At 43.8% G+C, this 144,179-nt stretch overlaps 1 protein-coding gene across 1 annotated transcript in view; it reads left to right on the forward strand.

The window, feature by feature from the left end:
* The first annotated feature begins 141,416 nt into the window (after positions 1 to 141,416).
* The window catches only part of LOC143817011 (aquaporin-5-like), a 15,253-nt gene continuing 12,490 nt past the window's right edge, over positions 141,417 to 144,179 (forward strand). The window contains exons 1-2 of the mRNA XM_077298054.1: positions 141,417 to 141,851; positions 143,463 to 143,624. Coding sequence (XP_077154169.1) covers positions 141,489 to 141,851; positions 143,463 to 143,624 — 525 coding nt within the window. The 5' untranslated portion in view covers positions 141,417 to 141,488. The remainder of the gene's footprint in view (positions 141,852 to 143,462; positions 143,625 to 144,179) is intronic.

The raw sequence follows: 144,179 nt of genomic DNA on the forward strand, positions 1-144,179 counted from the left end.
CAGCAGTGCAGGGCTACCCACATCTCTGATTGCCTCATTTCTCCTGGTTCCTTCACATCCATTTGAATGGGGCATACAGTAGTGCATAACCAATTTGAATGTTTAATCTCTCAAGTAATATCAGAGGGCTTCTAATGCCCATTTATTCACCAAACACTCCATTTCCACTGTCGTAATTTCGTCTTTTTGGTCATTCAACGTTTTACTCAAGTAAAAAACATAATGCTCTTCTCCCCTCACTTGTGACAGTATCATCTCTACATCCACATCAGCTTGTACAAGAAACTTTTTTGAAAATCAGGTGTTATTACTGCTGGCTGGGCTCACGGAGCTTGCGTTCAGTTTGGGAAAGCATGCTGGGCTTCAGGGATCCATTTGACTATATATGAATCCTTACATGTTGTAGGGTGAGTTCAAGGGAAAGCCGATCTGACAAAATTCTCTTCAATCAACCTGTAGTAGCCAGTTAATCATATTAATGCCCTTATTTGCTTTTTTATTGGCATGGACCAGTTCTGGATCAACTCTATCTTGTTTATTTGGAGTTTGATAACACCCTGCCAAATTATGTGCAGCAGATATTTTTTTTTCTTCTTGTTCAATGGAACTCTTTTTAGGCTATGTGCACATGTTGCAGATTTGGGTGCAGAATTTTCTGCACAAAATCTGCATCTCCTGGCAGAATCCGCAGCTGCGTTTTTGATGCATTTTTTGCGTGGATTTTATGCAGTTTTTACCACTGCGGATTTCTATTAATGGAAGGGTGCAGAAACGCTGCAGAAACGCACAAAAGAAGTGACATGCACTTCTTTTAAATCCGCAGCGCTTCAGCCCGGATTTTCCCGCACCATCTGCACAGCTTTTTTTTTTTTCTTTACATTGATTCACATTGTACTGTAAATCACAGTGCAGATCTGCAGCGTTTCTGCTGCAGAAAAAAACACTACAGATCTGCACTAAATCTGCACTAAATCTGCATCGTATGCACAGCCTTAGCGTTTGTTGACAAAATTCTGTAAGTGAAATGAGCCTTCATGTGCACCTCACCACAAATATTACTTTGGGTTGTTGGGGACTATAGTAAGAAGCATGATGTAAGGAACACAGCTGCTCGTCATCAAATTGACAAACGAGGATTGCCACGTCTCCGTCATGCCCCAGGTCTGCTTACCTTGTCGAAGCCTGGTGCATATGGTGCAATGTCAAAAGTAGCGAAACTTTAGCAGAACCGCGCATTGCTCCAACATTTTTCAAGTTTTTAAAACTTTTTAAGCCAGTTCTAGTTTGAAAACTTTGATGAATCGGGGCCTATGATTTTACTTTTAAAGAAGATATGCTCATCTTTAATGGGTGTGAAGAAAAAAGAGCTCTCAAGTCTTTACCTTTTAAGCTCTTCTACAGTATGTTTTCCTTTACATATTTCACAGAAAGTTATTGTGTGTAACGATGTAGATATAGTGGAGCTGCAGTCACTCACAGTCACTGCCCCTGTAACCTTCAGAATTCACATTACACTTGACATTCCTTCCCTTACTCATATTATATTACAAAGACTCCTTAAATACACACGTCACAGAATTCTGACATATTACAGAGTTGGCTAATGGGACACTGACTACACAGTTCAGTAAATTGGTTCATGAGGGATGTACAGCTAGTAACATTTTGCAAGTATTAGCTTTGGTTTTGATAAAGTTTGATGATGTTAATTTTCTTAATTACAAGTACTGTGACACTATACTTCTGCTAATATTTTTCATAATACTTAAAGGAACTTTTTTCCTAATGGGGCTAATAACTTATCCGAAGGTAGTTCTTAACTGTTCTGTCCTCTGACAATCTCTGCTGGCGACTGTCTTGCTTCCTATGAGGTCACGTTCACAGAGAAGCTTCTTCTCTTCTGCTTTGCTCTGTTGAAGTCATGCCTATTGACAGCTGGCTCCCTGCTCTCTGCTTCCTAACTATGGGGAGCTCGCTGTCTATCAGCAAGAAATTGGCATGGATATCACGTAAACAGAGCAGACCAGAAGAGAAGGAGCTGTTCTGTTGACTTGACATCAAATGAAGCAGAAGAATCAATACCTGTGCCGAGAGAGATTGTGGCAGTGCTAACGCCATACTCCCCTTTGCCTAAGTGACAGCAGAGTTATAAATGATTTTGAACTTTAACAATACTTTAATCAAAGTAGGAGTTTGGTATTTCTATATTCATCGGATATCAGGAAAAATGTATCCTAAAGGAAGACTGGATTATCTATAGTAGTTAAAACATAAAACGTGACTTATTATATATTACATTATGAACTTTTCATTTCAATGTAAATAGTAAAACATTTAAATTGAGTTATAAATATTAGTATACTGTATAAACCTATTACTAATATTTCACCATTAATTTCAGAAGCCAGACCTTCGGTGATCAGCTGCGTGAGACAACTAGTGCGCATGATGACTGCAGAGGAAAGAAGCAGATAAAAGTAATGTTTTTTATTATTATTATTATTATGGAACATTAGAGCAGCAGGCTCAATTGTTTCACAATATGAGACCAATAAAGACTTTTCTTGAAGAAACACATATTGAAAAAAGCTAAACACAGCAAAAATCAGACACAATCTACATCTTGTTGTTCTACCAAACACAATTCAAAGTAAAAAATGGGAAAATATCAGTAAAACTAAATGTTTACACAATGATAAAAACTATTGATCTATTGTGAAAAATTTAGTTTATATTGGTTTTATATACAGTATGTCAAAAAGAGCTGTTATAGCAGCAAGCCCCATTCAGTGTGTCAGAGCCGTCTTGTGCTCTCTTGTACTACGTATACATTCTCTTCATTCACAATTATTATTGAAAATAGTTCAGACATGCAATGCAATGAAAAGATGTTCAAAAATAATTTCATATTTCAAAGATCGATAAGTACAAATTAGCAAATCATTCCAAGGCAAATCAAATTTTAGCAGATTAACTTTTTTTTTGCTCCTGAAATGGGTTAAAAAATAAATAAATTAAATATTATACTCATATCAACCCTGACTTGTCATGGTTCTGCAGCTTCCATCATGGCCGTCAACTGACTCGCTTCCTCCTTTCAGATCCATTGTTCTCTCCCATCTTCAGACTTGGGCATGTCCAGCACTGCCTAGGTCTCAAGAGATATCATGACATCACATGAGGCCTAGTAAGCACTGGAAGAGCTTAAGAGTGAAGAATAGAGATGAGTGAATATATTTAAATGTGAATTCTACTCAAATGTGCAGATTTTTTGTAATTTGTTTCCACGACAACTAAAAAAAATTGCTGTCTAAAGGTTAAAACTAGGGTTGAGCGAAACGGATCGGTCATTTTCATAAGTCGCCGACTTTTGGTAAAGTCGGCGTCTCATGAAACCCGACCCGACCCCAGCGTGGGGTCGGCCATGCGGTACGCGATCTTGGCGCCAAAGTCGCGTTTTGAATGACGCCTTCCCCGCCATTTTTTCAGCCAATTAATTGTGGGCAGCGTGATGACATAGGTTCCGGCCCGGTTTCTGCGGCGTCATAGAGCCATATTACCGTTTGGGCTGCAGTGATTTCCGGAGTCAAATACAATATATGCACGGAGAGAGAGAGAGAGAGAGAGAGAGAGAGAGAGAGAGAGAGAGAGAGAGAGAGAGAGAGAGAGAGAGAGAGAGAGAGAGAGAGAGAGAGAGAGAGAGAGAGAGAGAGAGAGAGAGAGAGAGAGAGAGTGAGAGAGAGAGAGAGAGAGAGAGAATTTAATTCCTTCATTGGGTTTCGTGTTTCGGCCGAAACCCGACTTTTCAGTCCAGTTTCATGTTTGCTTTCATGTTTGTTTTCATGGGTTTCATGTCCAGTCGTCGCTGCATTTTCTTAATACCACTCCGAGTGCTGAATCTCTGAGGATACTCATGTCGGGCAAAGACACCCAGTAGCCATAACAGTGTTGGCATGTTGTGATATTACAAATAATATTGCAACTTTGCAGTGGATACGGAACGTATTCAGACCCCTTTAAATTTTTCACTCTTTGTTTCATTGCAGACATTTGGTAAAATCAAAAAGTAGATTTTTTTCACATTAACCCCTTTCTGACCTCGGACGGGATAGTACATCCGAGGTCAGAAGCCCCGCTTTGATGCGGGCTCCGGCGGTGAGCCCGCATCAAAGCCGGGACATGTCAGCTGTTTTGAACAGCTGACATGTGCCCGTAATAGGCGCGGGCAGATCGCGATTCTATTTACTAGTTAAATGCCGCTGTCAAACGCAGACAGCGGCATTTAACTACCGCATATGGCCGGGAGGCCGGAAATGATCGCATCGCTGACCCCCGTCACATGATCGGAAGTCGGCGATGCTTCAGAATGGTAACCATAGAGGTCCTTGAGGCCTCTATGGTTACTGATGCAGGCCTGCTGTGAACGCCACCCTGTGGTCGGCGCTCACAGCACACCTGCATTTCTGCTACATAGCAGCGAACATCAGATCGCTGCTATGTAGCAGAGCCGATCAGGCTATGCCAGCTTCTAGCCTCCTATGGAGGCTATAGACGCATGGCAAAAGTAAAAAAAAAGTTAAAAAAATGTGAAAAAAATTAAAAAAATATAAAAGTTTAAATCACCCCCTTTCGCCCCAATTAAAATAAATCAATAAAAAAAAATCAAACCTACACATATTTGGTATCGCCACGTTCAGAATCGCCCGATCTATCAATAAAAAAAGCATTAACCTGATCGCTAAACGGCGTAGTGAGAAAAAAATTCAAAACACCAGAATTACATTTTTTTGGTCACCGCGACATTGCATTAAAATGTAATAACAGGCGATCAAAAGAACATATCTGCACCAAAATGCTATCATTAAAAACGCCAGCTTGGCATGCAAAAAATAAGCCCTCAACCGACCCCAGATCATGAAAAATGGAGACGCTGCGAGTATCGGAAAATGGCGCAATTTTGTTTTTTTTTTAGCAAAGTTTGGAATTTTTTTTCACCACTTAGATAAAAAATAACCTAGTCATGTTAGGTGTCTATGAACTCATACTTACCTGGAGAATCATAATGGCCGGTCAGTTTTATCATTTAGTGAACCTAGCAAAAAAGCCAAACAAAACAAACAGTGTGGGACTGCACTTTTTTTGCAATTTCACCGCACTTGGAATTTTTTTCCCGTTTTCTAGTACACGACATGGTAAAACCAATGATGTTGTTCAAAAGTACAACTCATCCCACAAAAAATAAGCCCTCACATGGCCAAATTGACGGAAAAATAAAAAAGTTATGGCTCTGGGAAAGAGGGGAGCGAAAAACTAACACGGAAAAACGGAAAATCCCAAGGTCATGAAGGGGTTAATGTACACTATGCACTCCATCTTGACTGAAAAAAACAGAAATGTAGAATTTTTTGCAAATTTAATAAAAAAGAAAAACTGAAATATCACATGGTCATAAGTATTCAGACCCTTTGCTCAGACACTCATCTTTAAGTCACATGCTGTCCATTTCTTTGTGATCCTCCTTGAGATGGTTCTATTCCTTCATTGGAGTCCAGCTGTGTTTAATGAAACTGATAGGACTTGATTTGGAAAGGAAAATACCTGTCTATATAAGACCTCACAGTGCATGTCAGACCAAATGAGAATCATGAGGTCAAAGGAACTGGCCAAGGAGCTCAGAGACTGAATTGTGGCAAGGTACAGATCTGGTCAAGGTTACAAAAGAATTTCTGCAGTACTCAAGGTTCCTAAGAGCACAGTGACCTCCGTAATCCTTAAATGGAAGAAGTTTGGGACCACTACAAGTCTTCCTAGACCTGGCCATCCAGCTAAACTGAGCTATGATGGTAGAAGTGCCTTGGTGAGAGAGGTAAAGAAGAACCCCAAGATCACTGTGGCTGAGCTCCAGAGATGCAGATGAGAGATGGGAGAAAGTACCACAAAGTCAACTATCACTGAAGCCCTCCACCAGTCGGGCCTTTATGGCAGAGTGACCCAACAGGAGCCTCTCCTTAGTCCAAGACATATGAAAGCCATTATAGTTTGCTAAAAAACACATGAAGGACTCCCAGACTATGAGAAATAAGATTCTATGGTCTGATGAGACGAAGAAAGACCTTGTTGGTGATAATTCTAAGTGGTATATGTGGAGAAAACCAGGCACTTCTCATGACCTGCCCAATACTTTCCCAACAGTGAAACATGGTGGTGGCAGCATCATGCTATGAGGGTGTTTTTCAGCTGCAGGGACAGGACGACTGGTTGTCATTGAAGGAGACATGAATGCGGCAAATTACAGAGATATCCTGCATGAAAACCTCTTCCAGAGTGCTCTGGACTTCAGACTTGGCCAAAGGTTCACCTTCCAACAAGACAATGACCCTAAGCACACGGCTAAAATAACAAAGGAGTGGCTTCGGAACAACTCTGTGACTATTCTTGACTGGCCCAGCCTGAGCCCTGACCTAAACTCAACTGAGCATCTCTGAAGAGACCTGAAAATGGCTGTCCACCAATGTTCACCATCCAACCTGATGGAACTGGAGAGGATCTGCAAGGAAGAATGACAGAGGATCCCCAAATCCAGGAGTATTGCATCATTCCCAAGAAGACTCATAGCTGTACTAGCTCAAAAGAGGGCTTCTACTCAATACTGAGCAAAGGGTATGAATACTTATGACCATGTGATATTTCATTTTTTTTTGTTTAATAAATTAGCAAAAAAAATTTAATTTCTGTTTTTTTCAGTCAAGATGGGGTGCAGAGTGTACATTAATGAGAAAAAATGAACTTTTTTGAATTTACCGATTGGCTGCAATGAAACAAAGAGTGAGAAATGTAAAGGGTTATGAATACTTTCTGCACCCACTAAATATCTATTTTTGTATTTACCATAATTTCCTTATGTGCTCAGAAATCCACTGCCTAGATGAATGGAGCAGCCATGTGACTCAAGCCAATATCTAATTTTGTTACACAATGAAAATAATAATAATAATAATAATATTACGCCTTCAAGAAAGTGATAGAATCCACTCCCGACATTTCATAATGTAGAGAGCGGGCGCAGGTCCCTGTTTAATTGAATGTTGCTGTTTATAATTCACAGAGGTGAATGTAAGGTAATATTCCAGCTGATTCCATATTTCACTTCCCTGCAGAGTAGAAGTTAATGGATATTTTGGTGCTTAAAACGAAGTTGCAAATTGTATTTCTATACACAGAAAAAAATGTCTGTAACCACCATGCAGCTACACAAAGAGATTTATAGTTATGTAAAGTTGTAGAGTTTACCTCCAAATGTGTCTAATTTTCAATATTTTCCTACATCTCATACATCACTGTCAGGTTAAAGTATTGCAGAAAGAAATGTTTGTCAGATTCTTTGGTTTATAAATTAAATATTTGCAATTAACAGCAATTGCCACATACTCCCCATTCTTTCACTTAGCCCATGTTGACAGTTATAAACTAATTCTTACACTGATAGATTTCTAGTTTGAGAAATTTACAGAGCCAAGTACAATATATTCATAAGTGCAAAAATAGAGAAAAAGGCATGGATTAAAAATTGTGGTGGAGAACTGGATTTCAGAGGTGGAGATTTAACCTTAGAAACCTCATAGAAACTTGATTTCAGCTCACCCAGTTGCTCTATGCTCATCCACCTGAGGCTCAGACACCGGCCTCGTCCTGACCTCACATCAAGGAAAATAGAAAATATATATATAATAGAAAAAGAAAAATATACATGGTCGACATGACCCAGTAAAACAGTCTTACTCATGAGTCTTACTGTCATGTCGACCATGTGCAGCGCCCCAGAGTCCTGGTCATTGCAGTTATGTTGTTCTTCCACCAGGGGGAGCGATATTACATCTGAAGGCAATAAAGGAGATCTTCTGTCCAGGTATCACAACCACACACAACACACTTCACACTCCAGCCGCCAGGGGGAGCAAAGGTTCTATCTACTAGGCCACTCCTCACAGTTAGGTAAAACTGGTAGTTGGAGGGAAAGTTAGAGAGTTCCTGGCTGGGGACCGAGAGGGAAAGGTCTCCAGATCGAGCTGGCTGGAGGGAGTTCCAGTCAGATCCAGACTGCAGTCTGAGGAGGATGAGGGTCTACGGAGCTGCACCTGCCCCACGTGCGGCAGCATCCTAAGAAAGAGATATAGAAGAGAAGTGTATTGCAGTGAGTGAGAAACGAAGTAATAGCAAAAGGAGAGAAAACCAGAAGGAGTTCTGCCCTGTGAAAGGCTGCCTCCTTCTGAAGCGCAGGAATCCCGGTGGCCAGAATATCGAGGGAGTAAGGATCTCTATGCTTTACTTCAGAGACTGGCAGGACAGTTAATTCCACGTTAGCTGCCCGACCTTATACCTAGGAGGCACGGTGGCGACTTGTGGGGGCTGGGGCGTCTCTAGGGTCCCTGTAAAAAGCCTCAGGCCACCAGTCATACGAGTTTTGTCCTATCCTATCCATCAGAGGACAGAGAGAAAGAGACTTAATATCTCCAATAGTTGTGAGGACCTTACCATGAAGCTCAGCAGGGAGGTACTACAACACCCAGGCGCTAGAGGAAGGTTATCGAATTCCACCTGGATAAGGGGACTCTGGATTTGCCTTCAGACCGGCCGGACTCTGCCTGCCCTGTGATCTGGTGCTCTGGACTGTGGACACTGAAGCCTTCAGTAAAGGTAAAGAGACTGCAAACTTGTGTCCTCGTTCTTCACTGCGCATCACACCATCCACCATCTACACTCTGGGAAGCCCTGGGAATACACTTCACCTGTGGGAAGGTATACCATCTAGCTGCCATAACATCACCCCAGCGGACCCCTAAGCAGCGTCGGTCGCTCTGACCGAATACCACAGGTGGCGTCACGAACACTTCCCCTTTAAAGACCTTTCTCAAAATCATAAAAACTCTTTTCTTTATTGGACATCCCTCAAAGGGCCACGGACCGGGTCGGGCCACCGTGACATCCCCTGAACTGAAGGACCCGGTGCCGAGTACCCCATTGCCCTTGTGTGGGGGCACTCCACATCTACATTTTTCTTTTGTATGCACTATAATTTATTTTTAAAACTAAAAAGAAAAGGAAAATCCAGTCCTTTTGAACCAGAGTCCAATTTTTTCTATTTTACTTCGTAGGTCGCCTCCCTCCATTTGATGTGGGCTTCAGCTCCGAATCCGCATCTTTTCAGGCACATGACAACTGATCTAGTCAGCTGACATGTGCTCCTAACAGCCGCTGGTGGAATCGTGATCCACCTTCGGATGTTAACATATTAAATGCCACTGTTAATCTCTGACACCTGCATTTAACATGAGCATGCCAGAATCACGTCACAAAGCACGTCAATTGGCGTCCTTGTCACATGATCATGGGGCGCTGATGGCTTGTCATGAAAACTGGGGGTCTGAAGGAGACCTCGTGCTTGTTATCGCAGATCTGCTATATCTGCTATGAGCTCCGACCCATGGCAACATAGAAGGGTTGCAGTAAAAGAATGCAATGACAGGTGATCAAAACATCGCAAATACCCCAAAATGGTATCAATAACAACATCAGCTCAGCATGCAAAAACTAAACCCTCACAAAGCTCCAGTTATCGAAAAATGGAGATGCTAAGAGTCTTGCAAAATAGCTCCATTTTTTTTTTTTTTTAGAAACTTTGGTTTTTTTTCACCACTTTTTCACCACCATTTTTCGAGAATCATAATTGCTAGACAGTTTTAGCATTTAGTGAACTTGGTTAAAAACAAACAAAAACCATTGTAGAATTGCACTTTTAATACAATTTTACTGTATTTGGAGGTTTTTTTCACCATTTTCCAGTACACTATATGGTAAAATCAATGGTGTTGTTCAAAAGTACAACTCGTCCCACAAAAACAAGCCCTCACACAGCCATATTAAAAAAAATCTAAAAGTTATGGCTCTGGGAAAAAGGGGAGCAAAAAACAAAAAAGCAAAAATGGAAAATCCCAAGTTCATGAAGAGGTTAAAGAAGGAGGATGTCAAGAAGCTGCTGGGGAGAGGGATGGAGAGGCCTGAAACCAGTCAGAGATGGTGTGCTGATTTATCAGATGAGCTTTTTAATTTTTTGAGCAATCCCATTTGTGAAGTTGGGGAATAAGTTTTTTTTTTTTTAATTTGACAAAATTTGACAAAATCAAGACATTTAACTTTGACTTCAGCACATCACATAATGTGTTGCAAACCTTTTCTTTTTGTACATCTGTTTTAGTAGTCAAATATTACATTGGTATATACTAATACATTTCTCTATATCAGGTGCAGACTTTTTGAAAGTGTACCAGATTTTTATATCATGTAATTTTTGGGAAAAAGTTGAATTTTGTTGAAAAACATAAATATAATTGTGCATGACTTTTTGCATACCTGTTTTACTAGTACAATTAACCCCTTCCCAACCTGTGACACAGCGTATGCGTCATGAAAGTCGGTGCCAATCCGACCTGTGACGCATATGCTGTGTCACAGAATGATCGCATTCCTGCAGATCGGGTGAAAGGGTTAACTCCAATTTCACCCGATCTGCAGGGACAGGGGGAGTGGTACTTCAGCCCTGGGGGGGTGGCTTTGCCCCCCCATGGCTACGATCGCTCTGATTGGCTGTTGAAAGTGAAACAGCCAATCAGAGCAATCTGTAACATTTCGCCTATGAAAATTGGTGAAATATTACAATCCAGCCATGGCCGATGCTGCAATAGCATCAGCCATGGCTGGAGACCCCAATCTGGCCCCCCCACCGACTGATGGCGGCGATCTGCAGCCGCCGTCAGTGTTCCCTACCCCTCCGTCCTGTCCTAAGCGCCTTCCTCTCCCATCCGCCCCTGCCCTGTCCTCCCCTCCGCCCCCCGCTGTCTGATCGCACCCCCCAATACTTACCTAGTCCCAGTGTCCCTCCCAGTGTCCTCGGTCTTCTCGCATGGGCGCCGCCATCTTGGAAAATGGCGGGCGTATGCGCAGTGCGCCCGACGAATCTGCCGGCCGGCAGATTCGTTCCCTGTACATTTTGATTGCTGTGATAGGTTCTATCACAGTGATCAAAATAAAAAAAAGTAAATAAACCCCACTTTATCACCCCCATAGATAGGGACAATAATAAAATACAGAAAATATATTTATTTTTGTTTTTCTGTTAGGGTTAGGAGTAGGACACTGTAGCGCTGAAACATGCAAACATGAAACATGAAATTTTTTTAACTGCATTACTGCACTAGAAATATGAAAAATGAGAGTGTTTAGCGCATAAAAAAGGCCAATTTTATGTGTACCTGGTAGCCACTTTACGGCATCTCTCTTATACCAGGTCCTACGATTTCCTTCCTCACTGAGAATAAACGTCTCCATCTGAATGGGTGCCTATGAAAACCTCTTGTGAGACTACCATTCTCTCTCCTTGTGGAGGGGTAATGGACCTGCTGTAATTAAAACACCAGTGACTAGGAGGCGGAGTGCTCGGTCAGAAAGCTAAATAATACATTTGAAAAAACTGACCGTCACATCCATACATAGACTAAGTGTGAACAGGTGCTAAACCTAGAGTCGCCAACTCCTATACATTCAAGCAAATAAGGTAGCACACTGTAGCGCTGAAACATGCAAACATGAAACATGAAAATTTTTTAACTGCATTACTGCACTAGAAATATGAAAAATGAGAGCGTTTAGCGCATAAAAAAAGGCCAATTTTATGTGTACCTGGTAGCCACTTTACGGCATCTCTCTTATACCAGGTCCTACGATTTCCTTCCTCACTGAGAATAAACGTCTCCATCTGAATGGGTGCCTATGAAAACCTCTTGTGAGACTACCATTCTCTCTCTCTGTGGAGGGGTAATGGACCTGCTGTAATTAAAACACCAGGGACTAGGAGGACCTGGTATAAGAGAGATGCCGTAAAGTGGCTACGAGGTACACATAAAATTGGCCTTTTTTATGCGCTAAACGCTCTCATTTTTCATATTTCTAGTGCAGTAATGCAGTTAAAAAATTTTCATGTTTCATGTTTGCATGTTTCAGCGCTACAGTGTGCTACCTTATTTGCTTGAATGTATAGGAGTTGGCGACTCTAGGTTTAGCACCTGTTCACAATTAGTCTATGTATTGATGTGACGGTCAGTTTTTTCAAATGTATCATTTAGCTTTCTGACCGAGCACTCCGCCTCCTAGTCACTGGTGTTTTAATTACAGCAGGTCCATTACCCCTCCACAGAGAGAGAGAATGGTAGTCACACAAGAGGTTTTCATAGGCACCCATTCAGATGGAGATGTTTATTCTCAGTGAGGAAGGAAATCGTAGGACCTGGTATAAGAGAGATGCCGTAAAGTGGCTACCAGGTACACATAAAATTGGCCTTTTTTATGCGCTAAACGCTCTCATTTTTCATATTTCTAGTGCAGTAATACAGTTAAAAAATTTTCATGTTTCATGTTTGCATGTTTCAGCGCTACAGTGTGCTACCTTATTTGCTTGAATGTATAGGAGTTGGCGACTCTAGGTTTAGCACCTGTTCACACTTAGTCTATGTATGGATGTGACGGTCAGTTTTTTCAAAAGGGTTAGGAGTAGCGTTAGGGGTAGGGGTAGGGTTAGGGGTAGGGTTAGGGTTGCACTTAGGGTTGCACTTAGGGTTAGGGTTGCACTTAGGGTTAGGGTTGCACTTAGGGATAGAGTTGCACTTAGGGATAGGGTTGCACTTAGGGATAAGGTTGCACTTAGGGTTAGGGTTGCACTTAGGAATAGGGTTGCACTTAGGGATAGGGTTGCACTTAGGGATAAGGTTGCACTTAGGGATAGGGTTGCACTTAGGGATAGGGTTGCACTTAGGGATAGAATTAGGGTTAGAATTAGGGTTAGGGTTGCAATTAGGGTTAGGGTTACAATTAGGGTTAGAACTAGGGCTAGGGTTGGAATTTGGGTGAGGCTATGTGCACATGGTGCGGATTTGGCTGCGGATCTGCGGCGGATTGGTCGCTGCGGATTCATAGCAGTTTTCCATCACATTTACAGTACCACGTAAACCTATGGAAAACCAAATCCGCTGTGCCCATGGTGCGGAAAATACAGCACGGAAACGCTGTGTTGTATTTTCCGCTGCATGTCAATTCTTTGTGCGGATTCCGCAGCATTTTACACATGCTCCATAATAGGAATCCGCAGGTGAAATCCACACAAAAAACACTGGAAATCTGCGGTAAATCCACAGGTAAAGTGTAGTGTGTTTTACCCGCAGATTTTTCAAAAACGGTGTGGAAAAATCCACACACAAATCCGCAACGTGGGCACATAGCCTTAGGGTTAAGGTTGGAATTAGAGTTAGGGTAGGAATTAGGGTTAAGACTAGGGTTAGGGGTGTGCTGGGGTTAGTGTTGGAGTTAGAATTGAGGGGTTTCCACTGTTTAGGCACATAAGGGGGTCTCCAAACGCGACATGGCGCCACCATTGATTCCAGCCAATCTTGCGTTGAAAAAGTCAAATGGTGCTCTCTCCCTTCCGAGCCCCGACGTGTGCCCAAACAGTGGTTTACCCCCACATATGGGGTACCAGCGTACTCAGGAGAAACTGGACAACAACTTTTGGGGTCAAATTTATCCTGTTACCCTTGGGAAAATAAAAAATTCTGGGCTAAAAATTATTTTTGAGGAAAGAAAACATATTTATTATTTTCACGGCTCTGCGTTATAAACTTCTGTGATGCACTTGGGGGTTCAAAGTGCTCATCACACATCTAGATAAGTTCCTTTGGGGGTCTAGTTTCCAAAATGGGGTCACATGTGGGGGGTTTCTACTGTTTTGGGACATCAGGGGCTCTGCAAACGCAACGTGATGCCCGCAGAGCATTCCATCAAAGTCTGCATTTCAAAACGTCACTACTTCACTTCCGAGCCCCGGCATGTGCCCAAACAGTGGTTTACTCCCACATATGGGGTATCAGCATACTCAGGAGAAACTGAACAACAACTTTTGGGGTCAAATTTCTCCTGTTACCCTTGTGAAAATAAAAAATTGTGGGCTAAAAAATAATTTGAGAAAGGAAATTTTTATTTTTATTTTCATGGCTCTGCGTTATAAACTTCTGTGAAGCACTTTGGGGTTCAAAGTGCTCACCACACATCTAGATTAGTTCCTTGGGAGGTCTAATTTCCAAAATGGGGTCACTTGTGGGGGAGCTCCGATGTTTAGGCACACAGGGGCTCTCCAAATGCGACATGGTGTCCGCTAATGATAGCAGCTAATTTTCCATTCAAAAAGCCAAATGGCATGCCCTCCCTTCCTCAGGTGAAACTGGACAACAACATTTGGGGTCCAATTTCTCCTGTTACCCTTGGCAAAATAAAAAATTCCGGGCTAAAAAAAATCATTTTTGAGGAAAGAAAAATTATTTTTTTATTTTCATGGCTCTGCGTTATAAACTTCTGTGAAGCACCTAGGGGTTTAAAGTGCTCACTATGCATCCAGATAAGTTCCTTTGGGGGTCTAGTTTCCAAAATAGGGTCACTTGTGGGGGAGCTCCAATGTTTAGGCACACAGGGGCTCTCCAAGCGCGACATGGTGTCCGCTAACGATTGGAGCTAATTTTCCATTCAAAAAGTCGAATGGCGCGCCTTCCCTTCCGAGCCTTGCCGTGCGCCCAAACAGTAGTTTACCCCCACATATGAGGTATAAGCGTACTCAGGAGAAATTGCCCAACAAATTTTAGGATCAATTTTATCCTGTTGGCCATGTGAAAATGAAAAAATTGAGGCTAAAATAATTTTTTTGTGAAAAAAAAGTACTTTTTCATTTTTATGGATCAATTTGTGAAGCACCTGAGGGTTTAAAGTGCTCACTATGCATCTAGATAAGTTCCTTGGGGGGTCTAGTTTCCAAAATGGGGTCACTTGTTGGGGAGCTCCAATGTTTAGGCACACAGGGGCTCTTCAAATGCGACATGGTGTCCGCTAACGATGGAGATCATTTTTCATTCAAAAAGTCAAATGGCGCTCCTTTCCTTCCAAGCCTTACCATGTGCCCAAACAGTGGTTTACCCCAACATGTGAGGTATCGGTGTACTCAGGAGAAATTTCCCAACAAATTTTAGGATTAATTTTATCCTGTTTCCCATGTGAAAATGAAAAAATTGAAGCTAAAAATTGTTTTTGTGAAAAAAAAAGTACTTTTTCATTTTTACGGATCAATTTGTGAAGCACCTGCGGGTTTAAAGTGCTCACTATGCATCTAAATAAGTTCCTTGGGGGGTCTAGTTTCCAAAATGGGGTCACTTGTGGGGGAGCTCCAATGTTTAGGCACACAGGGGCTCTCCAAACGTGACATGGTGTCCACTAAAGATTGGAGCCAATTTTTCATTCAAAAAGTCAAATGGCGCTTCTTCACTTCTGAGCCCTGCCGTGCGCCCAAACAGTGGTTTACCCCCACATATGAGGTATCAGCGTACTCAGGACAAATTGGACAACAACTTACGTGGTCCAGTTTCTCCTTTTACTCTTGGGAAAATAAAAAAAATTGTTGCTAAAAGATCATTTTGTGACTAAAAAGTTAAATGTTCAATTTTTCCTTCCATGTTGCTTCTGCTGCTGTGAAACACTTGAAGGGTTAACAAACTTCTTGAATGTGGTTTTGAGCACCTTCAGGGGTGCAGTTGTTAGAATGGTGTCACTTTTGGGTATTTTCAGCCATATAGAACCCTCAAACTGACTTTAAATGTGAGGTGGTCTGTTGTGAATTCGGCTTTTGGGCTCCCTCCGGTGGTTGTAGGTGGTAAGGCAGTTGCCCCTGAGTTGCAGTCCTGGTCAGGTGTATCTGCTGATTGCAGTTCTGACTGGGGTATTTAGGCGTGCAGGATTCATTAGTCCTTGCCAGTTGTCAATTGTTGTTGGGAGGTGTTGGACCTCTGCTTGGTTCTTCCTGCCTTTCTGCCAAATCAGCAAAGATAAGTGTCTGGTTTTTTTTTTCCTGTGGCACACATGCTATGTGCTTCACAATTCAGTGCTATTCTTTGTGTTTTCTTGTCCAGCTTAGATTGTGTCAGTATTTTCTCAGTCTTGTTGGATTCTCTGGAGTGGCAGATATACATTCCATGTCTTTAGTTAGATTGTGGAACTTTTTGTATTATCTGCTGTGGATATTTTTGGAAGGGTTTTAATACTCACCACCTAGTAATCTGTCCTATCCTTTTCTATTTAGCTAGAGTGGCCTCTTTTGCTAAATCCTGTTTTCTACCTGCGTGTGTCTATTCTTCTCCTACTCACAGTCATTATTCGTGGGGGGCTGCCTATCCTTTGGGGGTCTGCTCTGAGGCAAGGTAGCATTCCTATTTCCATCTATAGGGGTATTTAGTCCTCCGGCTGTGTCGAGGTGTCTAGGGTATGTTAGGCACACCCCACAGCTACTTCTAGTTGCGGTGTTAGTTCAGGATTTGCGGTCAGTACAGGTTCCACCGACTCCAGAGAAAGTTTCATGCGGCTCCAAGGTCACCAGATCATAACAGTACAACTGGCCCATAATGAGTTAAATGCATCTCAGAAGAAGGGAAGAAAGGTGTTGAGCCATTTTTTTTTCTGTAGTCTGTTTTGTCATTTCTTCCCTCTTTATTTATGGGTGGCTGAGGAGTCTTGTGCCAGCATGGATGTTCAGGAATTAGCTTCTCGTGTAGACCAGCTTGCTGCTAGGGTACAGGGTATTTCTGATTATATTGTTCAGACTCCGGCTTTAGAGCCGAAGATTCCTACTCCTGATTTGTTTTTTGGTGATAGGTCCATATTTTTGGGTTTTAAAAACAATTGTAAACTGTTTTTTGCTCTGAGACCGCGATCCTCCGGTGATTCCATTCAGCAGTTTAAAATTGTCATCTCCCTGCTGCGTGGCGATCCACAGGATTGGGCATTTTCCCTGGAATCTGGGAATCCGGCCTTCTTTAATGTAGATTCCTTTTTTCAGGCTTTAGGATTATTATATGATGAACTGAATTCTGTGGATCAAGCGTAGAAAACCTTGTTCGCCCTGTCTCAGGGTCAAGAGGCGGCAGAATTGTATTGTCAGAAATTTAGAAAATGGTCTGTGTTGACTAAATGGAATGATGATGCTTTGGCGGCAATTTTCAGAAAGGGTCTTTCTGAATCCGTTAAAGATGTTATGGTGGGGTTTCCCACACCTTCCGGTCTGAGTGATTCTATGTCTCTGGCCATTCAGATTGATCGGCGCTTGCGGGAGCGTCAAACTGTGCGCGCTGTGGCGTCGTCCTTAGAGCAAAGTCATTATGGCGACGCTTCTCATGTCATTTCAGTCTGCCCTAAGCGGACAAAAAGGATCGTTAGTTCATTTACTATCAGTACTGTACAACCTAAATTTCTGTTATCGGTGTCCATGATCTGCTCATTGTCATCATTTTCTGTCATGGCATTTGTGGATTCAGGCGCCGCCTTGAACTTAATGGATTTTGAGTTTGCCAGGCGTTGTGGTTTTCCCTTGCAGCCTTTGCAGAACCCTATTCCTTTAAGGGGGATTGATGCTACACCTTTGGCTAAAAATAAGCCCCAGTTTTGGACACAGGTGACCATGCACATGGCGCCAGCCCATCAGGAAGATTGTCGATTTCTGGTGTTGCATAATTTGCATGATGTTATCGTGCTGGGTTTCCCATGGTTGCAGGTACATAATCCTGTGTTGGATTGGAATTCTATGTCTGTGACTAGTTGGGGTTGTCAGGGGGTTCATAATGATGTTCCTTTGATGTTAATCTCCTCTTCTTCCTCTTCTGAAATTCAAGAGTCTTTGTCTGATTTTCAGGATGTATTCGATGAGCCCAAGTCCAGTTCCCTTCCACCGCATAGGGACTGTGATTGTGCGATTGACTTGATTCCAGGCAGTAAGTTTCCTAAGGGACGACTTTTCAACCTGTCTGTTCCTGAACATACCGCCATGCGGAGTTATGTTAAGGAGTCTTTGGAGAAAGGGCATATTCGGCCATCTTCTTCACCGTTGGGAGCAGGTTTTTTTTTTGTTGCTAAGAAGGATGGCTCCTTGAGACCTTGTATTGATTATCGCCTCTTGAATAAGATCACGGTCAAGTTTCAATATCCTTTACCTTTGCTTTCCGATTTGTTTGCTAGGATTAAGGGGGCTAGTTGGTTTACGAAGATTGACCTTCGTGGGGCATATAATCTTGTTCGTATTAAGCAGGGTGATGAAAGAAAAACTGCGTTTAATACGCCCGAAGGCCATTTTGAATACATTGTGATGCCATTCGGGCTCACTAACGCTCCATCTGTTTTTCAATCCTTCATGCATGATATCTTCCGGACTTATATTGATAAATTCTTGATTGTATATTTGGACGATTTTTTGATTTTTTCCGATGATTGGAGTCTCATGTGGAACAGGTCAGGATGGTATTTCAGATCCTTCGTGACAATGCCTTGTTTGTGAAGGGGGTCTAAGTGTCTCTTTGGGGTGCAGAAGGTTTCTTTTTTGGGCTTTATTTTTTCTCCCTCATCTATGGAGATGGATCCGGTTAAGGTTCAGGCCATTCATGATTGGATTCAACCCACATCCATGAAGAGCCTTCAGAAATTTTTGGGTTTTGCAAATTTTTATCGCCGTTTCATTGCTAACTTCTCCAGCGTGGTTAAACCCTTGACTGATTTGACGAAAAAAGGTGCTGATGTGGCGAATTGGTCCTCTGCGGCTGTCTCTGCCTTTCAGGAGCTTAAACGCCGATTTACTTCTGCTCTGGTGTTGCGCCAACCAGATGTTTCTCTTCAGGTTGAGATTGATGCTTCTGAGATTGGGGCAGGGGCCGTTTTGTCTCAAAGGGATTCTGTTGGTTCTTTGAGGAAACCATGTGCCTTCTTCTCCCGCAAGTTCTCGCCTGCTGAACGCAATTATGATGTCAGGAATCGGGAGTTGTTGGCTATGAAGTGGGCGTTTGAGGAGTGGCGACATTGGCTTGAGGGAGCTAAGCACCGTATTGTGGTCCTGACCGATCATAAGAATTTGATTTACCTCGAGTCTGCCAAACGGCTGAGTCCTAGACAGGCTCGATGGTCCTTGTTTTTTTCCCGTTTTGATTTCGTGGTTTCGTATCTTCCGGGTTCTAAGAATATTAATGCTGATGCCCTTTCTAGGAGTTTTTTGCCTGATTCTCCTGAGGTCCTTGAACCGGTCGGCATTCTGAAAGAAGGGGTGGTCCTTTCTGCCATTTCCCCTGATTTACGGCAGGTTCTTCAGGAGTTTCAGGCTGATAGACCTGACCGCTGTCCTGTGGGGAAATTGTTTGTTCCTGACAGATGGACTAGTAGAGTGATTTCTGAGGTTCACTGTTCTGTGTTGGCTGGTCATCCTGGTATTTTTGGTACCAGAGATTTGGTTGTTAGGTCCTTTTGGTGGCCTTCGTTGTCACGTGATGTGCGTTCTTTTGTGCAGTCCTGTGGGACTTGTGCGCGGGCCAAGCCTTGTTGTTCCCGTGCTAGTGGGTTACTTTTGCCATTGCCGGTCCCTGAGAGGCCCTGGACGCATATTTCTATGGATTTTATTTCTGATCTTCCGGTTTCCCAGAGGATGTCGGTTATCTGGGTTGTTTGTGACCGGTTTTCTAAGATGGTTCATTTGGTGCCTTTGCCTAAATTGCCTTCCTCTTCAGAGTTGGTTCCGTTGTTTTTTCAGCATGTGGTTCATTTGCATGGTATTCCGGAGAATATTGTGTCCGACAGAGGTTCCCAGTTTGTTTCTAGGTTTTGGCGGGCCTTTTGTGCTAGGCTGGGCATTGATTTGTCTTTTTCTTCTGCATTTCATCCTCAGACAAATGGCCAGACCGAGCGAACTAATCGGACTTTGGAGACTTATTTGAGATGCTTTGTGTCTGCCTTTTTGCCATTGGCCGAGTTTGCCCTTAATAATCGGGCTAGTTCGGCTACTTTGGTTTCGCCTTTTTTTTGTAATTTTGGTTTTCATCCTCGTTTTTCTTCTGGGCAGGTTGAGCCTTCTGACTGTCCTGGTGTGGATTCTGTGGTTGACAGGTTGCAGCAGATTTGGGCTCATGTGGTGGACAATTTGGTGTTTTCTCTGGAGGAGGCTCAACGTTTTGCTAACCGTCGTCGGTGTGTTGGTTCCCGGCTTCGGGTTGGGGATTTGGTTTGGTTGTCTTCCCGTCATGTTCCTATGAAGGTCTCTTCCTCTAAGTTTAAGCCTCGGTTTATTGGTCCTTATAGGATTTCTGAGATTATTAATCCGATGTCTTTTCGATTGGCGCTTCCGGCCTCTTTTGCTATCCATAATGTCTTCCATAGATCTTTATTGCGGAAATATGTGGTGCCCGTTGTTCCCTCTGTTGATCCTCCGGCCCCTGTTTTGGTTGATGGGGAGTTGGAGTATGTGGTTGAGAAGATTTTGGATTCTCGTTTTTCGAGGCGGAGGCTTCAGTACCTTGTCAAATGGAAGGGTTATGGCCAGGAGGATAATTCTTGGGTTTTTGCTTCTGATGTCCATGCTGCTGATTTGGTTCATGCTTTTCATCTGGCTCATCCTGATCGGCCTGGGGGCTCTGGTGAGGGTTCGGTGACCCCTCCTCAAGGGGGGGTACTGTTGTGAATTCTGCTTTTGGGCTCCCTCCAGTGGTTGTAGGTGGTAATGCAGTTGCCCCTGAGTTGCAGTCCTGGTCAGGTGTATCTGCTGATTGCAGCAGGTGTATCCTTTGTGGGTCTGCTCTGAGGCAAGGTAGCATTCCTATTTCCATCTATAGGGGTATTTAGTCCTCCGGCTGTGTCGAGGTGTCTAGGGTATGTTAGGCACACCCCACGGCTACTTCTAGTTGCGGTGTTAGTTCAGGATTTGCAGTCAGTACAGGTTCCACCGACTCCAGAGAAAGTTTCATACGGCTCTTAGGTCACCAGATCATAACAGTGGTCCCTAAAAAAAATGGTTTTGTAAACTTTGTTGTAAAAATGAGAAATTGCTGGTCAACTTTTAACCCTTATAACTTCCTAGCAAAAAAAAATTTTGTTTCCAAAATTGTGCTGATGTAAATTAGACATGTGGGAAATGTTATTTATTAACTATTTTGTGTCACATAACTCTCTGGTTTAACAGAATAAAAATTCAAAATGTGAAAATTGCGAAATTTTCAAAATTTTTGCCAATTTCCGTTTTTTCCACAAATAAACGCAGAAATTATCGACCTAAATTTACCACTAACATGAAGCCCAATATGTCATGAAAAAACAATCTCAGAATCGCTAGGATCCGTCGAAGCGTTCCTGAGTTATTACCTCATAAAGGGACACTGGTCAGAATTGCAAAAAATGGCCAGGTCATTAAGGTCAAAATAGGCTGGGTCATGAAGGGGTTAAACAACCATGTACAAGGGTTAAATAATTGGGATCATAATGATTGTCAAAAGTTAATTATAGAATTGTGCAAAATGTATAAAAGAAAAAGTGGCAATGGCAATGAATGGGATAATAATAATCTTTATTTTTATATAGCGCTAACATGTTCCGTAGCGCTTTACAGTTTGCACACATTATCATGTCCCCGATGGGGCTCACAATCTAGATTCCCTATCAGTATGTCTTTGAAATGTGGGAGGAAACCAGAGAACCTGGAGGAACCCCACACAAACACAGGGAGAACATACAAACTCCTTGCATATGTTGTCCTTGGTGGGATTTGAACCCAGGACTTCAGCACTGCAGTGCTAACCACTGAGCCACCGTGCTGCCATGGGATGGTGTGAAAGAAAAAACACATGCCACAGGTAAGATTATGGAAGCCTTTAGCAAGAACAAAAGAGCCCCCACCAGTAGCTCCAGCCATCAGGGCAGTAATACTATTAAAAACTGATCACAATTGGGCTCATTTGCCTCCTACAAGTCTATTAGTAGGAAGAAAGTGAAGAGATTCAAGGGATTCAAGGGATAGACACCTGGCCTGAATTGGCAGAATATGCATTACAGGAGCTCGCTTGCCCTGCTGCTACTGTGCTATCAGAAAGAGTCTTCAGTGCTGCTGGTTCAATACTGACAGAAAAAAGGACACGTCTGGCTACCCGAAATGTTGATGATCTAACCTTCATTAAAATGAACCTATCATGGATTTCAAATTATTTTGCCCCACCTTCCCCTGCTGACACGTAGCTTGCCTGAAAAATGTCTTGCTTTTGGCCTCCTCTTACTGACTTCTCCAATTCCTCCATTTGCAGCTGCTGAATGTCCACCATAGGCCATTTTTATACCTCCCTAAATGGGCTGACTCCCCCCACAGGGCTGTGGTCACCACCTGGTGCAAGCACCCGTGCGAGTGCCATTTGCCTGGACAGGTGGGTGGGCCCACTCTTGGGCGACGGCACTGGCACACGGTCCCTCATAGTACAATGAAGTGTCTCTGACGGTGGTGGTGCACAACCAACGTCAGACACACCGTCGTAATATGAGGGGCCCTGTGCCAGTACCGCCGCCCACGAGTGTTCCCCCCCAGCTCGAACAGTGCTCTACCACTTGCAATACTTACCTCTCCCTGCTCCACCACTGTGTAGTCTATGCTGTTAAATCCTTCAATGGCACTGCCAATACAAATTTGTTGAAATGATAGATGATAGTTAAAATATACAGGGGCCCTGGCCTCCATTTAGACTTTTTAATACTTTGCGCCTACTACCACTGTCTGCTACTCAGCAGAGGAGCCCACCCCTGTACCTAGCTATGCCACCTGATTATTTATGAACAATTTTTTGGCAGACCTTTAGCCCACTTTATTATTTGGGCCTACTAACTTAGTCTGCCACTCATTATAATTTTCCGACACTGAGCAAAGCAATGTCGCCTGTTTATTTATGAACAATTTTTTGGCAGACATTTAGCCCACTTTATTATTTGGGCCTACTAACTGTGTCTGCCACTCATTACAGTTTTCCACTGAACAAAGCAATGCCGCCTGTTTAGTCCTGTTACCACATTTGAACTGCATTTAGCCTACTATATTATTTGGGCCTATATCTGTGTTTCCTCCTCATCCTGCCCATTGCCCAGCCACTGCTAGATGAGTCTGCTGGTACATTGACCCAGACCACTACATTCCCCTTGCACTCTACACAGCCAGAATCTGACCCTGCTGAAAGTCAGGTTCACCTTCCCATATACTATACCACCTTACACGGCGACAAAGAGGAAGGTGCAGATGAAAGTGCAGGTTCCTTCATCAGGTGGGGGGGCATACTTGTTGGTGATGTCACTGGCACAGGGCCCCTCATAGTACGCAAAAGTGTCTCTGCCAGTGGGAGGCGCCCCCGCCATCAATCACAACGCCGTACTATGAGGGGCCCTGTGCCAGTGCCAACGAGTGGACCCCCCTACTTGCTCAGGATCACAGCACTTGCAAAGTTGAAATACTTACCTCTCCCTGCTCCACCGCCGTGATGTATTCCGCGTTTCCTGGGCCCATTAAAATCTTGAGCCAGCCCCCCCCCCCACAAATTTAGCCAAATGACCCCCAGTTTTCAATGCCTAACTATTATTATAAAGTAAATTAAGATTGACAAGCTTAAGTAATAAGAATTGATGTTTTTGGCATTAAAATGGGCACTGTAGGTGTTTTCCTGTCCTCCTCTCACTGCCGACTTTGATTCCCCATTGACTAGCATTGGGTTTCGTGTTTCAGTCGGCCCCCGACTTTTCGCAATAATCAGCCGATTTCACCCGACCCAACTTTTGACAAAGTCGGGTTTCGTGAAACCCGACTCGATCCGAAAAAAGTAAAAGTCGCTCAACTCTAGTTAGAATAGAATAGATATATAAACATAGAATACATAGAAATATAGATGTCAGTGACACACACATATACTGTATATATATATATATATATATATATATATATATATATATATATATATATATATAATATGGATAGTTAGATTAAAAGCCGGCAATTCATCTGCCGTGTACTGTAAAATCACAACAGGAGCCGACAGGATAGCATAGATGGATTGCATACAGTAAATACACATAGAATAGGTAAATATACAGATGTCTGTGAAAAATACAATTAGTGCAGTTTGCGTGCAGCTTACTGTACATGTATTTAATTAATAAAAGATTATTTTTCCGACAAATATGGCTTGGGCTCCAGTGGAATTTTTGTAACCAGCAGAGGAAAAGCTGATGGCTTGGGGCCGATGTTTAGAGCCTGGGAAGGGGGTAATACCCATGGAGCTTCCAAGGCTATTAATATCAGCTCACAGCTGTATAATTAGCCTTTACTGCTATTAAAATGGGGGACCCTAAAAAATTATGTGGGTCCCCTTTAATTAATATCCAGCAAAAGCTATGCAAACAGTTGCGGGCTGATATTAATTGCCTAGGAAGAGGCCTCCCTAGGCTAAAAACATCAGCTCTCAGTCGCCCCAGTAAAGGTGCATCTCTAAGATGCTCCATTTCTGACACTTAGCCTCGCTCTTTTCACTTGACCTGTACCGGTTGCAAGTGGGGTGATAGTTTTGGGGGGTTGATGTCACCTTTGTATTGTCCGGTGACTTCAAGCTCTGAGGTTAGTAATGGAGAGGCATCAATAAGATGCCCCCATTACTAACCCCATAGTCACATTGTATGAAAACACAAACACCAAGAATAAAGTCCTTTAGTTGAAAGAATGACACAGACTCCTTTAATAATCTTAATTAAACCATAATTATGACCACAAAAATTTAAAATAACCAATAAAATTCATTCAACTTCGCAATTGTGTTCCACTTGTTGTTCATTTTTCACCAAAAATTCACATTTGTGTCTTTATGTTTGAAGCATGATATGTGGCTAAAGGTTAAAAAGTTCCAGGGGGCCAAATACTTTCGCAAGGCACTGTATATGGGAGTCAAGTGATATGAACGTAATGTACCACTTGGAATTACTATTGCAACACCAAATCTGAATTTTCGAAAAAGTGGTTTATGCTGAGTTTGTGAGAGAGATATAGCAAACGCATGTTGCCTGTGACTGAGCAAGACAACGCAAGCAGTAGAGCTGAGCAATGTAAATGAACCAGTCAATTTATTTAATGTACAGTATATGGATGTAAATTTAAAAACAGAATTTTACATGGCTTTTCAAAATAATACTTGAAAATTGAAATTTCTTCTGTATATACGCCCCCCTGACTGCTGTGCCCTAGGCCTTGGCCTAGGATGGCCTTATGGGAATTCCAACCCTATTTATGCAATATTAAACAATTATCATAGTGTCTAGGGCTTATTGTTTTGCTGTATACAACTATTTACTAAGACACTATGTGGCACTGTGTATATGTGGCTGCTGTACAGCTAATTATTAGGGCGGTAGTCATTACCATTTATTTGTCTCTGTTCTGCATCACACATTTATAGGGAACAAAGCCAGATCACTAACTCTTAGTTTCAATGGCCTAAGGGAGACATAGTTTTATACTGCGCTGTTATTTATGTGTTTATTTGAAAACTCTCTGCAATTTTATGGCAATTTCAGAGCAGTGAGTGATTCACATTTACTTTTTGGATTTAGCGTTGGCATTTGTGTATGAATACTCTCTCATTCAACAAAGACTTTTACACTTAGAAAATGCTTTTTTTCTATTTAACTGCAAAGCTTGCCTACCAAGTGACTGCACCACGTGCATGAGGAGTGCGGTGTACAATTAATACACTGGCCTTTATGACATTAGTCCTGAGGGCAATCAGATTAGAACAATGGGCAATTATTGCTGGGACAATGTGCGCTTTTAGTACGCTCTTGAAAAGCTAAAATGAAGAACACATTTTACAGCTCTGCTTTGTTTAAAGGTTATTCATCCAGAGCTTTCATATAGTTCATGTTCTTTGATGCCATCCACGTTTTTGTTGAGACGGAGGCACAGGTAAATCAGAAAAGCTGAAGCAGTCATGTATATTTCAGCTGTTTCATTTATTTAAAGTAAGTTAGGGATCAATGGTAGAGTTGAGCGACTTTCATTTTTTTAAGATCGAGTCGGGTTTTGTGAAACCCGATTTTGTCCAGAGTCGAGTCGAGTGCAGTCGGCCGATTATCGCTAAAAGTCGGGGATCGACCGAAACACGAAACCCAATGCAAGTCAATGGGGAAGCATAGTCGGCAGTGAGTGGAGGCCAGGAAAACACCTACAGTGCCCATTTTAATGCCAAAAACATCCATTCTTGTTTCTGAAGCTTGTCAATCTTAATTAACTTTATAATAATAGTTGGGCATAGGGAATTGGGGGTCATTTGGCAAACGTTGTGGGGGGAGTAGGGCTGGCTCAAGTTTTTCGTGGGCCCAGGAAATGCGGACTACGTCACGGCGGAGTTGCAGGGAAAGGTAAGTATTTCAACGTTGCAAGTGCTGTGATCCTGAGCAAGCAGGGGGGGCCCACTCGTTCGCATTGGCACTGGCACAGGGCCCCTCAAAGTACAGCGGTGTGTTTGCATGGCGGGGGCGCCTCCCACCAGCAGCGACACTTTTGCGTACTCTGAGGGGCCCTGTGCCAGTGACGTCGCCAACGAGTATGCCCCCCCACCTGATGAAGGAACCTGCACTTTCATCTGCACCTTCCTCTCTGTCCCTGTGTAAGGTGGTATAACATGCGGGAAGGGGAACCTTACTTTCAGCAGGGTCAGATTCTGGCTGTGTAGAGTATAAGGGGAATGTAGTGGTGTAGGTCAATGTACCAGCAGACTCATCTAGCAGTGGCTGGGCAATGGGCAGGATGAGGAGGAAACAGATATAGGGCCAAAGAATAAAGTAGGCTAAATGCAGTTCAAAATTGGTAACAGGACTAAACAGGCGGCATTGCTTTGTTCAGTGGAGTAGCAAACCCAAGAGCAGCAGACACTGTTTCAAGGGCCTAACCACACTAGTAGGCCAAATGCAGTTTAATATCTGATAGTATAGGGCGAAAGCCAGAATGTGGAAGCTCAGCTTTGTTCAGTTGAGGACAACACCAGGCAGGGGCAGACAGACACCTTTAGTAGGCCGGAACAGCCAATTTTTTTAAAAAACAGCAGTTAGTAAGAGGCAGAAGGTAGAAGCTCAGCTTTATTCAGTTGAGGACAACACCAGGCAGGGGCAGACCCCTTTAGTAGGCCGGAACAGCCAATTGCATTTTTAAAAATGGTAATTTGGAACTGAAGGTTGAAGCTCAGCTTTATTCAGTTGAGGACAACACCAGGCAGGGGCAGACAGACACCTTTAGTAGGCCGGAACAGCCAATGGCATTTTTAAAAATGGTAATTTGGAACAGAAGGTAGAAGCTCAGCTTTATTCAGTTGAGGACAACACCAGGCAGGGGCAGACATTCACCTTTAGTAGGCCGGAACAGCCAATTGCATTTTTAAAAATGGTAATTTGGAACTGAAGGTTGAAGCTCAGCTTTATTCAGTTGAGGACAACACCAGGCAGGGGCAGACAGACACCTTTAGTAGGCCGGAACAGCCAATTGCATTTTTAAAAATGGTAATTTGGAACTGAAGGTTGAAGCACAGCTTTATTCAGTTGCAGCTTCTTGGCAATAATATAAAGAAGACGAGACAGGACAACACTCGTTGGATGCCATATCTGTGTTTTCACTGGAAAAAAAACTGTCATTTAACTACTTGTAGGAGAAAGTTTTTGTAGCTGGAGGCCACTTTTTGTATTGTACCAGTTTTTGGTTGTATGTTTGGAACAGAAGGTAGAAGCTCAGCTTTATTCAGTTGAGGACAACACCAGGCAGGGGCAGACATTCACCTTTAGTAGGCCGGAACAGCCAATTGCATTTTTAAAAATGGTAATTTGGAACTGAAGGTTGAAGGTCAGCTTTATTCAGTTGAGGACAACACCAGGCAGGGGCAGACAGACACCTTTAGTAGGCCGGAACAGCCAATTGCATTTTTAAAAATGGTAATTTGGAACTGAAGGTTGAAGCACAGCTTTATTCAGTTGCAGCTTCTTGGCAATAATATAAAGAAGACGAGACAGGACAACACTCGTTGGATGCCATATCTGTGTTTTCACTGGAAAAAAAACTGTCATTTAACTACTTGTAGGAGAAAGTTTTTGTAGCTGGAGGCCACTTTTTGTATTGTACCAGTTTTTGGTTGTATGTTTGGAACAGAAGGTAGAAGCTCAGCTTTATTCAGTTGAGGACAACACCAGGCAGGGGCAGACATTCACCTTTAGTAGGCCGGAACAGCCAATTGCATTTTTAAAAATGGTAATTTGGAACTGAAGGTTGAAGCTCAGTTTATTCAGTTGAGGACAACACCAGGCAGGGGCAGACAGACACCTTTAGTAGGCCGGAACAGCCAATTGCATTTTTAAAAATGGTAATTTGGAACTGAAGGTTGAAGCACAGCTTTATTCAGTTGAGGACAACACCAGGCAGGGGCAGACCCCTTTAGTAGGCCGGAACAGCCAATTGCATTTTTAAAAATGGTAATTTGGAACTGAAGGTTGAAGCACAGCTTTATTCAGTTGCAGCTTCTTGGCAATAATATAAAGAAGACGAGACAGGACAACACTCGTTGGATGCCATATCTGTGTTTTCACTGGAAAAAAAACTGTCATTTAACTACTTGTAGGAGAAAGTTTTTGTAGCTGGAGGCCACTTTTTGTATTGTACCAGTTTTTGGTTGTATGTTTGGAACTGAAGGTTGAAGCTCAGCTTTATTCAGTTGAGGACAACACCAGGCAGGGGCAGACAGACACCTTTAGTAGGCCGGAACAGCCAATTGCATTTTTAAAAATGGTAATTTGGAACTGAAGGTTGAAGCTCAGCTTTATTCAGTTGAGGACAACACCAGGCAGGGGCAGACCCCTTTAGTAGGCCGGAACAGCCAATTGCATTTTTAAAAATGGTAATTTGGAACAGAAGGTTGAAGCACAGCTTTATTCAGTTGCAGCTTCTTGGCAATAATATAAAGAAGACGAGACAGGACAACACTCGTTGGATGCCATATCTGTGTTTTCACTGGAAAAAAAACTGTCATTTAACTACTTGTAGGAGAAAGTTTTTGTAGCTGGAGGCCACTTTTTGTATTGTACCAGTTTTTGGTTGTATGTTTGGAACAGAAGGTAGAAGCTCAGCTTTATTCAGTTGAGGACAACACCAGGCAGGGGCAGACATTCACCTTTAGTAGGCCGGAACAGCCAATTGCATTTTTAAAAATGGTAATTTGGAACTGAAGGTTGAAGGTCAGCTTTATTCAGTTGAGGACAACACCAGGCAGGGGCAGACAGACACCTTTAGTAGGCCGGAACAGCCAATTGCATTTTTAAAAATGGTAATTTGGAACTGAAGGTTGAAGCACAGCTTTATTCAGTTGCAGCTTCTTGGCAATAATATAAAGAAGACGAGACAGGACAACACTCGTTGGATGCCATATCTGTGTTTTCACTGGAAAAAAAACTGTCATTTAACTACTTGTAGGAGAAAGTTTTTGTAGCTGGAGGCCACTTTTTGTATTGTACCAGTTTTTGGTTGTATGTTTGGAACAGAAGGTAGAAGCTCAGCTTTATTCAGTTGAGGACAACACCAGGCAGGGGCAGACATTCACCTTTAGTAGGCCGGAACAGCCAATTGCATTTTTAAAAATGGTAATTTGGAACTGAAGGTTGAAGGTCAGCTTTATTCAGTTGAGGACAACACCAGGCAGGGGCAGACAGACACCTTTAGTAGGCCGGAACAGCCAATTGCATTTTTAAAAATGGTAATTTGGAACTGAAGGTTGAAGCACAGCTTTATTCAGTTGCAGCTTCTTGGCAATAATATAAAGAAGACGAGACAGGACAACACTCGTTGGATGCCATATCTGTGTTTTCACTGGAAAAAAAACTGTCATTTAACTACTTGTAGGAGAAAGTTTTTGTAGCTGGAGGCCACTTTTTGTATTGTACCAGTTTTTGGTTGTATGTTTGGAACAGAAGGTAGAAGCTCAGCTTTATTCAGTTGAGGACAACACCAGGCAGGGGCAGACATTCACCTTTAGTAGGCCGGAACAGCCAATTGCATTTTTAAAAATGGTAATTTGGAACTGAAGGTTGAAGGTCAGCTTTATTCAGTTGAGGACAACACCAGGCAGGGGCAGACAGACACCTTTAGTAGGCCGGAACAGCCAATTGCATTTTTAAAAATGGTAATTTGGAACTGAAGGTTGAAGCACAGCTTTATTCAGTTGCAGCTTCTTGGCAATAATATAAAGAAGACGAGACAGGACAACACTCGTTGGATGCCATATCTGTGTTTTCACTGGAAAAAAAACTGTCATTTAACTACTTGTAGGAGAAAGTTTTTGTAGCTGGAGGCCACTTTTTGTATTGTACCAGTTTTTGGTTGTATGTTTGGAACAGAAGGTAGAAGCTCAGCTTTATTCAGTTGAGGACAACACCAGGCAGGGGCAGACATTCACCTTTAGTAGGCCGGAACAGCCAATTGCATTTTTAAAAATGGTAATTTGGAACTGAAGGTTGAAGCTCAGTTTATTCAGTTGAGGACAACACCAGGCAGGGGCAGACAGACACCTTTAGTAGGCCGGAACAGCCAATTGCATTTTTAAAAATGGTAATTTGGAACTGACGGTTGAAGCACAGCTTTATTCAGTTGAGGACAACACCAGGCAGGGGCAGACCCCTTTAGTAGGCCGGAACAGCCAATTGCATTTTTAAAAATGGTAATTTGGAACTGAAGGTTGAAGCACAGCTTTATTCAGTTGCAGCTTCTTGGCAATAATATAAAGAAGACGAGACAGGACAACACTCGTTGGATGCCATATCTGTGTTTTCACTGGAAAAAAAACTGTCATTTAACTACTTGTAGGAGAAAGTTTTTGTAGCTGGAGGCCACTTTTTGTATTGTACCAGTTTTTGGTTGTATGTTTGGAACTGAAGGTTGAAGCTCAGCTTTATTCAGTTGAGGACAACACCAGGCAGGGGCAGACAGACACCTTTAGTAGGCCGGAACAGCCAATTGCATTTTTAAAAATGGTAATTTGGAACTGAAGGTTGAAGCTCAGCTTTATTCAGTTGAGGACAACACCAGGCAGGGGCAGACCCCTTTAGTAGGCCGGAACAGCCAATTGCATTTTTAAAAATGGTAATTTGGAACAGAAGGTTGAAGCACAGCTTTATTCAGTTGCAGCTTCTTGGCAATAATATAAAGAAGACGAGACAGGACAACACTCGTTGGATGCCATATCTGTGTTTTCACTGGAAAAAAAACTGTCATTTAACTACTTGTAGGAGAAAGTTTTTGTAGCTGGAGGCCACTTTTTGTATTGTACCAGTTTTTGGTTGTATGTTTGGAACAGAAGGTAGAAGCTCAGCTTTATTCAGTTGAGGACAACACCAGGCAGGGGCAGACATTCACCTTTAGTAGGCCGGAACAGCCAATTGCATTTTTAAAAATGGTAATTTGGAACTGAAGGTTGAAGGTCAGCTTTATTCAGTTGAGGACAACACCAGGCAGGGGCAGACAGACACCTTTAGTAGGCCGGAACAGCCAATTGCATTTTTAAAAATGGTAATTTGGAACTGAAGGTTGAAGCACAGCTTTATTCAGTTGCAGCTTCTTGGCAATAATATAAAGAAGACGAGACAGGACAACACTCGTTGGATGCCATATCTGTGTTTTCACTGGAAAAAAAACTGTCATTTAACTACTTGTAGGAGAAAGTTTTTGTAGCTGGAGGCCACTTTTTGTATTGTACCAGTTTTTGGTTGTATGTTTGGAACAGAAGGTAGAAGCTCAGCTTTATTCAGTTGAGGACAACACCAGGCAGGGGCAGACATTCACCTTTAGTAGGCCGGAACAGCCAATTGCATTTTTAAAAATGGTAATTTGGAACTGAAGGTTGAAGGTCAGCTTTATTCAGTTGAGGACAACACCAGGCAGGGGCAGACAGACACCTTTAGTAGGCCGGAACAGCCAATTGCATTTTTAAAAATGGTAATTTGGAACTGAAGGTTGAAGCACAGCTTTATTCAGTTGCAGCTTCTTGGCAATAATATAAAGAAGACGAGACAGGACAACACTCGTTGGATGCCATATCTGTGTTTTCACTGGAAAAAAAACTGTCATTTAACTACTTGTAGGAGAAAGTTTTTGTAGCTGGAGGCCACTTTTTGTATTGTACCAGTTTTTGGTTGTATGTTTGGAACAGAAGGTAGAAGCTCAGCTTTATTCAGTTGAGGACAACACCAGGCAGGGGCAGACATTCACCTTTAGTAGGCCGGAACAGCCAATTGCATTTTTAAAAATGGTAATTTGGAACTGAAGGTTGAAGCTCAGTTTATTCAGTTGAGGACAACACCAGGCAGGGGCAGACAGACACCTTTAGTAGGCCGGAACAGCCAATTGCATTTTTAAAAATGGTAATTTGGAACTGAAGGTTGAAGCACAGCTTTATTCAGTTGAGGACAACACCAGGCAGGGGCAGACCCCTTTAGTAGGCCGGAACAGCCAATTGCATTTTTAAAAATGGTAATTTGGAACTGAAGGTTGAAGCACAGCTTTATTCAGTTGCAGCTTCTTGGCAATAATATAAAGAAGACGAGACAGGACAACACTCGTTGGATGCCATATCTGTGTTTTCACTGGAAAAAAACTGTCATTTAACTACTTGTAGGAGAAAGTTTTTGTAGCTGGAGGCCACTTTTTGTATTGTACCAGTTTTTGGTTGTATGTTTGGAACTGAAGGTTGAAGCTCAGCTTTATTCAGTTGAGGACAACACCAGGCAGGGGCAGACAGACACCTTTAGTAGGCCGGAACAGCCAATTGCATTTTTAAAAATGGTAATTTGGAACTGAAGGTTGAAGCTCAGCTTTATTCAGTTGAGGACAACACCAGGCAGGGGCAGACCCCTTTAGTAGGCCGGAACAGCCAATTGCATTTTTAAAAATGGTAATTTGGAACAGAAGGTTGAAGCACAGCTTTATTCAGTTGCAGCTTCTTGGCAATAATATAAAGAAGACGAGACAGGACAACACTCGTTGGATGCCATATCTGTGTTTTCACTGGAAAAAAAACTGTCAGTTAACTACTTGTAGGAGAAAGTTTTTGTAGCTGGAGGCCACTTTTTGTATTGTACCAGTTTTTGGTTGTATGTTTGGAACTGAAGGTTGAAGCTCAGCTTTATTCAGTTGAGGACAACACCAGGCAGGGGCAGACACCTTTAGAAGGACGGAAAAGCCAATTTTTTTAAAAACAGCAGTTAATCTGAGCCAGAAGGTAGAAGCTCAGCTTTATTCAGTTGAGGCCAACTTGAATTAGGGACTGCAGACAGACTTTGCAGGCTGTCCCCTGTGTGGACCATGCATCCAATACATTAACCCATTGAGCCACAAAGGACACGTAACCTTCCGTGGCCAGGCCTACAGGTCCATGTGTCTGTTGTCAGGTATACCTTTGGACTGACAAATTGACAGAATGCAAGGACAATGCGGTCTTTAACATGCAGGTGGAGGGGTGGGATGGCTTTTCTCGCAAAAGAATTGTCAACTGGGTAGCTCATAGCGTGGTATATCGTAGTTCATCCTGGCTTTATTAATATTAAATTAAATTTAAAAATAGGCTCTATGCACTTTATAATTGGTTCCAGGGGTACACGGGCAGCAGTGGTCTGGTCAGTGGAGGCCTAGTGGAAGGAGGGACCGCAGACAGGCTTCGAAGGCCTAACATAATTAAATTGGGCTGGCTGTAGGCACTTTATTATTAGTTACAGGGGTACACGGGCAGCAGTGGTCTGGTCAGTGGAGGCCTAGTGGAAGGAGGGACCGCAGACAGGCTTCAAAGGCCTAACATAATTAAATTGGGCTGGCTGTAGGCACTTTATTATTAGTTACAGGGGTACACGGGCAGCAGTGGTCTGGTCAGTGGAGGCCTAGTGGAAGGAGGGACCGCAGACAGGCTTCGAAGGCCTAACATAATTAAATTGGGCTGGCTGTAGGCACTTTATTATTAGTTACAGGGGTACACGGGCAGCAGTGGTCTGGTCAGTGGAGGCCTAGTGGAAGGAGGGACCGCAGACAGGCTTCGAAGGCCTAACATAATTAAGTTGGGCTGGCTGTAGGCACTTTATTATTAGTTACAGGGGTACACGGGCAGCAGTGGTCTGGTCAGTGGAGGCCTAGTGGAAGGAGGGACCGCAGACAGGCTTCGAAGGCCTAACATAATTAAATTGGGCTGGCTATAGGCACTTTATAATTGGTTCCAGGGGTACACGGGCAGCAGTGGTCTGGTCAGTGGAGGCCTAGTGGAAGGAGGGACCGCAGACAGGCTTCGAAGGCCTAACATAATTAAATTGGGCTGGCTGTAGGCACTTTATTATTAGTTACAGGGGTACACGGGCAGCAGTGGTCTGGTCAGTGGAGGCCTAGTGGAAGGAGGGACCGCAGACAGGCTTCAAAGGCCTAACATAATTAAATTGGGCTGGCTGTAGGCACTTTATTATTAGTTACAGGGGTACACGGGCAGCAGTGGTCTGGTCAGTGGAGGCCTAGTGGAAGGAGGGACCGCAGACAGGCTTCGAAGGCCTAACATAATTAAATTGGGCTGGCTGTAGGCACTTTATTATTAGTTACAGGGGTACACGGGCAGCAGTGGTCTGGTCAGTGGAGGCCTAGTGGAAGGAGGGACCGCAGACAGGCTTCGAAGGCCTAACATAATTAAGTTGGGCTGGCTGTAGGCACTTTATTATTAGTTACAGGGGTACACGGGCAGCAGTGGTCTGGTCAGTGGAGGCCTAGTGAAAGGAGGGACCGCAGACAGGCTTCGAAGGCCTAACATAATTAAATTGGGCTGGCTATAGGCACTTTATTATTAGTTACAGGGGTACACGGGCAGCAGTGGTCTGGTCAGTGGAGGCCTAGTGGAAGGAGGGACCGCAGACAGGCTTCGAAGGCCTAACATAATTAAATTGGGCTGGCTGTAGGCACTTTATTATTAGTTACAGGGGTACACGGGCAGCAGTGGTCTGGTCAGTGGAGGCCTAGTGGAAGGAGGGACCGCAGACAGGCTTCGAAGGCCTAACATAATTAAATTGGGCTGGCTGTAGGCACTTTATTATTAGTTACAGGGGTACACGGGCAGCAGTGGTCTGGTCAGTGGAGGCCTAGTGGAAGGAGGGACCGCAGACAGGCTTCGAAGGCCTAACATAATTAAATTGGGCTGGCTGTAGGCACTTTATTATTAGTTAAAGGGGTACACGGGCAGCAGTGGTCTGGTCAGTGGAGGCCTAGTGGAAGGAGGGACCGCAGACAGGCTTCGAAGGCCTAACATAATTAAATTGGGCTGGCTGTAGGCACTTTATAATTGGTTCCAGGGGTACACGGGCAGCAGTGGTCTGGTCAGTGGAGGCCTAGTGGAAGGAGGGACCGCAGACAGGCTTCGAAGGCCTAACATAATTAAATTGGGCTGGCTGTAGGCACTTTATAATTGGTTCCAGGGGTACACGGGCAGCAGTGGTCTGGTCAGTGGAGGCCTAGTGGAAGGAGGGACCGCAGACAGGCTTCGAAGGCCTAACATAATTAAATTGGGCTGGCTGTAGGCACTTTATTATTAGTTACAGGGGTACACGGGCAGCAGTGGTCTGGTCAACGGAGGCCGATTGTAATGAGTGTCTGCCAGTTAGTAGTCCAAAACAACAACTAAATGTGAATGTCTCGCATTAAAACAAAACAAAAACACTAAAGGGTGCAATCATTAGGTTCAGGGGTGGGATCCTCTGCGTTGTTTCAGACCTACTAATTTTGCGCAAAGTATTTACTGTGGTAAATAGAGGACACTGCCCCTGACTATGTTAAGTACCATCATACATGTCAACACAATGGTATTGTCAGTGGCAGGTATGGAAGGATGTCAGCGCATAGACTTAACATTGGTGGAAGTGTGAGAGATAACTGTGGAAGTGGTAGAGCAATGTTTGACCTGGGGGTGGGTGAACTCTCTTGTGGCCGGCGTTACAGGCCCAAGGCCCCTCATGTTACAACAGTGTGTCTGACGTTGGGTGCGCACCACCACCGCCAGAGACACTTTATTGTACTATGAGGAACCCAGTAGCAATGCCGTCGACCAAAAGCGAGTACACCCACCTCTTCAGACAAACAGCAGTCTCACGGGTGCTTGCGCCAAGTCACGATACCACGGCCCCGTGTGGGGAGTTTGGCCATTTAGGGAGGTGTAAACATGTCGTATGCTGGACAATCAGCTGCAGCAAATTAGACATTAGAAAAGTAATTCACAGTAGTCCACAGGCAAGAGCTTTTCATAGGAAAGCTAGGTGTCGGCCGGGCAAGGTGGGGCAAAAGATTTCAAAATCCAGTTGTGGTTCATTTTAATGAATGTTAGATCGTCAACATTTTGGGTAGCCAGACGAGTCCTTTTTTCGGTTAATATTGAACCTGCAGCACTGAATACTCTTTCTGATAGGACACTTGCTGCCGGGCAAGCAAGCTCCTGCAATGCATATTCTGCCAATTCTGGCCAGGTGTCTAATTTGGAGGCCCAGTAATCAAATGGGAATGACGGTTGAGGGAGAACATCGATAAGGGATGAAAAATAGTTAGTAACCATACTGGACAAATGTTGTCTCCTGTCACTTTCAATTGATGCAGCAGTACCTGTCCTGTCTGCGGTCATAGCAAAATCACTCCACAACCTGGTCAGAAAACCCCTCTGTCCAACGCCACTTCTGATGTGTGCACCCCTAACACTCCTAGTCTGTTGCCCCCTTGAGCTCGTGTGAGAACGATCACGTGCGCTGTGTGCTGGGAATGCCTGAAGCAAACGGTCAACAAGAGTTGATTGTTTGGTTGCTAATATTAGTTCCAAGTTCTCATGTGGCATAATATTTTGCAATTTGCCTTTATAGCGTGGATCAAGGAGGCAGGCCAACCAGTAATCGTCATCGTTCATCATTTTCGTTATGCGTGTGTCCCTTTTTAGGATACGTAAGGCATAATCCGCCATGTGGGCCAAAGTTCCAGTTGTCAAATCTCCGGTTGTGATTGGGTGAGGGGCAGTTGCAGGCAAATCTACGTCACTTGTGTCCCTCAAAAACCAGAACCCGGCCTTGACACGCAACCAATTTCCAGTGCCCCCGGGAAAGGTTCCGCATTAAAAATATACTCATCCCAATCATCCTCCTCATCCTCCACCTCCTCTTCGCCCGCTACCTCGTCCTGTACACTGCCCTGACCAGACAATGGCTGACTGTCATCAAGGCTTTCCTCTTCCTCTGGTGCAGACGCCTGCTCCTTTATGTGCGTCAAACTTTGCATCAGCAGACGCATTAGGGGGATGCTCATGCTTATTACGGCGTTGTCTGCACTAACCAGCCGTGTGCATTCCTCAAAACACTGAAGGACTTGACACATGTCTTGTATCTTCGACCACTGCACACCTGACAACTCCATGTCTGCCATCCTACTGCCTGCCCGTGTATGTGTATCCTCCCACAAAAACATAACAGCCCGCCTCTGTTGGCACAGTCTCTGAAGCATGTGCAGTGTTGAGTTCCACCTTGTTGCAACGTCTATGATTAGGCGATGCTGGGGAAGGTTCAAAGACCGCTGATAGGTCTGCATACGGCTGGCGTGTACAGGCGAACGTCGGATATGTGAGCAAAGTCCACGCACTTTGAGGAGCAGGTCGGAGAACCCAGGATAAGTTTTCAATAAGCACTGCACCACCAGGTTTAAGGTGTGAGCCAGGCAAGGAATGTGTTTCAGTTGGGAAAGGGAGATGGCAGCCATGAAATTCCTTCCGTTATCACTAACTACCTTGCCTGCCTCAAGATCTACTGTGCCCAGCCACGACTGCGTTTCTTGTTGCAAGAACTCGGACAGAACTTCCGCGGTGTGTCTGTTGTCGCCCAAACACTTCATAGCCAATACAGCCTGCTGACGCTTGCCAGTAGCTGGCCCATAATGGGACAACTGGTGTGCAACAGTGTCATCTGCCGATGGAGTGGTTGGCCGACTGCGGTCTGTGGAAGAGCTGTAGCTTCTGCAGGAGGACGAGGAGGAGGAGGAGGAGGGGGTGCGAACGCCTACAGCCAACTGTTTCCTAGACCGTGGGCTAGGCACAACTGTCCCGAAATTGATGTCCCCTGTGGACCCTGCATCCACCACATTCACCCAGTGTGCCGTGATGGACACATAACGTCCCTGGCCATGCCTACTGGTCCATGCATCTGTAGTCAGGTGCACCTTTGTACTCACAGATTGCCTGAGTGCATGGACGATGCGCTGTTTAACATGCTGGTGCAGGGCTGGGATGGCTTTTCTGGAAAAAAAGTGTCGACTGGGTAGCTCGTATCGTGGTTCAGCGTACTCCATCAGGGCTTTGAAAGCTTCGCTTTCAACTAACCGGTAGGGCATCATCTCTAACGAGATTAGTCTAGCTATGTGGGCGTTAAAACCCTGTGTACGCGGATGCGAGGATAAGTACTTCCTTTTTCTAACCAGAGTCTCATGTAGTGTGAGCTGAACTGGAGAGATGGAGATCGTGGAACTTGCGGGTGTGCCGGTGGACATGGCAGACTGAGAGACGGTTGGAGACGGTATTGTTTCCGCCGGTGCCCTAGATGCAATATTTCCGCCTACAAAACTGGTGATTCCCTGACCCTGACTGCTTTTGGCTGGCAAAGAAACCTGCACAGATACTGCCGGTGGTGCGGAAAATGGTGGCCTTACAGTGACGGAAGGGATGTTGCGTTGATGACTAGCTTCATTGGCTGAGGGTGCTACAACCTTAAGGGACGTTTGGTAGTTAGTCCAGGCTTGAAAATGCATGGTGGTTAAGTGTCTATGCATGCAACTAGTATTGAGACTTTTCAGATTCTGACCTCTGCTTAAGCTAGTAGAACATTTTTGACAGATGACTTTGCGCTGATCAATTGGATGTTGATTAAAAAAATGCCAGACTGCACTCTTCCTAGCATCGGATCCCTTTTCAGGGATTGCAGACTGAGCTTTAACCGGATGGCAACGCTGTGCTCCAACAGGTTTTGGCTTTGACACGCGTTTTGGGCCAGATAGGGGCCCGGCAGATGGAACCTGTTGCGATGTTGATGCCTGCTGCGGCCCCTCCTCCACCTCCGCTTCTGAACTACTGCTGCCTGCACCCTGTTCCCCCAATGGCTGCCAATCGGGGTCAACAACCGGGTCATCTATTACCTCCTCTTCGAGCTCGTGTGCAACTTCGTCTGTGTCACTGTGTCGGTCTGTGGTATAGCGTTCGTGGCGGGGCAGCATAGTCTCATCAGGGTCTGATTGTGGATCTGTACCCTGAGAGGGCAATGTGGTGGTCTGAGTCAAAGGAGCAGCATAGTACTCTGGCTGTGGCTGTGCATCAGTGCACTCCATGTCAGAATCTACTTGTAATGGGCATGGCCTGTTAAGTGTTTCACTTTCTAAGCCAGGGACGGTATGTGTAAAGAGCTCCATGGAGTGACCCGTTGTGTCGCCTGCTGCATCCTTCTCTCTTGTTGTAGTTTTTGCTGAGGAGGACAAGGAAGCGACTTGTCCCTGACCGTGAACATCCACAAGCGACGCGCTGCTTTTACATTTACCAGTTTCAGAAGAGGAGGCAAAAGAGCTAGAGGCTGAGTCTGCAATGTAAGCCAAAACTTGCTGTTGCTGCTCCGGCTTTAAAAGCGTTTTTCCTACTCCCAGAAAAGAGAGCGTTCGAGGACTTGTGTAGCCAGACGACGAAACTGGCTCCACAGCTCCAGACTTAGGTGGAATATTTTTATCCCCACGACCACCTGATGCTCCACTACCACTACCATCATTACCAGCTGACAATGAACGCCCACGGCCACGACCTCTTGCACCAGACTTCCTCATTGTTTTAAAAAATTAACCAAAGTAACTTTATTTGTTGCTGTCAAACAACTTACACGGTGAGCTATAACTTCAGTATGATTTCTATATCCCTTAACAGGTTGGTGAGACCACAAGGAAAATCAGGCACAATGTTACACACTCTGTTTTCTGTGGCACAAAATCACAGAGATGACACACACGCAGGACTGTCACTCAAGCACTAATGTCAATATTATTCTCCCACCTAATTTTTTTTTTTTTCTCAGGGAGACTTTAGAAACCAAATAAGATAAAATGTTTTTTTCAGGGACAATTTAGAAACCAAATACTAATAAAAAAATAAATAAATAAAATAGCCTTTCTATGGCCCACAATTAGAGAGAGAGAGGTGGCACACCCAGGAGTCAAGACTGGCACACAAGCTGAAAGGGCAATATTACTCTCCCACTGTTTTTTTATGTATTTTTTTTTTCAGGGAGACTTTAGAAACCAAATAATATTAAACAAAGCAAAAAAATAAATAGGCTTTCTATGGCCCACAATTAGAGAGAGAGAGGTGGCACACCCAGGAGTCAAGACTGGCACACAAGCTGAAAGGGCAATATTACTCTCCCACTGTTTTTTTATGTATTTTTTTTTTTCAGGGAGACTTTAGAAACCAAATAATATTAAAAAAAGCAAAAAAATAAATAGGCTTTCTATGGCCCACAATTAGAGAGAGAGAGGTGGCACACCCAGGAGTCAAGACTGGCACACAAGCTGAAAGGGCAATATTACTCTCCCACTGTTTTTTTATGTATTTTTTTTTTTTTCAGGGAGACTTTAGAAACCAAATAATATTAAACAAAGCAAAAAAATAAATAGGCTTTCTATGGCCCACAATTAGAGAGAGAGAGGTGGCACACCCAGGAGTCAAGACTGGCACACAAGCTGAAAGGGCAATATTACTCTCCCACTGTTTTTGTATGTATTTTTTTTTTTCAGGGAGACTTTGGAAACCAAATAATATTAAACAAAGCAAAAAAATAAATAGGCTTTCTATGGCCCACAATTAGAGAGAGAGAGGTGGCACACCCAGGAGTCAAGACTGGCACACAAGCTGAAAGGGCAATATTACTCTCCCACTGTTTTTTTATGTATTTTTTTTTTTTCAGGGAGACTTTGGAAACCAAATAATATTAAAAAAAGCAAAAAAATAAATAGGCTTTCTATGGCCCACAATTAGAGAGAGAGAGGTGGCACACCCAGGAGTCAAGACTGGCACACAAGCTGAAAGGGCAATATTACTCTCCCACTGTTTTTTTATGTTTTTTTTTTTTTTTCAGGGAGACTTTAGAAACCAAATAATATTAAAAAAAGCAAAAAAATAAATAGGCTTTCTATGGCCCACAATTAGAGAGAGAGAGGTGGCACACCCAGGAGTCAAGACTGGCACACAAGCTGAAAGGGCAATATTACTCTCCCACTGTTTTTTTATGTATTTTTTTTTTTCAGGGAGACTTTAGAAACCAAATAATATTAAAAAAAGCAAAAAAATAAATAGGCTTTCTATGGCCCACAATTAGAGAGAGAGAGGTGGCACACCCAGGAGTCAAGACTGGCACACAAGCTGAAAGGGCAATATTACTCTCCCACTGTTTTTTTATGTATTTTTTTTTTCAGGGAGACTTTAGAACTAAATAATATTAAACAAAGCAAAAAAATAAATAGGCTTTCTATGGCCCACAATTAGAGAGAGAGAGGTGGCACACCCAGGAGTCAAGACTGGCACACAAGCTGAAAGGGCAATATTACTCTCCCACTGTTTTTTTATGTAGTTTTTTTTTTTCAGGGAGACTTTAGAAACCAAATAATATTAAAAAAAGCAAAAAAATAAATAGGCTTTCTATGGCTCACAATTAGAGAGAGAGAGGTGGCACACCCAGGAGTCAAGACTGGCACACAAGCTGAAAGGGCAATATTACTCTCCCACTGTTTTTTTATGTATTTTTTTTCAGGGAGACTTTAGAAACCAAATAATATTAAAAAAAGCAAAAAAATAAATAGGCTTTCTATGGCCCACAATTAGAGAGAGAGAGGTGGCACACCCAGGAGTCAAGACTGGCACACAAGCTGAAAGGGCAATATTACTCTCCCACTGTTTTTTTATGTATTTTTTTTTTCAGGGAGACTTTAGAAACCAAATAATATTAAAAAAAAGCAAAAAAATAAATAGGCTTTCTATGGCCCACAATTAGAGAGAGAGAGGTGGCACACCCAGGAGTCAAGACTGGCACACAAGCTGAAAGGGCAATATTACTCTCCCACTGTTTTTTTATGTATTTTTTTTTTTTTCACGGAGACTTTAGAAACCCAATAATATTAAAAAAAACAAAAAAATAAATAGGCTTTGTATGGCCCACTGAATGAGAGATGGCACACACAGGAGTGGCACACAAGCCCTGAATGAGGCCAATATTTTTCTCCCACTGATTGATGTAGTGTTTTTGTGTTGAGGTGGATTTTAGAACACAAATCAAGGAAAAAAATAAATAGGCTTTCTATGGCCCACTCAGTGAGAGATGGCACACACAGGGATGGCACTGTAGCAGAAATGCCAATCTTAATCTTCCACAAAAAAAAAAAAAAAAAACAGGGACTGTCCTACAATTACTATCTCCCTGCAGTAATGTAAGCCAGGTATGGCAGGCAGCAATAGGAGTGGACTGATGCACAAATTAAATAAAAAGTGTGGACAAACAAAAAAGATAGCTGTGCAGAAAGGAAGGAACAAGAGGATATGTGCTTTGAAAAAAGCAGTTGGTTTGCACAGTGGCGTACACACAGCAATACAGCTATCACGGAGCCTTCTAGGGCAGCCCAATGAGCTACAGCGCTGAGGGAAAAAAAAAAAATGTAGCTTCCAGTGTCCCTGCACACCGAAGGTGGTGTTGGACAGTGGAAATCGCTACAGCACAAGCGGTTTGGTGGTTAGTGGACCCTGCCTAACGCTATCCCTGCTTCTGACGAAGCGGCAGCAACCTCTCCCTAAGCTCAGATCAGCAGCAGTAAGATGGCGGTCGGCGGGAACGCCCCTTTATAGCCCCTGTGACGGCGCAGACAGCAAGCCAATCACTGCAATGCCCTTCTCTAAGATGGTGGGGACCAGGACCTATGTCATCACGCTGCCCACACTCTGCGTTCACCTTCATTGGCTGAGAAATGGCGCTTTTCGCGTCATTGAAACGCGACTTTGGCGCGAAAGTCGCGTACCGCATGGCCGACAAGCACAGGGGTCGGATCGGGTTTCATGAGACGCCGACTTAGCCAAAAGTCGGCGACTTTTGAAAATGAACGACCCGTTTCGCTCAACCCTAGTCAATGGTATTCAGTTAAAGAGTTCCACAGTGAAAATAAGGTATCACCTATCCACAGGTTAGGTGATAACTCGTTGATCCATGGGGGTCAGAACCACTGAGACCCGCACTCATCAGCAGAGCGAGGAACTTTAAAACCTGTTAGAATGGACTGTATAGCTGATAACTGTCTATAGGTGATACATTTTTTTCCCCCAAAAAAAAGCCCCTCTAAAGCACCACCCTAGCAATTTTTTTTTATTTCAGCTCTGAAGTTGTGCTACTAATCTAACTTCCCTGACCCTAGTATTAGATCTACCATCCACTGTCTTCAGGTCTTTCCGGCGCCACTCTAGTTTCACGCTGTCATCTTGTGACCACAACTTCTGAGTGACCAGAAATCAAGGATAATGGTCACTAGCTCTCAGTGAAAGTTTATGAGAGCCTCGCTCTGGCCTTGTTCCGTCTTTCATAGACTTAGACATTAGACTCATAGTGAGTAGTGCCTTATAGATGGCCCAACAAACACTGGATCGATCCAGCAGATCACAAACTGATGGAGAACGGAAGGAGCAGTGCCGATAACAGATGTAGATGGCGGCTGGTAATTATGAGACTAAGTGCAAGGAATTTAAATTAGAAGCACCACTCCGGCACTGCAATATAAATAAAAATGCTGGCGTGGCGTTTTAATGCCTTTTACAAGCTGTAGTCAAAACTTTGTGCTGTCATTAGGAATAATTCAAAAAAGCAGCGCAACATTGTAATATTTGGCCATTCTACCTTTAAAGGGTACCTTTCACATTGAAAATGCTGTCTTACCTATGGACAACGTGTTACACTTCAGGAGGAATTGTGCAGATAAATATATAAGAAAGCTGTTGGTTATGGAATAGAACCACTAACTTGACCCCTAAGCCTAAAAAGAGCGAAAAGGGATTTAAATAAATAAAATACAAGTTATACTGAATCTTATTCCTCAGAACTGTATATGGATCTCAGGGTCTTTCTGCTTTCATCTGCAAAAAGAGGGCGTTTATATGTTTATTGTATACTGTATGATAACATTGAAGTTCTAACCACTACAAAAATAGATCAAAAAATTAATTGGTACAGAAAGTTGTGCTTCAAACAACATTGTGTTTCAGAGTATATGTTCACTCTAAAGAAGACCGGTAATCAGGTTAAAAATGGGCAGTTGTTGTTCTTATTTCATTCCCACTGTTCTGTGAGGGGAGCCAGGGCCGTAGTCGTGACCCGCAATGATAGCTGCTGGAGCACACCCTGGCCGCCTGACACATACATGTCCCCTTTGCAGCGAGCCTTCTGTGATGTTTTCTGTACTATCAGGGCCCCCTCTGGTCTGCTGTGGGCTCACTCCTGCTGGTTCCACACAAAGTTTCAACTTGTAACAGACAACTTTACTTGAATTCTTTCGCAGCATGTCCAGTTCAGTTACAGCAATTTCATAGGGAACATCACAGTACCCATCCTTGTCTATTCCTGTGCTTTTCCCTACTTCTTCTAAAATGCTCCTAGGTTGTACTGTTTTGTTCGGTACTGCAGCGTTTCCTCTGTCCAGCTTTACTACCTTAAGGAGTTCCCCTGTCCGTTTTGACCAAGACATAAGGGCATCTGGCCACGTAGTAAGCTGCCACATCCTGGTGCTGCTCTGCTTTCCACAGTTGCTGCTTTCTTCAGTTCCCAAGCCCTGGATGTCTGGGCTCCTAGCTTTGAACGTTATGGGGCCCACTGTGTTGCCCGCACTCTCAGGCCCTACTGGACTGTCTGGGCTCCCTGACCCCACTAAGCTCCAATCCGGAAATACTCCTATCTTACCCACAGTGGCCCCTCCTATGTTAACTATTTACTCTACCCTGTATACTAATGTGTCCCCATCTAGTGGACTTGCTAAATTACTACTTTTTCCCTGAACTATAATGCACATATAGCAGCATAGGGTACATTACATTATTTTAAAATAGGATATGTAGAACCGGGACGTGTTTGCGGCGTTAAACAATTTTTGTAACCCCTTGCAGTTCCACTGAGTATTCCACTTTTTTTTTTCAAATCTATCATATGGTTCAAGAGATATTGGCCTTTTTATTTGGGGTTAATTTGTGTAGACTTTACAATCACAGAGTAACTATGAGGAGCAATCTAAAGAAACACCCCCAGAAAATCTGTGAGCCATGACCCTTTAAAAAGACCATAAAATTAGCATTGAATAATAAAGCCAATATCACTGGAACCGTGTGACGGATTTGAAAAAAAAAAGTAGAATATTAAAAGGAGCAAAAAGAAAATAAGAACATAAAGTGGCCACTTATTACATGGGGCCAAGTCGTCTAAGTGGTGAAGTCTGGTTTTGTGCACTGTAACTAAAATAAAAAACAATATGGCATCAAGATTTCATCAAGAAGACATAATGCAGAAACGATAAACTAATTTTAGACATTTTTTAGACTTCTAGACGTGTTCCACCTTCAGATGACTCTGTAAGCTTTTCTATGTTTCTAGCATTTTACTAAACACTTCCCTTTTATCTCTGTGGATTATTTCTGTACATAACAGCCACACTGTACCTGTAAATCATAGGACTGCACAGTTTATCTTGATTGCATTTTTCTTGGGGCAAGAAATAGCTCTGAAGGGTGTTGCAACTGCAATGTAAGCTGTATGGTCAGAAAAATGGTCAGAAAAAAAAAGCTATGATGAAAATTGTTGAATACAATGTGCAAGTCTATTAAACACCCTAACATCCTCTGTTTAACATGTTGGATAAAACAGATGTGCTTATTAATCCTAATGTAGAAATAAGAGTTACATAATATAGAGTAGCCATCAGGCATTTGGATATCTGTTATCTGGGTGGAGAGGTATAGATTCGGTCATTAAAAATCAAATCTTTACAATACATATTGGTTAACACATTAAAACTTTTTTACTCAATACATAGTACATTATACAAAAAGTGGAGTACATGGCATGGTATAACTGTTAGTTGTTTTTATGAGCCTACCCCAGTGAATTAAAATAGTTTCAGCATCTGATTATAAGATGTAAAATGCACCCATTTCATTGCATAAAATATTGGTGAAAAAGGTAGCCATGAAACGCAATACTGCAAAGACTCTAATTACCCAAAAAAGGTGTGTGTAATGCTCTTAGATCTCCTACGACTGTATTGAATCTATTCCAAGCTATTTAACGCAAACACAGCGTTAGTGATGTCCAATTGACCTCAATTGCCTTTTTTAATAACACACTACACTAACAGACTTTTTTTTTACTGTAAAAACAGTCCATAAATTATCCCTTTTTGTGGGCTGATACTTGCCTTGCTGGTGTCTAAAAACAGAAGGTGGACATGGAAGAAACCACAGCTTTTTCATAAGAGTTGGTGCAAAATTATCCCGTTTGTATGGAACATAAACAGGTGTGCTTCTTGGAAAATGAAGAAACAATGACTTCTCAACTTGGAGTAAAAAAAAATTATCCTGTTTTGGTGATCTGCATCAGGTTTGCTATTCACAAAATTAATAAATAATTTCAATTTTTTTAATTAATTTATCCATAAATTATTATTTTATTTTGGAAGCAGGAGCAGTGTGGAGAAATGAGGGTCAGTGGGTGCTCTCGACTGCTGGCCTGGCTGTCTTTAGAAACACTGCATGGACCAGGGCTCATCCCACTGAATGCCAGTTCTCCTTTGGTTTCTGAATCCACAAGTGACCCCAGTTTTTCTCTATCATGACAACTTTGTAAGCTGCTGAATATCCTCCCTTTGTTTTCAAAGACATACAAAATGTACATACAATGGAAAATAATGCAAAAAAATAATCTGAACGTGATGTTTATTTAAAGCTATTTTGTTCATACACAGGATATATTGTTACTGCCCGTGAAATTATGTGCAAGTACTAAAGTTAGGCAGCAGGTAAAAATGTACACTCATAGCTTTTCATGAACTGTTCAGTCTGTGCACAATCTCGTCTGATGCTCCATCAATAGACAGCCATCTTATGCACATCGCATCTACCCTGATACCATCCCTCCATCAAATTAAGATAAACTATTTTAAAAAACGTAATGTGATAGAATAAAACTAAATGAAGTTTGGAAATCATCATGCCTATCATAGTCTAAATCAGCAACTCAACAAAACTTCAACTCAAAGCTCCCTGTACTCCCCGATCCTTCAAAATAACCTTTGCCTCCATACATAAGATTGGCTCTGAGGTAGGAGTCACCCTGATGCTGCTAATTATAAGGCCCGGAAAAATCAAATCCACTAGATACATAGTCAAATTAAGAACAAGGCAAATCCAACATGAAAGCAGCCTCTCTAGTATTTAGAGTAGTAACTAATAAACTAGTATACACTATTAAAGCATTCCTTTATTATTCTTTGTTAAAACCTAGATTGGTCAGAATAAACTTATATACTAGAAATGATATATTCCACATCCATATCGTACGTTAAATAATGGTAGTAGTGTTATATCAATAAAAACAATGGTTGCAGGGAAACCAATGGGAACAATTCACCATATTGATATAATATTCTGGTTCCTACCTGGCAGCGGCGGTTGGCACCCTGATACAGTGAAAATGGTGCTGCCGCTCCACGTCGGCTCACCATGTTTTAACCTAGTAAACCCTATGTGCAAAATCTACTACACAAGAGTGATAGATAAGTCATCCAGAGAGCCAAGTGGCAAACAATAAATCTTATATAAAAAAATGCTCAAATAATTTCCCCGCAGTCAATGATTCCAACTAGTACTCACAATGGCCAGTGCTAACATTCCCTTATATGTAGCAGTAATATTGTATTTATGGCAAGGTATCTGAAATAGTCTGACAGTTTAGTGTTAAACCATATATCAGCCAATCATTCCTGTCAGGACATGTGAAATCAGGTTCAAAATAATACCTATCATTAAGTGATCAAGAAATCTCTTAGTTGGAAAAATAAATGTATAGATTCTATCGAATACTTAATAATTGTAATTGTAAAGCATAATCACCATAGCATCCATAAAGTATGTATTAATAGAATATTTTCCATTTGACACGTATACAACATGAATATTAAAAAATATGGCATTCCCCAGTGACCAAAGTGGAAACAGAGAGGCTAGGTACTATATTAGGTACTATATCCCGCAAGTGAATTTATCACATTTAGGGTACCGTTTGATGGCCGTATTACTCGCGAGGATCCCACTACAATCCTTGGACTCGCTCTTCTGACCTGAGCATGACAGCATGTATTTCTATGCAGCTTTCATGCACAGGTCAGGAGAGCCAGCGGCCAGTCCGGGAATTGGGATGCTATCATTGAGCAAGTAATATGGCAGTCTGAATGCACCCTGAAATTGTGGTCCAATCTGCAGACGCCTTTTAACTTTAAAGGGAACCTGTCACATGAAGAGATGCTATTAACCTGCAGATATGGAGTTAATCTTCAGGTTAATAGCATTCTGAGCCGGAACTTAGTCCACTGCTGCTGGAAAGAAATTAACTTTATTCCTCCTGGCAACATTCTGCTTCCAGACTTTAACCCCTTCATGACCTTGGGATTTTCCATTTTTCCGTGTTCGTTTTTCGCTCCCCTCCTTCCCAGAGCCATAACTTTTTTATTTTTCTGTCAATTTGACCATGTGAGGGCTTATTTTTTGTGAGACGAGTTGTACTTTTGAACGACATCATTGGTTTTACCATGTCGTGTACTAGAAAACAGGAAACAAAAACCAAGTGCGGTGAAATTGCAAAAAAAGTGCAGTCCCACACTTGTTTTTTGTTTGGCTTTTTTGCTAGGTTCACTAAATGCTAAAACTGACCTGCCATTATGATTCTCCAAGTCAGTACGAGTTCATAGACACCTAACATGACTAGGTTATTTTTTTATCTAAGTGGTGAAAAAAAATTCCAAACTTGGCTAAAAAAATAAATAAATAAAATTGCGCCATTTTCCGATACTCGTAGCGTCTCCATTTTTCATGATCTGGGGTCGATTGAGGACTTATTTTTGCGTGCCGAGCTGGCACTTTTAATGATACCATTTCGGTGCAGATACGTTCTTTTGATTACCCGTTATTGCATTTTAATGCAATGTTGTGGCGACCAAAAAAACGTAATTCTGGTGTTTCAAATTTTTTTCTCGTTACGCCGTTTAGCGATCAGGTTAATGCTTTTATTTTATTGCTAGATTGGGCGATTCTGAATGCGGCGATACCAAATATGTGTAGGTTTGATTATTTTTTTATTGATTTATTTTGAATGGGGTGAAAGGGGGGTGATTTAAACTTCTATATTTTTTTTATTTTTTTCACTTTTTTTCACTTTTTTTTTTTTACTTTTGCCATGCTTCAATAGCCTCCATCAGATCTGATGTTCGCTGTCTTCGGCATTTAAGTGCCGGTTAAATGCAGCTGTCTGCGTATGACAGCGGCATTTAACTATTTAATAGCGGCGGGTGAATCGCAATTTCACCCGCCGCTATTGCGGGCACATGTCAGCTGTTCAAAACAGCTGACATGTCCCGGCTTTGATGCGGGCTCACCGCGGAGCCATGCATCAAAGCAGGGGATCTGACCTCGGACGTACTGTCCCGTCCGAGGTCAGAAAGGGGTTAAGGTGGTGCTGGAGGTCTACTGCCCGGTGGACTGTTCTTGCGACATTTCTTTATGCCAGTCAGACCTGGACTGTCTACAGCCGGCAAGCCAAATAGCTCATCACTATCACATAAGTTGTCTCTGCAGAATTATCCACATCAGGTGGCAAGACAATATCTTCCACATGGCAATCCTGGAACAAGCTGGGCACTGCAGTGTTTATACTCTAATGCTGAAAACCCAAGCCAGGTGGGATGGACATGTGGTTAGAATGCCAAACAGCTGATTACCTAAAAAACTGCTGAATGGAGAACTGTATCTGGGAAAGCCATCAAATGGGGGCAGAAGAAACATGGCAAAGTCTGCCATAAATCATCCCTATGCAAATTGCCTCTTTAGAGAAAAAGAGGACTTGTACTCTATAGCGCCACGTGTTGGAAGTAGCGATCCTACTAGTCACAATCAACTCTTTAATGAGTCTTACAATATGACTTAGGATTAAAGCTAAATCAGTATCTCAGTTCGCAGACACAATCAACCCTGACGAGGGCCAACAGCCCGAAACACCGTGTCTGCGAATTGAGATACTGATTTGGCTTTTATCCTAAGTCATATTGCAAGACTCGTTAAATGGTCGATAGTGACTTGTAGGATAGCTACTTCCAACAGGTGGCGCTATAAAGTACAAGTCCCTTTTTTCTCTGAAAAGGCAATTTGCATATTAAATTTCCCAGAGGACCATTGCTCGGCGAATAAGCCTCCTTACCTTGACAAGCCAGAGCTGGTATGTCACTCTCCACAAGGAGAAACCTTATCGCTTAGACATAAATCATCCTTCAAATCCTGGGATTCAACATCAACGAATGTGAGAAGCTTTCTGTGGATCACCCAGCTTGGCGAGGCAGGATCACCTCAGGAGCTCGTGCAGCTGGCGATAGGAGAATCTTTGAGGCAAAACAAAAGCGAGTGCAAGACACAAGTGGTATCTTCTGTCCTGTATACATCTACTTACGTATGTCACACATGTGGGCAAGCCTTCAAGAGATTGGCCTCATCCATCACCTCTGGATCTACAGCCACTGATCCTTCTCATGGTTATCTTTGACTACGAAGAACAAACAAAACATTTCCTGCTTATGATATCTCCCAAAAATAGAATAAAAAATGATCAAAAAGTCTTATGTACAGCAAAATAATACAAATGAAATATTTAACTCATCCTACAAAAAATTGAGGCCTCACACAGCTCTGTTAATAAAATAAAAATTAGCTCGCAAGTGGCATTTCTGTAGTCGGCTCGTACTCACATGTTGATCATCATGCATTAATATAGATAAATATTGCAGGGGACCTGAAGAGCAGAAGTTATGAAATAATGAGCGATTATAAAAGTATGTATATATGAGAATTTTATTATTTAGCCACCACCTGAGTATCAAGCAATGTTAATACGACAGGAAAAACATGTAAACTTTTCTTGTGGTAGGAAAATATTAAATATTAAAGTAGGAAAATATAAGAGTGTAGCCATCAGACTAAAAAAGGTTGTGCACCCTCAGCTCTAGAAGAAGCTGGCAAATATTTAGAGGATGCACCCTACGTCCATGAGTCCATGTGCAGCAAATGAAGGTTGTATATTTCAAGATCCTCCTGACACATTGATGCATTTTGACACATCCCATGTTATTTCTATCTCTAACTTTGATGTCATGAAATGGGTGATGCAAAATCTTACTCATTTTACTTATATTATACACAGCATGTCTTGAAATGTCCTCATAAATTGGCACATTATGATTTACAAGATGATTTGTGATAGATTGCAAAAGTGAACTGCTGCATGGCACACATTGTACGGTATATGTCGTTGGTGACATCACAAGCTAACTTTTTGTAGCATCTAATTAACTCACAGCAGGTAAAGGTGCAACCGAGCTAGACAACTATGACAAAGCACAAATACAGGTAGCAATGAATATGAGTGCTAGGGGTTGCAACAGTCCGGATACATATGGATATAAGTATACGTTTCATTTTATTTTAAAAGCAATCGGTGGTCATATCAAATATTGATTTAATTTAGTTTTCTCTTTTGTTCATTTACTTTGCACTTTTTTAATTGAAAAAAATAAACTTTTGACACTTCCAGTTTTGACAACATTCTTACTTTGCAGCACTTTTTCCACACCTGTCTAAAACCTATGCTCAGTACTGTATTCAAACAAAGGGGTACTTGAAAGTTTGCGAACCCCACAGAATTTTCCATATTTCTGCATAAATGTGATCTAACACTGTTTCATTTTGTAACACGTCTTAAAAAAAGACAAAGAGAACCAAATTCAACCTTGTCATTTGTTAATGCAAACAATGATCAAATAGTACATGTCTGTAAGGGACAAAAGTATATGAACCTTAGCTTTCAGTATTTCATGTGACCCTCTTGTACAGCAATAACTGCATCTAAATGTTTCCAGTAATTGCTGATTAGTCCTGAATAGTGTTGAGCGATATCTTCCGATATCGGGAAATATCGGATCGGATTGGATCGGACCGATACCCCAAAAATATCTGGTATCGCCGATTCCGATACCGGAAACCAATGCAAGACAATGGGACACAAATATCGGAATTAAAATAAACCCTTTCTTTCCTTGCACATCCTGTTCGGGAGGGGGGGGAGAGTGTGGGCGGTGCGTGGGCAGAACTGTGCGTGTCTGTGTGTGCGGGCGGTGTCTGTGCGGGACTCTCGGGGGTCTGTACGGGCCTCTCGGGGGTCTGTGCGGGCCTGCCGGGGCCTGTATGGGCCTCTAGGGGGTCTGTGCGGGCCTGCCGGGGGTCTGTACTGGCCTCTCGGGGGTCTTTGTGTCTGTGTGCAGGCATCGTCCAATGGGACTACAAGTCCCATTGGGCTATGCCTGCTACAATTACAGTGATTGACACATTAGCCAACAATGGGACAGTAGTAGTCCCATCATCCGGCTAATGTGTTGAATGTAAAAAAAAATACTACATACTACATACTACATACTACATACAGTACATATAACATAGAGTACATACTCACCATAACTTGGTCACTTTGTTCCCCGAAGCCAGTGTCATCTTGAGTATATTGGTTGTTTGTTAGTTTAATATTTTTTACAGATGACACTGCCTTCGGGGAACAAAGTGACAAGTTATGGTGAGTATGTACTCTATGTTATATGTACTGTATGTCTATATATATGTATTGTATGTAAAGTATGAATGTATTGTATGTATGTAGTATGTATGTAGTATGTATGTATGTTGGATGTAGTATGTATGTTATATGTATGTATGTAGTATGTATGTATGTATGTTGTATGTATGTAGGTATGTAGTATGTATGTATTTAGTATGTATGTATGTAGTATGTATGTATGAATGTATGCATGTAGTATGTATGTAGTATGTTGTATGTAGCATGTATGTTTATTTGGTTTTTTTACATTCAACACATTAGCCGGATGATGGGACTACTACTGTCCCATCATTGGCTAATGTGTCAATTACTGTCATTGTAGCAGACATAGCCTGATGGGACTTGTAGTCCCATCGGACGATGCCTGCACACACACAACCCCCGAGAGGCCTGCACAGACCCCCGGCAGCCTGCACAGATCCCAGCAGGCCCACACAGACCCCCGGCAGCCCGCACAGACCCCCGGCAGCCCGCACAGACCCCCCGCAGGCCCGCACAGACCCCCGGCAGCCCGCACAGACCCCGGCAGGCCTGCACAGACCCCCAGTAGGCCCACACAGACCCTCGGCAGCCTGCACAGACCCCCGGCAGGCCCATACAGACCCCCGGAAGGCCCGCACAGACCCCCCACAGTCATGCATAGACCACACACAGACACACAGTCTCCGCCCACGCACCGCCCACACTCCATTATAGTGCATCATTGCACTATGGGAACTTCCGATTCCGGTATTCGATATCGTAAAAGTATCGGAACTCCGATACAGCGAATATCGGCTGATACCTGATATTTGCAGTATCGGAATGCTCAACACTAGTCCTGAACATTAGCTTCTGTTATATTGGTGAGTGTGCTTTAGGTCCTTCCATTAGCTAATTTCAGCAAGGCCTTTAGTTGCTTATCAATTACCTTGAGTTACTTTGTGACTTCACAGACTATTATATGCATTGCTCTTACAGTAATCTTCATTAGTTAACAAGTCCTGGGGAGGGTAATAATGGTCTTGAATTTCCTCCATTTGTACACAATCAGTCTGACTGTGGATTGGTGAAGTCTAGAAATTAACAGATCTTTTGAAATTCCAATACTCAGAACTTTCCCCCAAAATTTAGATTCCGGCATATAAGTTCATGGGAATCTCAATAATGGAAAACTTGCAATTCCTTGAAAAATACATTTTGGGAGAGGAGGGAGATCCCAGCTGACCATAAGAGCTTAAACTTTAAAGACGAGAGAGCTCACAGTCTACAGGAGGAAAGAGGACCCTACAGACGATAAGAGGTTAGACTCTACAGGAGAAAGGAAAAGAGGTCCCCATTAATCAAAAGAGCCTCTTTCTGGTCTACTGCTGGTCCCCATAAACTTTTATTGAGTTGTGTCCTCCGCTCGCCCAGCAAACACTGCAGCAATCTGGCAGGTCATAACCTGTAAAAGACGACTGAAGCGATGCCGAGAACAGATAAAAATGGAGACTGGTAAATATGATAATAAGTAGAGGAAACTTAGATTAGTGGCACCACTCCAATGCATAAATTAAAAAAATCAACTGAAGTGTTGCTTTAAAAATATTCTGTTCATGTGTTCATTATTATTAAAAACACTGAATATGAATGGGGTTCATGAAAGTAAGCCATTAAAGAAATCACAATTGTCTGAATCTTATAATGGCATTTCTCATGTTAACGCTGAAATCACCGGAATGTTCTACCATGCTTCTGAAAAAAATATTCAATGGACAGATGAGACAAAATAATTGTAGGATAAATGTACACACATTTCACGCAAACATCAAAACCTGAGGTACAGGGAGCATCAAGTTTTGTGGACCTAGATATTTTATGATCATTGAGAGAAAAATGGTATGGAAACATTTTTTATGAGACTGTAAGTCCATGTCCTTTAGCTGAAGCATCTTTGGGTGGTGCCATTGGGTGGTGCCTGGGTATACACAATAAAGAAGAATGATTGAAAAAGAAGAATTTGTTTATGGAATGGCCAAGTGAGACTTTTTATCTGAAACACTATTGGGGTATTTTGGCATGGACTAAAGAGGACTATGTATGTAAAGCATCCCAGAAATATTGAGGAACTGAAACAGATTTGCATGTTAGTATAGTTATATCATACTTGTCTATAATTGTTAGATAACAGTCAGTCAACATTTTCCTAGTAATCAATTGAGGATTGTATGTAATTTCAAAAGGTTCACTTACTTCTTGTAACTTTTCAGATTTTATCTGATCATATAATTACCATGAAATGATAAGCTCTTGATGAAATTTTAAAGACTGGATTTTGGAATATTATCATTTCCACATTAGCCCTTTTAAGATTGTATTATAATAATCACTGAATGGCTTTGCAGATCTCCAGGTACTGTAAAATATCCGCATTCTGCATGCTCCAACTTCTTAAGAGAATAATCGTATTACTCACCCTACAAATCCACCACATTTTATTCCTGATAGAGTATCATGATCTTTATCACGTTTAAAAAGCTTAGATCGTTAATTGCTGTAAAGTGGGATATGTTTTCTTAAGAGCTCAAATTAAGATAAACGCCAATCCCTTAGAAAACATCACACACGGCCATGGTTATTAGTTGTTATAAATATTGCGCCTCTAATGGACTCCTTTGTTTTACCATAATTGCACCGTGGGATATATCATCATAGGTAAACAACAAAAGGGAAATCGAAATGTTAATTGCTATCTACAATCTACAATACCAAGACTTTTGAAGACTATAGATCCATAGACTTGTATAGATCTTTTCTTGCATCTAGGCAGGCTCTAAGTACAAACTCAGATTACTTTGGGTAGAAGGTGAACTTTCAGATTTCAGAAGATTTGTATACAGAAAACTCTAATTTCAGACAAATACACAGAACTTAAAATACAGCACAACGTAAAATGCAATACAGATAGAATAACAACCAGGTGAAAGTACAAGACAAAAAAGAGTCACGCAAAATAGAGAAGAAAAGAAAGCCTTTCCTTATATGAGTTTACAATTTAATTGGTAAGTGATATAAACAGTATGGTATTAAAGGGGTTGTCCATTGCTACCAAGTTTTGCAAATCTGTGTATGAGTAGGTGAAAGAGAACTGACAAACACAAACAGAAAAGAGCCTCTGTGCAAGAACTATACATGGGCCCTTTGTCCAATTTAATGCACAATTCCACCTGTTTTGGAGGTGGAAATAGACGTCATGCCCCATATGTCTTTGGGCGGCTGCACAGGTTACACCACTGGTATGTTATTTCCTATGGGAGAACTTACCATATGGCTTCAGGGAAAACTTGGTATGGGTTAGTTCCTCTGGAGATGTTTTCTAGATTCTATATTTTTATTTAAAGAGGGAGGAGGGGTTCTCTTAAGAAGTCTATAATTACCTATTTTTTCTGGCTATAAGACCATAAGATGCACCTAAAGTTTATACAGCAGAGAATAGTAGAAAAGTCAGACTAATTAAAACTTTTCTGATAATATGAAGTGAAGGGGTCATTATCACTAATTTTAATGCACTATGGTAGAAGAGGGAGGTAATACATATAATGTTAGTGTTTCTCTGCAGTATGCATTACATACAAATATACAGCTCTGCTACATACACATTTACAGGCATACACACAATTCTGCTACATGCACATTTACAGACTCACACATCTCTATTACGTGCAGTTTACATGCAAACACACAGTTCTGCTACATGCACATTTACATACACACAAACACAGCACTACTACCTTTGCATTTACAGATGCACACACACAGCTCTGCTAGATGGACATTTACAGACACACCCACAGCATTGCTGCATAAACATTTATAAGCACGCACAAAGCTCTGCTACATGCACAGTTGCAGACAAACACAGATATGCTGCATTCATATTTTTAGACATACACAGCTCTGCTACATGCAGATTTACAGACTCTCACACAGCTCTCCTACATATGCATTTACAGACATACCACAGCTCTGCTATATGCACATTTATATATGCACACACAGATCTCCTACATACACATTCACAGACACACAGCTCAGCTACATGTACATTTACAGACAGACAGCTCTGATACATGCACATTTACAGACACACAGCTCTGCTACATGCACATTTACAGACTCACACGCAGCTCTACTACATGCATATTTACAGACACACAGCTCTGCTACATGCACATTTACAGACACACACACAGCTCTACTACATGCACATTTACAGACACACAGCTCTGCTACATGCACATTTACAGGCACACACGCGGCTCTACTACATGCACATTTACAAACACACAGCTCTGCTACATGTACATTTACACACACACACACACACATACTATACATTACAACATCTTGCAGTTCCTTCCAGGCCTATGAAAGATCACATGACCTGTCTGAAAGGTCCTGAAGCTAGTAAGGTCCTTCAGCTGGGTGTAAGGCCTTTCAGCTGCTCAGGACACATAGCATCCATGCAGATTCCAGTAGCTTCATCTCCTGTTTTGCACAGATCACATAGATCAGTGCTGGGCAGAAGGGGAGAGAGCAGCTCTCTCAGTGGTTGAGAAGGACGCAGTGTCTGCATTCTTCTCCATCACAGGAAGCAACCTCCAGACTATAAGATGCACACACTTTTTATCAAGACTTTTTCTTGCTAAAAAAAAAGTGTGACTGATAGTCTAAAAAATACGGTAATATAAATAAAAATGTATTTTATGTTTCACTTCAAATTACAGCTCCAGCTCTGTGAACTTCTTAGATCTAATGTTGCATATAGGCAATGGCAAACTAATGACTAAGTCATATAGCAAGTCTACTGACAGAAATACATTCCAACCACCAACTTATGGCAACAAAGGTAGAGGACTGCCAATCAGAGGTTCACAGCATAGTCACTTAATTTGGACAAAAAGGCAATGACGAGACACTAAAACAAAATTAAAAGAAAAATACATTATCTCTCTAGGTAAACCTTATTGGCTAATAAAACTAAGGAAAAGGGATAATAACGAAGAAGCTTTTGCAGTTCTAATTGCCAAAAAACACACCAATGAGGCCTATGAGGGCTTGATGAAACAGATCCACAAACACTGGTACATATTGCAGTAAAATAAGGTAATAGGAGACTTGAATCCAGATCGTCCAAGTTTTGTTTTTAAAAAGGGAAAAATAATTGTCCTATTATGTCTGCCCTACAGTTAGAAGAAATAAATGTAATACAAATTATGATCAAAGGATTTTAATTCCTGCCGCTTTCTACCTGTGTCGAACATGCCCTTTGTGCAGATTATTGAAGGACACCAAACCATAGAAAAAGAGTGATATATGTACACTCACCGGCCACTTTATTAGGTACACCATGCTAGTAACGGGTTGGACCCCCTTTTGCCTTCAGAACTGCCTCAATTCTTCGTGGCATAGATTCAACAAGGTGCTGGAAGCATTCCTCAGAGATTTTGGTCCATATTGACATGATGGCATCACACAGTTGCCGCAGATTTGTCGGCTGCACATCCCAAAGATGCTCCATACAAGGCAGGATGGATCCATGCTTTCATGTTGTTTACGCCAAATTCTGACCCTACCATCCGAATGTCGCAGCAGAAATCGAGACTCATCAGACCAAGCAACGTTTTTCCAATCTTCTACTGTCTAATTTCGATGAGCTTGTACAAATTGTAGCCTCAGTTTCCTGTTCTTAGCTGAAAGGAGTGGTACCCGGTGTGGTCTTCTGCTGCTGTAGCCCATCTGCCTCAAAGTTCGACGCACTGTGCGTTCAGAGATGCTCTTAGGCCTACCTTGGTTGTAACGGGTGGCGATTTGAGTCACTGTTGCCTTTCTATCAGCTCGAACCAGTCTGCCCATTTTCCTCTGACCTCTGGCATCAACAAGGCATTTCCGCCCACAGAACTGCCGCTCACTGGATTTTTTTTCTTTTTCGGACCATTCTCTGTAAACCCTAGAGATGGTTGTGCGTGAAAATCCCAGTAGATCAGCAGTTTCTGAAATACTCAGACCAGCCCTTCTGGCACTAACAACCATGCCACGTTCAAAGGCACTCAAATCACCTTTCTTCCCCATACTGATGCTCGGTTTGAACTGCAGGAGATTGTCTTGACCATGTCTACATGCCTAAATGCACTGAGTTGCCGCCATGTGATTGGCTGATTAGAAATTAAGTGTTAACAAGAAGTTGGACAGGTGTACCTAATAAAGTGGCCAGTGAGTGTATATTCCAATTACCAGTGTAGTATGGAGATGGAAACTGACTCTGCCGTACGAACAGCCAGTCTTGTGCCTGACTGTGCCACGCTATAAATGATGATCTCTGACTTACCACCAATGTACAAGGTATAATAATCTGCCAGATGTCACAGGTGGAGAAGCCAGTGTGGCCAGACAAAATGACATCAGCCCACTGATTGATGCTTCAGCAGTCTGGGAAACGGCATGTTTTTCATTTTATTGCATATTGAATCTCAAAGTGTTTGTATCTGCGTAAAACAGCAAATTTCAGGAAATCTGACTTGAGCTTGATACTTGGCATATAACTTTGCTTATTTATATATGTTGTCTATGGTATTAAATGCCCATTTCAAAATGAAAATAAAAGAGCATGCACATAACATTCATAAACTATACATGGCAATGTGGAGCAAAAAAAAAAGGTTAGATGAGTGCTGCAATGGAGTTGAAGATCCGGGGGATCTTGACGGTGCTCATCCAGCCCGTTTTTTCGCTCCACAGTGTCAGTTTTCAGTTTCGGTGCTCACCAGAGCAGGAAACACCAACTGCAGCTAATGGAGAAACCACACAGGCACTTCCCAATGGTGTGTTTGGACTGCACAACAGGATTAGGTGAGTGTAAAGGCCCCGTCTCACACAGCGACCCTGCAGCGATACAGACAACGATGCTGATCGCTGCAGCGTCGCTGTGTGGTCGCTGTGTGGTCGCTGGGGAGCTGTCACACAGACCGCTCTCTCCAGCGACCAACGATCAGGGGAACGACTTCGGCATCGTTGAAACTGTCTTCAACGATGCCGAAGTCCCCCTGCAGCACCCGGGTAACCAGGGTAAACATCGGGTTACTAAGCGCAGGGCCGCGCTTAGTAACCCGATGTTTACCCTGGTTACCAGCGTAAATGTAAAAAATAACAAACAGTACATACTCACCATCTGTTGCCCGTCAGGTCCCTTGCCGTCTGCTTCCTGCTCTGACTGAGCCGCCGCACAGTGAGAGCAGAGCGCAGCGGTGACGTCACTGCTGTGCTCTCACTTTACGGCGGCTCAGTCAGAGCAGGAAGCAGACGCCAAGGGACCTGACGGGCAACAGATGGTGAGTATGTACTGTTTGTTTTTTTTTACATTTACGCTGGTAACCAGGGTAAACATCGGGTTACTAAGCGCGGCCCTGCGCTTAGTAACCCGATGTTTACCCTGGTTACCAGTGAAGACATCGCTGGATCGGTGTCACACACACCGATTCAGCGATGTCAGCGGGGCCTCAACGACCAAAAAAAGGTCCAGGCCATTCTGACACGACCAGCGATCTCGCAGCAGGGGCCTGATCGCTGGTACGTGTCACACATAGCGAGATCGCTACTGAGGTCGCTGTTGCGTCACAAAACTTGTGACTCAGCAGCGATCTCGCTAGCGATCTCGCTATGTGAGACGGGGCCTTAACAGCTCACATTGATTACCATACCAGTGGGTTGATCTACGCAAGGAGCGCCTTCTATTTTTTTTTTCTATACCAAATATGGAACACACACTCTCATAACTTTCTAAGGATAAATATAATGGAAAACTAAAAGGGAACCTGCTATTAGGAACTAGAAAGACAAAATGTCCAGAGCAGAAACCCGCAGGAATTTCATCTTAATATAGTGAAATGGGGCTAAACAAAGAAATTTAATTGTTTGCATTTTTAATTAAAATTGTGTCACCTGCTGTTGAGCACACCATTGGCTGGCCCTATAATTCCCACAACAGCGCTCACTCCAGATCTCTGTAAATGCTGTCTCTGAAAAATGTTAGTTTTTTTGTTCAGCAGATTCTTCCCTACATGTTTGTGACGTCAAAACGAAGAAATGGATGTTCAAACCACAAAAGTCAGCAGAGTTGGCAAATTCCTTGACAATAACATCAACAGGGCCTCCTGAAACTGTGCTGAAATCGCTTTGCTCTTAAAAAGTTGGCAAGTAAAAATCAAATTAGTTTGAATAGTGACAATCAACCAGTCGAGCATGAAAACAAACACAAACATGCCTGAAGAACGTACACGTCTTTTGGAACATATCAGAGAGCATGGTAACCACTCGAGGTTACCTAACAAAACATAAACAATGCCACCTTTATGACTTGGAGATGGATTTGAGATGGCATTATAAATCTCTCAGTGCCAATACATACATAAAGCTATTGGAAAGAAAAATGGTGAAACCCTAGACAGAGAGAAAGCAAATGGAAAGCGATGACACTGATTGGAAACATTTTAAAGGATATTTAGCAATTACATGACAGCTCCGGTCAAATGAATCAGGTAGAATCAGAGTGGATTCATTTTAAAGTTGAACATCTGGCACCCCTAGGATTTTATTCAAGTCATCATCTGCATCAGTGACTAAAGCAAATAAAAAGAAAAGTAATGAGGAAAAGCATATCAACAGATCAACCAGCTGGTATAGAATAAAATTCCCACTACTTACTATACTATGTATTTACAAGAAAGGAAGGCAATTAGTCACTTCGCTTTACCACACTTTTTAAAACTTTCGCAGGCAACCTCTATTTTTTTTATATTATGGAGCTAATTCATACAAGCAGTTTACACCAGTTTTGTGGCATAGCACTGTTTAAAACGTCCAAAATTGTATTACGCAACTTGTTGCAACTTTTGGTATTTGTATAGCAGTTCTTTACCAGCTCAGCAAACTTTTTCAAAAGTGGGGATGAGGGAAGTGGGGTAAGTGGCATAGCCAGGAGGTAGCATGGCTAAGCTTGTCTGGCAAAGTCTTCAGAATGTCCTCCACCAAAGTGGCGTAAATTGTGTCAAGCACCGACTAAGTAAGTAACGTGATGCCTGAAAGATGTGCCAAATTCATTAAAGGAGCTGTCCGCTACTTGTTTCCACCCAAGAAAATAATGACACCTATACGCACCAGAGGTTTCGACACTGGCTCTCCCAGGGTTCGTATGACATTGGTATGTCACACGATCCCTGCTGCCAATTACCATAATTAAAGCAATTCCTATTACACATAGCTTGGAATTAGTTAAGTTATTTACTGCTGTTGAGACTATGGTAGGGTCTTGAACTCTTCCCACCAAAGCTTGTCCACTAAAAAAATGAAACACTTCAATTTGCCTTTGACAGGCAATTGGGCTGAGGAGATTCTGACACTGAGTAGATGAGTATAACGTTCTGACACTAAACCCGGTGGACCTTGGGTTTTAAATACCCCTATCAAAAGGTATGATTATATTCTTTGTGTCTGGAGAGGAAATTGACTTGTGACTGCTTGTCACAGCAAGGGTCATATTTGCCAATAGGCACTGAAAAACCAGTGTCTAGCTCGTCCACCTGCAGGTGTTGGCATACACCCTGTCTTCTGTCAGATTTTACTGTGAAATCCATTGTCTTTTCAGTGGAGACGTGACCTACATGCCTCTCACAGATAACTTACCAATCAGTCACTGCCATGTCAAGAGAAACACTGGGAAAGCAGGGACAAAATGAAAAAAGGAGTCAAATGAGGAGTATTGTAAGGAGAGAAAGCAAAGACCCTCTGTGTTTAGTGCTTTGTCAAAGGCCCATGAAGGTTGCCACTAACATCTGAGGAGCCTGTTGCTCTAGTAAGTAATAGACATGTTGCAAATGTGCTGGATTCAATGAATGACCATCTGATATTGAATGTCGGTAAAGGGTGAAGTATATAAGGGACTTAAACTGTGGAAGGTATGAGTGCAATGTATGAAGGGTGGATACAGAATCTGGGGGAAAAGGGCAATATAAGGCCAGTAAAAAGATGTATACCATGCAAAGTGTTTTTTTTTTGCAGAACATAACATATTCATTGGGACATTTTCTTGACAATAAGTTAGATATGAATGGAGTCTTATTTAGTTACTGTATGGTGGTATATTTATTAATATTTAGAGGCATTGCTCATCTATGTAAACTATTCATCCCGAAGAGTAAGTTATGCACTATAAAACACCGTGTTCAGCCAGGAGATGTGTAGCTGTTGCAACGGTGCAATGGCAGTTTCAAAAACCAGATGTTAGAGAATTAGGATGAGGCAGGCAAGGAGATGTTTGGCAGTGTAAGGCAAACAGTTGCTGCCAACACAGCAGCAGTACAGTCCAGAACTTTTAAACACATTGGTCAGGCAGCCAGCGGATGTGTGGCTGGCATGGCTATGCAGTGGCAGTGGCAGCAACAGACATTGCTCAGTAGAAAATTAGAACAGAAGATGTCTGGCAGTGTAGGGCCAGCAACAGCAGCCCTGGCAGCAGCAGTACTACAGTAAAGGTTACATGAACAGGGAGTAGAAAATGTAAGGTTTTATACACTGCCTTAGGATAACCTGCTCCACTTGGGTGTGACAAAGCCACCAGCCAAATCTATTCTCTCACAGTACACTGGAGGCTGGAGATGACAGCTGTTGTGAAATTGGATTCTGGGCTCCCCCGGTGGCCACTGGTGGAATTGAACTTGTGTGCATCATCCTCTCTGTTCACCTGTTCCCATCAGGATGTGGGAGTCTCTATATAACCTTGCTCCTCTGTCAGTTTCATGCCGGTCAACAATGTAATCAGAAGCCTTTCTTTGCATGTTCCTGCTACTAGACAACTCCCAGCTAAGTTGGACTTTCGTCCTTGTTTGTTTTTGCATTTTGTTCCAGTTCACAGCTGCTGTTTCGTTACTGTGTCTGGAAAGCTCTTGTGATCTGAAATTGCCACTCTGGTGTTATGAGTTAATACTAGAGTCTTAAAGTAATTTCTGGATGGTGTTTTGATAGGGTTTTCAGCTGACCATGAAAGTGCCCTTTCTGTCTTCCTGCTATCTAGTAAGCGGACCTCGATTTTGCTAAACCTATTTTCATACTACGTTTGTCATTTCATCTAAAATCACCGCCAATATATGTGGGGGCCTCTGTCTGCCTTTTGGGGAAATTTCTCTAGAGGTGAGCCAGGACTGTATTTTCCTCTGCTAGGATTAGTTAGTCCTCCGGCTGGCGCTGGGCGTCTAGGGATAAAACGTAGGCACGCTACCCGGCCACTGTTAATTGTGCGGCAGGTTTAGTTCATGGTCAGTTTAGATTCCATCTTCCAAGAGCTAGTTCTTATATATGCTGGGCTATGTTCTCTCGCCATTGAGAATCAGGACAGACAGCACACTCACAGCAAAGTGTCAGTTTTTTCACTGATAAAATCTGCTGAATCAGAAGTCATTGATATCCGGGCTAAGGTAATCTGCTGGAGAAAAAAAACAGTGAAGGTATAAAGTGACTGCGGGCGGTAGCCACAACTGAGCTGCTGCTCCGTTACGTCCTGTCATTTTACAGGAAAATTGTATTCCAGTCCCAATGTGCTGGCTAGTGTCCGTTGCATCACACCCACTTGTAGGCCACAGGCCTCCATCTTTCTCCAGGCCTCCATCTTCAGAACACACAAAGTTAATTTCAACAATTAGAAGTTTACTGGTCCAAGTTCATCAGATCGTAACAAGCAGTATTAGGCACAACACTTCTTAGTTCCTATTTCCTTAGTATAGTGCTTTCTCAGCATCCATTCCTCCTGGACTATCCCTATACTTACTGCTTCCTTCAGCCCCAGGGATATCCCATCCAATCCCACAGTGCACCCGGGATCCTCTCCCTTCCCTTCTCATGGTTTTGTGTCCATCATCCTCTGTACACCAGAGAATAAGGCACTTTTCATAGTATCTGTACAGAGCCTTGGGCTCGGAGGTTGCAGGAATGTCCACAAGGAATTCTAGCAAGGTCTCCCACTGCCATGAACAATTGATCCTTGCTGGTACTAGCAGCCCATTGCACTTGAACTTGACCTTAGTTACTGTATTTCCTTGTCTTACTAACTATCAGGAAGTAATCTCCTTTCCGTGCAGGCTAGCTCCTCCCCTATGGACTTGTACCAACATTAACTCTGTATCTGTCCCTACAGTCTGTTGCTGGGCAGACTTAACCTTTTCCTGTCTAACAGCGACAAATCATGCAGCCGCAGATACTGAAACATAATATACGAGCAGGCACAGATGCTTGAATAACACCCAAGCATGCTCGAAAAAGACGTCAACCGAGCACATTCGCTCATTACTAGTGGTGACCAAAAAAAGACTAATTTCTGGGGCTCTGATTTTTTTTTTGCCATTACAGCGTTTACAAATTTGGATAATTATCTTTATATTTAGGAATGTGCTTGGTGATAATCGGTTATCACTTGAGTATCACGGTGCTCGGATGTACTCGTTACTCAGTGAGTAATGAGCAGTGCTCTATGTAAAACTTGAATCCCTGACTTGCATTTTTGGTGCTTGTTACACACTAATAATCATGCGGGGATGGCCTGCATGTCACTGTAATACCACAGCTATCTTGGTTGTGGCATTACTGTGATTGGCTGGCCGTATGACCTTGGGGTTATAAAAGAACTGGCACTGCCTGGCTCGGCACACTGACGCCATGGTACAGCTCCATCACATTTAGTACTGGAGGGAGAAATTGCTTGTCTAGGCCTTTGTGCTCAGAGAGGCCTGTCATGTTGATAGTGGTGCTGAAGCTGAACTATTATACTAACAGTCCTTCTGAGGCCTAACCATTTGCTTTGCTGTTTGTATCACATACAATGTGCACTTAGCCTAGGTAAGGAGAGAGAGTTGCAGGAGCAACAGAATCTATTCTGTAGACAGGGATTAGGGCTGTGCAGTCTGTTGGCAAATATATAGCTGCAGCTTTTTTTTTTGTGGGGGGGGGAATTAATATGTTTTGATCCATAGTATATTACGTGACTTGTGTTACTTTTTTGTGTTATGTAACACTCAAAAAAATTGTTAATAAATTTCCCTCCAAAAATGTGTTATAAATTAGCTTGATTATATTTTTCACCCATACGCAATTCCGTGGTCTGGGGTAAATGTCTGTGATATTATTTAAAACTACAAAAGAGCATTAAAAAAATTGGCTGGATTACAGTTCTCATCTATACTTTATTCTGTGGTCTGGAGTACATTTCCTGTGATTTGTAAAGCTGAAAAAAGCGTTACAAAATTTTGCAAGCTTATATTTCTCAGCCTTACAGCATTATGTGGTCTGGGTACATTTTAGTGATCTATAAAACTGATAAAAAGCGGTTCAAAATTTTGTAGGCTTACGTTTCCCAGCCATGCAGTATTACATGGTTTGGGTACTTTTCTGTGATCTCTAAAACTGGAGTAAAAGTGTTTTAAAATTTTGTAGGCTTATACTTCTCAGCCATACAGCATTACGCTGTTTGGGTACATTTCTGTGCTCTCTTAAACTGAGAAAAAGCGTTTTTTAAATTTTGTAGGGTTACATTTCCCAGCCATACAGTATTATGTGGTCTGAGTACATTTTTGTGATATATAAAACTGATAAAAAGTGTTTTAAAATTTTGTAGGGCTACACGTCTCTGCAATACAGTATTTCATGGTCTGGGGTACATTTCTGGGATTTATAACACTCCAAAAAGTGTTACAATTTTTAACTGTATTCAATTAGTCATCAATACAGTGTAACGTGCTTAGCAAGTGACAAAGATGGCAGAAGCACGTGAGACTCCTAAGGGAGTGACCAGAGAAATATTGGAGCCAAAGGAAGCTGGCTCAAGTGGAGAGGTGGCTGACATCCTGGACCCACCAAAGCCCGAACCCAAGCAATATCCTTTACCACTGGGGTTCTTGCAGACTACTGAAGGGAGTGCCAGGCTTCAGGAACTGGTGAGGGGACTGCGGGGCCTAGGCTTGTTGTAAAAATCAAAAAAAGGGATCCGGCACTCAAAAATGTCTGCAATTTAGATTTATTTCAATGGAATCCCAAATTCATAATGTTTCGGTCAATAACTTAGACCTTCCTCAGACTAGGATTGAAAAAACAACACAAAACAAACAATCAAAATCAACAGTAAGTACAACAATTGCCTTAAAATTAGGCAATTGTTGTACTTACTGTTGATTTTGATTGTTTGTTTTGTTTTTTCAATCCTAGTCTGAGGAAGGTCTAAGTTATTGACCGAAATGCCGGATCCCTTTTTTTGATTTATACTTGAAAAGGGAGTGGTATCCCTCTCCGAGAACCCCCCTGTTGAAGAGTGACGAGCATTATATTTTTATAGGCTTGTCGTAAGGGACAAGGAGTTGAGCCAGGACCAGGTCTGGAAAATGTTATAGGGCCAGGTAGCCATAAGGTACCGAGAGTTGGCATCCTGTTGGTAGTTACTTATGACCATCAGCAGAGAAGGGGGTCAATTGAAGAGTTTGTGGCCCATCATCACGTCATTAAACCATCGGGCAGTACAAACAGAACACCTGCCTCGAAGGCTGCAAGAGCTGAAGGCTGGAAATAGAGTCACAGTCCTCAAAATGGAGGGGCAACATTGTTGATATGCAGTAAGTGTGATCTCAGAGCGAAGGGAGCATGGTGGACCTTTCTTGAGGAATGAACGGGTTTCGGAGATGATCTTTCAGGTAGCTTGACACATGGCTACTACCACTTCCGAGAGTTCATACTGCCCTTGGGGTTCCCCAATTCCTATGCGTGAGCAGGTGACACAAGCCTGTTACTAATTTCTATAAATTGGGGGTTCCGGCACTACCTCAAGCCAGTTCACTTACAGCCCAGGCACCTGGGAAGAGGTGAAGGCAGTTCCCCCTGCCTCAAGAGGAAGAAGAAGAAGAAGCGGACACCTGAAGAGTATTACTCTATTATCATGCTTATCATTTTTTTCGCTGGTTTTGTAATTTGTGCAAAGCCTTTATGAGTGTACGTGTACAGCAAGTTGAATGTAGTTTGAATGAGGCCTGCCAGTTGTTGCCTTTCAGGGTCTATGAATGACCATCGGTCCTTATAATTTTTTCCGAGCTTTGCACTTTGTGCAAAGCCTTTATGAGTGTGGAAGTAAAGCAAGTACACTTTTAAAATATTTGAATGAGAACTGCCAGTTTTTGCCTTTAAGGGGTCTATGGATGACCCTCCTTATAAAATTTTACTGGCTTTGCACTTTCTGCAAATCCTTTGAGTGTTATTTTCAAGGAGAACCAGAGACAAATATGCTAAAAAAAAATTACAATTTTTTTTCACAAAAAATACAATCAAAGCAAACAAATAACAGTATATGAATATTATGGGTACATATTCAAATCAGTGATTGAATCCTTAGGTGTTGTGAATTTGGTTTTTGGGCTCCCCCGGTGGTCGCTGGTGGTACTGGACTTGTGTGCTTCACTTTCTCTGTTCACCTGTTTCCATCAGGATGTGGGAGTATCCTATTTAGCCTTGCTGCTCTGTTATTCTAGTGCCGGCCATCAATGTAACCAGAGCCTTTCTGTTGCATGTTCCTGCTTCTAGACTACTATCAGCTAAGTTGGACTCTTGTCCTAAGTTTGTTTTGCATTTTTGTTCTAGTTCACAGTTATGTTAATTTTTCTGTAGCTGGAAGCTCTTGTGGGCCGAAATTGCCACTCCGGTGTCATGAGTTGACACATGAGTCTTAAAGTAATTTCGGGATGGTACTTTAATAGGGTTTTCAGCTGACCGTGAAGTTCCCTATTGTATCTTCTTGCTATCTAGTTAGCGGACCTCGCTTTGCTGAACCTACCTTCATACTGCGTATGTCTTTTCCTCTGAACTCACCGTCAATATATGTGGGGGGCTTCTGTCTCCTTTTTGGGGGAATTTCCCTAGAGGTAAGCCAGGTCTGTCTTTTCCTCTGTTAGGGTTGGTTAGTCCTCCAGCTGGCGCTAGGCGTCTAGGGATAAAACGTAGGTACGCCACCCGGCCACTGTTAGTTGTGTGGTAGGTTTAGCTCACGGTCAGCTCGAGATTCCATCACCCAAGAGCTGTTCTGTTATTTATGTTCTCTGACGTTCCCTTGCCATTGGGAACCATGACAGTATGGCCGGCCAAGGGTTAAAACCGTTGGCAGAAGAAAGGAGAGAAAAAGAAGTCTGCAGATTTTTTTTTTTTTTTTTTTCCTTCTGAGCTTGCTCTATAGTTTACTCAGTTGCATTTCTGCTCTAATTGCAGCCTTTGCCTCTCTCTCTCCTTCTAATCCTTGAATGGCTCTGATCTCACCTGAGTAAAATGGATCCTCAGAGTTCGGCTACAGGTTTGAATAATCTTGCTACGAAGGTTCAAAATTTACAGGATTTTGTTATTCATGCTCCTATATCTGAACCTAGAATTCCTATACCAGAATTTTTCTCCGGGGATAGATCTCGTTTCCTGAATTTCAAAAATAATTGTAAATTATTTCTTTCCCTGAGATCTCGCTCCGCTGGAGATCCCGCACAGCAGGTTAGGATAGTAATTTCCTTGCTGCGGGGTGACCCTCAAGACTGGGCATTTGCATTGGCACCCGGGAATCCTGCGTTGCTCAATGTGGATGCGTTTTTTCTGGCTTTGGGGTTGCTTTATGAGGAACCTAACTTAGAGATTCAGGCTGAAAAAGCCTTGATGGCCCTATCTCAAGGGAAAGATGAAGCTGAAATATACTGCCAAAAATTTCGTAAATGGTCTGTGCTTACTCAGTGGAATGAGTGCGCCCTGGCGGCAAATTTCAGAGAGGGTCTCTCTGATGCCATTAAAGATGTTATGGTGGGGTTCCCTGCACCTACAGGTCTGAATGAGTCCATGACAATGGCTATTCAGATTGATCGGCGTTTGCGGGAGCGCAAACCTGTGCACCATTTGGCGGTGTCTTCTGAGAAGGCTCCAGAAAATATGCAATGTGATAGAATTCTGTCCAGAAGCGAACGGCAGAATTTTAGGCGAAAAAATGGGTTGTGCTTCTATTGTGGTGATTCAACTCATGTTATATCAGCATGCTCTAAACGTACAAAAAAGGTTGATAAGTCTATTTCAATTGGCACTTTACAGTCTAAGTTTATTCTGTCTGTGACCTTGATTTGTTCATTATCGTCAATTACCGCGGATGCCTATGTCGACTCTGGCGCCGCTTTGAGTCTAATGGATTGGTCCTTTGCCAGGCGCTGTGGGTTTGATCTAGAGCCTCTGGAAGTTCCTATACCTCTGAAGGGTATTGACTCTACACCATTGGCTAGTAATAAACCACAATACTGGACACAAGTGACTATGCGTATGAATCCAGACCATCAGGAGATGATTTGCTTCCTTGTGTTGTACAACCTACATGACGTTTTGGTGCTCGGATTACCATGGTTACAATCTCATAACCCAGTCCTTGACTGGAAAGCAATGTCTGTGTTAAGCTGGGGATGTCAGGGGGCTCATGGGGACGTACCTTTGGTTTCCATTTCGTCATCTATTCCCTCTGAGATTCCGGAATTTTTATCTGATTATCGTGATGTTTTTGAGGAGCCTAAGCTTGGTTCACTACCTCCTCACAGAGATTGCGATTGTACCATAGATCTGACTCCGGGCAGTAAATTTCCAAAGGGTCGTTTATTTAATCTATCTGTACCTGAACATGCTGCTATGCGAGAATATATTAAGGAGTCCCTGGAAAAGGGACATATTCGTCCTTCTTCATCTCCCTTAGGAGCCGGTTTTTTCTTTGTATCTAAAAAAGATGGCTCTTTGAGGCCATGTATTGATTATCGACTCTTGAATAAAATTACAGTCAAATATCAGTATCCTCTGCCACTGCTGACTGATTTGTTTGCTCGAATAAAAGGGGCTAAATGGTTCTCTAAGATTGATCTCCGTGAGGCGTATAATTTGGTGCGAATTAAGCAGGGGGATGAGTGGAAAACCGCATTTAATACGCCCGAGAGCCATTTTGAGTATTTAGTAATGCCTTTTGGTCTTTCAAATGCCCCTTCAGTCTTTCAGTCCTTTATGCATGACATTTTCCGTGAATATTTGGATACATTTATGATCGTGTATCTGGATGATATTTTGATTTTTTCGGATGACTGGGATTCTCATGTCCAACAGGTCAGGAGGGTTTTTCAGGTTTTGCGGGCTAATTCCTTGTGTGTGAAGGGTTCTAAGTGTATTTTTGGGGTTCAAAAGATTTCTTTTTTGGGGTACATTTTTTCCCCCTCTTCCATTGAGATGGATCCTGTCAAGGTTCGGGCTATTTGTGATTGGACGCAACCTTCTTCTCTTAAGAGCCTTCAGAAATTTTTGGGCTTTGCTAATTTTTATCGTCGATTTATAACTGGTTTTTCTGATGTTGCTAAACCTTTGACTGATTTGACCAAAAAGGGTGCTGATGTTGCTGATTGGTCCCCTGCTGCTGTGGAGGCCTTTCGGGAGCTTAAGCGCCGCTTTTCTTCCGCCCCTGTGTTGCGTCAGCCTGATGTTACTCTTCCTTTTCAGGTTGAGGTCGATGCTTCCGAGATCGGAGCTGGGGCGGTCTTGTCGCAGAAAAGTTCCGACTGCTCCGTGATGAGACCTTGTGCGTTCTTTTCTCGAAAATTTTCGCCCGCCGAGCGAAATTATGATATTGGTAATCGGGAGCTTTTGGCTATGAAGTGGGCTTTTGAGGAGTGGCGTCATTGGCTTGAGGGGGCTAGACATCAGGTGGTGGTATTGACCGATCACAAGAATTTGATTTATCTTGAGTCTGCCAGGCGCCTGAATCCTAGACAGGCGCGCTGGTCGTTGTTTTTCTCTCGGTTTAATTTTGTGGTCTCATACTTACCAGGTTCTAAAAATGTGAAGGCGGATGCCCTTTCTAGGAGTTTTGAGCCTGATTCCCCTGGTGATTCTGAACCTACAGGTATCCTTAAGGATGGGGTGATATTATCTGCTGTTTCCCCAGACCTGCGACGGGCTTTGCAGGAGTTTCAGGCGGATAGACCTGATCGTTGCCCGCCTGGTAGACTGTTTGTTCCTGATGATTGGACCAGTAGAGTCATCTCGGAGGTTCATTCTTCTGTGTTGGCAGGTCATCCCGGGATCTTTGGTACCAGGGATTTGGTGGCTAGGTCCTTCTGGTGGCCTTCTCTGTCTCGAGATGTACGAGTTTTTGTGCAGTCTTGTGATGTTTGTGCTCGGGCCAAACCTTGTTGTTCTCGGGCTAGCGGATTGTTGTTATCTTTGCCTATTCCGGAGAGGCCTTGGACTCACATCTCTATGGATTTTATTTCTGATCTCCCTGTTTCTCAGAAAATATCTGTCATCTGGGTGGTGTGTGACCGTTTTTCAAAGATGGTTCATTTGGTGCCCTTGCCTAAGTTGCCGTCCTCTTCCGAGTTGGTTCCTCTGTTTTTTCAAAATGTGGTTCGCTTGCATGGTATTCCGGAGAATATCGTTTCTGACAGGGGGACCCAGTTCGTGTCTAGATTTTGGCGGGCGTTCTGTGCTAGGATGGGCATTGATTTGTCTTTTTCGTCTGCGTTCCATCCTCAGACTAATGGCCAGACTGAGCGAACTAATCAGACCTTGGAGACTTATTTGAGGTGTTTTGTGTCTGCGGATCAGGATGACTGGGTTGCCTTTTTGCCGTTGGCGGAGTTTGCCCTCAATAATCGGGCTAGTTCTGCCACTTTGGTTTCTCCTTTTTTTTGCAATTCGGGGTTTCATCCTCGCTTTTCTTCTGGTCAGGTGGAGTCTTCGGATTGTCCTGGAGTGGATACTGTGGTGGATAGGTTGCATCGGATTTGGGGACAGGTGGTGGACAATTTGGAGTTGTCCCAGGAGAATACTCGGCATTTTGCTAACCACCGTCGTCGTGTTGGTCCTCGTCTTCGTGTTGGGGACTTGGTGTGGTTGTCTTCTCGTTTTGTCCCTATGAGGGTTTCTTCTCCTAAGTTTAAGCCTCCGTTCATCGGCCCGTATAAGATTTTGGAGATTCTTAACCCTGTGTCCTTTCGATTGGACCTCCCGGCATCTTTTTCTATCCATAATGTCTTCCATCGGTCATTATTGCGCAGGTATGAGGTACCGGTTGTGCCTTCCGTTGAGCCTCCCGCTCCGGTGTTGGTTGGGGGTGAGTTGGAGTACGTTGTGGAGAAGATCTTGGACTCCCGTGTTTCCAGACGGAAACTTCAGTATCTGGTCAAGTGGAAGGGCTACGGTCAGGAGGATAATTCTTGGGTGACAGCCTCTGATGTTCATGCCTCTGATTTGGTCCGTGCCTTTCATAGGGCTCATCCTGATCGCCCTGGTGGTTCTTGTGAGGGTTCGGTGCCCCCTCCTTGAGGGGGGGGTACTGTTGTGAATTTGGTTTTTGGGCTCCCCCGGTGGTCGCTGGTGGTACTGGACTTGTGTGCTTCACTTTCTCTGTTCACCTGTTTCCATCAGGATGTGGGAGTATCCTATTTAGCCTTGCTGCTCTGTTATTCTAGTGCCGGCCATCAATGTAACCAGAGCCTTTCTGTTGCATGTTCCTGCTTCTAGACTACTATCAGCTAAGTTGGACTCTTGTCCTAAGTTTGTTTTGCATTTTTGTTCCAGTTCACAGTTATGTTAATTTTTCTGTAGCTGGAAGCTCTTGTGGGCCGAAATTGCCACTCCGGTGTCATGAGTTGACACATGAGTCTTAAAGTAATTTCAGGATGGTACTTTAACCCCTTCCTGACATCCGACGTACTATCCCGTCGAGGTAGGGTGGGCCCGTATGACCGCCGACGGGATAGTACGTCATAGCCGATCGGCCGCGCTCACGGGGGGAGCGCGGCCGATCGCGGCCGGGTGTCGGCTGCATATCGCAGCTGACATCCGGCACTATGTGCCAGGAGCGGTCACGGACCGCTCCCGGCACATTAACCCCCGGCACACCGCGATCAAACATGATCGCGATGTGCCGGCGGTGCAGGGAAGCATCGCGCAGGGAGGGGGCTCCCTGCGGGCTTCCCTGAGCCCCCCGCAGCAACGCGATGTGATCGCATTGCTGCGAGGGTCTTACCTCCCTCCCTGCCTGCTCCAGACCCAGATCCAAGATGGCCGCGGATCCGGGTCCTGCAGGGAGGGAGGTGGCTTCACAGACGCCTGCTCAGAGCAGGCACTGTGAAGCAGCCTGCACTTCTCGCAGATCGGTGATCTGTCAGAGTGCTATGCAAACTGGCAGATCACCGATCTGTATTGTCCCCCCCTGGGGCAAAGTAAAAAAGTTAAAAAAAAAATGTCCAAATGTGTAAAAAAAAATAAAAAAAAACATTCCAAAATAATGAAAAAAAATATATATATATTATTCCCATAAATACATTTCTTTATCTAAATTAAAAAAAAAAACAATAAAAGTACACATATTTAGTATCGCCACGTCCGTAACGACCCAACCTATAAAACTGCCACACTAGTTAACCCCTTCAGTAAACACCGTAAGAAAAAAAAAAAAAAAACGAGGCAAAAAACAACGCTTTATTACCATACCGCCGAACAAAAAGTGGAATAACACGCGATCAAAAAGACTGATATAAATATCCATGGTACCGCTGAAAATGTCATCTTGTCCCGCAAAAAACAAGCTGCCATACAGCATCATCAGCAAAAAAATAAAAAAGTTATAGTCCTGAGAATAAAGCGATACCAAAATAATTATTTTGTCTATAAAATAGTTTTTATCGTATAAAAGCGCCAAAACATAAAAAAAATGATATAAATGAGATATCGCTGTAATCACACTGACCCGACGAATAAAACTGCTTTATCAATTTTACCAAACCCGGAACGGTATAAACGCCTCTCCCAAAAGAAATTCATGAATAGCAGGTTTTTGGTCATTCTGCCTCACAAAAATCGGAATAAAAAGCGATCAAAAATGGTCACGTGTCCGAAAATGTTACCAATAAAAACGTCAACTCGTCCTGCAAAAAACAAGACCTCACATGACTCTGTGGAGCAAAATGTGGAAAAATTATAGGTCTCAAAATGTGGAGACGCAAAAACTTTTTTGCTATAAAAAGCGTCGCTGGTTTCACACTTGCGTTTTTGTCTGCAGCGTTTTTTGCACAAAAAAACGCATGCGTTTTTTCCCTATATTTAACATTGAAAACGCATGCGGTTTTTTTGTACGCGTTTGGTCGCGTTTTCAAACGCATGCGGTTTTTTTCTGCATGCGTTCATTTTCAGAAATACAACCTGCAGTATTTTCTTGCGTTTTTAAGCACATGCGTTTGTTTGCGTTAAAAACGCATGCATTTTTATCGAAAAAAAACAGAAAACACACTGAAAAGCCACCCACCACCATCAAGGTGATAAAGGGATCCAAACCCTAACCCTAACTCTACCCCTAACCTCACCCCTAACCGTTTAATGAACATTTTCTGACAGTCATAGTGCCACGTATTTCAGTGCCACGTATTTCAGTGCCACGTATTTCAGTGCCACGTATTTCAGTGCCATGTATTTCAGTGCCACGTATCACGTGTTTCAGTGCCACGTATTTCAGTGCCACGTATCACGTATTTCAGTGCCACATATTTTAGTACCACGTATTTCAGTTGCACGTATTTCAGTGCCACGTATTTCAGTGCCACGTATTTCAGTGCCATGTATCACGTATTTCAGTGCCACGTATTTCAGTGCCACGTATTTAAGTGCCACGTATCACATATTTCAGTGCCACGTATTTAAGTGCCACGTATTTAAGTGCCACGTATTTAAGTGCCACGTATTTAAGTGCCACGTATTTAAGTGCCACGTATTTCAGTGCCATGTATTTCAGTGCCACGTATCACGTATTTCAGTGCCACGTGTTTCAGTGCCACGTATTTCAGTGCCACGTATCACGTATTTCAGTGCCACATATTTTAGTACCACGTATTTCAGTTGCACGTATTTCAGTGCCACGTATTTCAGTGCCACGTATTTCAGTGCCATGTATCACGTATTTCAGTGCCACGTGTTTCAGTGCCACGTATTTAAGTGCCACGTATCACATATTTCAGTGCCACGTATTTAAGTGCCACGTATTTAAGTGCCACGTATTTAAGTGCCACGTATTTAAGTGCCACGTATTTAAGTGCCACGTATTTAAGTGCCACGTATTTCAGTGCCACGTATCACATATTTCAGTGCCACGTATTTCAGTGCCACGTATTTCAGTGCCACGTATTTCAGTGCCACGTATTTCAGTGCCACGTATTTCAGTGCCACGTATTTCAATGCCACGTATCACGTATTTCAGTGCCACGTATTTAAGTGCCACGTATCACATATTTCAGTGCCACGTATTTCAGTGCCACGTATTTCAGTGCCACGTATTTCAGTGCCACATATTTCAGTGCCACGTATTTCAGTGCCACGTATTTCAGTGCCACGTATCACGTATTTCAGTGCCACGTGTTTCAGTGCCACGTATTTAAGTGCCACGTATCACGTATTTCAGTGCCACGTATTTCAGTTCCATGTATCACGTATTTCAGTGCCACGTGTTTCAGTGCCACGTATTTAAGTGCCACGTATCACGTATTTCAGTGCCACGTATTTCAGTGCCACGTATTTCAGTGCCACGTATTTCAGTGCCACGTATTTCAGTCACGTTTAGGGTTAGGGTTAGGGGTAGGGTTAGGGTTAGGGCTAGGGTTGGAGGTAAAGTTAGGGTTGGGGCTAAAGTTAGGGTTGGGGCTAAAGTTAGGGTTAGGGTTTGGATTACATTTACGTTTGGATTAGGTTTGGGATTAGAATTATGGGTGTGTCAGGGCTAGGGGTGTGGTTAGGGTTACCGTTGGGATTAGGGTTAGGGGTGTGTTTGGGTTAGGGTTTCAGGTAGAATTGGGGGGTTTCCACTGTCCAGGCACATCAGGGGCTCTCCAAGCGCGACATGGCGTCCAATCTCAATTCCAGCCAATTCTGCGTTGAAAAAGTAAAACAGTGCTCCTTCCCTTCCGAGCTCTCCCGTGCGCCCAAAAAGGGGTTTACCCCAACATATGTGTTATCAGCGTACTCGGGACAAATTTAACAACAACTTCTGGGGTCCAAGTTCTCTTGTTATCCTTAGGAAAATAAAAATTTGGGGGGCTAAAAATCATTTTTGTGGGAAAAAAAAGATGTTTTATTTTCACGGCTCTGCATTATAAACTGTAGTGAAACACTTGGGGGTTCAAAGTTCTCACAACACATCTAGACAAGTTCCTTGGGAGGTCTAGTTTCCAATATGGGGTCACTTGTGGGGGGTTTGTACTGTTTGGGTACATCAGGGGCTCTGCAAATGCAACGTGACGGCTGCTGACCAATCCATTTAAGTCTGCATTCCAAATGGCGCTCCTTCCCTTCCGAGCTCTGTCATGCGCCCAAACAGTGGTTCCCCCCCACATATGGGGTATCAGCGTACTCAGGACAAATTGGAAAACAAATTTTGGGGTCCAATTTATTCTGTTACCCTTGTAAAAATACAAAGCTGGGGGCTAAAAAATCATTTTTTAGAAAAAAAAAAAATTATTTTCACGGCTCTGCGTTATAATCTGTAGTGAAACACTTGGGGGTTCAAAGCTCTCAAAACACATCTAGATAAGTTCCTTAGGGGGTCTACTTTCCAAAATGGTGTCACTTGTAGGGAGTTTCAATGTTTAGGCACATCAGGGGCTCTCCAAACGCAACATGGCGTCCCATCTCAATTCCAGTCAATTTTGCATTGAAAAGTCAAATGGCGATCCTTCCCTTCCAAGCTCTGCCATGCGCCCAAACAATGGTTTACACCCACATATGGGGTATCAGCCTACTCAGGACAAATTGCACAACATCTTTTGGGGTCCAATTTCTTCTCTTACCCTTGGGAAAATAAAAAATTGGGGGCAAAAAGATCATTTTTGTGAAAAAATATGATTTTTTATTTTTACGGCTCTGCATTATAAACTTCTGTGAAGCACTTGGTGGGTCAAAGTGCTCACCACACATCTAGATAAGTTCCTTAGGGGGTCTACTTTCCAAAATGGTGTCACTTGTAGGGAGTTTCAATGTTTAGGCACATCAGGGGCTCTCCAAACGCAACATGGCGTCCCATCTCAATTCCAGTCAATTTTGCATTGAAAAGTCAAATGGCGCTCCTTCCCTTCCAAGCTCTGCCATGCGCCCAAACAATGGTTTACACCCACATATGGGGTATCAGCGTACTCAGGACAAATTGCACAACATTTTTTGGGGTCCAATTTCTTCTCTTACCCTTGGGAAAATAAAAAATTTTGGGCGAAAAGATCATTTTTGTGAAAAAATATGATTTTTTATTTTTACGGCTCTGCATTATAAACTTCTGTGAAGCACTTGGTGGGTCAAAGTGCTCACCACACATCTAGATAAGTTCCTTAGGGGGTCTACTTTCCAAAATGGTGTCACTTGTAGGGAGTTTCAATGTTTAGGCACATCAGGGGCTCTCCAAACGCAACATGGCGTCCCATCTCAATTCCAGTCAATTTTGCATTGAAAAGTCAAATGGCGCTCCTTCCCTTCCAAGCTCTGCCATGCGCCTAAACAATGGTTTACACCCACATATGGGGTATCATCGTACTCAGGACAAATTGTACAACAACTTTGGGGGTCCATTTTCTCCTGTTACCCTTGGTAAAATAAAACAAATTGGAGCTGAAATAAATTTTGTGTGAAAAAAAGTTAAATGTTCATTTTTATTTAAACATTCCAAAAATTCCTGTGAAACACCTGAAGGGTTAATAAACTTCTTGAATGTGGTTTTGAGCACCTTGAGGGGTGCAGTTTTTAGAATGGTGTCACACTTGAGTATTTTCTATCATATAGACCCCTCAAAATGACTTCAAATGAGATGTGGTCCCTAAAAAAAAATGGTGTTGTAAAAATGAGAAATTGCTGGTCAACTTTTAACCCTTATAACTCCGTCACAAAAAAAAATTTTGGTTCCAAAATTGTACTGATGTAAAGTAGACATGTGGGAAATGTTACTTATTAAGTATTTTGCGTGACATATGTCTGTGATTTAAGGGCACAAAAATTCAAAGTTGGAAAATTGCAAAATTTTCAAAATTTTCGCCAAATTTCCATTTTTTTCACAAATAAACGCAAGTTATATCGAATAAATTTTACCTTTAACATGAAGTACAATATGTCACGAGAAAACAATGTCAGAATCGCCAAGATCCATCAAAGCGTTCCAGAGTTATAGCCTCATAAAGGGACAGTGGTCAGAATTGTAAAAATTGGCCCGGTCATTAACGTGCAAACCACCCTTGGGGGTGAAGGGGTTAATAGGGTTTTCAGCTGACCGTGAAGTTCCCTATTGTATCTTCTTGCTATCTAGTTAGCGGACCTCGCTTTGCTGAACCTACCTTCATACTGCGTATGTCTCTTCCTCTGAACTCACCGTCAATATATGTGCGGGGCTTCTGTCTCCTTTTTGGGGGAATTTCCCTAGAGGTAAGCCAGGTCTGTCTTTTCCTCTATTAGGGTTAGTTAGTCCTCCGGCTGGCGCTAGGCGTCTAGGGATAAAACGTAGGTACGCCACCCGGCCACTGTTAGTTGTGTGGTAGGTTTAGCTCACGGTCAGCTCGAGATTCCATCACCCAAGAGCTGTTCTGTTATTTATGTTCTCTGACGTTCCCTTGCCATTGGGAACCATGACACTTAGGTAAGTAGGCCGGAGAATAGGTCAGGACATGATGAATTGTAAATCAAACAACAGAGAATTATTCTAGTGTTATAGGTTCAAATGATGATGAATGACATATCAATAAACTAGTGCACCTAAACTAGATTGGTACACTATGTTGTCCAAATGGGGGTAACAAATTCAGTGCCAATGTAATGGAAACATTGTATAATGTCTATAAGTGATTGTTAGATAACAGAAAACTCATATTGGACATAATGCATCTTACATAAACAGTAAATATGAAAAAGTATTTACCCATTGTATCTGTCCTGCCTGTACATAGAGCACACTTCAAAATATTTACGTTCTAAATTTTTTTATGGATTCAATGAGTTACCCATGCAATTTAACATGGTTTTTATTGCATTATGGTGGTATGAAAAACCTCACAAAAAGCAATGAAAAATATTTTTGGATTAGATTACTCATCCATAGATTATTATGTGCTTTTTGGTGGTATAGAACAGTACAAAAATAACTTTTAAAATTTGGCCTGTTTACATTTCTTACCCATACACTATTATGTGGTCTGGGTTACATTTTGTGGACACATGACACTGCAAAAAAGCATTTAAATATTTTGCTGGGTTACCTTTCACACCCATACACTATTCTGTGGCCTGAGGTACATTTTTGTCATATACAAAACTCATAAAAGCATTAAAGAAGTTGTCCACTACTATAACCTTTATTTTTTTTATTCATAAGTCTTGCTATTATGTGCCACTGAAAACATCTACTGTGTTTATTTTAGCAATATTACCTTTTATCATGCTGTAGCAGCACATCTTTAGTGCTGGGTCCAGCTCTCATGGGGTTAATCGACAACTTCCTTTCTCCTGACTTACTGTGCTCTAATACTACAAGTTCCATGATGCATTGCACTCGCCTGTAACTCTGCACCTGGCACACCCACTCTAAAACACACCCCAACCCCTCCCTCCTCTATCTTCAAAAAGATTTGTGATGTAATTTCTGTCCAACCTCCTCTTTTACATTTGTCCAACCCACACTCCATTACATCCAGATAGATAGATAGATAGATGAATACATACAGATATATCTATATATCTATGTCTATTTCCATAGATATGTCCATATCCATGTTTTTAAACCCCTTCACCCCTGGAGCTTTTTTGTTTTCGTTTATCGCTCCCCTTCTTTCCAGAGCCATAATTTTTCCGTCAATATAGCCATGTGAGGGCTTATTTTTTGCAGGACAAGTTCTACTTTTGAACGACACTATTGGTTTTTCCATGTCGTGTAACAGAAAATGTGAAAAAAATTCAAAGTGCAATGAAATTGCAAAAAAAGTGCAATCCCACACTTGTTTTTTTGCTAGGTTCACTAAATGCTAAGGCTGTGTGCACACGTTGCGGATTTGATTGCAGATCGGCATTTTTGCCGCACAGAATTGCATCAAATCCGCAGTGTAGTGCACAACCAATGTAAGTCTATGGGAGCCGCAGACTTGTTGTGCACATGCTGCGGAAAAAGCCACACCGAAACGCAGCTTTTTTTTCTCGCAGCATGTCACTCCTTTTGTGCGGATCTGCAGCGTTTCTGCACCTTTAGACTTTCATTGATTCGGGCACATCCGCAGCAAAACCGCAGATGTAAAAAAGATCTGCAGTTTTGCTGCGGATGTAGGTCCGAGAAACGCTGCAGTTCGGGAGGAGGGAAGTGTGTGGGCGGAGTGTGGGCAGTGACTGTGTGCGTGTATGTGTGTGCTGGGTCTGCGGGCTGTTCGGATGTGTGCGGGACTGTTCGTGTGTGTGTGGGACTGTTTGGGTGTGTGCGGGGCTGTTCAGGTGTGTGCGGGGCTGTTCGGGTGTGTGCGGGGCTGTTCGGGTGGGTGCCTGGCTGTTCGGGTGGGTGCCTGGCTGTTTGGGTAGGTGCCTGGCTGTTCGGGTGGGTGCGGGACTGTGCGGGGGGTCTTTTGGGGTGTGTGTGCAGGCAACATCCGATGGGACTACAAGTACGCAGCATCCAATCTGCAACTAATTCGGATGTAATCTGGACAGTGGACACACACCCTACACTATCCATACATCTATCAATAGATATATCTATCCAGATATATCTATAGATAGATATATGAACAGATAGATGTATGCATCTATAGATCTATCTATATGTAGATCTGTCTATCCATTTCATCTATCTATCTGTGTGTGTAATGGACTGTGGGTTGGACAAATGTAAAAGAGAAGGTTGGACAATGACATCACAAATCTTTTTTTTGTCCAATAATACATCTTTATTGAGCTTTCAAAAACACACCAAAGCGCATAAAAACTGCGCAAAAACAGCACCAAAAGCGAATAAAAAAAATGCATCAAAACCGTGCAAAAAACTGCATAAAAAATGCATCAAAACTGCACCAAAAACTACATCAAAACCGCACCAAAAACTCCATCAAAACCGCACCAAAACTGCAAAGCTGCACCAAAAACTGCATCAAAACCGCACCAAAACTGCAAAACTGCACCAAAAACTGCATCAAAACTGCAAAACTGCACCAGATTTTGATGCAGTTTTTGTTGCAGTTTTGATGCTGTTTTTGGTGTGGTTTTTGCACGGTTTTGATGCAGTTTTTGGAAATAAATAAATAAACGGAAAATGTGCATGATTTGAAAGGAAACATGCATGAAAAAATGGATTCCGAGGCCAGATTCATCATTTCACATCTCAGTTTCATATGTTTTTTGCCGGATCTGTCGCTGTGCGTTTTTCTGCCGGACAGAAAAAACGTTCCTCTGCATGTGTTTTCCGTCCGGCGGAACAACTTTTTTGACCGATCAGGCAAAAAACGGATGAAACGTGTGGCCATCAGGCGCAATCCGACGCTAATACAACTCTATGAGAAAAAAACGGATCCGGCGGAAAAAAATGGATCCGTTTTTCTCAAAACTCACTGGATTGTGCCTGACGGCAAAAACCTGATGTGTGAAAGCAGCCATATATATGGATAGATACATCTATGTATCTATATATATATCTATCTATAAATATATCTATAGATAGATATATCCATAGATATATAATAGAAAGGCCAATGTTTCTAAGGCTACTTTCACACTTGCGTTTTTAGCAATCCATCTTTTTGGGAAAAAAACGGATCCTGCAAATATGCTCGCAGGATGCGTTCTTTACTCATAGACTTGTCTTAGCGATGGATTGCGACGGATGGCCACACGTCGCATCTGTCGTGCAATGGATGCGTCGTGTTTTGGCGTACGGTTGGCACGAAAAAACATTCAAGTGAACGTTTTTTGTCCGTCGCGTCCGCCATTTTCTACCGCGCATGCGCGGCCAAAACTCCGCCCCCTCCTCCCCGGACTTCAGAATGGGCAGTGGATGCGTTGAAAAACTGCATCCGCTGTCCACGTGCACAAATTTAACAACGTGCGTCAGTACGTCGGCCCGATGCATAGCGACGGACCCGTACCGACGCATGTGTGAGAGAGGCCTTAATGAGCGCTTAATTTAATAAAAAAACGGAAAAAAACAGCATGGGTTCCCGCACAATTTTCTGCACCAGAGGGGGAAAGCCGACGGCTGGGGGACAATATTTGTAGCCTGCTATGAATATCAGCCCGCAGCTGTCTGCGTAGCCTTTACTGGCTATTAAAATAGGGGGACCCCCCAAAAAATGACATGGGGTCCCCTATATTTTATAGCCAGAAAGGCCATGCAGACAGCTGTGGGCTGATATTCATAGCCTAGAGAGGGGCCATGGATATTGGCCCCCCGGCTACAAATACCAGTCCGCAGCTGCCCCAGAAATGGCGTATCTGTAAAATGCACCAATTCTGGCACTTAGCCCCTCTCTTCCCACTCCCATGTAGTGGTGGGATATGGGGTAATAAGGGGTTAATGTCACCTTGCTATTGTAAGGTGACATTAAGCCGGGTTAATAACGGAGAGGCGTCAATAAGACGCCTATCCGTTATTAATCCAATAGTAATAAAGGGTTAATAAAACACACACACATTAGGAAAAATTTATTTTAATATTCTTCATTTAACCATACTTACCATACTTCAGCGCCTGCAAAAAAGTAAAATAATAAACCTTATACTACCTGTCCGCCATTGTCCAATTAATAACGAGTGTCCCATGACGATCTCCCCTATAGAACAGTGACATCGGGTGATGTCACTGCTCTATAGGACCCTCAGTGACACACTGACAGGAGACAATGGCTCCTGCAGTGCATCACTGAACTATAGTAACCTCTGAGTCTCACTTTATGGCAATTGCTGCCTGGGAAAATATCTCACACAGCAATGGTATAAAGTGAGACTAGGGACTATTTTCTCACAGGGGCGTAGGAATACATTGTGAGGTATACATTGTGGAAGGATACCTTCCATCATTGTATTCCTGGAGCGCAGTCGCATCAGCAGATGCTCCTGCTCTCCACGGGAGATCGTCAAGGGACACTCGTTTTAATTGGATTTCTGCGGACAGGGAGTATATTGTTTATTATTTTAATATTTTTTACAGATGACACTGGCTTCGGGGATCAAGGTGACAAGTGATGGTGAGTATGTACTCTATGTTACATGTACTGTATGTCTGTATGTTTGTTGTATGTATGTACGTACTGTATGTGGCATGTTGCATGTCGGATGTCACATGTTGCATGTCGTCGCATGTCATTGCATGTCATTGCAAGTCGTATGTTGCATGTCGCATGGTGCATGTCATCGCATGTCGTCGCATATTGCATGTCGCCGCATGGTCCATGTCGCATGTCATCGCATGTGGCATGTCATTGCATGCTGCATGTCATCGCATGTCACATGTCATCGCATGTAATCGCATGTCGCTGCATGTCGCATGTCATCGCATGGTGCATGTTGTCGCATGGTGCATGTTACATGTTGCATGTCATCGCAGGTTGCATGTCGCTGCATGATGCATGTCACATGTTGCATGTCGTCGCATGGTGCATGTCGTCGCATGGTGCATGTCGTCGCATGTCACATGTTGTATGTTGTCACATGTTACATGGTGTGTGTTGTATGTATGTATGTATGTATGTATGTATGTATGTACTGTACATGTGTATGTGTTGTTTTTTTTTACATTCAACACATTAGCCGGATGATGGGACTACTACTGTCCCATCATTGGCTAATGTGTCACTCATTGTCACTGTAGCAGGCAGAGCCCGATGGGACTTGTAGTCCCATCGGACGATGCCTGCACACAGAGACACACACACACCAATGACCACCCCCGCAGCAGACCCCAGCACCGCCCATACTGGCGCCGGCACGCAGAGCCCTGGCCCACACATATCAGCGCCGGCACGCAGAGTCCCGCACATCACATCGTGGATTCCCTGCCTAGCCCTGCCTGCCCCCAGCACAGTCCCGCCCACCCTAGCACAGTCCCGCCCACCCCCAGCACAGCCCTGCCCGCCCCCAGCACAGCCCCACCCACAGCACAGCCCACAGCCTAGTCACTCTTGATGAGTGACTGCTGACTGTGAGGCTGGCTCACGCCTGCTGCTGGCGTCACGTCAATTTCCAGAGTCTGGAAATTGACGTGACGTCGGTGGAAATAAGCGGTGGCTGCAGCCTGGGGGTCATGTGACCCGGACTCACCCACCGGAATAGCGCCGCTCACAGGCGAAAACGGCAACGAAAGGTATTTGCACAATTCATTAGGGGCCCCGGGGGGATACATTGGGGGGTTAATTGAAAGTAGTGGACAACTCCTTTAAGGTTTCAATTTACAGCCATAGCATATTCTGTGTCTTGGGTATATTTCTGTGATATACTGTATAACACTTCCAAAAAGTGTTGAAAAAGTTAGCTGGGTTACATTTCTCACCAAAGGACTATTGCGTGTTCTGGGGTACAATTGTTATGATATATTACATTCCAAAAAAGTGTTAAACATTGTTGTTTTGTTAAATTTTTGACCCATAAACTATTCCGTCTTCTGGCATACATTTCTTTGTTATATAACCTTCAAAAAACTTGCTAAAAAATGTATCGGTAATTATTATATTGTTCATCCATAGGCTTTTACATATTCTTGGGTAGATTTCGGTGGTATATAAGCCACAAAAAACTTATTAAAAAATTGATTGGAATAGTATATTGCTCATTCATGGACTTTTACGTATTCTTCAGTAGGTTTTGTTGCTATATAATACTCAAAAAACTTGTTAAAAATTTTATCGCTATTATATTGCTCACCCATAGACTATTCCATGGTCTGGAGTACATTTTCTTGGTATATAACCCTCAAAAGTGCATAGCCTTTATGAGTAACAATACATGACAATTAGAACAGAGTGTGTATGAGACCCTCCTTTTACATGTAAGAGCTCATACTCCTTTGCAAGAAAACGGAGACGTGCAATCCGATAAAAAAAAATCAGATTGCACTCTGACCAATGTTGTTCAATGGGTTACATCTCACATGCGATTTTTTTCTCAGCTGATATTCGACTGAGAAAAAAATCGCAACATACTGCGATTGTCCTCGTATCTCAGACGAGACTTACCAATGCAAGCCTTTGGGTGTGAGAAAAAAAATCGCACAACACTCGAACGATGCGAGCGCTGTCCGATTTTTATGCACTGGTGTCCTTTGAAAAGCCGGCAATTCATGTGGCGCACACAGTAAAATCACACTGACAGGTTAGAATAGATAGAATAGATATAAACACATAAAATACATAGATATATAGATGTCAGTGACACACATATATATATATATATATATAATATTGTAAAGCTGTAGTAGCTTCGTACGCAGTGGCCCACAAATTCAAACACAAAAGTCTCTTTTAATGTGTTTCTTCACAGCATTAAAGTCCATTTCACATAAACGCATATAACTTCAGTGGATATTATCAGTGACCAGTTTACACCTGGTTCAAAGCAATACATATCACATGGCTTAGATTTGCGGTCCCTAAACAGGCCAGACTTCCCTTGTCCAGTTTCCCTGGGTGACCGCACGCTATCTCACAGTCTCTATACGTCTCCATACACACAGCCTCATATGTTGCAGACACTGCACGCGCCAGCCCTCCTCTGACTAGTTCTCGTGGGTGTCCTGCATTGCTGTATCACAGTCTCTTTACAGAGTCTTTACACACACAGTCGTACACAGTTCAGGATATCCTCCGGATAGCAGTTGGGCACCATATCCACCTGTTTGCAATCGTTGCACATGCTAGTCCTCTTTCAGGCACAGGACATCCACCTCCGGGCACAGGAATGTCCACATCCGACTCCTCCAGGCACAGGACTGTCCACATCCGAAACCAGTACCATGGACGACTTTCATCTCTGTGTACGTAGCGGGTGCCAGGCTATTCAGCTGCCCTGGGTGCTGGCTCTGCTGGCCTCCATGCACTCTGCAGACCAGCACACCTGGCCTGACCTGGCCAGACACCTGACACACCCATACCACTTACTGCAGGGTTTTTAAACACACAAAAACCTGTGGCCTTCAGCCACATGGAAAACCCGGACCGGAAATCCGTGACTCTCATACACACCTATGGACTTCATCCGTCTGCATCCACATTCTGGGGAGAACAAACAGCTCCCCCTAGCTGTATCAGAGGCCACAGCCTCACAATATATATATATATATATATATATATATATATATATATATATATATACAGTGCCTACAAGTAGTATTCAACCCCCTGCAGATTTAGCAGGTTTAATATGATGCAAATAAGTTAGAGCCTTCAAACTTCAAACAAGAGCAGGATTTATTAACAGATGCATAAATCTTACAAACCAAAAAGTTTTGTTGCTCAGTTAAATTTTTATAAATTTAAAACATAAAAGTGTGGGTCAATTATTATTCAACCCCTAGGTTTAATATTTTGTGGTATAACCTTTGTTTGCAATTACAGCTAATAATCGTCTTTTCTAAGACCTGATCAGGCCGGCACAGGTCTCTGGAGTTATCTTGGCCCACTCCTCCATGCAGATCTTCTCCAAGTTATCTAGGTTCTTTGGGTGTCTCATGTGGACTTTAATCTTGAGCTCCTTCCACAAGTTTTCAATTGGGTTAAGGTCAGGAGACTGACTAGGCCACTGCAACACCTTGATTTTTTGCCTCTTGAACCAGACCTTGGTTTTCTTGGCTGTGTGCTTTGGGTCGTTGTCTTGTTGGAAGATGAAATGACGACCCATCTTAAGATCCTTGATGGAGGAGCGGAGGTTCTTGGCCAAAATCTCCAGGTAGGCCGTGCTATCCATCTTCCCATGGATGCGGACCAGATGGCCAGGCCCCTTGGCTGAGAAACAGCCCCACAGCATGATGCTGCCACCACCATGCCTGACTGTAGGGATGGTATTCTTGGGGTCGTATGCAGTGCCATCCAGTCTCCAAACGTCACGTGTGTGGTTGGCACCAAAGATCTCGATCTTGGTCTCATCAGACCAGAGAACCTTGAACCAGTCAGTCTCAGAGTCCTCCAAGTGATCATGAGCAAACTGTAGACGAGCCTTGACATGACGCTTTGAAAGTAAAGGTACCTTACGGGCTCGTCTGGAACGGAGACCATTGCGGTGGAGTACGTTACTTATGGTATTGACTGAAACCAATGTCCCCACTGCCATGAGATCTTCCCGGAGCTCCTTCCTTGTTGTCCTTGGGTTAGCCTTGACTCTTCGGACAAGCCTGGCCTCGGTATGGGAGGAAACTTTCAAAGGCTGTCCAGGCCGTGGAAGGCTAACAGTAGTTCCATAAGCCTTCCACTTCCAGATGATGCTCCCAACAGTGGAGACAGGTAGGCCCAACTCCTTGGAAAGGGTTTTGTACCCCTTGCCAGCCTTGTGACCCTCCACGATCTTTTCTCTGATGGCCTTGGAATGCTTCTTTGTCTTTCCCATGTTGACCATGTATGAGTGCTGTTCACAAGTTTGGGGAGGGTCTTAAATAGTCAGAAAAGGCTGGAAAAAGAGATAATTAATCCAAACATGTGAAGCTCATTGTTCTTTGTGCCTGAACTACTTCTTAATACTTTAGGGGAACCAAACAGAATTCTGGTGGGTTGAAGGGTTGAATAATAAATGACCCTCTGAAAAAACTTTTCACAATTTAAAAAAAAAAAATAAACAAAGAAATAACATTTTTTTTTGCTGCAGTGCATTTCACACTTCCAGGCTGATCTACAGTCCAAATGTCACAATGCCAAGTTAATTCCAAATGTGTAAACCTGCTAAATCTGCAGGGGGTTGAATACTACTTGTAGGCACTGTATATATATATATATATCATAGCTAGCTAGCTAGCTAGATAGATAGAAGAAAAGCCAGCAATTCAGCAGCTGCGTTCTGTAAAATCAAATCAGGAGCCGACAGGATAGAAGAGATGGATTACATACAGTAAATACACATATAATAGGTAGCTATATAGATGTCAATGACTTATACAATTAATGCAGTGTGTGTGCAGTTAACTGTACATGTATTTAATTAGTAAAAGAATATTTTTCTGAAAAAAATGGTGTGGGCTCCCGCGCAATTTTCTTAAACAGCAGACGGAAACCTGACAGCTGGGGGCAGAGGTTTATAGTCTGGGAAGGGGGTAAAACCCATGGAGCCTCCCAGGGTGACCTTAAAAAAATGATGTAGGGTCCCCCTATAATTAATAACCAGAAAAGGCTATGCATACAGCTGTGGGCTGATATTAATAGCCTAGGAAGGGGACATGGATACTGCCCCCCAGGCTAAATACATCAGCTCTCAGCCACCCCAGAAAAGACACATCTCTAAGATGCGCCAATTCTGGCACTTAGCCTCACTCTTCCCACTTGTTCTGTAGCGGTGGCAAGTGGGGTGATAGTTGGGGGATTGATGTCACCTTTGTATTGTCAGGTGACATCAAGCCCCGAGGTTAGTAATGGAGAGGCATCAATAAGACACCCCTGGTGATAAATCAGTTATTTTATAAAAACTTTAGCAAGCAGTCCAGTAAATGACACCACAGGAATCAAGGTCTCCATCAGTACATTATGCTAGCCTAAGATTAGGTAGTAAAAACTTTTAAAACATTTACTACAATGGTAGAAGAATAATGCAAATTCAGATTTTAGCATACATTACATGCTCAACATAAAAAAGTACACCCCCTTTGAAAATTAGGATTTTATTCACTATCTCACAGAGCATAAGAACAATTTTTGAAATTTTGGCTAGACTGAGTTTTATAGAACATTTTTTAACCAATAACATGAATGCAAGGGTAATAATGTTGTATAACATACGGTAACTTTCTTTAAAAAAAAATCTTCAGTTTTGCTCAAATTAGTCAATGCAAAAATGAGTACACCTACATCAAAAATTACTTTATCTAGTATTTTGTATGATCTCCATGATCTTTAATGACAGCACCAAGTCTTCTAAATGACCTCTTTATAGCCTGGATGCTGCATGGAGAATGATGCCTGTCTTTTCAGAATTCCCCATAGGTGTTCGATTGAGGTCAGTTAAGGAGACACTTTGCAACTGAATCACTTTCATCCTCTTCTTCAGAAATGCAACAGTTGTGTATTTTGAATAATTGTCATGTTGGAGTGATGGTAACATCTTCTCTTTCGATATGAAGCAGCAAACCTATGAATTCATGATACCATCAATGAAATGTTGCTCCCCCACACCAGCAGCACAAATGCAGCACCACATAAGTGCACTGACACCACCTTTCGGTATCTGGAGTGGTGGCTTAAAATTATTATTAATGTTCTGTATGGTAAATATTTCATTATTGTGCAACTAGTCTGAATTAAAATGAACATTTTGAAAAACACGTAAAATAGTTAACTTTTTTACCCATCAGTTTACATAAGAGCTTAGGATAAATTTATTTATAAATTTTGTGAAAGCAATAGTTTCCACTTTGCATAATTCATTATTATAGTAAGTTATTTATAAGAATTAACATACTCTGCATAGCAGTAACCTGGGAGTTATTAAATAAATGACTTAATGTATGGCCAGAACAAGCACATGTTTCACCACAAGATTTTACATCTACAAGCAAATGAGCATTTCATCTTTTATTTTTATGTGTAGTGTGTAAATGATGCATACAGAGGTGAATATTAAAAGGATTTACGGAGAAATAAAACGTATGATTAATACCTAGATTGTGAGAGTTTGTCAATGTTTCATGGCAAATGTATCGTCTGAGGACAAGTTGGGTAGAATTTAATGGTTGCATTAATAATACTCATAGCCGACATGAGTCTTATTGGAATATTTATTCATTTTCATGGGATTTATTTTTAAGAGATCAATTGGTTAATAGGATTGTCACAATTCTTCCCTTTGTGTGTTGGATGATCATACTTATATCTATAAGGGGTAAACAAGTACCATATTTTTCGAACTATAAGATGCACGGTGGTGTAGGGGCTCTGCAAATGCCGTGGCCTCCAGGAAAATGGCTGCCGGATGTGGCGCATGTGCAGAATGAGATCTCGGCAATGACATCTCAGGAGATGAGATCTCGGTGCCAAGATCTCAATATGAGCATGCACCACTTCCTCCGGCCATTTTCCTGGAGGCCACCGCATTGCAGCAATGGATCTGCAGGGATTCTGGACTTTCATAAGATGTCGGCAGAGCCCCTGCACCACCGAGCACCTCTGAATCTGCCGCACCAATCTGGGATGGGAGACAGATTATTGCCGGACCACCAAACACCACTGTGATCTCGCTTCACCAACGCTGCTGAACCCTCCCCCCGGGAAGCTGAATTCAGACGTTAAGACAGAAACCCCTCTGACACATTCATTTTTTTCCCTGTTTTCCTTCTAAAAAATTTGGGGTGCATCTTATGGTCTATTGAGTCTGTAAAATACGATAGGTTAGAAGGTGCCCAAATACCTTGGTGCCACAAAAAAAGACATCAGGATCAAAAGTGGTAAATATAAAAAAACAGTATAACTATAAGTAAATACTTTGTATTATATATTTTGCACTGATTCTCAGGGTTCTTTTTCATGGATCCGTAAATTTCCTGCATTGAAGGTTGATGAACGATATAGAAAGCAATTGGGCGCTGCCAGCTTGTTTACCTTCACTTTCATATGATGTGAAGTATTAATTTTTTAAATCATTCATTCTCTCTCTTATCATTCACTTTCCATTATCGTTGACAGAACATTCCCTGATAACAAATATGTGCTGCTGACCAATGAAAGTTATCAATACATGTAAAAAATGCGATCAAATGAAAAACAGGAATTGTATCAATTACCATCTGATCAATGGACAAGTTTACATAAGCTATTATCAATAACTTCCATAATAACATTTGTTCTGGAAAACATCATCCCTTTGTAAAAGGTCTGCAAGGATCTTTACTAGGTTTATGAATTATTTATCCTTTATCCATAGGACAGGGAATAATTAAGCACTGGAGAGCCCAATCTAAGAGTAGTGAAGGTTGAGTAGACGTGTCTCAGCTCCATTTATTATTATTATTGTTATTATTTATTATTATAGCGCCATTTATTCCATGGCACTTTACATGTGAGGAGTTGTATACATAATAAAAACAAGTACAATAATCTTGAACAATACAAGTCACAACTGGTACAGGAGGAGAGACGACCCTGCCCACGAGGGCTCACAATCTTCAAGGGATAGGTGACGATAGAGCTGGTAGTGCAGTGGTTAGGTCCATCGGTGGTTACTGCAGGTTGTAGGCTTGTCGGAAGAGGTGGGTCTTCAGGTACTTTTTGAAGGTTTCGATGGTAGGTGAGAGTCTGATATGTTGTGGTAGAGAGTTCCTTCTTGTATGTGATTGTGGGAAGAGGAGATAACAGGGGAGTAGAGAAAGAGATCTTGTGAGGATCGGAGGTTGCGTGCAGGAAAGTACCGGGAGACGAGGTCACAGATGTATGGAGGAGACAGGTTGTGGATGGCTTTGTATGTCATGGTTAGGCTTTTGTACTGGAGTCTCTGGGTAATGGGGAGCAGGTGAAGGGATTGACAGAGGGGAGAGGCCGGGGAATAGCGGGGGGACAGGTGGATTAGTCGGGCAGCTGAGTTTAAAATAGATTGGAGGGGTGCGAGAGTGTTAGAGGGGAGGCCACAGAGCAGGAGGTTACAGTAGTCGAGGAGGGAGATGATAAGGGCATGGACTAGGGGTATTGCAGATTTTTGGTTTAAGAATGTACGGATCCGTGAAATATTTTTGAGTTGAAGGTGGCAGGAAGTGGAAAGGGCTTGGATATGTGGTTTGGAAGAGAGATCAGTGTCAAGGATTACCCCGAGACATCAAGCTTGTGGGACTGGGGAGAGTGGGCAGTCGTTTACTGTAATGGATAGGTTCGTTGGGGGGTCACGTGAGATGGGGGAAAGATGGTGAATTCTGTTTTGTCCATGTGAAGTTTTAAAAATCTAGTGGAGAAGAAGGATGAAATAGCAGACAGACATTGAGGGATTCTGGTTAGTAGGGTGGTGATATCTGGTCCAGAGATGTAGATCTGTGTGTCATCAGCATAGAGATGATACTGAAAACCGTGAGATTCTATGAGCTGTCCCAGGCCAAAAGTGTAAATGGAGAAGAGCAGGGGCCCTAGAACTGAACCTTGCGGGACTCTGAAAGACAGGGGGTGAGATGAGGAGGTGGTGTGTGAGTGGGAGACGCTGAATGTCCGGTCTGTTAGGTATGACGAGATCCAGGATAGGGCCAAGTCTGTGATGCCAAGGGATGAGAGGGTCCGCAGCAACAGGGAATGGTCCACTGTGTCAAAGGCAGAGGACAGGTCCAGGAGGAGGAGGATAGAGTAGTGTTGCTTGCTCTCGGCGGTTAATAGGTGATTGTTGACCTTAGGGCAGTTTCAGTGGAGTGGTGTGACCGGAAGCCTGATTGTAAGCGGTCGAAGAGGGAGATAGATAGGAGGACAGTTCAAGATGGATGTGTTGTTCCAGTAGTTTTGAGGCATAGGGGAGAAGTGATATGGCGATAGATGCAGAGGATGGGTCAAGAGAAGGCTTTTTGAGGATAGGTGTGATTGAGGCATGTTTAAAGCTTGAGGGGAAAACACCAGTTGTTAGTGATAGGTTGAAGAGACGTGTTAGGGTTGGGATGAAGACTGTGGCGAGGTTTGGGATGAAGTGGGAAGGGATCCGGTCAAGTGCACAGGTGGTGAGATGTGATCTTGAGAGTAGAGTGGAGAGTCGATCTTCTGTAATGGTGGAGAAGTTGGTTTTGGAGGTGGAGGGCTGTGTAGTTGGGAGAAAGGGCTCTGGGGGTTGTCGACTAAAGCTGTCTCTGATGTTCTCAACCTCCTGCTTGAAAAATGGGGCAAAGTCTTCAGCTGAGATGAGTTGGGAGAGAGGAGGTGCTGGGAGATGGAGGAGAGAATAGAAGGTGTTGAATAACTGTTTAGGGTTGTGAGACAAGGAGGATATCAGAGATGAGAAGTAGGTTTGCTTTGCTGTGGCGAGTGTGGTCTTGAAAGTAGTGAGGGACTGTTTGAATGCGATGAAGTGCTCGTTGGAGTGGGATCTTTTCCATCTCTGCTCAGCAGCCCTGGAAGCTCGGCTCGGTTCTTTGGTCAGGCTGTTGTGCCAGGGCTATCTGTCGATTTTGCGAGCTTTGGTATGTGTGAGAGGGGCAAGAGATTCCAAAGCTACAGCTATTGTGGTGTTATATAGAGCGGCAGCGTCATCCGCATTGTGTAGGGAACTTATGTCTGTCAGAGGGAGGAGGGATTCAGAGAGTGAGTGTAGATCAAGGTGTTTAAGATTTCTGCGAGGGTGTGTAAGTTTGTGGGGTGGGGTGTATTCTTTATAAAACCGTTAGATCAGGTTCACAGCTCCAGTATTTGGTCAGTATTTTACCTCAGTATTTGTAAGCCAAAACCAGGAGTGGGTGATAAATACAGAAGTGGGGACATGTTTCTATTATACTTTTCCTTTGATTGTTCCACTTCTAGTTTTGGCTTACAAATATTGAGGTCAAATACTGACCCAATACTGAACATGTGAATGTGGCCTTATGAGAAACAATGGAGCTGAGGTGCTGTCGATCACTGTTACATTCAGATAGGGCTATTACAGGGCACCATTCAAAGGTCATGGCGGGTCCCTTCCATAACTCTTGGTGAACTGTAAAAACTATTAAATATACCCTAGATATATCATGACTGCTGAGAAAGGAAGATGAAAACGTATTAAAATTTACCATGTCATTTAGAATGGTGATATAAAAGAAAGTGGACATTGCAGATAAGTAACCGCATGCAAACTAACAATGAACATATTTATTCAGCTACTGGCAGCATTACAGATCCTATTTGTTTTAGTTGGCCCATTGCCTCGTGAATGCAAGAGCACACGCTAGTTGACAAGCGGTCACTGATATCCAAATAGTTCCATTGACACATGGGGAAATACAGTGATGAATTTTAGAACTCATCATTTTAACAGCTCCAGTACCTTAAAATTCTATTATATAGTCCTAACTCTGCGTCAAAACCCTAGTCCTATAACAAGAAAAAAAGTGTCTCACATTTTAGTAAATCTTGGCCATTGCAGTACTTTACTACTTATATTTCATTAAGGAGTTTCTACGTATTTTTTAATAAAGAAATTGTCTGTGAACTGCATCTGGTATTGAAGCTCACCTCAGTCTGTATATATATATATATATATATATATATATATATTTACATATATAAATATATAGAAACAATACGGAAGAAGAAACAATGCCTTCAACTGTGGTGCTGGAGAAGAAAGTTATCAATACACTGGATGGCAAGAAGAACAAATAAATCAATTTTGGAACATATCAAACCAGACATGTCACTCAAAGCAAGGATCACCACGCTACAAATTAACTGTTTTGGACATATCATATGAAGAGAGCAATCATTGGAGAAGGACATCATGGTCGAAAGAACAGAAGGCGAAAACAAGGTGAAGAGAAAGACTTGCAACCCAATGGTTTGGTACTTTCAAGATAATGGCAGAGAGACCCTGGTGGGCCTATCTATTCTTCTACAAGATTGATCTTCCTACAGATTGTTAACCCATCAAATCTCTTTGGCTCCAGATCGAGCGGAAGACTGTTAAGAAATAATAATCATATGGAGCGCCCCCACTGCCGCAGGGCCGAGGGGTACCCGGTACCGGTGTAACAGGCCAAAGTAACCCCGTCCCAGATTAACCCCGGGTATAATTTGGCCTAGGCCAGAGTATACCCCGGGGTATAAACTGGCCTAGGCCAAACTATACCCAGGCATAAAATGGCCTAGGCCAAACTATACCCCGGGGTGTAAAATAGCCTAGGCCAAACTATACCCCTCCAGGCCACATTATACCCCCCAGGGTTAAAGTGGCCTAGGCTACATTTAACCCTGGGTATATTTTGGCCTAGGCCAAACTATACCTAAGGATGTAAAACAGCCTAGGCCAAACTATAACAGGCCACACTATACCCTCAGGCCAGACTATAGCCTTTTACTGGTTGCTATGGGATTTTACATGGCCACTTTATCCTAGCAACGCCCTGGATACGGTTGGAAAAGGGGTTTATCTACCTTGGGGGGCACCCTCACAGCACTGCGGGGAAGCCGGGGAACCCTTTTACTGGTTGCTATGGGATTTTACATGACCAATTTATCCTAGCAACGCCTTGTATACGCTTGGAAAAGGGGTTAATCTACCTTGGGGGCACCCTCACAGCACTGCGGGGTGGGTGGGGATCCCTTTTACTGGTTGCTATGGGATTTTACATGGCCACTTTATCCTAGCAACGCCCTGGATACGGTTGGAAAAGGGGTTTATCTACCTTGGGGGCACCCTCACAGCACTGCGGGGAAGCCGGGGAACCCTTTTACTGGTTGCTATGGGATTTTACATGGCCACTTTATCCTAGCAACGCCTTGGATACGCTTGGAAAAGGGGCTTATCTACCTTGGGGGCACTGTCGCAGCATTGCATGGAGGCTGGGGAACTCTTTTCCTGGTTGCTAAGCGATTTCAAATGATCAATCTAAGGTACTTACACCATGTAAAACCCTATAGCAAGCAGGGTGCCCCCAAGGTAGATAAACCCCTTTTCCAAGCATATACAAGGCATTGCTAGGATAAAGTGGTCATGTAAAATCCCATAGCAACCAGTAAAAGGGTTCCTCGGTGTAACAGGCCAAAGTAACCCTGTCCCAGATTAACCCCGGGTATAATTTGGTCTATGCCAGAGTATACCCGGGCATAAACTGGCCTAGGCCAAACTATACCCCGGGGTGTAAAATAGCCTAGGCCAAACTATACCCCTCCAGGCCAGATTATGTAACTAATCTGGGGTTAAAGTTGCCTAGCCCAATTTATACCTCTCAGCTCATATTATACCCCAATGAAATCATTTGCATTGAGTGATATACACAAGAATTACTTAATGCTTCAACATTTTATTGAGAAACCAAACTGACAATTCTTAAAGAGTACCTCCCACTATACAAAACTTTTGCCCATGGCAAAAGTAGTTGTAAAGGGGGGTATTTGTAATGCATATGCATTACAAATACCCCCCCATTTTATAGTTACCTTAGGGGGGCTGCCCGATTACCCCCCCTCGCTAACCGCCGCTGCCCGTCTCCTGGTAGACGGGGTCCCCCTCCTGCCGCTAGGTGGCGCTGCCTCTCCATGCGCCGACGTCACAGCCAGGCGCCATAGAGGAGAGCGGCACCTGGCTAGTGCCGTTGGAGCTTGTAGAAGCAGAGCCAGCACCACCTAGCGGTGGGAGGGGGGGCAATAATTTCTCATTAGCTATAAGTCACTTATCATGCAATGCAATTATCTGGGGCAACAAATCGCCCAACAGTCATTCTGTGTATTATGACATTTAGTCTAGCATGTCCTTGCTACCAAATTAACGTTTAAAGCTAAACACTGATAACAACATTGAAATGATCGTGCTTATTTTCAAGATACAGTGCATGTTCAGTTGTTGACTGCAGATTGAAGCTTGCAGGATATGTCAACCAATCCATGGAGTCACCGACGTTTGTGTAGATTATTATGTCGCAACTCAACAGATTTGCCGTGGTCATGATCTCTGCATCAGTTGCCCAGACTCCATCACGAGAGATTCCAGAGATGTTCACATATTCATTCACATTTTGGTTCAAGTAGTCCTGTAGTTTTTTTGTCAAGTCAGTTTTCATATGGTGGATGACTTTATCTCTGAGAAGGGAATGGTTGTCCTCTGTTCCTGTCAAGATGTAGCTGATGGCCCGGAAGAAGCAGTTTCCATCACCTTTGGTTTTATATGTACGCCGTGGTTGTTCAAGGTCTCGTCTGCATCCACAGTATACAACCTTACTAAACGTAAGCCCAAGAGTGGTGCTAAGATACTTCCTTCTTGAACTTGGTAGTAGGTTGAAAGCCTTAGTTTGCTTATTTTTCTGTGTGGCAGAGTCACTGGAATAATCATCATCGGATGGTGGAGAAGCCTCTTTATCCTGGTAAATCTTTAGGTTGCTGGTGTGGTATGTGTTGCTTAATATCTTGCCAGTTTTGTTGTTCTTAAGTTTTACTCGTCCCTTGGTCAAGGATTCCACAACTAAATAAGGTCCAATCCAGCGTGGTTCCATCTTTGAACCTATGCGTTGAATACGGCGCTGATTCTTGATATAAACTATGGTACCAGCTGGCACGAGCAGGGCTGAAGATTTCATGTCACATGTGACTATAGGGAGGGGGTGGGGCTTAGAAAGGGAGATCCCTGGCGTCACCAGAGGTGGAGGAGCTTGAAAAGGAGCAGTGCCCGATGGGAGGGGGAGCTGTGACCTAGAAGAATGAGCAGCTTTCCCTCAGCTTACCCTGGGGGGTATAATCTGGCCTGGAGGGGTATACTTTGGCCTAGGCTATTTTATACCCCGGGGTATAGTTTGGCCTAGGCCAAAGTATACCCGGGGTATAATCTAGCCTAGGCCACTTTAACCCCGGGTATAGTCTGGCCTGGGGGTATAATCTGGCCTGTTACACCGGGCCTCTGCGTCTCAGTCCTGGGGTTGTCACAGTGGCTAGGCCCGGTCCGTGACCCTGCTGAGGGGCGTCCAGTGAAAGTTGAGAATGAGATGATGTTGTGGTGTGATGTAGGTCGCGGTAAATAACGAGGACACCAGGTTGCAGTATCTTTACCTCTTTAATGAAGGCTTCAGGATCCTCAGTCCGGAATATGGTTAACCAGGCTACCTGAGTCCGGCCGGTCCGATGGCACCTCCAGAGTTCCCTTTGCAGGTGGAAATCTGTGCCTACCTTCTAGCGCTTATAAACCAGAAGAGAAAGCATTACTGCAAAAAATCGCACACCATCAGACGAATAATTGTATGTAAAATGACACAGGCTGATTTTATTGACAAATCCAAAAACACACCACATAAACAATAAAAACAATATTAAAAACATATAGACGCCATCAAGAACACACAGGAAACACAGGTGATGACTCAGTGTAATAAGATGACCCAAAAAGAAAACCTGAATGGCTCATGGGGTATTTACGCAACCTGTAATGATGGAACAGTGCCAAAATAGTACACAAGGCCGTAAACACGATACCAAGCCAATAGCAATAACCGGCACAAACAAGTTGTCCAAAGAAAAATAAATAGCTATGGGCCAAAAGGCAAACTAAAAAGGTCACCCATACATAATAATATTACTGAGTCACAAAATATAAACGGGAGAAACCTCCCATGCAATTACCACCTGGTGACGTGATGCCCCACGCGTATCGCCCGGCGGACCAGGCCTTGTCAGGGAAGATGTATGCTGAACCGTCCAACAGCCTTAAATGCTATAAGCCAGGTCGCTAATCAAGTTCTGGTGTGTGCATTCAGTAACAAACCGGAAGGCAGTGCAAAGGGAAAATGGGTCCGTGCGCCGCAATCACCCAGCACAGACATGCGCAGAAGTGCACACAAGCAGCGGCGGGCCGGAAGAGCAAAGGGAGCCGGTACCTGCAAGTAATAGATCCGTGGTGTCACAATCATGTAGCGCATACATGCGCAAAGAAGGAAAAGCTGCATCCACATACAGCGCAGGCGCCGATAGTGTCCAATGTAGAAAAGGACCAGGCGCATGCTAAAAACGATCTGCCTAACATGAGACAATGGGGTAAATGATCGTACCAAAACAAAGCAGATCGTTTTTAGCCACACTCAGTCCTACCAAGTATATGGTCTCTCACATATGGCCAGACATAGATAGGCCGGTGTTTGAAGTGAGGATTGTTTTCTCCTCAGTGCACACTTCCCTATCGCCAACCTAATGGTGCAATTTTTATTACCTCTTGTACGGTCTCCATTTTGCATCTATGTGCGTACAGGGTCAATTGTGTCCTGTATATATTGGCACATAGTCATTTTCTGGCTAGTGCCACATTACATTGGGCCTCTTATGCAGTACTGACATGTCCCCCCCCTTTTTTCAGCTGCTTCCATTTCTTATGTCTTTGTACCGGTCCCGATACACTGGGCTCTTTACTTAGCACTGACGTGCTTCCTGTGAGTCATCTCTGCCTCTTATTTTCCGCGCATGCGCCTGGTCCTTTTCTACATTGGACACTATCAGCGCCTGCGCTGTATGCGGATGCAGCTTTTCCTTCTTTGCGCATGTATGCGCTACATGATTGTGACACCACGGATCTATTACTTGCAGGTACCGGCTCCCTTTGCTCTTCCGGCCCGCCGCTGCTTGTGTGCACTTCTGCGCATGTCTGTGCTGGGTGATTGCGGCGCACGGACCCATTTTCCCTTTGCACTGCCTTCCGGTTTGTTACTGAATGCACACACCGGAACTTGATTAGCGACCTGGCTTATAGCATTTAAGGCTGTTGGACGGTTCAGCATACATCTTCCCTGACGAAGCCTGGTCCGCCGGGCGATACGTGTGGGGCATCACGTCACCAGGTGGTAATTGCATGGGAGGTTTCTCCCGTTTATATTTTGTGACTCAGTAATATTATTATGTATGGGTGACCTTTTTAGTTTGCCTTTTGGCCCATAGCTATTTATTTTTCTTTGGACAACTTGTTTGTGCCGGTTATTGCTATTGGCTTGGTACCGTGTTTACGGCCTTGCGTACTATTTTGGCACTGTTCCATCATTACAGGTTGCGTAATACCCCATGAGCCATTCAGGTTTTCTTTTTGGGTCATCTTATTACACTGAGTCATCACCTGTGTTTCCTGTGTGTTCTTGATGCCGTCTATATGTTTTTAATATTGTTTTTATTGTTTATGTGGTGTGTTTTTGGATTTGTCAATAAAATCAGCCTGTGTCATTTTACATACAATTATTCGTCTGATGGTGTGCGATTTTTTGCAGTAATGCTTTCTCTTCTGGTTTATTAGTGTAGTCTTTATTACTGTTATTGCACCCACAGTGTTTATTGAAGTAGTATATAGCAGTGCGCCCAATATTCCTTGTTTTGCTACCTTCTAGCGCTTGTGTGTTGTAGTCCTTCCCTGCTGTGCTTATGGGATAGTCCTCACAACTGTTGTGTCTGTTTCTGAAGTTTCCTCACAACTCGATTACGATGTTCTTCTTCGTCCCCCCAGATGATATGGCTAGGACGCACCCGTATGACGGGTAGGCTCGGAGGTCTTCCGGGACCCTAGAGTCGCCCCTCTCCAAATGTTGCCCCCTATGTCTGCTTAGGTGATTTAGGTGAGACAGCCCGCCTAGAACTGACTGTCCTGCCGTAGGTTTGAAGTAAGGCCTGGAGCTCAATACTTCCTCGGCGTTTCCGGACACCGGCTGCGCGCCTCAGTAGGATGTTGCCTTGTCTTACAGCACGACTCCTACTGGTGTTTCTCCTTGTTGCGTTGATCTCGTTTCTCACTCAGCACAATAAACCTCGCTTCTTGTCCTTTCTTGGGGTACCGCCGCAATGAAGTGCAGGCGTGGTCCCGTAACGTTCTTTCTGTTCACTAGGCCTCTGTCAGGATCCCACCCCTGACAGGGACCCCCCTGAATCTTCCCCTGCAACACCCTCTGCCACAGGATGTTGCCTGGTTCCAACCCAGTCAGCTTCTGACTAACTTCCTATCTAACCCCCAGTTTTACCAGATTGTGAGGAGTGGCCTAATACATAGCACCCTTAGCTCCCCCTGGAGGCCAGACTGTGAAGTGTATTGGTGTCTGTGATACCTGGTCAGGAGAACTCCTTCAGTGCCATCAGACGTACCATAGCCCCTCTTAGCGGCGGAGCATCAGTACTGCAACGACCAGTACTCTGGGGCGCTGCACATATACTGTACTGTATATACTCGAGTATAAGGCAAGATTTTCAACCCATTTTTGGGGGCTGAAAGTGTCCCTCTTGGCTTATACTCGAGTCATGGTTGGTGGGGGGGTCGGCGGGTGAGGGGGAGAGATGACTGTCACATACAAACCTGCTCCTGGCGCGGTCCCTGCATGTCCCATGGTCTCCGATGCCTGCAGCTCTTCCTCTGTTCAGCGGTCACATGGTACCGCTCTTTAAAGTAATGAATATGGACTCCACTCCCATAGGGGTGGAGCCGCATATTCATTACGGTAATGAGCGGTACCAGTGACTGCTGAACAGAGGAAGAAGCTGCCGGCTCCCGGAAACCATCTGTCCTGGAGAAGCTGCCAGGGACCGCGCCGGGAGCAGGTGAGTATAACGGGGAGGGTGAGCATTTCATATTCACCTTTCCCCATTCCACCGCTGGGTGCCGCTCCATCTTCCACGTCTTCTGGCTGTGACTGTTCAGGTCAGAGGGCGTGATGATGTATTAGGCCTCTTTCACACTAGCGTCGGAACGGGTCCATCGCTAAGCGTCGGTGTGCCGTACCGACGCACGTTGTGAAATTTTGGCAACGCTCAGTCTCCACAAGATAAATATCACCCGTACAATGTATTGGACGCAGTGATTCCGCATGGTTCAACACATGCAGAATCACCTGCTTTCAAAAGCCGGCAGTGCTTTGGACGCAGCGGACATGTGCTGCGTCCAAAGCGTTGCCTAATACTGAACATGTGCACATACCCTTATTAACGGTATTGTTTGAGACTTCCCAGCTCTCTTCAGGTCATTGTCCAGGTCCTCCTGTATAGTTATGGGCTGATTCCTGATCTTTCTAGCAATCATCCTTACCCCAAGAGGCGAGATCCTGTATGGAGCCACAGACTGAGGAGGATTGGCAGTCATCTTGTGTTTCTTCCATTTTCTAATAATTGTACCAACATTTGTTGCCTTCTCACCAAGCTCTTGCTCACTGTCCTGTAGCCCAAACCAGCTTCATGCAGCTCTACGATTTTGTCCCTGGTGTCCTTAGACAGCTCTTTGGTCTTGGCTATGGTGGAGAGGTGAGTGCCAGCCGTGCCACACAAATCCCACCAGCCCACATACTACAACAAATCCCACCCCTGATCAGTGGATTTTTATTTACTTACTCCAGTGGTTTGGTTTTTTTTTCAGCGCTGGAATAGCGCTTCAAGTGTAAGCCTCCTAGCCCCAGTGATATTCTCATCCTCCAGCATTTTCCCCACTTTTCGGCACAGCTCCAGTACCACGGCGCTATTTTGAAAGCACAGCTTCTGACAGCCGGAAGTCACAAGTTACATCACAAGCTGTCAATACAAGGTTATGAGAGCCAGAACAAGGCAAGGACAAGGTTGTCATAGACTTGTATTGAAAAGTGACCTCCACACTAGAGTTGAGCCACTTTTACTTTTTTCGGATCGAGTCGGGTTTCGCGAAACCCGACTTTGTCAAAAGTCGGTTCGGGTGAAATCGGTCGATTATTGCGTAAAGTCGGGGGCCGACTGAAACACGAAACCCAATGCAAGTCAATGGGGAATCAAAGTCGGCAGTGAGTGGAGGACAGGAAAACAACTACAGTGCCCATTTTAATGCCAAAAACATCAATTCTTATTACTGAAGCTTGTCAATCTTAATTTACTTTATAATAATAGTTAGACATTGAAAACTGGGAGTCATTTGGCTAAAGTTGTGGGGGGGTATGGCTGGCTCAAGTTTTTTGTGGGCCCAGGAAACGCGGAATACATCACGGCGGTGGAGCAGGGAGAGGTAAGTATTTCAACTTTGCAAGTGCTGTGATCCTGAGCAAACAGTGGGGGCCCATTCGTTGGCATTGGCACTGGCACAGGGCCCCTCATAGTACAGCGGTGTGTTTGATGGCGGGTGGTGCCTCCCACCGGCAGAGATACTTTTGCATACTATGAGGGGCCCTGTGCCAGTGACGTCGCCAACAAGTATGCCCCCCACCTGATGAAGGAACCTGCACTTTCTTCTGCACCTTCCTCTTTGTCCCCGTGTAAGGTGGTATAGTATGCGGGAAGGGGAACCTGACTTTTAGCAGGGTCAGATTCTGGCTGTGTAGAGTGCAAGGGGAATGTAGTGGTCTGGGTCAATGTACCAGTAGACTCATCTAGCAGTGGCTGGGCAATGGGCAGGATGAGGAGGAAACACAGATATAGGCCCAAATAATAAAGTGGGCTAAATGCAGTTCAAATGCGGTAACAGGACTAAACAGGCAGCATTGCTTTGTTCAGTGGAGGACAACTGTAATGAGAGGCTGACACAGTGAGTATGCCCAAATAAGTAAGTAGGCTAAATGCAGTTCAAATTTGGTAACAGGACTAACCAGGCGGCATTGCTTTGTTCAGCGGAGGACAACTGTAATGAGAGGCTGACACAGTGAGTAGGCCCAAATAAGTAAGTAGGCTAAATGCAGTTCAAAATTGGTAACAGGACTAAAGTGGCGGCATTGCTTTGTTCAGCGGAGGACAACTGTAAGGAGTGGCTGACACAGTGAGTAGGCCCAAATAAGTAAGTAGGCTAAATGCAGTTCAAAATTGGTAGCAGGACTAACCAGGCGGCATTGCTTTGTTCAGCGGAGGACAACTGTAATGAGAGGCTGACACAGTGAGTAGGCCCAAATAAGTAAGTAGGCTAAATGCAGTTTAAAATTGGTAACAGGACTAAACTGGCGGCATTGATTTGTTCAGCGGAGGACAACTGTAAGGAGTGGCTGACACAGTGAGTAGGTCTACATAAGTAAGTAGGCTAAATGCAGTTCCAAACTGGTAACAGGATTAAACTGGCGGCATTGCTTTGTTCAGGAGAGGACAACTGTAAGGAGTGGCTGATACAGTGAGTAGGCCCAAATAAGTAAGTAGGCTAAATGCAGTTAAAAATTGGTAACAGGACTAACCAGGCGGCATTGCTTTGTTCAGCGGAGGACAACTGTAATGAGAGGCTGACACAGCGAGTAGGCCCAAATAAGTAAGTAGGCTAAATGCAGTTCAAAATTGGTAACAGGACTAACCAGGCGGCATTGCTTTGTTCAGCGGAGGACAACTGTAATGAGAGGCTGACACAGTGAGTAGGCCCAAATAAGAAAGTAGGCTAAATGCAGTTCAAAATTGGTAACAGGACTAAACTGGCGGCATTGCTTTGTTCAGCAGAGGACAACTGTAAGGAGTGGCTGACACAGTGAGTAGGCCCAAATAAGTAAGTAGGCTAAATGCAGTTCAAAATTGGTAACAGGACTAACCAGGCAGCATTGCTTTGTTCAGCGGAGGACAACTGTAATGAGAGGCTGACACAGTGAGTAGGCCCAAATAAGTAAGTAGGCTAAATGCAGTTCAAAATTGGTAACAGGACTAACCAGGCGGCATTGCTTTGTTCAGCGGAGGACAACTGTAATGAGAGGCTGACACAGTGAGTAGGCCCAAATAAGTAAGTAGGCTAAATGCAGTTCAAAATTGGTAACAGGACTAAACTGGCGGCATTGCTTTGTTCAGCAGGGGACAACTGTAAGGAGTGGCTGACACAGTGAGTAGGCCCAAATAAGTAAGTAGGCTAAATGCAGTTAAAAATTGGTAACAGGACTAACCAGGCGGCATTGCTTTGTTCAGCGGAGGACAACTGTAATGAGATGCTGACACAGTGAGTAGGCCCAAATAAGTAAGTAGGCTAAATGCAGTTCAAAATTGGTAACAGGACTAACCAGGTGGCATTGCTTTGTTCTGCAGAGGACAACTGTAAGGAGGGGCATACACAGTTAGTAGGCCCTAATAATAAAGTAGGCTAAATGTCTGCCAAAATTTTTTTCATAAATAAACAGGTGGCATAGCTAGGTACAGGGGTGGGCTCCTCTGCTGAGTAGCAAACAGTGGTAGTAGGCGCAAAGTATTAACTGGTCTAAATGGAGGACAGGGCCCCGGTATATTTTAACTGTCATCTATCATTTCAACAAATTTGTATTGGCAGTGCCATTGAAGGATTTAAAAGCACAGACTACACATTGGTGGAGCTGGGAGAGGTAAGTATTGCAAGTGGTAGAGCACTGTTCGAGCTGTGGGGGAACACTCTCTCATGGGCGACGGTACTGGCACAGGGCCCCTCATATTACGACGGTGTGTCTGACGTTGGTTGTGCACCACCACCGTCAGAGACACTTCATTGTACTATGAGTGACCCTGTGCCAGTGCCGTCGCCCAAGTGTGGGCACACCCACCTGTCCAGGCAAACGACACTCGCACGGGTGCTTGCGCCAAGTGGTGACCACGGCCCTGTGGGGGGAGTTAGCCCATTTAGGGAGGTATATAAATGGCCTATGGTGGACATTCAGCAGCTGCAAATGGAGGAATTGGAGAAGTCAGTAAGAGGAGGCGAAAAGCAAAACATTTTTCAGGCAAGCTACGTGTCAGCAGGGGAAGGTGGGCCAAATAATTTGAAATCCATGATTGGTTCATTTTAATGAAGGTTAGATCATTAACATTTCGGGTAGCCAGACATGTCCTTTTTTCGGTCAGTATTGAACCAGCAGCACTGAAGACTCTTTCTGATAGCACACTAGCAGCAGGGCATGCGAGCTCCTGTAATGCATATTCTGCCAATTCAGGCCAGGTGTCTATTTTAGATGCCCAGTAATCAAAGGGGAAAGACCTGTGAGGGAGAACATCGATAAGGGCAGAAAAGTAGTTCGTAACCATACTGGAAAAATGCTGTCTCCTGCCACTTTGAATCGATGCAGCAGTACCTGTCGTGTCAGCGGTCATTGCGAAATCACTCCACAACCTGGTCATAAAACCCCTCTGTCCAACGCCACTTCGGATTTGTGCACCTCTAACACCTCTGCCATGTTGCCCCCTGCAGCTCGTGTGAGAACCATCACCGGCGCTGTGTGCTAAGAATGCCGGAACCAAACGGTCTACAAGGGTTGCTTGTTTTGTAGCCAATATTTGCTCAAGGTTATCATGTGACATGATATTTTGTAATTTTCCTTTATATCGTGGATCCAGGAGGCAGGCCAACCAGAAATCGTCATCGGTCATCATTTTGATAATGCGAGGGTCCCTTTTTAGGATATGCAAGGCATACTCAGCCATGTGGGCCAATGATCCAGGTGTCAATTCAATGCTTGTGCTGGGTTGAGGAGCACTTTCTTGCAAATCAACATCACTTGTGTCCTGCATAAACCCTGTTCCTGACCTTGCAACACCACCAGTTTCTATTGCCCCCTGAAAAGCATCCTCCTCCCATAAATATTCATCCCCATCATCCTCCTCCTCTTCCTCTTCGTCCACCACCTCGTCAAGGACAGTTCCCTGAGCAGACAATGGCTGACTGTCATCAAGGCTTCCCTCCTCCTCGGCTGCAGACACCTGCTCCTTAATGTGCGTCAAACTTTGCATCAGCAGACGCATTTGTGGGATGCTCATGCTTATGATGGCGTCGTCTGCACTTACCTGCCATGTGCATTCCTCAAAACACTGAAGGACTTGACAGAGGTCTTGTAGCTTCGACCACTGCACACCAGACAACTCCATGTCTGCCATCCAAGTGCCTGCCCGTGTATGTGTATCCTCCCACAAATACATTACAGCACGCCTCTGTTTGCACAGCCTCTGAAGCATGTGCAGTGTGGAGTTCCACCTTGTTGCAATGTTGATTATTAGGCGGTGCTGGGGAAGATTCAGCGATCGCTGATGGTTCAGCATACGGCTGGAGTGTGCGGGCGACCGGCGGATGTGCGAGCAAAGTCTTCGCACCTTCAGGAGCAGGGCTGGTAACCCCGGATAATTTTTCAGGAAGCAATGCACCACCAGGTTCAAGGTGTGAGCCAGGCAAGGTATGTGTTTCAGTTCTGAAAGGGCTATGGCAGCCATAAAATTCCTTCCGTTATCACTGACTACCTTGCCTGCCTCAAGATGTACACTGCCCATCCATTACTGAGTTTCTGTTGTCGCCCAAACACTTCATTTGTAACACAGCCTGCTGACGCTTACCACTTGCTGTTCGATAATGGGACACCTCGTGTGCAACACTGGCAGCTGTGGATGGAGTGGTCGTGTGACTGCGCTCTGTGGACGAGCTTTTGCTTCTGGAGGAGGAGGAGGGGGGGTGGCGAATGCCTACAGCCAACTGTTTCCTAGACCGTGGGCTAGGCAGAACTGTCCCACTATGGCTGTCCGCTGTGGACCCTGCATCCACCACATTAACCCAGTGCGCCGTGATAGACACGTAATGTCCCTGGCCATGCCTACTGGTCCATGCATCTGTTGTGAGGTGCACCTTTCCACTGACTGATTGCCTCAGTGCATGGACAATGCGGTCTTTGACATGCTGGTGGAGGGCTGGGATGGCTTTTCTCGCAAAGAAGTGCCGACTGGGTAGGTCATAGCGTGGTACTGCGTAGGCCATCAGGCCTTTGAAAGCTTCACTTCCAACCAACCGGTAGGGCATCATCTCTAACGTGATTAGTCTAGCAAGGTGGGCGTTCAAATCCTGTGTACGCAGATGAGAGGATGAGTACTTTCTTTTCCTAACGAGAGTCTTTTGTAGGGTGAGCTGGACTGGAGAGCTGCATATGGTGGAACTAGCGGTGGTGGTGGTGGTGGACATGGGGGATTGAGAGAGGGTTGGTGATGGTATTCTTGATGTTGGCTTACATACAGTGTTTCCTACCAAAAACCTTGTGATTTCCTGACTGCTTTGGCTTTGCGACGATACCTCCACATTTGCTGCTGGTGGTGTCCTAACTGGTGGGCTTACAGTGAGAGAATAGATCAACTGACCGAACAATATATATATATATATATATAAATAATTTGTAGCCAAAAAAAGTCAAATACAAAAATAGATCAATGGCCACCTTCGTCTGTGCTAAAAACTAAGGAAATGTGAAATATGTGAAATGCGAATAGCATACTGGCTTATGAACTTTATGAACAAACACATGAGATTTTTAGCACAAGATTTGCAAACGTTGTGAGCCCATTCACCAAAACGTCAAGGTAATCTCAGATCGAATGGGTAACTACACTGACTGCCTGGTGTGAACACTTACCTATGGTATCTGAGCTGACTGCCTAATGTGAACACTTACCTATTAATTACATCTCAACACAGTTGGTTCTGAGCCTCCTATATAAGTAGGCTTTATCCTGTTATTAGCCATAGGTAAGTGTTCACATTAGGCAGTCAGCTCAGATACCATAGGTAAGTGTTCACACCAGGCAGTCAGTGTAGTTACCCATTCGATCTGAGATTACCTTGACGTTTTGGTGAATGGGCTCACAACGTTTGCAAATCTTGTGCTAAAAATCTCATGTGTTTGTTCATAAAGTTCATAAGCCAGTATGCTATTCACATTTCACATATTTCACATTTCCTTAGTTTTTAGCACAGACGAAGGTGGCCATTGATCTATTTTTGTATTTGACTTTTTTTGGCTACAAATTATTTATATATATATATATATATTGTTCGGTCAGTTGATCTATTTTACTATATACTATTTTCTGACTTGAACGTCCCGCCCTTCTCCAGGTTTTAATTACATCTCAACACAGTTGGTTCTGAGCCTCCTATATAAGTAGGCTTTATCCTGTTATTAGCCATAGGTAAGTGTTCACATTAGGCAGTCAGCTCAGATACCATAGGTAAGTGTTCACACCAGGCAGTCAGTGTAGTTACCCATTCGATCTGAGATTACCTTGACGTTTTGGTGAATGGGCTCACAACGTTTGCAAATCTTGTGCTAAAAATCTCATGTGTTTGTTCATAAAGTTCATAAGCCAGTATGCTATTCACATTTCACAAATTTCACATTTCCTTAGTTTTTAGCACAGACGAAGGTGGCCATTGATCTATTTTTGTATTTGACTTTTTTTGGCTACAAATTATTTATATATATATATATATTGTTCGGTCAGTTGATCTATTTTACTATATACTATTTTCTGACTTGAACGTCCCGCCCTTCTCCAGGTTTTAATTACATCTCAACACAGTTGGTTCTGAGCCTCCTATATAAGTAGGCTTTATCCTGTTATTAGCCATAAGTAAGTGTTCACATTAGGCAGTCAGCTCAGATACCATAGGTAAGTGTTCACACCAGGCAGTCAGTGTAGTTACCCATTCGATCTGAGATTACCTTGACGTTTTGGTGAATGGGCTCACAACGTTTGCAAATCTTGTGCTAAAAATCTCATGTGTTTGTTCATAAAGTTCATAAGCCAGTATGCTATTCACATTTTACATATTTCACATTTCCTTAGTTTTTAGCACAGACGAAGGTGGCCATTGATCTATTTTTACAGTGAGAGAAGCTATGTAGCGTTGCTGACTACTTTCATTCTCACCAGGTGCACCAACGGTACGGGACATTTGGTAGTTAGTCCAGGCTTGCAAGTGCATGCTGGTTAAATGTCTAAGCATGCACGTTGTATTTAAATTTTGGAGATTCTTCCCTCTGCTAAAGGTCTTTGAGTATTTCTTACAGATAACTTTGCACTGATCATTCGGATCTTGGTTAAAAAATTGCCACACTACACTCTTCCTACTATGGAATACCTTTTCAGGCATTGCACGCTGTGCTACTTTCACCGGATGGCCACGCTGTCCCAAAACTGTTTTTGTTTTTGCCAAACGTTTTTGGCCAGATACGGGCCTGCCAGATGAAAGCTGTTGCGATGTAGATGGCTACTGCGGATCATCCTCCTCTGCTTCTGAGCTACTGGCAGCAGCACCCTCTTCCCCCAATGGCTGCCAATCTGGGTCAACAACTGGGTCATCTATCACCTCCTCTTCAATGTCATGTGCACCTTCCTCTGTGTCACCGTGTAAGGTGCTATAGCGTTCGGGACGGGGCACCATAGTCTCATCAGGGTCAGATTCTGGCTCAGTACACTGCGAGGGCAATGTAGTGATCTGAGTCAATGGAACAGCATAATAATCTAGCTGTGGCTGTGCATCAGTGCACTCCATGTCCGATTCATCTTGTAATGGGCAGTGTACAATTTCCCTTTCTAACCCTGGCACGGTATGGGTAAAGAGCTCCATGGAGTAACCTGTAGTGTCGCCTGACGCATCCTTCTCTTTTGGTTTGGGTGAAGGACACAAGGAAGCGACTTGTTCCTGACCGGGAGCATCCACTGACAACTCGCTGCTTTTATATTTGGAACTTTCTGAAGAGGAGGCAAAAGAGCTAGAGGCTGAGTCAGCAAGGAAAAGCCAAAACTTTTTCCTGCTGCTCCGGCTTTAAAAGCTGTTTTCCTACTCCCAGATAAGGGAACCTTCGAGGCTTTGTGTAGCCAGACGATGACGCGGGCTCAACACCTCCAGCCTTAGGTGCTATTTTGCTTTTCCCACTACCACCAGATGCTCCACCACTACCATCAGTACCAGCTGCCAATGACCGCCCACGGCCTCTTCCACCAGACTTCCTCATTTTTCGGAAAATCTAACCAAAATAACAACCGTTATATGGTACTGTAAAACAAGGTAGAAGGTGTATATAAAATTGTTGAGAATTTAAATCTCCCTTTTTTGGGGGAGACTGAACCAAAACTCAGGCCCAGTGTATAACACAGCACAATGTAAGTGGCAGAACGTGGCTGGCTGATATACGACAAACTAACAGAACTGATGTACATCCACTTTGTGACAATTTGAATCTTCCTTTTTTTGAGGGGAGACTGCACCAAAACTCAGGCCCAGTGTATAACAGAACACAATGTAACTGGCAGAACGTGGCTGGCTGATATACGACAAACTAACAGGACTGACGTACATCCACTTTGCGACAATTTGAATCTCCCTTTTTTTGGGGGGAGACTGCACTAAAACTCAGGCCCAGTGTATAACACAACACAATGTAAGTGCCAGAACGTAGCTGGCTGACATACGACAAACAGAACTGATGTACATCCACTTTGTGACAATTTGAATCTCCCTTTTTTTGGGGGGGAGACTGAACCAAAACTCAGGCCCAGTTTATAACACAGCACAATGTAAGTGGCTGAACGTGGCTGGCTGATATACGACAAACTAACAGAACTGACGTACATCCACTTTGTGACAATTTGAATCTCCCTTTTTTGGGGGGAGACTGAACCCAAACTCAGGCCCAGTGCAGTGTATAAAACAACGCAATGTGAGTGGCAGCAAGTGGCTGGCTGATAAACGACAAACTAACAGGACTGAAATATATCCACTTTGTGAGAATTTGAATCTCCCTTTTTTGGGGGGGAGACTGAACCCAAATTCAGGCCCAGTGTATAAAACAACGCAATGTAAGTGGCAGCAAGTGGCTGGAAGATATATGAAAAAATACAAGGACTGTAGTACAATTTCAATCTCCCTACAATGATCTCAGGACAAGTATGACAGCAATAAAAAGGACTGCTGTGTTGTGATTTTGCTTTTTGCTCCCTCTAGTGGTCATTAATGATTTGACTCTGGAGCGTCTGTCTTTTCCTATATCCTCACCTGGGCCGTTAGTTCAGGGGCGTTGCTATATAAGCTCCCTGGACCTTCAGTTCAATGCCTGGCATCGTTGAAATCAGAGCTAATCTGTTGTGCTCTTGTCCTCTGATCCTGGTTCCTGTTTTTCAAGCTAAGTCTGTTTCTTTGCTTTTTGCTTTTGTTTTGTTTGGTATTTTTGTCCAGCTTGTTCCTATCTGTATCCTGACCTTTGCCGGAAGCTCTAGGGGGCTGGTGTTCTCCCCCCGGACCGTTAGACGGTTCGGGGGTTCTTGAATCTCCAGCGTGGATTTTTATAGGGTTTTTGTTGACCAGATAAGTTATCTTGCTATATTCTGCTATTAGTAAGCTGGCCTCTCTTTGCTGAACCTGGTTCATTTCTGTGTTTGTCATTTCCTCTTACCTCACCGTTATTATTTGTGGGGGGCTTGTATCTTGCTTTGGGGTCCCTTTCTCTGGAGGCAAGAGAGGTCTTTGTTTTCTTCTCCTAGGGGTAGTTAGATTCTCCGGCTGGCGCGAGTCATCTAGTGATCACCGTAGGCATGATCCCCGGCTACTTCTAGTGTTGGCGTTAGGAGTAGCTATTTGGTCAACCCAGTTACCACAGACCTAAGAGCTGGATTTTTGTATCTTGCAGACTTACACGTTCCTCTGAGACCCTGTCCACTGGGGTCATAACAGTATGCCAGGCCAGTATTAAATGTTTAATGCATTGCAGAAGTGGGATTATAAGAAAGAAAATTTTGAGTTTTTTTTTTTCCCTCTCTCATTTTTTTTTTTTCTTTTCCCCTTTACCTCAGAGTGGCTTAAGCTTGCTGCAGACATGAATGTCCAGACCTTGATTACAAGTGTGGACCAGCTTGCCGCTCGTGTGCAGGGTATACAAGATTATGTTACCAGAAATCCTAGGTCTGAACCCAAGATTCCGATTCCTGAACTGTTTTCAGGAGACCGATTTAAGTTTAGGAATTTCAGGAATAATTGTAAATTATTTTTGTCCCTGAAACCTTGTTCGTCTGGAGACTCTGCTCAACAAGTAAAAATTGTTATTTCATTCTTACGGGGTGACCCTCAGGATTGGGCTTTTTCGTTGGCGCCAGGAGATCCGGCATTGGCTGATATTGATGCGTTTTTTCTGGCGCTCGGTTTACTTTATGAGGAACCCAATCTTGAGATTCAGGCAGAGAAAGCCTTGCTGGCTATGTCTCAGGGCCAGGACGAGGCTGAGGTGTATTGCCAAAAATTTCGGAAATGGTCCGTGCTGACACATTGGAACGAGTGTGCACTGGCCGCTAATTTTAGAAATGGCCTTTCTGAGGCCATTAAGAATGTTATGGTGGGTTTTCCCATTCCCACAGGTCTGAATGATACCATGTCCCTGGCTATTCAAATTGACCGGCGGTTGCGGGAGCGCAAAACCGCAAATTCCCTCATGTTGTTGTCTGAACAGACACCTGATGTGATGCAATGTGATAGAAAATCCTATCCCTCTTAGGGGTATTGATGCTACGCCATTGGCAGAAAATAAGCCGCAGTATTGGACACAGGTTACCATGTGCATGACTCCTGAACACCGCGAGGTGATACGTTTTCTCGTTCTACATAAAATGCATGATTTGGTTGTTTTGGGGCTGCCATGGTTACAGACCCATAATCCAGTCCTTGACTGGAAGGCTATGTCAGTGTCTAGTTGGGGCTGTCATGGTATTCATGAGGATTCCCTGCCTGTGTCTATTGCTTCTTCTACGCCTTCGGAAGTTCCGGAGTACTTGTCTGATTATCAGGATGTCTTTAGCGAGTCCAGGTCCAGTGCATTGCCTCCTCATAGGGAATGTGACTGTGCAATAGATTTGATTCCAGGCAGTAAATTTCCTAAGGGAAGACTGTTTAATCTGTCGATACCTGAACATACCGCTATGCGTTCATATATCAAGGAGTCTCTGGAGAAAGGACACATCCGTCCGTCTTCTTCCCCTCTTGGTGCGGGATTCTTTTTTGTGGCTAAAAAGGACGGATCTTTGAGGCCTTGTATTGACTATCGGCTTTTAAATAAGATCACTGTCAAATTTCAGTATCCTTTGCCGCTGTTGTCTGACTTGTTTGCCCGGATTAAAGGTGCCAAGTGGTTTACCAAGATAGACCTTCGTGGTGCGTACAACCTTGTGCGCATTAAGCAAGGGGATGAATGGAAAACCGCATTCAATACGCCCGAAGGTCATTTTGAGTACTTGGTGATGCCTTTTGGGCTCTCTAATGCCCCTTCAGTTTTTCAGTCCTTTATGCATGACATTTTCCGGAACTATCTGGATAAATTTCTGATCGTTTATCTGGATGATATTCTGTTTTTTTCTGATAATTGGGACTCGCATGTGGAGCAGGTCAGGATGGTCTTTAAAATTTTGCGTGAAAATTCTTTGTTTGTCAAGGGCTCAAAGTGTCTTTTTGGTGTACAGAAGGTTCCCTTTTTGGGGTTCATTTTTTCCCCTTCTGCTGTGGAGATGGACCCAGTCAAGGTCCGAGCTATTCTTGATTGGACTCAGCCCTCGTCAGTTAAGAGTCTTCAGAAGTTCTTGGGTTTCGCTAACTTCTACCGTCGTTTTATCGCTAACTTTTCTAGCATTGTGAAACCTTTGACGGATATGACCAAGAAGGGCTCCGATGTGGTTAATTGGGCTCCTGCTGCCGTGGAGGCTTTCCAGGAGTTGAAACGTCGGTTTACTTCGGCGCCTGTTTTGTGCCAGCCTGATGTCTCGCTTCCCTTTCAAGTTGAGGTGGATGCTTCAGAGATTGGAGCAGGGGCCGTTTTGTCGCAGAGAGGCCCTGGTTGCTCTGTTATGAGACCTTGCGCCTTTTTCTCTAGGAAGTTTTCGCCTGCGGAGCGAAATTATGATATGGGCAATCGGGAGTTGTTGGCCATGAAATGGGCATTTGAGGAGTGGCGTCATTGGCTCGAGGGTGCTAAGCATCGTGTGGTGGTCTTGACTGATCACAAAAATCTGATGTATCTCGAGTCTGCTAAACGCCTGAATCCTAGACAGGCCCGCTGGTCATTGTTTTTCTCCCGATTTGACTTTGTTGTCTCGTATTTACCAGGTTCAAAGAATGTGAAGGCCGATGCTCTTTCCAGGAGCTTTGTGCCTGATGCTCCTGGAGTCGCTGAACCTGTTGGTATTCTTAAGGATGGTATTATCTTGTCAGCTATTTCTCCTGATCTGCGACGTGTGTTGCAGAGATTTCAGGCTGATAGGCCTGATTCTTGTCCACCTGACAGACTGTTTGTGCCTGATAAGTGGACCAGCAGAGTCATTTCCGAGGTTCATTCCTCGGTGTTGGCAGGTCACCCAGGAATTTTTGGCACCAGAGATCTGGTGGCCAGATCCTTTTGGTGGCCTTCCTTGTCTAGGGATGTGCGGTCATTTGTACAGTCCTGTGGGACTTGTGCTCGAGCTAAGCCTTGCTGTTCTCGTGCCAGCGGGTTGCTCTTGCCCTTGCCTGTCCCTAAGAGACCTTGGACACATATTTCCATGGATTTCATTTCTGATCTTCCGGTGTCTCAGGGCATGTCTGTTATCTGGGTGATATGTGATCGCTTCTCCAAGATGGTCCATTTGGTTCCTTTGCCTAAACTGCCTTCCTCTTCCGATCTGGTTCCTGTGTTTTTCCAGAACGTGGTTCGTTTGCACGGCATCCCTGAGAATATTGTGTCAGACAGAGGATCCCAGTTCGTTTCCAGATTCTGGCGATCCTTTTGTAGTAGGATGGGCATTGACTTGTCGTTTTCGTCTGCTTTCCATCCTCAGACTAATGGACAGACGGAGCGAACTAATCAGACTTTGGAGGCTTATTTGAGGTGTTTTGTCTCTGCTGATCAGGACGATTGGGTGACCTTCTTGCCGTTAGCTGAGTTTGCCCTTAATAATCGGGCTAGTTCCGCCACCTTGGTTTCGCCGTTTTTCTGCAACTCTGGTTTCCACCCTCGTTTTTCTTCGGGTCATGTGGAACCTTCTGACTGCCCTGGGGTGGATTCTGTGGTGGATAGGTTGCAGCGGATCTGGAATCTTGTGGTGGACAACTTGAAGTTGTCACAGGAGAGGGCTCAGCGCTTTGCCAACCGCCGCCGCGGTGTGGGTCCCCGACTACGTGTTGGGGATTTGGTGTGGCTTTCTTCCCGCTTTGTTCCTATGAAGGTTTCCTCTCCCAAATTTAAACCTCGTTTTATTGGTCCTTACAAGATATTGGAAATTCTTAATCCTGTATCCTTTCGCCTGGATCTACCTGTGTCGTTTGCTATCCACAACGTGTTTCATAGGTCCTTGTTGCGGCGGTACGTTGTGCCTGTGGTTCCTTCTGCTGAGCCTCCTGCTCCGGTGTTGGTTGAGGGCGAGTTGGAGTACGTGGTGGAGAAGATCTTGGATTCTCGTCTCTCCAGGCGGAGGCTTCAGTACCTGGTCAAGTGGAAGGGCTATGGTCAGGAAGATAATTCCTGGGTGGTCGCCTCTGATGTTCATGCGGCCGATTTAGTTCGTGCCTTTCACGCCGCTCATCCTGATCGCCCTGGTGGTCGTGGTGAGGGTTCGGTGACCCCTCACTAAGGGGAGGGTACTGTTGTGATTTTGCTTTTTGCTCCCTCTAGTGGTCATTAATGATTTGACTCTGGAGCGTCTGTCTTTTCCTATATCCTCACCTGGGCCGTTAGTTCAGGGGCGTTGCTATATAAGCTCCCTGGACCTTCAGTTCAATGCCTGGCATCGTTGAAATCAGAGCTAATCTGTTGTGCTCTTGTCCTCTGATCCTGGTTCCTGTTTTTCAAGCTAAGTCTGTTTCTTTGCTTTTTGCTTTTGTTTTGTTTGGTATTTTTGTCCAGCTTGTTCCTATCTGTATCCTGACCTTTGCCGGAAGCTCTAGGGGGCTGGTGTTCTCCCCCCGGACCGTTAGACGGTTCGGGGGTTCTTGAATCTCCAGCGTGGATTTTTATAGGGTTTTTGTTGACCAGATAAGTTATCTTGCTATATTCTGCTATTAGTAAGCTGGCCTCTCTTTGCTGAACCTGGTTCATTTCTGTGTTTGTCATTTCCTCTTACCTCACCGTTATTATTTGTGGGGGGCTTGTATCTTGCTTTGGGGTCCCTTTCTCTGGAGGCAAGAGAGGTCTTTGTTTTCTTCTCCTAGGGGTAGTTAGATTCTCCGGCTGGCGCGAGTCATCTAGCGATCACCGTAGGCATGATCCCCGGCTACTTCTAGTGTTGGCGTTAGGAGTAGCTATTTGGTCAACCCAGTTACCACAGCCCTATGAGCTGGATTTTTGTATCTTGCAGACTTACACGTTCCTCTGAGACCCTGTCCACTGGGGTCATAACACTGCTGCACACAAAAGCGTGGACAAATAAACAAGATAACTGTGCAGAAAGGAGCAACAGGATTTTTGCTTTTAAAAGAGCAGTTGGTTTGCACAGCAGCGTGCAAACAGCAATGCAGCTATCAGGGAGCCTTAAAAGGCAGCCTAATAAGCTACAGAGCTGATGCACAAAAATATAGCCTCCACTGTCCCTGCAAAAAAAGGTGGTGTTGGGCAGTGGAAATCGCTACAGCACAAGCGGTTTTGGGGTTAATCTTCCCTCCCTAACTATAGCCCTTCTTCTGATGAAGCTGCAGCAACCTCTCCCGAAGCTAAGATCCACAGAAGTAAGATGGCAGTCAGCGTGCACGCCCCTTTATAGCCCTTGTGACGCCGCAGAAAGCAAGCCAATCACTGTCTTGCCCTTCTCTAAGATGGTGGGGACACCGACCTATGTCATCACGCTGCCCACACTCTGCGTCCTCCTTCATTGGCTGAGAAATGGCGCTGAACGCGTCATATGAAACGCGACTTTGGCGCGAAGATCGCTGACCTCATGGCCGATCCCACACTAGGATCGGGTCGGGTTTCATGAAACCCGACTTTGCTGAAAGTTGGCGATTTTTTAATTTGTCCAATCCGTTTCGCTCAACCCTACTCCACACCGCTCCATGAAACACTAGAGCTGCGAGCAGGTCACTTTTCACAGGAGACGAACCGGACCAACACTGGAAACCAATGAAGGCAGCGGAATGCGAGTATGAGACAGGGGACAGCGAACTTACTTTTAAAGTACTAATCCTGGCGTACAATAAAAACAAATACTGGAATGGTGCTTTAAAGGAGTTATTTGAGGAGCTACATGTGAATGTTGCCACAGTGCGCAGAATCAACCACAGCTCTAGTTACGTGATGTCCTTCAGAGCTCCAGTTCTCGAGATTATGGAGGTCCCAGAGATTGGCAAGCTATCCCATATACCCTGGAGAGGGAGTTACTTGGGGTAACCCGTTTAAACAGATTTTCCAAGATTTCTTTTTGCTTGGCCATAGGAATATAAAAAATAAACCAATAATGACAATCCAGACATGCAATACAGCCTCTCCGACAACATGACAGGAGAAGTGGTACTGTACAGTGTGTATATGCAGAATATATTCACACGTTCAGTATTTTACATCAGTATTTGTAAACCACAACTACAGCCTGAGCAGCAGCAGCTATCGGTGTATATAAAGGTGAACCAATAGCTGCTACTACACAGGCGCTGGCAGTGCCATCTTGGAGAAGGATATTTTTTTTCTCTATAAAGATGGTGTCACCTGCGCAGTAGCAGTTGTCAGATCAACGATAGCTGCTACTGCGTGGTCGAGCCCAGCGCCATTTTCAAAATAGATTTTTTTTTAGTGAATTTCAGGATAACATATAACCCCTTTACCCCCAAGGGTGGTTTGCATGTTAATGACTGGGCCAATTTTTAAAATTCTGACCACTGTCCTTTCATGAGGTAATAACTCTGGAACGCTTGCGTGGATCACGGTGATTCTGACAATGTTTTCTCGTGACATATTGTACTTCATGTTAGTGGTAACATTTCTTTGACTTTTTTTTAGGGACCTGTGACAAAACACTTCGGGATCGCCTTTGCTGGGGTCAAAGGTCACGTGGTTTGTGCATTGAATCTGAGGCGTACAGCAGGTTTCTTAGCAGACTGACTTCAGGTCAGATTTATTAACATGAAAGCAACATAGATAACACAAGGCATAAAAATAAATCCTAGCCTGTCCGGCACTAACTAAACAAATACGCTGCTATCTAACAACTGGGGGGCTTCTCCCACCCAGCTAACAACACACAGTGCTTGAGCACAGCTCTCACTCACGTTTGTCTCACACAGACAGGCAATCTGTGTGCCCCAGGCTGACACCGGAAACCCTCAGCTGGTCATCCTTTATTCCCGCACTCATTAACCCATCATTATCCTGAAGATACTGAGCAGCCTAATTCACATAGGACAAATACCTGGGCGAGATATACCTGCCCCCGACTACCAGACCGACATGATTCTTACAGACCACATCACATTTGAAGTCACTTTGAGGGGTTTATATGATAGAAAATACCCAAAAGTGACACTATTCTAAAAACTGCACCAATCAAAGTGCTCAAAACCACATTCAAGAAGTTTAGTAACCGTTCAGATACTTCACAGGGATTTTTGGAATGTTTAACCCCTTTACCCCCAAGGGTGGTTTGCACATTCTGGACCGGGCCAATTTTTACAAATGACCACTGTCCCTTTATGAGGTTATAACTCCGGAACGCTTCAACGGATCCCAGTGATTCTGACAATGTTTTCTCGTGACATATTGTACTTCATGATAGTGGTAAAATTTCTTTGATATTACCTGCGTTTATTTGTGAAAAAAACGGAAATTTGGCGAATATTTTGAACATTTCGCAATTTTCCAACTTTGAATTTTTATGCAATTAAATCACAGAGATATGTCACACAAAATACTTAAGAAGTAACATTTCCCACATGTCTACTTTACATCAGCACAATTTTGGAATCAAAATTTTTTTTTGTTAGGGAGTTATAAGGGTTAAAAGTTGACCAGCAATTTCTCATTTTTACAACACCATTTTTTTTTAGGGACCACATGTCATTTTGAGGGGTCTATATGATAGAAAATACCCAAGTATGACACCATTCTAAAAACTGCACCCCTCAAGGTGCTCAAAACCACATTCAAGAAGTTTATTAACCCTTCAGGTGTTTCACAGGAATTTTTGGAATGTTTAAATAAAAATTTTTTTTTCACAAAAAATTTAATTCAGCTCCAATTTGTTTTATTTTACCAAGGGTAACAGGAGAAAATGGACCCCCAAACTTTGTTGTACAATTTGTCCTGAGTACGCCAATACCCCATATGTGGGGGTAAACCACTGTTTTGGCCCATTTTGGAAAGTAGACCCCCTAAGGAACTTATCTAGATGTGTGGTGAGCACTTTGACCTACCAAGTGCTTCACAGAAGTTTATAATGCAGAACCGTAAAAATAAAAAATCATTTTTTTTCACAAAAATTATCTTTTCGCCCCCAATATTTTATTTTCCCAAGGGTAAGAGAAGAAATTGGACCCCAAAAGTTGTTGTACAATTTGTCATGAGTACGCTGATACCCCAAATGTGGTGGTAAACCACTGTTTAGGTGCATGGGAGAGCTCGGAAGGGAAGGAGTGCCGTTTGTCTTTTCAATGCAAACTTGACAGGAATTGAGATGGGATGCCATGTTGCGTTTGGAAAGCCACTGATGTGCCTAAACATTGAAACCCCCCACAAGTGACACCATTCAGGAAAGTAGACCCCCTAAGGAACTTATCTAGATGTGTGGTGAGCACTTTGACCCACCAAGGGCTTTACAGAAGTTTATAATGCAGAGCTGTAAAAATAAAACAAAAATTTTTTCCCACAAAAATTATTTTTTAGCCCCCAGTTTTGTATTTTTCCGAGGGTAACAGGAGAAATTGGACCCCCAAAGTTGTTGTCCAATTGGTCCTGAGTGCGCTGATACCCCATATGTGGGGGGAACCACCGTTTGGGCGCATGGGAGGGCTCGGAAGGGAAGGAGCGCCATTTGGAATGCAGACTTAGATGGAATGGTCTGCAGGCGTCACATTGCGTTTGCAGAGCCCCTAATGTACCTAAACAGTAAACAGTAGAAACCCCCCACAACTGACACCATTTTGGAAAGTAGACCCCCTAAGGAACTCATCTAGATGTGTTGTGAGAGCTTTGGACCCCCAAGTGTTTCACTACAGTTTATAACGCAGAGCCGTGCAAATAAAAACATTTTTTTTTTCCACAAAAATTATTTTTTAGCCCCCAGTTTTGTATTTTTCCAAGGGTAACAGGAGAAATTGGACCCTAAATATTGTTGTCCAATTTGTCCTGAGTACGCTCATACCTGATATGTGGGGGGGAACTGGAGCGCCCCCACACCGCCGCAGGGCCTAGGGGTACCCGGAGCCGGGCCTCTAGGTCTCAGTCCTGGGGTTGTCACGGTGGCTAGACCCGGTCCGTGGCCCTGTCTGTCAGTGGGGGACGTCCAGTGAAATAAGAGGTGTTGTAACGGTGCAGTTGTGGGGTGCAGGTCGCGATAAATAACAAGGACACCAGGTTGCAGTCTCTTTACCTCTTTACTGAAGATCTCTGAGTCCTCAATCCAGAATACGGCTCACCAGGCTGCGCAAGTCCGGCCGGTCCAATGGCACTTCCAGAGTTCTCTTCACAGGAGGAAATCTGTGCCTTCCCCCTAGCGCTATGTGTTGTAGTCCTTCCCTGCTGTGCTTACGGAAAGTACCCCACAACTGTTGTGTCTGTTTCTGGTGTTCCCTCACAACTTGATTAAATGATGTTCTGCTAATCCTCCGTCCCTCCCTGAGGTTCGGGTAGGAACGGCACCCGTTTGACGGGTAGGCCTGGAGTTCTTCCGGGACCCTAGAGACGCCCCTCTCCCACAATTGCCTCCCAAGACTTCATAGGTGATTTGAGTTAGACAGCCCGCCTGAGACTGACTGTCCTGCCGCTGTTTGGAGTATTGCTTGAAGCTGAATGTTATTCTACTCCCTCGGCGTTCCGGCCACCGGTAGTGCGCCTCAGTAGGATGTTGCTTCGGTCTTACAGCACGACTCCTACTGGTATTTCTCCTTTGCATGATCCCGTTTCTCACTCAGCACAATCTATCTCTCTTCTAATCCTTTCTTGGGCACCGCCGCTACCCGGAGCAGGCACGGTCCCGTTACGTTCGTTCTCGTTGCCAAGCCTCTGTCAGGATCCCACCCCTGACAGAGACCCTACTGCATCTTCCCCTACAACACCCTCTGCCACAAGGTGTTGCCTGGTTCCAACCCAGTCAGCTTCTGATCTAACTTCCTGCCTGACCCCCAGTTTACCCACTATGGTGGGGAGTGGCCTAATGAATAGCACCCTTAGCTCCCCCCGGAGGCCCGGCTGTGAAATGTATTGGTGTCTGTGATACCTGATCAGATGAACTCCTTCAGTGCCATCGGACGCACCATAGCTCCCCATAGTGGCGGAGCCACAGTACTGCAACGACCAGGACTCTGGGGCGCTGCACTCCCCCCTGGTTAAACACAGTACTCCGGGACTGGGAAGAAAACAACAATACAAGTTTAGCAAAAAGACATACAATTTTTGTTGAGTGCAAATAACAATACGTATACTTGAACAAGCTTCCCTTTATGGGAGGTGAGGACACTTGAACGTTACAAAACATGGTTAAACATTAAACATTATAAATTACAGGCTATAAATAACTCCTGTTACCCAACCGGGTATTCTACTAAGTGCAAAAATTGCTGAACAATACTTTAACATTGCCTTTAAGGACATACACTCTGTATCCACCAAAGACCTTCCTATAATCACATTATAAGGTAAGTTAACTTTTTCACTCCCCTTCTTTAAATCTGCAGGACCGCCTGTCCTATCGGCACCAGACCTACTGCCTCTCCTTTCGGTTACAGGACCGCCCCGTTCAGCCAGGGCCTACCGCCTTTTCGACTTCTATACACAGTACAGATCATAACATTACTTTCAGTTTTAGAAGCACTGAGCCATCTACGTATGGCTCCTAGGAGGACTCTCTACCTAACCCCTAAGGGTTCACTTTCTGTCCTCTTTAACACATTATTAACTCTTTCTTTACAATAACCAACTTACTATGGAGGACTCAGGGTTTACCTTCTATCCCCACTTTCTATCAACATTATCAATCATTCCTTTTCTTCCGAGAAACATCATCATCATTTCTTCACAATTAACTAGTTGGATACATATAACTTTCTCATGTACACATTATCATCACTTTCTTTCATCAAACATTATTGCTACCCGTCTTAAAGCAATATCACCGTTTAAGTGCAACAATTGAACATCCCCTTTAAGAAGGGACCAAGTCTCTATGAGGTAGCATTTCTTCTCAAGCTACCAGTCCTTACTCAGCAAAGGTTCCAGTGTGGTATCTTCACAAAGAGTCCTTCTTTAAGTAAAACCAGTAGGAAGCGCCTTTAATAAGGTGCGAACTATTTACAAGGAAAAGTTTGTATCATGCACGGTCCATGATTACTGCAGTTCTTAAGACTTGTGCAAAAACTTAGAAAAAATAAACAAAACAACAAGGATCCCGGGTCAACAAAGGGATCCATAAGGAGTTAACCCTGGACGGGTTTAGCAGCAACAGTAAACAGTAACTATATACATACTCATGGTATCGAGGTTTATTCTTACTCAGGTGGCCTTGGCTCCGGGCCCCCGACTACTGTGGCATGGATACCAGCGGCAGGCCCCGCAGGGACCACCAGGTCACCTGGTGTCTGAATTTGAAGACTGACCCTGCTGGCAAGTTCAGGAGCCGCTACAAGGCGTACGGTGGTGATAGGAATAAGATCTGGCAAATCGGGATCAGTCATGATCGGGGCAACAGGGGGCGCCCCCTCAGGCTCACACCGTCGAACGTTCCGGGCACACCATCCTTGTGCACTCCGATGGCGGGTGTAGGTCACCTGATCCCCCCTTTGTAACGGATCACCATTTCGGCTGCAACAGGGGGTCTTCACGTTATAGCTAGTAACAAAGACATCAGTTGGTAGCCCTGGTTCCTGTATGGAGCCCCATCCCCTCTTCGGGTGGTAGGCCAGCACGGTTCCCCGCTTTACCACGTCTTTCTTGCCGGGAGTAGACTTCCTACGTTGTGTGTCCGGGGGTTCGGTCTCGTCTCGATCTTTCCAGTGTTGTATTAGACATCGCTTATACTGTTCCCAGGTAAGCACCGCAAGGGTGAGGCCGTCCTCCCGGGCCCCACCCGGCCCGGTCCAGGGGGTGTCCCACCGGAGGATCACCCCGTCTGGGCCCACATCTATGGGTTCTCCCATCTTGGTTGGTAGCGGAGGCACCAGCTTTCCCATCGCGTTAGAGGTGAGGATGACCCGCTCCACCAAGAAGGAACGATCATTGCTGGGATGAGGAACGGTTACTGGAGCGGGGTCGGTCAGGGGAGCAGAATCGACCAGGGGAGTAGGGACGCTGTCCATACCTGCGACTGATGTGATTCCACCGGTATCGCTCCAGTCCGCTGACAAGAACGCTGGGGTCGGCTGCTGCTCGGACCGCGGCCCTTCCAATACGGTCCCCGAACGCGGCTCCGCTCGCTGTGGTTCCTCCTCCGCTGGCTCCGAGGTCGGGATTGGTGGACTCAGCTCCGCTATCTGTTCCAGGGGCTTCGGATCCTCCGGCTGCAGGGGACACGGGTCTGCCCCCGATAAACGAGGGCAAACCGGGACTGTTCCTTCCCCGTTCCGGCACTCGCCGTTCTTCATCATGATCTGCTGATCGGTGACAATGCATGCATCGGACTCCGCCATTTCTTCGGGGCCCAGCTTCTCCATCTCCTGCTTCCCGCCGTTGCAAATCAGGGGGTCGTCCTCTGCTTGAAGGCAGGTCCTCACTTTGCAGCCAGAAGCGCAGGGGGCGGTAGCCATTTCTCGCGCCACTCTGGTAGTCTCCTCCCATGGCACGCCCTCCTTCTTCTCTGGCGTAGCAATGGCGGCGGCTTTTGGCGGGAACTTCTCTGGGTCAATGGCAATACACAGTCTCTCAATAAAGTACAGTCCAAGCACAACAAATCACAGTTCCAAGGCACACATGACCTGATTCTTCAGGCTTAAGTAGATCCTGTTCGTGACGCCAAGTTTGGAGCGCCCCCACACCGCCGCAGGGCCTAGGGGTACCCGGAGCCGGGCCTCTAGGTCTCAGTCCTGGGGTTGTCACGGTGGCTAGACCCGGTCCGTGGCCCTGTCTGTCAGTGGGGGACGTCCGGTGAAATAAGAGGTGTTGTAACGGTGCAGTTGTGGGGTGCAGGTCGCGATAAATAACAAGGACACCAGGTTGCAGTCTCTTTACCTCTTTACTGAAGATCTCTGAGTCCTCAATCCAGAATACGGCTCACCAGGCTGCGCAAGTCCGGCCGGTCCAATGGCACTTCCAGAGTTCTCTTCACAGGAGGAAATCTGTGCCTTCCCCCTAGCGCTATGTGTTGTAGTCCTTCCCTGCTGTGCTTACGGAAAGTACCCCACAACTGTTGTGTCTGTTTCTGGTGTTCCCTCACAACTCGATTAAATGATGTTCTGCTAATCCTCCGTCCCTCCCTGAGGTTCGGGTAGGAACGGCACCCGTTTGACGGGTAGGCCTGGAGTTCTTCCGGGACCCTAGAGACGCCCCTCTCCCACAATTGCCTCCCAAGACTTCATAGGTGATTTGAGTTAGACAGCCCGCCTGAGACTGACTGTCCTGCCACTGTTTGGAGTATTGCTTGAAGCTGAATGTTATTCTACTCCCTCGGCGTTCCGGCCACCGGTAGTGCGCCTCAATAGGATGTTGCTTCGGTCTTACAGCACGACTCCTACTGGTATTTCTCCTTTGCGTGATCCCGTTTCTCACTCAGCACAATCTATCTCTCTTCTAATCCATTCTTGGGCACCGCCGCTACCCGGAGCAGGCACGGTCCCGTTACGTTCGTTCTCGTTGCCAAGCCTCTGTCAGGATCCCACCCCTGACAGAGACCCTACTGCATCTTCCCCTACAACACCCTCTGCCACAAGGTGTTGCCTGGTTCCAACCCAGTCAGCTTCTGATCTAACTTCCTGCCTGGCACCCAGTTTACCCAGTATGGTGGGGAGTGGCCTAATGAATAGCACCCTTAGCTCCCCCCGGAGGCCCGGCTGTGAAATGTATTGGTGTCTGTGATACCTGATCAGATGAACTCCTTCAGTGCCATCGGACGCACCATAGCTCCCCATAGTGGCGGAGCCACAGTACTGCAACGACCAGGACTCTGGGGCGCTGCAGAACCACCGTTTGAGCACATGGCAGAGCTCAGAAGGGAAGGAGCATCATTTGGAATGCAGACTTAGATGGATTGGTCTGCAGGCATCACATTGCGTTTGCAGAGCCCCTAATGTACCTAAACAGTAGAAACCCCCCAAAAGTGACCCCATATTGGAAACTAGACCCCCCAAGGAACTTATCTAGATGTGTTGTGAGAACTTTGAGCCCCCAAGTGTTTCACTACAGTTTATAACGCAGAGCCGTGAAAATAAAAAATCCTTTTTTTTCCCACAAAAATTATTTTTTAGCCCCCAGTTTTGTATTTTCCCAAGGGTGAAGAGAAACAGGAGAATTTGGACCCCAAAAGTTGTTGTCCAATTTGTCCTGAGTACGCTGATACCCCATATGTTGGGGTAAACCCCTGTGTGGGCACACGGGAGAGCTCGGAAGGGAAGGAGCACTGTTTTACTTTTTCAACGCAGAATTGGCTGGAATTGAGATCGGACGCCATGTCGCGTTTGGAGAGCCCCTGATGTGCCTAAACAGTGGAAACCCCCCAATTATAACTGAAACCCTAATGCAAACACACCCCTAACCCTAATCCCAATGGTAACCCTAACCACACCTCTAACCCAGACACACCCCTAACCCTAATCCCAACACTATTCCCAACCGTAAATGTAATCCAAACCCTAACCCTAACTTTAACCCCAACCCTAACTTTAGCCCCAACCCTAACTGTAGCCTTAACCCTAGCCCCAACCCTAGCCCTAACCCTAGCCCTAGCCCTAACCCTAGCCCTAATCCTAACCCTAACCCCAACCCTAACCCTAGCCCTAGCCCTAACCCTAGCCCTAACCCTAGCCCTAACTCTAACCCTAATCCTAACCCTAGCCCTAGTCCTAATGGGAAAATGGAAATAAATACGTTTTTTTAATTTTTCCCTAACTAAGGGGGTGATGAAGGGGGGTTTGATTTACTTTAATAGCGGGTTTTTTAGCGGATTTTTATGATTGGCAGCCGTCTCGCACTGAAAGACGCTTTTTATTGCAAAAAATATTTTTTGCGTTACCACATTTTGAGAGCTATAATTTTTCCATATTTGAGACCACAGAGTCATGTGAGGTCTTGTTTTTTGTGGGACGAGTTGACATTTTTATTGGTAACATTTTTGGGCACGTGACATGTTTTGATCGCTTTTTATTCCAATTTTTGTGAGGCAGAATGACCAAAAACCAGCTATTCATGAATTTCTTTTGGGGGAGGTGTTTATACCGTTCCGCGTTTGGTAAAATTGATAAAGCAGTTTTATTCTTCAGGTCAGTACGATTACAGCGATATCTCATTTATATCATTTTTTTATGTTTTGGCGCTTTTATACGATAAAAACTATTTTATAGAAAAAATAATTATTTTGGCATCGCTTTATTCTGAGGACTATAACATTTTTATTTTTTTGCTGATGATGCTTTATGGTAACTCTTTTTTTGCGGGACAAAATGACGCTTTCAGCGGTACCATGGTTATTTATATCCATCTTTTTGATCGCGTTTTATTCCACTTTTTATTCAGTGGTATGATGATAAAGCGTTGTTTTTTGTCTCGTTTTTTTTTTTTTCTGAAGGGGTTAACTAGTGGGACAGTTTTATAGGTTGGGTCGTTACAGACACGGCGATACTAAATATGTGTACTTTTATTGTTTGTTTGTTTTTTTATTTAGATAAAGAAATGTATTTATGGGAATAATATTTTTTTTTTTTTACACATGTGGAAATTTTTTCTAAAACTTTTTTACTTTGTCCCAGGGGGGACATCACAGATCGGTGATCTGACAGTTTGCACAGCACTCTGTCAGATCACCGATCTGACTTAGAGCACTGCAGGCTTACCAGCGCCTGCTCTGAGCAGGCACTCGGTAAGCCACCTCCCTCCCTGCAGGACCCGGATGCCGCGGCCATCTTGGATCCGGGACCTGCAGCGAGGAAGGAGGTAGGAGACCCTCGGAGCAACGCGATCACATCGCGTTGCTGCGGGGGTCTCAGGGAAGCCCGCAGGGAGCCCCCTCCCTGCACGATGCTTCCCTGTACCGCCGGCACACCGCGATCATGTTTGATCGCGGTGTGCCGAGGGTTAATGTGCCGGGGGCGGTCCGTGACCGCTCCTGGCACATAGTGCCGGATGTCAGCTGCGATAGGCAGCTGGCACCCGGCCGCGATCGGCCGCGCTCTCCACGTGAGCGCGGCCGATCGCGCTGGACGTAGTATTCCGTCTTTGGGAAGTAGGGCCCACCCCACATGGATGGAATAGTACGTCCAATGACAGAAAGGGGTTAAAAAAAATGAACATTTAACTTTTTTTTCACAAAAATTTACTTCAGATCTAATTTGTTGTATTTTACCAAGGGTGACAAGAGAAATTGGACCCCAAAAGTTGTTGCACAATTTTTCCTGAGTACACCGATCCCCTATATGTGGGGGTAAACCACTGTTTGGGTGCATGGCAGAGGTCGGAAGGGAAGGAGCACCGCTTGACTTTTCAATGCAAAATTGGGTGGAATTGAGATAGGACGCCATGTCGCGTTTGGAGAGCCCCTGATGTGCCTAAACAGCGGAAACCCCCACAAGTGACACCATTTTGGAATGTAGACCCCCTAAGGAACTTATCTAGATGTGTGGTGAGCACTTTAAACCCCCAAGTGTTTCACAGAAGTTTATAATGTAGAGCCGTAGAAATAAAAAAAATCATATTTTTTTCACAAGAATTATCTTTTCACCCCAAATTTTTATTTTCCCAAAGATAACAGGAGAAATTGGACCACAAATGTTGTTGTGTAATTTGTCCTGAGTACGCTGACACTCCATATGTGGGGGTAAACCACCGATTAGGCGCATGGCAGAGCTTGGAAGGGAAGGAGTGCCGTTTGACTTTTCACTGCAAAATTGGCTGTAATTGAGATCTGTCGCCATGTCACGTTTGCAGAGCCCCTGATGTGCCTAAACAGTGTAAACCCCCACAAGTGACACCATTGTGGAAAGTAGACCCCCTAAGAAACTTATCTAGATATGTGGTGAGCACATTGAACTCCCAAGTGCTTCACAGAACTTTATAATATAGAGCCGTAAAGATAAAAAATCATATGTTTTCATAAAAATGATATTTTTGCTCCCAATGTATTATTTTCCCAAGGGTAGCAGGAGAAATTAGACCCCAAAAGTTGTTGTGCAATTTGTCCTGAGTATGCTGATACCCCATATGTGGGGGGAACCACCATTTGGGGCATGGCAGAGCTTGGAAGGGAAGGAGCGCCGTTTTGGAATGCAGACTTTGATGGAATGATCTGCGGGCGTCACATTGCATTGGCAGAGCCCCTGATGTACCTAAACAGTAGAAACCCCTTACAAGTGACCCCATATTGGAAACTAGTCCCCCAAGGAACTTATCTAGATGTGCTTTGAGAACGTTGAATCCCCGAGTTTATAACGCACAGCCGTGAAAATAAAAAAATCCTTTTTATCCACAAAAATGATTTTTTTAGCCCCCAATTTTGTATTTTTCCAAGGGTAACAGACGACTTTTACCGCAAAAGTTGTCCAATTTGTCCTGAGGTTGCTCATGCCCCATATGTGGGAGAAAACTATTGTTTGGGCACTGATGGAATGGTCTGCGAGCGTTTTGTTCCATTTGCAGAGCCACTGATGTGCCTAAACAGTAAAAAAAACCACAAGTGACCCCATTATGGAAACTACATATTTTATGTTTCACTAAAGTTTATAACGCAGAGCTGTAAAAATAAAAAATATATTTTTTTCCCACAAGAATGATTTTTTTAGCCCCCAAATTTTTATTTTCCCAAGAGTAACAGGAGAAATTGGACCACAAAGTTGTTGTCCAATTTGTCCTGAGTAGGTTGATACCCCATATGGGGGGTAAACCACTGTTTGGGCGCACGGTAGGGCTCGGGAGGGAAGGAGCACCATTTTACTTTTTCAATGCAGAATTGGCTGGAATTGAGATCGGATACCATGTCGTGTTTGGAGAGCCCCTGATGTGCCTAAACAGTGAAAACCCCCCAATTCTAACTCCAACCCTAGCCCCAACACACCCGTAACCCTAATGCCAACCCTAACAACCACACCTCTAACCCGAACACACCCCTAACCCTAATCCCAACCCTTACCACAATCCTAACCCCAACACACCCATAACTCTAACCCCAACCCTAACCACAACCCTAACCCCAATACACCCCTAATCCCAACACATCCCTAACCCTAACCATAACCCCAACCACACCCCTAATCCTGACATACCCCTGACCTTAATCCCAACCCTTATCCCATCCCTAACCCTAATCCCAGCCGTAAACATAATCCAAACCCTAACCCGAACTTTAGCCCCAACCTTAACCCTAACCCTAATGGGAAAATGGAAATAAATGCATTTTTTATTTTATTATTTTTCCCAAACTAAGGGGGTGTTAAGCCCTTCCTGACATGCGCCACACTAGTAATGCTCTGCGGGAACTGAGTTCCCGCAAACCGCAGTACTAGTACGGCGGCACAATCTCGTGTTCTCACGGTGAGCACCACGGCGATCGCATGCGGGTGTCAGCTGTATGTGACAGCTGACACCCAGAAGCAATGCCCACGATCGGCACTAGCGCCGATCATGGGCATTTATCCCCTCTGATGCCACTGTCAGTAGTGACATAGAGGGGCATCGCGCAGGGATCGGGGCTCCCTGCGCTCTCACACCAGAACAACGCGATGCAATCTCGTTGTTCCGGTGTTCTCAAAGGAGTCCCTGGATCAAAAATGGCCACAGGGCTCCTTCTGGGTCCTGAAGTGAGGTGGCTTCCTGGCGAATGCTGAGAACAGGCTCCGGAAAGCCTCCTGCACTGCCTGTCAGATCGCTGATCTGACACAGTGCTATGCAAAGTGTCAGATCAGCGATCTGATGTAATATAGTGATGTCCCACCCTGGGGGATGTTATAATGTAAAACAAAAAAAATAGAATGTATAAAAAAAAAATCCCCAAATAAAGAAAAAAGTACCGTAAGTAAATATTTTCCAATAAATCCATTTATTTATGTAAATAAAAAAAAACAATAAAAGTACACATATTTAGTATCACCGCATCCGTTAAGACCCGCTCTATAAAACTATCCCACTAGTTGACCCCTTCAGTGAACACCGCAAAAAAAAAAGTGGGAAAAAACAATGCTTTATCATCATAGTGCTGAAAAAAAAGTGCAATAAAATGTGATAAAAAAGACGGCTATAAATAAACATGGCACCGCTGAAGACAACATCTTGTCCCACAAAAGAAAAGCCTCCACACAGCGTAATCAGCAGAAAAGTAAAAAAGTTATAGCTCTCAGAATAAAGTAATGCAAAAATAGTTATTTTTTATATAAAATAGTTTTTATTGTGTAAAAGCGCAACATAAAAAAAAGATATAAATGAGGTATCGCTGTAATCGTACTAACCCGAAGAATAAAGCTGCTTTATCAATTTTACCACACGCGGAACAGTAGAAACCCCCCCTAAGAAATTCAGGAATTGCTGGTTTTTGTTCATTCTGCCTCCCAAAAATCGGAATAAAAAGCGATCAAAAAATGTCATGTGCCCGAAAATGGTACCAATAAAAAGTCACCTCGTCCCGCAAAAAACAAGACCTCACATGACTCTGTGGGCCAAAATATGGATAAATTATAGCTCTCAAAATGTGATGCAAAAACTATTTTTTGCAATAAAAAGCATCTCTTAGCATGTGACAGCTGCCAAATAAAAACCCACTATAAAAATCTGCTATAAATAGTAAATCAAACCCCCCGTTATTACCCCCTTAGTTAGGGAAAAATAATAAAATTTAAAAAAATGTATTTATTACCATTTTCCCATTAGGGTTAGGGTGAGGGTTGGGGCCAACGTTAGGGTTAGGGTGGGGCTAAAGTTAGGGTTAGGGTTGGGGCTAAAGTTAGGGTTGTGGCTAAAGTTAGGGTTAGGGTTGGGGCTAAAGTTAGGGTTTGAATTATGTTTACGGTTGGGGTTAGGGTTGGGATTAGGGTTAGGGGTGTGTCAGGGTTAGGGGTGTGGTTAGGGTTATGGTTAGGGTTGAGATTAGGGTTGGTATTAGGGTTAGGGGTGTGTTGGGGTTAGGGGTGTGGTCAGGGTTATGGTTAGGGTTGGGATTAGGGTTATGGTTGGGATTAGGTTTAGGGGTGCATTGGGGTTAGGGTTGGAGTTAGAATTAGGGGGGTTTCCACTGTTTAGGCACATCAGGGGCTCTCCAAACGCAACATGGTATCTGATCTCATTTCCAGCCAATTCTGCGTTGAAAATTCTGCGTGTGGCCAAACAGTGGTTTCCCCCACATGTGGGGTATCAGCGTACTCAGGACAAATTGGACAATAACTTTTGCAGTCCAATTTCTCCTGTTACCCTTGTGAAAATAAACATTTGGGGGCTAAAATATTTTTGTGGAAAAAAAAATATTTTTAATTTTCACGGCTCTGCTTTAGAAACTTTAGCAAAACACTTGGGAGTTCAAAGTTCTCACAACACATCTAGATAAGTTCCTTGGGGGTCTAGTTTCTAATATGGGGTCACTTGTGGGGGTTTCTACTGTTTAGGTACATCAGGGGCTCTGCAAACGTGACATGACGCCCACAGACCATTCCATCAAAGTCTGCATTCCAAAACAGCACTCCTTCCCTTCCGAGCTCTGCCATGCGTCCAAACGGTGGTCCTCCCACATAATGGGTATCAGCGTACTCAGGACAAATTGGACAACAACTTTTGAGGCCCAGTTGTTACCCTTGGGAAAATAAAAAACTGAGAGCTAAAAATCATTTTGTGGAAAAAAAATGATTTTTTAATTTTCACGGCTCTACATTCTAAACTTTAGTGAATCAATTGGGGGTTCAAAGTGCTCACCACACATCTAGATAAGTTCCTTAGGGGGTCTACTTTCCAAAATAGGGTCACTTGTTGGGGGTTTACAATGTTTAGACACATCAGGGGCTCTCCAAACGCGACATGGCATCCTATCTCAATTACAGCCAATTTTGCAGTGAAAAGTCAAACGGCACTCCTTCCCTTTCGAGCTCTGCCATGCGCCAAATCGGGTTTAACCCCACATATGAAGTGTCAGCATACTCAGGACAAATAACACAACAACATTTGCGGTCCAATTTCTCTTGTCACCCTTGGTGAAATACAACAAATTAGATCTGAAGTAAATTTTTGTGAAAAAAAAGTTAAATGTTCATTTTTTTTAAAACATTCCAAAAATTCCTGTGAAGCACCTGAAGGGTTAATAAACTTCTTGAATGTGGTTTTGAGTACCTTGAGGGGTGCAGTCTTTAGAATGATGTCACTTTTGGGCATTTTCTGTCATATAGGCCCCTCAAAGTCACTTCAAGTGTGAGGTGGTCCCTAAAATAAATGGTTTTGCAAATTTTGTTGCAAAAATGAGAAATAGCTGGTCAACTTTTAACCCTTATAACTTCCTAACAAAAAATTATGTTTACAAAATTGTGCTAATGTAAAGCAGACATGTGGGTAATGCTATTTATTAACTATTTTGTATGATATGACTCTCTAATTTAAGGGCATAAAAACTAAAAGTTTAAAAATTGCAAAATTTTCAACATTTTCGCCAAATTTCTGGGTTTTTTTCACAAATAAACGCAAGTCCTATCATAGACATTTTACCACTATCATAAAGAACAATATGTCACGAGAAAACATTCTCAGAATCACCAGGATCCGTTAAAGCGTTTCAGAGTTATGACCTCATAAAGTGACAGTGGTCAGAATTGAAAAAATGGCCTGGTCAGGATTTGAAAACAGGCTTCGGGGTGAAGGGGTTAAAAGGTGGTTTGATTTACTATTTATAGGCACGAGCATATCATTTTCTCAAAACTGAAAATAATGATTAAACAACAACCACAAGTCTGATTTCATCACCAGGTATCATTTTCAGGGCCGCCATCAGGGCATTACAGCCGTGACTGGCGTATGGGGCCCGGTGGGCAGAGGGGGCCCGCATCGGGCCCCCTCTCATCTGCCCACCAGGCCCCTACCGGCAACCGCAGGCTGAACCGGGCCCTTAGCTGCGGCCGGCGCTGCAGCGCTATTGAAGTGTGGGCCCGCGCCTGCACGTCAATAGTTAACAGCCGCCAGCCAATCTGAGGCTGGCAGCTGACGTCAGCCGCAGCGTGCATGTCGCCGTCGTCTGACGTCATTGTCAGTCGCTGGCGAGTGCACGCTGCAGCTGCGTGCAGAGAGCAGGAGCATGGGAGGTAAGTAGAACTTTTTTTTTTTTAATTGAGAGCGGCGATCCGGGGGGCCAGGGCAGAGCGCTGGACACAGGGCGGCAGAGCGCTGGACACAGGGGGGCAGAGCGCTGGACACAGGGGGCAGAACGCTGGACACAGGGGTGGCAGAGCGCTGGACACAGGGGGGCAGAGTGCTGGACACCGGGGGGCAGAGCGCTGGACACCGGGGGCAGAGCGCTGGACACAGGGGGGGCAGAGCGCTGGACACAGGGGGGCAGAGCGCTGGACACAGGGGGGCAGAAAGCAGGACACGGGGGCAGAAAGCAAGACACGGGGGCAGAAAGCTGGACACGGGCAGAAAGCTGGACACGGGCAGAAAGCTCGACATAGGGGCAGAAAGCTGGACACAGGGGCAGAACGCTGGACACGGGCAGAACGCTGGACACGGGCAGAACGCTGGACATTGGGGCAGAAAGCTGCGCACAGGGGCAGAAAGCTGGACACAGGGGCAGAAAGCTGGACACGGGCAGAAAGCTGGACACAGGGGCAGAAAGCTGAACACGGGCAGAAAGCTGGACACAGGGGCAGAAAGCTGGACACGGGCAGAACGCTGGACATGGGCAGAACACTGGACACGGGCAGAACGCTGGACACAGGGGCAGAAAGGAGAAACAGGGCATGATTGGAGACACGGGGCAGGATGACAGACATGGCGGCATGACTGGAGACACTGGGGCATGACTGGAGACAGATGGGGCAGGAATGGAAACAGATGGGGCAGAATTGAGACACAGGGGGCATGATTGCAGAAATGGGGGCATGATTGGAGACGGGGCAGAATGGTGATACGGGCATGATTGGAGACACTGGAGGCAGGATTGGAGACAGATGGGGCAGGATCATGGGGCAGGATGGATACGATGGAGACAGATGGGGCAGGATGGGGAGATCATATGGGGCAGGATGGATACTCATTAGGGCAGGATGGGAGAACATATGGCTGACGCCAGGAATGAGACACACGGGGCCAGGATGGCGAATATTATTACCATAGGGGCTAATTAAGGGATATTATTACTGCAGTGATGTATTTATTTTATTTTTTGAGTACACTGTTTTAAATGGAGGGGCAGTCCTATTGCTGTGTAGAGTGACACAATGTCGCCTTCTTCATGTGGTGTAATGTAGAAGTTGGGAAAATTAAGTAATGTGTTCTGCAAGTGGAACTCGACATAACGGTGTTATTTCCTGCAGAAACGAGTCCTGGCTGCATGAAGTGATGGCGGTCTGTGCGGGATGAAATATGAAGGACTTCACCTAGAGACGTCACTGGTGAGTCAGTGTGTTACCTATGCACTGACACTATGCACTGTATACTATATACAGAGGTCCTGCGTATAATATCACCAGTGATCACTGGATTACCTATAGACTATATACAGAGCTCCTGTGTATAATGTCACTGGTGATCACTGTATTACCTGTACACAGACACTGCATACTAAGTACAGATCTCCTATGTATAATGGCACTTATGGTGATAGTATTGTGGGTTTTTTTATTATTGATCAGTATTGTAGTATTCAGTCACTATGTGTTGGTAATATGTGGTCTGGTCATGATGTTGTGGTATTTGTTCCTTGTATTTGATATTATTCGATCACTGTGGTGGTAATATGTCATCTGGTCATGGTGTGGCGGTATTTGTGCCTTGTAGATAGTATTATAGGTCACTGTGGTGATATGGTGTCTGGTCATGGTGCTGTGGTATTTGTTCCTTGTATGTGGTATTATAGGTCATTTTAAAAATTGAAAAATAAAAATATACCTAAATTGTACTGCATATTTTAACAAATATTTAGTAGGTTACAGTAGAGTAGGGCCTGGCCAAAAGTGTCTACCTTGTCATTTTGGTGGCTTAAAAAATCTTTTGGCCAAAACAAAAGCTGCCGGCTACATGTGTGATCTGGTGATGGGAACTGTCAATGTGTGATAGGTGAGAAGTGGAGTTTTTCCAAGAGAGAGCGGTGGGACTGTGGACAGTTTGAGGGGTGGAGCGTGGAGGCAGGGCTGGGGTGGAGCCTGGGCGGAGTCTCAAGGGGGCCCCGGAAATTTTGCCAGTATGGGGCCCCGAAATTTCTAGTGGCAGCCCTGATCATTTTAATCAGTATAACGGCGCCAACTTGACGACACTGTGTGTAGTTTACTGTGCCCAATCCTGCTGACAGGTTCCCTTTAATTATGCAGTTTACGTCACAAGAGATACACCGGGACTGACGACTATCCGCCACGCCGGATACACCGAGGCCGACCACTATCCGCCGTACAGGGTACTCTGGGACTGATATACATACATTACAAATTTGATATTTGGAAGTGAAATTATGGGCTATCCACGTGCTCACACACATGCATGCTTGCACACATGCACACGCACTCTCGCACACATGCACGCTCACACACTTAAGAAAACATGCATAGGAAAACACACATACCCAGGAAAGCACACATACACACTCAGGAAAACACACGCACCCAGGAAAACACACACACACCCAGGGAAACACACACACCCAGGGAAACACACACAGACTCATAGAAAAATGCACATACCCAGGAAAACACATACTCTAACCTGCCATTTTTAATTTGTCAAATGCCCCCCCCTGCTACTTAGCACAGCAAACGTTGAGATGGGCAACTGGAGAGGTTACCTGGAGTGTGCTGGGCAATGGCCACTTAGGGCAGTTATCTCACCTTGTCCTGCTGTCCTGTGCTGCTGCTCTGCAAGCTGCTGCTCCTCCCCCTCCAGGTCCTGGCTAATCCGACATTGTAGGAGATCTGAACACAGAAGAGGAGGATGCTGTGCACGATCACTATGTAAGTAACGCACCCTCCACTTCTTAGTTGTGTGCTTGGAGCTGCCCCATCTCACCGCTTCGTGCACATTACTGAATCCGGCCATGGCTCCAGCCACATGTGCATGCTGTATGTACCACCCCCCGTCATGCTGCACAACTAGGTGCCTGAAAAATTAAAGGGGCCGCCAGCCGGAAAACGGGCTGGTGGCCCCACAAGAGGTATCATACCACGGCCCACTGGGTAAATGACCGGAAGGGCAGATTAGCAATCAGGACCTGGGCTGCAGTCAGTCCCCTTTATCACCAACTTGTTCCGGCTGTCTCCTATCTCTAGAACTCAGCTCAAGTCCTGTCAATTTCCTTTCATTAGGCCTCCTTGCCTGCTGCTCACCAAAGATAAATTCCATCCCTTTGATCAGGCCTCCTGACCTGCTGCTCATTCGAGTGAACTTCCTTCCCTTTAATTAGGACACCTGACCTGCTGCTCACCAAAGAACAGTTCCATCCCTTTAATTAGGCCTCCTGGCCTGCTGCTTCCTAGAGTGAAGTTAATTAGACCACCTGCCCTGCTGCTCATCAAAGCAAAGTTTTGACCCTTTAGTTAGGCCCTCTGGCCTGCTGCTTACCCTAACAAAGTTCCATCCCTTTAATTAGGCCACCTTGCCGGCTTCATACCATAATGAAGTTCCATCCCTTTAATTGAACCTCCTGGCATTCTGCTCACACAAGTTAAGTTTTGTCCCTTTACTTAGGTCTACTGTCCTATTGTTCACCCTTTAATTAGACCCACCTGCCTGCTACTCACCTGGGCTAATTTCTGTCCCTTTAATTAGACCTGCTGGCCTGCTGCTCACCCTAGCAAATTTATGTCCCTTTATTCAGGATCGCTCAAATTCCCTGTTCCTTGAAGAGGAACCTGACCAGTGACCACTGTACAAGTCCAATACTGAGGGTAGTCATAAGTCTCTAGTCACACTTTTATAGGATTTAGCTATAAGCCAGTTCACAAGACACTTCATATGTGGCTCAATGCAGGTTTAGGCAATGACTGACTTCTGCCCTAACCCATGGGGCCTTTTGTATTTTCTTGCTGTGTCACAGCAGATCACGTGTCCCTATTCATCTAGCTTTTCCCTTCCTTCCATTCAATCAGTAATTCTCTTTTTGGTTCCTACGTTCTTTTTCAGTTCAGTTCCTGTGGAGACATGGGGGTCAGCGGGTGCTCTAGTTCTCTAGCCCGAAACCACATGGACCAGGGCTCATCCCACTGAACGCCCACTCTTTTACAGTTGGCATAATACTACCCAGACAACACAGGGTGAGGGCAAAATGGTTTGGCAGTACTTTGCTGAACCACAAAACAGGCAAACACCACATAGAACAGTCCCAGCAAAATACCCAATATGGTGTAAAATTACAGTCTCACCATTCCGCTGACTCGCTGGGATTAGAGCAGCCATGACTTCAGAGCTTCCAGGGCTGACTAACACCACCTGTGGCTTGCACAGAGAAAAGGTAACGACAAGGTTAGGAAGCTGACAGTCCATTGACGTACAAGGTCAGTAGACCAGAGGTGTCGCTCATGATGGAGCCATGATCTGGCAGCTATCCTGTCAAATTTTCCTGGCTGTGGTTTTGTAAAGAGTCTCTGGTTCTTTGGATCTATTGGATGTCCTGTTACAAAGGCATATCCCCTGTTTATAGTTCATAGCTGATCTAAAAGCTATCATTCACAGGTCAAGGGGAAGGGTTGATGAGATTAACTCACCTTATTTGATTATTTATAGTTTAACGTTCAATGTTTGTAAGTCAATAAACTGCATGGCCTGTTATAATGTGTAATCAACATATAAGCAAACATCATTGTTTAGTGATGCTGGATCCCAGATTTTCAAAGAAAACAGTACAATGAATTGCAGGAGCTGATATAAGAGGTAAATAACAACTATTCATCAACTTACAGATATCAATTCAACACAAGAAGAATGATCATAAAGACAACAGTCTATGCCTCCTGGCTTACTGAAGATAGACATTTGGATAATTAAGATTACATGCTGTGTCGTCACAGTTCCCATCCCTACATTCTCTGGTCAGCAGATAGTAGCGTTCATTCACAAAAGCTTCACTGTACATTACTATTGCATGAGTTACTCCCTTATACACGTATATCACATGGGTGTCACAGGAACATAGAAAACGGACATACAAATAAAAACTAATTATAAAAAGATTAGTATTAAAGGGAATCTGTTAGCAGGTTTTGCTATGTAATCTGAAAACAGCTGGAGATAGAGTATGAAATACACATTTCAATAATGTGTCACTTATTAAGTTTAAAATTAAGGTTTCATCATCTGGTAATTATCATTGCTGTGACGAGTTGCTAGACCAACTCTGACCCCTCCTGCGATAAGCAGCTCACAGTCAATAGATATTGTAAATAGAGAGTCTGGTGTGGGCGGAGGCAGCTTTCTCAGCTCTGCTGCATGCTACATCTAACAACTCTCATTATGTCAGAACCACTGCACCCAGTAAACTAAGTGATGCGTTGTTGGAATCAGGGTCTTTTCCTTACATTATGTTGCTCTCAGATGAGGTAGCAAAAACCTTCTCACAGATTCACTTAAATTACGGGTTTAGGTCAGTGATCGGGATGTAACCAATCTCTATACCACCCATCTTTACATTCCAACTCTGTCTTCCTTTTTTCTGGAAGTCTCAATTTGCAATGATCTACTTCTTTTCTGTTGCTTTACAGAGTTATTCTTATCTTGTATTTTTATGGTACAGCCACAATAGGAAACATGGTAAAGTTAGAATCTGGATTTCTTATTTCTTTGAGTTATGAATCTATTTGACACCATAGAAGTGACAGCAGCATAAATGTAAAAATTGTAAAGGATGCCCATCCCCCCTGACTACAAACCATCAGCAGCTTTCCCAGTAGAGTGTAGTCAGCTAATAAAGATACATTTTGCAGTAGTATATAGTTAAAGTATCTGGACTTTGGTGGTCAGTGATGGATACTGAAATCCCTGACTCAAGTAGAGTCTCTGGCACGTGCAGATCATGTGAATAAGGTATAATAAAAAAAGATCTTTCTCCATTTTGAAAGCCATAGTGACGAATGTTTGCTATGTTAGTTAATTGCACATTGTTGTCTTTAGCAAGTTCTATTAATAATTGTATTCCTCCGGAGAAACTTGGCAGTGAATGAAGCAATGTGAATGTCGCTTAACAAATTGTGCCACATGGGTGTTGCCAGTTTGCAGCACATTTGTGAAAATTAGAACTTTCTATTTTGCCATTACAGAAGGTCAGGATTCCTGTGAGCTGGAAACTTTTAAAGATGTGTCTTGCTTCTTGGGTCCAGCCCTTTCTGGAATGGTTCCCTACTCTTCCTGTTGATATATATATGCCAATGTAATGCCTCCTGAGTAAATAGCAGGGACCAAGGCAAAGAACAAACATCCTGATCCTGCTCCGATTTCTACTTACAGCAAAATGAGGAATGAAATTTGCTCCTTAGCGTTTGTCCGGGCTGTATTTTCAGAATTTGTAGCCACTTTAATATTTGTATTTTTGGGATTGGGGTCTGCCCTAAATTGGCCATCAGCTCTCCCCAGCGTACTACAAATTTCCATAGCTTTTGGCCTTGCCATTGGCACCTTGGTACAAACATTTGGACATGTAAGCGGGGCCCATATAAATCCAGCCGTCACGATAGCGTTCCTTTTGGGGTCTCACATCTCTATTCTGCGTGCAGTATTCTATATAGTTGCCCAGCTTGTTGGAGCAATTGCAGGAGCTGGTATCCTATATGGAGTGGCTCCAAGTCACATCCGTGGACACCTGGCCATTAATCAGGTACGTATTAACTGAATATTTGTGATTTTGTATAAATGTGTCCTTCTAAATATAAAAAATCCATCAAATCTAACCAAGGTATCACTAGTGTCTGAGTGTGGGGATAGTGGTCACAACGAGGGTTTCCATATGGGAAATAGCAGGACAGGATTTTTTTTTTTGATGATTACATCTTTTTCTATTTCCACTGTAGCAAAGTATTTATTCAAGTAAAAAACATCATAATTCTTTAAAATTTCAGTTAAAATCATATTGTTGGAAGATAGTTCTCTCTAAGACATCCTGCTTAACATTGTATATAGATTTCTAACAAAAATATAGATAATTATTATTTGGATGGGAAATTCTATGTTGATAGCAAGTGGTCCTGCAGATGATCTGGAAGATATAAGTTATTGCAAGGATAAATAGATAATGAAGAGATAGATGATAGATAGATAATAGATAAATGGATAGATAGTTAGATGATAGATGTATTATAGATAGATAGATTAGAGATATATAGATGGATGGATAGATGATAGATAGATAGATAGAGAGATAGATAGATAGATAATGAAGAGATATATAGATGATAGATAGATAGATAGATAATGAAGAGATAGATAGATGATAGATAGATAATGAATAAATAGATAGATAATGAAGAGATAGATGATAGATAATGAAGAGATATATAGTAGATAGATAGACAGATAATGAAGAGATAGATGATAAATAGATAATGAATAAATAGATAGATAGTGAAGAGATAGATAGATAGATAGATAGATGATAGATAGATAATGAATAGAAAGATAGACAGATAGATGATAGATAGATAATGAAGAGATAGATAGATAAACAGATAGATGATAGATAGACAGATAGAAACAATTCACAAATTTTGGCAATTTTATAATGAATCTGCCACTTTGGACATGGTTAGTTATGCAAATAAGGTTTTAGACAAATTTATGAATTGACACTTTAAAAAAAAAAAGTTAAAAAAATTGCAATCTCGCCTGAGTAAGGGAACGGTGTAAAAAGTGGAGCAATATTTGAAGGCAGAAGTGTGGCGTTTTAAAATGTGCCAAATTTATCCAACCTTGCGAAATACTTTGATGAGTTTGGCACAAATTATGGCCACGTGGCAAAATGATTGTGAAGAGTCCTCTCGTCACAACTTCCCTCCTTGAAGTGTATAATATTCTCATTGAATCTCCTGCATTCGTGTGTTTGGAGATCTCGGGAACCACAATGAGACTCTTCCTTTCCTTGTTACCATATGCTTTGTATTTTCCCCGCATCGTACATATGTGATTCGTGGTGAACGCTGCAAACATTACATTCTTCACATATAATGGACGCTCACTGTCGCATAATATTGATGAGCGATTCATCAGAAGGAATATGAGGGATTTACAGCATTTGTGTTACTCACTGATTAATTTTGTGCATGAGGGGAAATGTCTAATTAGAGTTATCTAGATGATTCCCTGAAAGATAATTGCAGTGTATTATATGAAGAGTCAATTAATTATAATTATAGTTTATTCTTCCAATAGCAGAATGGGGCTGCCAGGATTAATCAAGCCTGCAAGATATATACTAACAATTTCCCCCTTGCAGGTATCGCTGGGATCCTCAGGTCTGGCCATGGTTGTGGAGCTGGTACTGACATTCCAGCTGGTCCTCTGCATCTTCGCATCCACAGACAGCAGACGAAATGACAATGTGGGGTCACCCGCTCTGTCCATTGGGCTCTCTGTGACTCTGGGACATCTCCTGGGGGTAAGATAACTGTGATTGCATTAACTATATGGAATTAAATATTTGTCTTAAAGGGAAAGTTTGGTCTAAGTAATTATTTAATGACATTGATATATTCATACAGAAAATAAAATAGGCAAAATTAATACTGCAAAAAAATGGGAAAAAAAGCAGATTCACTTTCTGCATGTAAAATAGAAAAAAGCAATGGGTAATATCTTTTTTTGTTCTCTCTGGTTAATAATGGGGGGCTCTGAGTAGGGGACCCTCGTATATGACATTTAGAAACCTTTAAGAAGCTCTCTTATAAAGTTTATTTCCTTTTTACTAAATCTATGCATACGTGCATGTAGTGTAGTGTTAGTGTATTAATATACTCACCCACTGCAGTCTTCTCCAGTATTCAGCGCCATTCTGCTCCTCTTCTGAGTGATGTCACCGCTCTTCAGACCATTCGGATCGCTCTATGCATGAACGGTAAGTCTCTTTTACAATGTAAGTCTATGGAGCCTCGTTCTGACTCTCCATGGACTTACATTGTAAAAGTCACTTCAGGGTCACACAGAGCGGAGTGAG

The sequence above is a fragment of the Ranitomeya variabilis genome, chromosome 3 (genome assembly GCF_051348905.1).
Source record: "Ranitomeya variabilis isolate aRanVar5 chromosome 3, aRanVar5.hap1, whole genome shotgun sequence".
Lineage (NCBI taxonomy): Eukaryota > Metazoa > Chordata > Amphibia > Anura > Dendrobatidae > Ranitomeya > Ranitomeya variabilis.